The 135,485-nt window shown below is 37.4% G+C and overlaps 4 protein-coding genes across 12 annotated transcripts in view; 2 read left to right on the top strand and 2 right to left on the bottom strand.

Annotated features, from left to right (window-relative positions):
* The window catches only part of tmem198aa (transmembrane protein 198aa), a 49,804-nt gene extending 41,684 nt beyond the window's left edge, over positions 1 to 8,120 (bottom strand). The window contains exon 1 of the mRNA XM_686856.10: positions 7,818 to 8,120. The gene's annotated coding sequence lies outside the window, so the exon portion shown is untranslated. The remainder of the gene's footprint in view (positions 1 to 7,817) is intronic.
* An 11,514-nt stretch (positions 8,121 to 19,634) lies between these two features.
* On the top strand, positions 19,635 to 57,192 carry bin1a (bridging integrator 1a). 8 transcript variants are annotated; one of them, XM_009304479.5, is made up of 20 exons: positions 19,635 to 19,874; positions 22,227 to 22,307; positions 22,412 to 22,466; positions 22,555 to 22,649; positions 26,160 to 26,255; positions 29,175 to 29,282; positions 29,386 to 29,478; positions 31,254 to 31,339; positions 31,656 to 31,731; positions 34,807 to 34,862; positions 35,037 to 35,081; positions 37,737 to 37,809; positions 37,917 to 38,039; positions 40,385 to 40,462; positions 40,750 to 40,767; positions 43,240 to 43,494; positions 43,803 to 43,859; positions 48,918 to 48,980; positions 53,297 to 53,398; positions 53,476 to 57,192. In XM_009304479.5, exons 1-20 carry the CDS (start codon positions 19,788 to 19,790, stop codon positions 53,575 to 53,577), a joined length of 1,749 nt encoding a protein of 582 aa, XP_009302754.1. In that variant the 5' UTR covers positions 19,635 to 19,787; the 3' UTR covers positions 53,578 to 57,192. The 8 variants fall into 8 exon arrangements, with proteins under 8 accessions (XP_009302754.1, XP_009302755.1, XP_009302756.1 ...); XM_009304480.5 differs by lacking the exon at positions 35,037 to 35,081; XM_009304481.5 differs by lacking the exon at positions 43,240 to 43,494.
* A 9,466-nt stretch (positions 57,193 to 66,658) lies between these two features.
* Positions 66,659 to 96,048, top strand: slc23a3 (solute carrier family 23 member 3). Of its 2 annotated transcripts, XM_017357754.4 has the most exons (12): positions 66,659 to 66,823; positions 69,875 to 70,011; positions 70,099 to 70,169; positions 73,648 to 73,721; positions 73,988 to 74,169; positions 78,698 to 78,782; positions 83,013 to 83,211; positions 86,099 to 86,349; positions 86,626 to 86,731; positions 89,687 to 89,854; positions 89,954 to 90,049; positions 92,398 to 96,048. In XM_017357754.4, the coding sequence occupies exons 1-12, from the start codon at positions 66,707 to 66,709 to the stop codon at positions 92,658 to 92,660; spliced, it is 1,749 nt and encodes a 582-aa protein (XP_017213243.2). In that variant the 5' UTR covers positions 66,659 to 66,706; the 3' UTR covers positions 92,661 to 96,048. The 2 variants fall into 2 exon arrangements, with proteins under 2 accessions (XP_017213243.2, XP_073768583.1); XM_073912482.1 differs by lacking the exons at positions 73,648 to 73,721; positions 73,988 to 74,169 and having other exon boundaries at positions 92,398 to 92,757.
* Positions 96,049 to 97,396: 1,348 nt separating this feature from the next.
* ihha (Indian hedgehog signaling molecule a) lies at positions 97,397 to 105,997 on the bottom strand. The gene is given in 3 exon segments (NM_001034993.2): positions 97,397 to 98,117; positions 102,750 to 103,011; positions 105,381 to 105,997. Coding segments are annotated over 3 exon segments (1,242 nt in total). The 5' UTR covers positions 105,681 to 105,997; the 3' UTR covers positions 97,397 to 97,437.
* Between the last annotated feature and the right edge of the window lie 29,488 nt (positions 105,998 to 135,485).

The raw sequence follows: 135,485 nt of genomic DNA, 5'->3' as shown, positions 1-135,485 counted from the left end.
ATGCCCATTTCTCTTCTCCGACTTAATTCCCTGCAATCCTCTGGTGATTTTAGCTGGGGATGAGAGACGAAGATCTAAATAGGCTTTTCTCAGATTAAAGTGTTCCTCCTCAGCCAAGTCCAACATGACGACTACAAATCAACGCAACAGAGACGACAAGCAAACATTAGCTTAACCATCATCTGCTGCTTAAAGCATCTGCTGACCCGCTTAGAAGCTTTAAACTTAACTCAAACTGATAAACAAAGTTTTTCCTAAATCAAGAATATTCATGAAAAGCAGATTAGGAAATGACTCAGGTTCAAGATCATTCAAAAATCACTTCCTCGTATATTTTTTTTCCACTTGAGAAAAACATTGTAAAGCCAAACAAAGACAGACATTCAGCTCTCACATCCGCAGCCGAAAAACACACAGGGCGGTGCGCTAATTTAAACCATAAATCTCAATGGCATGGCAGAGGATCAGTGGATGGATGTACAATATGCATTGGGGAATATTTTGCTTGGCTCTTATATCATTAGATGACTCACCAAACATCTGCTCTAATCTATCATATTATAGAGTACAAGCTTAGATAGAGACATTCGAAGTCTGTTAAAAGCCAAGGACGAATAAAAGATGAGCGATGTGCTTATGAGACCGTTCTAATCTGCCAGCGTTCGTTCCCACGCACAAAGACGTGTTGCTCGCAGAAGGTAGAAAAATGGATCGGAGACAAACACGGGGATGGGAAGCAAATTCTACTACAGTAGATCTGAACAAAAGAGACAGTATGTGAATGTCATGGAAAATACATCGTCGCAAAATGGATTAACTGTGATCTCAAGCCCATCAATGTGTTGTAGACTCCACCTCTGAACATTTAATTTTGGCCAAAGGAGAACTGGTCACCCTGACTGAGCCTCCCAAGATTTTTTCCTTATTTCCGTCAATTGGTGGAGTTCTGATTTCTTGCAATTGTGGCCTTTGGCTTGCGTGGTTAGGGTTGGTGGAGCTGCTGTTCAGTCTTTCAACCGTGATATTTGTTTGTAACTGAATTAGTTACAGCTTTTACAGTTTCAGTTCTAACACTAGTCTCCTGTGTGCCTGATATGCTGGAATGGTACAATCTGAAATATTGTTACACTCAAACATGTATTACTGCTGCTTGTTTAAACTACTTATTTAAAATCAGCTAAATATACACAATTCTTGAGGGTTTTTGTAGGGTTGTTGCGATCCCATTAATTCATCCCACGATACTATACCGGCGGAGTGTTGTAAAAAAAATTGTCAAACATGCTATATTTTGGTATAATAGGCCTACTCAAATTTAATTCATAACTCCCTTATTATTAAAAAAAAGTATTATTTGCGCATCAATTCACCTAAATTTGATTTATTCATTTTTTTTTGGTAGATAATTGACCAACAAGAAATACATTAAAATAAAGATACATATTAACACAAATGAAGTTTCTTACAAAAAGTTCATTTTCAAACAAAATTAAGCTATACGAAGTAGTCATAAATTGTTTCAATTGTTTCATGCGGCCATTTCGGGATTTTCAGCTACTGTTTTATCAGGTAACAATTCAAAGTTTCACTTTGTGAGTCATTCTTTTTAAAATATTGTTGTGGTTGTTGTAGCTACTAAATCATATTGACAGGAACAGAAATTAACTGATTCAGATGTGCGTTCGGACTGAAGCATTAGAAAACGTGCGATAGGCTAACATAAAAGGTGTGAATTCTAGTTTTGCAACCTTAAAGGGCTCGACGGACTATTAAAATAAAAAGGTCTATTGTCGCACAAATATATTTGATAATGACTTTCCACATGCAGCATTATCCATAGTATGGGTGGATCATTATTGACGATACTGGCATTTACAAACTACAGTGGCACCGTAAGTATTTTGGAGCCATAGAACCCCGATACTACCATTGTACAGGAAAACCGTGCCACCCTTTTACAATGTATGGTATTCTATTATCTTTACTTCATCTAGAGTGGCTTTGTAAAAGTGCTATAAATAAAGATAACTTGACTTGATATGAATGTCTTGCCTCTTGGTCAAGGTTATTTTACTGAATATTAAACTACAGTTGAAGTCAGAATTATTAGCCCCCCTGAATTATCCCGAAATTAATGGAGAGAGGATTTGTTCAACATATTTCTAATCATAATAGTTTTATTAGCTCATTTGTAATAACTGATTTATTTTATCTTTGCCATGATGACAGTAAATAATAATTTACTATAGATTTTCAAGACACTTCTATAGGGCTTTAAGCGACACTTTAAGGCTTAACTAGGTTAATTAGGGTAACTAGGCAGGTTAGCGTAATTAGGCAAGTTATTGTATATTGATGGTTTGTTCTGTAGACTAATGAAAAAAATATGTAGCTTAAAGGGGTTAATAATTTTGTCCCTAAAATGGTGTTTAAAAAATTTAAAACTGTTATTATTCTAGCCAAAATAAAACAAATAAGACCTTTTCCAGAAGAAAAAACATTATCAGACATACTGTGAAAATTTCATTGCTCTGTTAAACATAATTTGAGGAATAATTCTGACTTCAACTGTATATAGTAACTATTTTAAAATAAAACTAATTCTTTGACTATTGGTGAGGTACTTTTTGATTTTGTTAGAGTCAAAAATAATTGCATCATAGTTTGTTTGTTTTTTACCGAATTTACAGAAGACATCCACCAAGATGTCATTCAATATACACTAAAAAATGCTGGGCTACACACAATTTCTTCATGTTGTGCCAACACAAATCCATTAAGTTTACTAATAATTTAAGTTATTAAATCCATTAAGTTTATTTATTTAATAAAAAAATAAAGTTGTACTCAAAAAAACATTAAGAATTAAGTTGTTCCAACTCAATTTAAATAAATAGTTTAAACCAGTAGCAACAGTGATTTTTTTACATGTAGCACACACTCAAACAATGCACACACAGTGATGGCTCAAATACTAATCCATTTTCATACCTTGCAAGTTTTACAAATTTTTCATATGGTATTTTTGTTTTAATCATTTAAAACACATATTTGTAACACTCTTATATGCTTTACTTATTACATGTCGGAATAAGTATCTTGTTTAATATACATAAATATTTCTGCAACGCTAAACAAGGGAACCTAAATATTTCCCTAACATTTTTGACATTTTATTTTAAGTTAAACATTGAAGTAGACACTTCACTTTTACTGAATATACCTTATGTTTACATAAAACGGTACAGTAAAGAACAGAATGCACCATAAAACAGTTCTTTATTTTAATTTTTTGGTTTATCTGCTTTTAGTGAATCTTCTTTTAGCCACTATGCCCCTCACTGCTGGAATCAGCTTCCAGGAATGTTCAGATGTGCTCCAACATTAAGCACATTCAAATCGAAACACATCTGTTTAGCTGTGCCTTTACTGAATGAGCACTGTGCTACGTCTGACAGATCGCACTATTGTGTCTTTCATTTCTTTTTCATTCTTTTATAACCTGTTTTAACACATTTTAGTCTGTTTTTAATCCTTTTTATTATTTGTTTTTATTTTTCTTACACTTGTCTTTTTTTATTTTTGCTTATGTAAAGCACTTTGAATTGTCACTGTGTATGAAATGTGCTATATAAACAAACCTGCCTTGCGTTTAATTTCCATTTTCATTTGGTTTACTGAAACTAAAGAACATTAATTAACTAAAGAAATGCTGATAAAACAGAAAGAAAGCTCACTCTAAAGCTAAATTTTCATTATCAGTATGCCTGAAAGGTATTTTCCTGCTAATTATCTCCATAAGCAAATGATTTAGAATATAATTGTAATGTCTACACTCTTATTTACTTTGCAGAAGTTTCAAGTTTTAAAGTATGGACAAACTAAAACTGCAGGGCAGAACAGCAGTGAAATGGATTAATGGATTTATCATCGACTTTCTCTTGCTCTCCCACTCACCTCTCTGCATGTCTCTTCCCGCTGTAGCTGATCGTCTTGACTTCAGTCTACAATCCCCAAATCCATTCATTCAGTGCCTCACATCATTTCATTCTCTCTCTCTCTCTCTCTCTCTCTCTCTCTCTCTCTCTTTCTATCTCAATCTCAGTCTTTAAATCTCCCTCAAATCCAAGACAGAAATGTTTTGGTGTGCTCTGCAGCCTGACTCAATTATACACGGATCTCTGAGGGAAACTCTGCTGCGTCCTTCATCCATCTATTATTACATAACAATCATCATTACGGAAAGCAGCACTTACTGTAGCTTTCATACAACCTCGCTTCACGAGCCTGTGCATTGTTTCATGCAGCTGCACCTCATTTCTGAACAACGGTTTGGGAATCCTTGAAGACTTTTCTTTGCTGTGACTTGACTTTTTTGTTTTAGTATTGTCCTTGCGTAGTCATGCTTTGATTGTGCTTCGTTTGCTATTGTTTAAAAATGGCTCATAATGGATATGTGGTTGGAAAATGGCCAGAATTACAATACATTAGAAGACACATTAGTAGAAGAGTTCAGAAAGCTCTGTTCTCCATCATAACATTGATCATGTTTATAGCTTTTAATAATTATAATATATGCATGAAACAAAAGTTATAGAATTTGCTTTTACTTTTTATTCCGAAAACGCTCTGCGGAAAAAGCAATACAAAATCATACAGAATTTGTAGGATCATTATATTGTTTATAATATAATTTGTATTGGCTCTAGCAGCGTGTGGCTCAGTGGTTTGCACTGTTGCCTCACAGCAAGAAGGTTACTGGCTTAAGCCTCGGCTGGATCAGTTGGCTTTGCACGTTCTCCCCGTGTTGGCGTGGGTTTCCTCCGGGTGCTCCGGTTTCCCCTACAGTCCAAAGACAAGCGGTATACGTGAATTGGCCTGGGGTGTATGAGTGTGATTTTGAGAGTGTGTCTGTGTTTCCCAGTACTGGATTGTTATATCGCTGTGTAAAACATATGCTGAATAAATTGACGGTTTAAATCCGCTGTGGGGAACCATAGGGACTAAACTGATGGAAAATTAATGAAATGTATTGGCTCTAATGGAAACTGTAATGATCTACGCGAGTATCACAGGTAATTGTATGGCTTCTTTTGGTGGCATGTCAAATAAAACCAGTAAATCCTAATGGAAACCAAAAAACAAAACAAAAAAAAAAACATTGAATGTCATTAATTTAGTTTTAATTAATGAAAGCTTTAGAGTTTAGTGCTGTAACTTTCTAGCGGAAACCATTAGAACTTATGTGATGACTTATTTTTTTAGAAGAATGTTAGTAAATTATTCAAATTATTGTAAAGAAACAAGTAATATTTCAGTAAACATATTTTAAGGATACAAAATACTATTTACTAGTGTGTACAAAAATATTTATAATATATACAAAAATATTATTTACTAGCTAAACTAACAACAATAATGCTGTTGGCAAGTTTGAGAATATAAGTCTTTACTGTGACAGAAATAAACTCAACCCAAAAATAAAATTTTGTCATAATTTACTCATCCTTGAAAGGGTTTAGTTTTTTTTTTTTTTTGCTTTTAAAAGCAAAAGAAGACATTTTCATGAATGCTGGAAACCATTAACTAGGGATGTGTGATTAATTGAAATAGAATCGCAATCGAGATTTGAAATGTTGCGAATATCTAAACACGAGGTTGAAATACATTTGGATTATTTAATTAATTTTCCCTGCCCAAAGCAAATGCTTGACTGTCGTCTGTGTGTGATAGTCTTACTAGCCATTTGAGTGAGCACAATAGAGTGATGACTGTCTTGCTAAAAAGTCAACTAAAAGTATTGCCATGACACTCAATGTAGTAGTAAGCAACAGCAAAGTACAATTTCATAGTTGTTTTATCCATGTTAGATTGCTGAGTGTTCTGTATTTTTATAATTATTAGATTATTGTTTATATAATATCTCTGAATATCACACTAACTGTACCAAAAAAAATAAATACTAATACTACTAATACTTTCCTTCTTAGACTTTACAGACCTGAAACTTGCCTACAGCACTTATTCATTGTTGCTCTTATAGTTGTGTAAATTGCTTCCTTGTCCTCATTTGTAAGTCGCTTTGGAGAAAAGTGTCTGCGAAATGACTAAATGTAAATGTAAATAATAAGCTACACTATCTACCTAATTGAAGTTGTTTACAGAAAGGTAAGGCCATTTTATTTGTGCTTACTGTTTGCTCTAGAGAAAAATGAGTGCTTTATTTCTGAATTTTTAAAAATAAATTTTAATAAATGTGTAAGTCCATATCTTTTCAGTTGCTTTTTTGTATTAACACTCACTGCATTTTAGCAGTAAAAAGCTATAATACAGACTATTGAGCTGAAGCTTGACTACAAAATTAAATTGCAAATCAAATCAAAATATCTGTCAAAAAATAAAAAAAATTAAATCGCAATTAGATATTTTCTACAAATCAAACCGTCCTACCGGTAACATTCATAGTGTTGTTGATTTTTTTTTAAATATGGTTGTCAATGGTTGGTTTTCCATAAATTTTCTTTAAAAAAAAAATAAACAAAACCTCAAACTGCTTTGGAACAAGTCAAGGTTGAATAAGCCAGAAATTATTTTTTTGTCTGAATTATGCCTTAAATGTAAAAGGTGTCAGACATAGATTCTTTCAAAAATGTTTGCCCTAAAAATTGTACTGTATCAGGCAGAAATAGATCAGGTCTGAACTGTGAATGTGGACTTTTTTCAACACCAGTACATAAACCCTGTATTCAGTGAAGTCTCTAAACCAAGAGGGCAATTTCAGAGAGCAGGAGTCCCATAGGCTATAGCTGCTAAAAGTATGGACATATTTAACTTAAAATTCTATGGTAGAAACATTTTCAAATTATATTAATCCTGACTTGAAAATGACTGCAATTAAGTTTAAAACTTGTTTTTTTTTATTCAAATTATGCAAATCAGTAAAAAAAACTAAATTAACCTTGTAAAATTTCATTACAACTTAAAACCACCATGATTATACCTCAGATGACTCAAGTAAAGAAGTAAACAAAAGAAAACGATCCTGAAATATATATAGACACCTTTAAGCACCCCTGTTAAATATAACATAATGTAACTATTAATAACATAATGATGTAAACCATATTTATCTGCCTATGTAGAAATATTTATTAGAGTTTATACAGGATAACATTGACAGATAACAAAACAATAAGCGAGTTCTGTCGTGATGAACACGTGACTTCTTCCAGCTATCGAGCTCGCGATCAATCCCGCTTGTTTTCACGGCGGACAACGACAGAAATGTTGGCAATATTTTTTACACCACCAAGGGATGTAACGGTACATATTGTACTGGCAGCTTGTTGCTGCTGTCGTGACACGGAGCTCAGCTAAGATGCACACCATAGAAGAAAAACAACCCTATACGGCTTAATGTACACAGCGCGAGAAACAAAAGAGCCACACAATGGGCTGAACAATGGCTCAACGACAGCGAATACGCTGCCAAAAAACCATCATCTGGTGTACATATGAATGAGATTTGAAATTCGAGACAACCTACTTAAAAGCACTTTTCCCCTTGTGAGATAGCCTTACTACAGTATAGCATGGTAATTCGTCATGTACGTTGTAAGTAACGTTTACCACACTGGACAAAGGACTGCACAAACCCTCCAACATATAACCGTATAAGGGTTAGTGATACCAAAAATACATGCAGAATATTTTTATGAAATGAAAGGGTTTACAAACTACTTTGGTTAAAACAACAGTTTAAAATCAGGCTTATAAAGAACTTAACGTTACATGATGAAAAAAATCACATAACTTACCGCCGTGACAGCTCGACAGCAGAGGGTTTATTTGCTTACAGCAAGCACTGATAATTCAGTTTTAGCATCCTTTTGTGACAATGTTTTCCCTCATTCCGAAGCATTCAGAATCCAGTCTGTGATCTAATAACAAGACAACTAACGTTAGTGTGTCACGATGTTGAGCCTACAGCGTGAAACCGGTTCACTTAAATGGTTAAAACGGGTCCAGATGCTTTCATATTGATTCGATATCATGATAACCCTGGCTTTTTCGCATCCCTCCGGTTTTCCTTTCTTCCTAGTGTGTATCTGATGGCACTCAGTGTTTTCATTTTGATTCACATGCTCCGTGTCTTCGGAGTGAACCATTCGCCGAGAGCGGGGGGAGGCGCACAAAGGGGCCTCCGTGAATGAAGCGCCCCATTCAGTGTTAGCTTTTTAAACTTGGACATAACATGCATGAAGGCTTGAAAGACATTGGGTTTTAATCTCTTTGTGGTACAGAAATGCATGGTTTAAAGGGATAGATGGTTCTCCCAAAAATGAAAATTTCCTCACGATTTACACTCAAGTGGCTCTTAACTTTTATGAAATTCTGTCGAAGACAAAGTAATACTGAATAATGTTGGAAGCCAGCAACCAAAGAAACAAAAAATACTATGGAAGTCATTGAAAGTTTCCAGCATTGTTCAGTATTTCTTCCTTGTGATTTCTCATGCACCATGACCAGATTTTTGAGATCTTGGGCTTTTTGGCTTTTAAAAGCCTTTTAAATGTTCTTTGTTGTTTTTGGTTTCAATGCACTGGACACATTTTTAAATGTTTCTTTATTAATTTGTGTCTGTAACTTTCAATTGAAATAGGCTTTAATTATATATTCCAGAACTTCTCCAAAACTGAGGCAACTGTCTGTCAATGGTTATGCTTTCTGTGATAGCAAATGCTCTGACAAAATCATCAAGAACTTCATTTTACAGTCACAATTTCCAAATCTAATTAGAAGAGAATTCCTGTTTAAGGATTTTTACAATGTTGAACTTAAAAGAGTAAGGAAAAAATATTTGTCTTTTCCTCTTACTCCTAAAGTTATGGAGGTAAGCTTTAAAATATTATATGAGATCTATCCTACCAAAGATTTTTTCAAGATTAAAATTTAATTTTGATGTGAATGATTGTGGTTTTTTTTTTATTTTATTTTATTTTTTATTTTTTTTTTTTTGTGAAAAAGAGATGGAGAGTTTGGAACATGTTTTTTTATCATTGTGACATGATGTTTCCCTTTCAGTCAGAGGTACAGACGTGTTACATTTCCCTCCACTCACTGTAAAGACTGCTAAGTTTGGTATCTTACTTGAAAACAAAGGCTTTCATTTTGCTGTCAATGTTCTATTATGTTTTGGAAAATTCTTTATTGACAAATGCAGATGGTCCAAATCTACTCCTAAATTTAATCCGTGGATGAATGAGGTAAAACTTCTTTGCAAATCTGTAAAATTGGTGAATGGAAAAAAAAGCCCTTAAGCTTATGTATTTTCCGGACTTTTATAATTAAATTAAATTTTCAAAGCCTGTATATTATTTTTATTTTAATATAATTTTTGTTTCATTGCAATTTATTTTAAAACTGTTCTTTTTTTTATCCTTGAGCCGCATATTATGTTTGCCTATTTCATTACTCAACCTTGAGATGACGGTATTTAATATTGTTTGTACCATTTTGTTTATGTTTAGCTTGATACAAAAAAATAATAAAAATTGAAAAGCTTCCATATTTTTAGACCATTTTCTTTAAAAAGATTCTGTTTTCGAGCCATAAATCCCTGTTTTAGCAGCACACAGAGACTACAGTTTGAAGTGTTATAAATTGGTGTAGCTTTTAAAATCTTTAATAGATGAAGAAACATTTTAGGATTCATTTTAATGCTGTATGAGCAATGATTTATGATTGATTTATAACTTTTGGCATAATTTTTTTCAGAGGTGTTTGAATTACAGATTGTACACTGTTGCTAAAAAGAGTTGCACTGTTGCACTGTTCACTATGGGGTGTGTTTCCCAAAAACATCGTTAGCCAACTAAGGTCGCAAGGACTGTCATTACAAGCATAGTTTGTTAATTTGCCGTTTCCCAAATCCGTCGATTCAACGAACATTCGCAAACTGCGTAGCAAACTCAAGCACTCGCAACTACAGCTCTGGAGCTGTAGTCAAAAACAGTTCCTAGCTGTGTTCTATTGCCACTTATCCCCCCTATGCCCTATTCATTAAGAACCTTCTAATATTCAAAGTTAGAATTAATAAAAATAAAAAAGCATTAAGGCCATCTTCTTTAGGTGTAATTTGCTTTCAAACTATTTTTACACTTCAGTTTTAGCGATCTTCATGTATACAATTGTGTTCCCTTCGTGCACTTTGAAAACATGGATGTCACTTTGAACACAGCCTCAAGCGAAAGCTATAGGTGACCTATTATTTAAAAGGGCAATATATGTTACGTCTCCAAAGCTTGTGAAAACAAAAAGCATACAGTACGTTAATTCTTTTAACTGATAGTGGGTTATTTATTAAGTAGCTGTACTATACATGATATGGGCCTGCTGGTTTACAAGTGTCAAATTGTAAAAGTAGACTTTTCTAAAAAAAATAATAATAATAAACAATACCCTACTTAATCATCATCATCATTATCATCATCATCATCATTAATATTATTATTAAATTATGATTTTTTTATTTCTAATATATAATAATTAAATTAACTAATAATTATCATCATCATCATCATCCTCATAATGATCATTAATATTATTAATATTAATATTACATTAGGATTTTTTCATTTTCTAATATATAATAAAAATATTAAATTTAATTTTATAATGGCCTCATTACTTATTGATTCATATGATTTATATATGATATTAGAATACGTGTTAGCTTTTGTAAGTGATTTGTTTTAGAATAGGATGTCATATTCTCAATAATATTTGTAAAGGAAACAAAGGCTCTATATGTGGCATTTACATATATTTCAGTTAATATGGAAAGCGAGTGCATGTTTTTACCAAAACTAATATTGGATTTTATTTTAAATGCATGTTTGTGTAAAACAATATAATTTGCACAAAGAAATGATGGGGTTCTTCTCCAAAAAAGTAGTTCCTCCGCCCAGTTTAGAGCGTCATTATGGGCGTTTTACGTTATAACTAACGTGGTTCAAGCGATGGATCTGCAACAGAGAAACTACAGGTTTTGGGAAACAAGTACATCGTTCTTTTCTCAAACGATGTATCGTACTATGATAGTTCAGCCGTGAGTTACGTTATTGTAAGGGAAACGCACCCCTGGTTGATATCATGTTACAGGAAAAAATAATGTGCTCATAACATCCGAAAAGCAACATGGTGTTTACGACATCACAAGGTAGCATTTAAAGGCTTCAAAGCACAAACTGTTTTTGGATTTTAAGACTGAATTTGCATAATTGACAAATAGTAGCAGACAAATTAAACAATCCTGCCATTGGGCAGTTCTTATTTTTGAGCCCTGATATTGTATTTCTTAATTGATTGTTTTTTTATAATGTATACAGCTTTACCATTTGCATGTCAATGCAATTTATGATGATTACATTTCATCTTGCTCACATTTGCTCAATAACTTTATCATATTTATTTTTCCCCAAAAATGTTGATTATGGCCCAATAATTCATTGTCATATTTGACATCGCCATACTCTGTAAATATTGTCAGTATATGATAATATCCAGGCTGATCTCACGAGAAAACGTAAGTATTTTACGTTTTGCCAGTTTAGTGGCTAATTCGTACGAATTCGTACGAGTTCAGTCGTACGAAATGGTACGATTTTAAAAAGGAGGCGTGGCATCTGACCCCACCCCTAACCCCAACCGTCATTGGGGGATGAGCAAATCATACTAAATTGTACGAATTAGATCGTACAAATTCATACGAATTAGCCACTAAATGAAAAAGTTACGAATTGCCGTGAGATTGTGTTGTAATATCATATTATAACTCAGCCCTGTAACTACTATTTAGTTTTCAAGCTGCTACTGTGAACTGTTTGATGAACAGAACAATGATTTATTTCTTTGACATTTGAAATGCTAATGAGTTCTTTATTTTGTTAATATATGTTTAAAGTGGGCGAGGCAGTGGCGCGATAGCTAGTGTTGTCACCTCACAGCAAGAAGGTCGCTGGTTGGAACCTCGGCTCAGTTGGCGTTTCTGTGTGGAGTTTGCATGTTCTCCCTGCCTTCGCGTGGGTTTCCTCCGGGTGCTCCGGTTTCCCCCACAGTCCAAAGACATGCGGTACAGGTGAATTGGGTAAGCTAAATTGACCGTAGTGTATGAGTGTGGGTGTGAATGTGGATGTTTCCCAGAGATGGGTTGCGGCTGGAAGGGCATCCGCTGTGTAAAAAAACTTGCTGGATAAGTTGGCGGTTCATTCCGCTGTGGCGATCCCAGATTAATAAAGGGACTAAGCCGACAAGAAAATGAATGAATGAATGAATGTTTAAAGTGAAGAGGAATCTGGTCCACGACTGAGTCTCTTTTTTTTCAGCCACGTGAAGATGAGAAAGACATTTTTAAGGAGGGCATTTTGATGGTGAGCCAGGACTTCCCTGACGAGATGTGATTTTAGATCTCAAAAGTTTTTCAGATGCTTTTACCATATATTTTGAACTATTGACCATAAACTATTACAGAGAACCTTTGATTAAGCAGATTTTTATGACAATATACACTCAAAAAATATTTACTTTTGCTCGTTCAAACTACTTATTTAAAATGAGCTGAAACAACACAATTTTTAAGATTTCATTGGGATAACTTAATTTTTTTATGTTCAATCCACATAAATTAGTTAAAAGTGTTAAGTTAACTTAACAGATTTGTGTTGGGACAACATGAATGAATTGTGTGGAACCCTGCATTTTTTACAGTGTAGGAAAACTGCATTTCGGAGGTTCATTTTTTTTTTCAGGAGTGATGTTTTTGTGATGTGCTGGGTTCCTACGGTCATGTAAAACATGGAAAAGTCCTGGAATTTTGACATGGCATTTTTCATGGATGGAAACGTTTTGGAAAAGTAGTGGAAATATGTTTAACAAATATCTGTATACTTGAATATAGGTTGCTCTTTTCCAGTCATATACTCTCACATTATTGGTTCTATAAGCATTATCTAAATTCATTCATTCATTTTCTTTTCAACTTAGTGCCTTTATTAGTCTGGGGTCAACACAGCGGAATGATCTGCCAACTTATCCAGCATGTGTTTTAAGCAGCAGATGCCCTTCCAGATTCAACCCATCACTGTGAAACAACCATACACTCTCATTCACACACATACACCACAGGTAATTTAGATTAATCTATTCACCTACAACTGAAGTCAGAGTTATTAGCCCCCAAACCCCCCCCCCCTCCTTTTTTTTCTCTCTTTTTTAAATATTTCCCAAATGATGTTTAACAGAGTAACGGCATTTTCCCAGTATGTCTGATAATATTTTTTGCAGAAAGTCTTATTTTTGTTTTATTTCAGCTAGAATAAAAGCAGTTTTGATTTTTTTTTAAAAACCATTTCAAGAGTTCACACTTAGCTGATGATTGGTAATAAAGCTAGTTTGGCATGCTATCCCAGGAGAGAGCCCTGAGCTCGTAAGATCCTTGAGCCCGGGGTAATCTCCCGTTTTTAGGGCAAGAGGGGAGTTTGAGCTCAGGTACATCTAGAGACCCCCCTCCTGCTGCTTAAGGATTATGAGGGTGAAGCCTGATTTATACTTCTGCGTCAAACACCGGCGTATGCTACGGCGCTGACGCATAGCCCTTCGCCGTGGCCATCGCCGTCGCTGACGTGCACCTCTCAAAAAATGTAACTACACGTCGCAACGACGCGTTTCGGAAGTGTTAATGCAGACCGACAGAGACAGCGCGCAGAAGTATAAATGCACAGCCACGCGCGTTGCCTGCGCTGTGGGTTACGCCGGTCACCTGACGCAGAAGTATAAATCAGGCTTGAGCTGCTGGTGGAATTGACTAAGGTGTTGATTTACTTTAGTCAATTTACTTATGTCTCATGTTTTGGACTGTGGTAGGAAACTGGAGGACCTGGGGAAAACCCACGCGAGCACGGGGAGAACATGAACTTCACACAGAAATGCCAACAGGCTGGGTAGAGACCCGAACCAGAGGCATTCTTGCTGTAAGGCAACAGTGCTAGCCACTGGGCCGCCGTGCAGCCCCATAGAGGAAAAAGAGGAGGAGAGGGGGTGGAAGGGGGGATTCTTCACGATGAAGATGACTAAGGTAAGATGCTTAGGTTAGTTAGGAATCGTCTGATTGGTGGATCAAACATTAGCTTGACTCGGGGCCAGCCGTGTCAATCATAAGCACGTGATCCTCTCAAATTTAGTTTATAAATAAACTTCATTTTAAGGTCAAAATTATTAGCTCCTTTAAGCTATACTTTTTTGATAGTCTACAGAACAAACCATCATTATACAATAACTTGCCTAACTTTACTTTACCCTAACCTGCCTAGTTACCTAATCAAGCCTTTAAATGTCCTAGTTATGTCTTTCAATGTGTGTATAGATATCTCTGCCATTGCCAATGTGTGCCAATGCATCTGCGAGGATGAGTATGTGCGAGAACTACAATAAACAAAGGGGAAATGATAATTTAATGTCTTTTTTATAAGAACAAGCGGTTGTAGTCTCAGACACAATTCCTTCATCTAAAAAAATTAAGACAGGCCATTGAGATGAAAAGCATGTTTGTGACCAAATGTCCTCACAAGTATAGCAATATCAGTAATTTTTGACCTTGTGTGAACATAAATCACACAGAAGGAAGTAAATTTAAAATGTAAAAATGCAGATTGTGTCCTGTACCGTGAGGGTTGTTTCAGGGTAGGGTGATATAATATATAGTTTGTACAGTATAAAAAATTATTATGTTTATGGGAGTCAAGTCCCTTTAAAGAAGTACAAGTGTGAGTGTGTTTTGCCAGTTGCTGCTGCGATGAATAACACACAGCTCAGCTCAGGTTTTCAGGCTGGTACATTTCAATAACATTAAAACAGCGCCATCCTGCGTCACTGCTGCATTAGTACATATTAGCAGACGGGTTATTTCTTACCAATTTGTTTACAGTAGAATGTAAAACAATTGTAAAGACAATGACATATTGTATTTCTAAAGAGTTACAGTTAATTGCAGAGTCAACTTATATAATAACTTATATAATACGCTTATATATATATATATATATATATATATATATATATATATATATATATATATATATATATATATATATATATATATATATATATATATATATATATATATATATATATATACACACACACACACACATACATACATACATACATACATACATATATATATATAAGCGTATTATATGTTATTATACAAGTTGACTCTGCAATTAAGTCCGAATTATCAGCTTACTCATAATAATATATAATTTTGTAAATTGTAATGTATTTTATTTTATTTACATTTTTTTTTTTTTTCTATTCAGAAGTTTGGCTATAATTTACACATTTTTTGTTTTGGTGTGTTAAAAATAAAAACCGTGAAGAGGGCTCCCGCAGCTTCAGCTAAACTGAAACTGTTTCAGGTATTGTGGTAAAAAAAGATAAAGCATAACGCATTTAAAAATATAAACATTTGGAGCATGCATTGTCACATTTATACGCCAAAAGTGGCCCACATATGTTTTAAGATTAATGGGCCACATTTGCCATATCTTCTTTGGGCCACTATAGGCTCAAATCCACATTAGCCATAACTTACTGTGCTGAATATTCGCCAAAAGTGGCCCACATGTGTTTTAAAACAACTGGGCCACATTTTCCATATCTTCTCTGGGCCACTATAGGCTCAAATCCACATTAGCCAGAGTTTACTTTGTCGAATATTTGCCAAAAGTGGCCTACATATGTCTTAAGATAACTGGGCCACATCTGCAACACACATGTGAGCCACTTTAGATTTAGACCCAGATTACCCTTAAATGACTGTGCCACTATTTTGCCAACTGTGGCCCACATTTATCCTCTGTCATTTGGGCCTAATGTATTATTTTCCACATGGGCCACCACATTAGGCTCACATTCAGATTACATTTTGCCGTAAGTGCCAAATCTTTGCTTTAAATGGCCCATATATGAATTTGAATCTTTGCATCGTCCCCCATACACCCTCTGCCATTGTACAGGTGGGCCACTATAGGCTCACATTAATTTTGTCTGGGCTGAAGGAAGAACACCAGTGCCGCATAACTGCCTAAAGTGGTCCACATTTGTATGCTGTCTGGGACAAAAGTTTCGCTTTTCTTCAGTGTTTTACTGTTTCATCACAATATTTTGTCGTCATTGCTGTGCATGCAAATGATGGTTATTGCTTGTGAAAAAGTAATTACACAACTCGCAGCTTCTTGTAGCTTTCCTTGCAGCTGTGCTTTGAGGTCTCACCACAAACTATCAAATGCCCTGGACTGCCTAATTCTGGTGCTCCAATAAATGCTTGATCCATCAACCGCTAAGAGGTCGGCTGCGTACCACAAATAAATCCCAACCATCTGCTGAAATGGGATGGAGATTTTGTGGAGAAGCTCCGGAGTTTATGCCAGTCCGCAAACGAGGCTGACCCATGCACAACCCACAAACATTTATTTCCTTTTTTCTTGCTTTTTTAATGTATTTAAAGCACGTCACTGATTTAAATAGACTGCCGAAGCATTTGAGCCGAGTTCTTTAAATTGTTTATGGCATATTTTGACGTCCATATTCAGTAGTTTTCCCTAGGTGTTCAATACGACCTTCAGGAAGGCATATATTTAATATAGAAGTATTTTCAAAATCTTTGCAAATGTATTTGAGGAAATGACAAATAATGCTGCATGCTGCCTCCAGGTGTGGCATAATGAAATCATAAACAGATAAAATAGTGCTCAGCATAATTGAGTATATAATGCTCAGCATAATATTTGTATCCATTTCTCTAGGCAATATATTTTGGTGCATTTAAGCGATGCAGATTTATTAAACAGATATGTTTATTAAAATAATATTTTTAAAATAATTAAATTCAAGCAAAAAATTTGCAAAATAAATTACATCCTACAAAATTTCAACTAAATATTTCAAATATTTTTTTGCTTCTTTTGATTTTTCCTCTTTTTTTATTTATATTTAAGTTTTTTATATAACATGTAAATGTGTGTGTTAGGTTGGAATATTATCATAAGTTATTTAGTTAGATTAGCACCAGATTTGGCGTTAGTACTGTCTAATCCAGGGGTGGCCAGCCCTGTTCCTGGAGAGCCACTTTCCTGCAGATTTCAGTTTCAAGCCATATCAAACACAACTGCCTGTAATTATCACGTGGTGTTCAGGTCCTAATTAATTGGTTCAGGTGTGTTTGAAATGGGTAGCAACTGAAATCTGCAGGAAGGTGGCTCTCCAGGAACAGGGTTGGCCACCCCTGGTCTAATCTAATGTATATGCGGAAATATAATAATGTACAGCTTCCTATTAAAAATATGAGTTTAAAAGAGAATATGAATTTAAAAGATTTGTAAGGGGTGTACATGCTGTGCACTCTACATTTTAATTGCTGCATTTTTTCCCTTCTTCTCCAAAGTAAATAATTTTTAAACATGCAAAAAAAAAAAAAAAAAAAAGTAACAATTTTTTGTTAAGAATTATTTTTAATGTTTCGAAATATATGTAGAATTTAAGACATATATTTATGTCATATATGTCAATTATGACATATATTATGACATATATGTCAAATCCAAATGGGAACTTGCATGTTTGTATACACTGTAAACCCTAATGTTGTCTTTACTTAAAGAATTAAGTAAAGTTGATTGAACATAACTTAAACATTTGCAATTTGGTCACATAAAAAAATATGAGTTAATTTACTTATGTACCATCAAAATGCATAAACTTAAGATTTCAAGTGTAGTGAGCTCAAACTCATGATTAATCTTTTGAAAAAATAGGTTGTTTTCACAACCATGGTCTTGACTGTAAAATTCTAATATGTGCAACCTTTTAAATGCAAGGTCTTTTTATAAATCTGAAAACAAATGGCTTCAGGTATAATTATTCATCCTAATGTGATTTAATGGCTACTTATTATTATTATTATTATTTTGAATTTATTGATAGTATATATATATATATATATATATATATATATATATATATATATATATATATATATATATATATATATATATATATATAATTTTGTTACTTTTTTAAATATTTCCCAAATGATGTTTAACAGAGCAAGGACATTTTTCACAGTATGTCTGATAATATTTTTTCTTCTGGAGAAAGTCTGATTTGTTTTATTTTAGCTAGAATAAAAACAACTTTTATTTATTTATTTTTTTAAAGCTATTTTTTTTTTTTTTAAAGGACAAAATTATTAGCTCCTTTAAGCTATATTTTTTTCAATAGTCTACAGAACAAACCAACATTATACAATAACTTGCCTAATTACCCTAACCTGCCTAGTTAACCTAATTAACCTAATTAAGCCTTAAATGTCACTTTAAGCTGTATAGAAGTGTCTTAAAAATATCTAGTAAAATATTATGTACTGTCATCATGGCAAAGATAAACTAAATCAGTTATTAGAGATGAGTTATTAAAACTATTATGTTTAGAAATGTTGAAAAAATCTGCTCTCTGTTAAACAGAAATTGGAAAAAAATAAACAGATGGGGGGGTGGTATGGGGGTAATATTTCTGACTTTAAGTGTATACACACACACACACACACACATACACACACACACACACACACACACACACACACACACACACACACACACACACAAATGAAAGCCAAAATAAACTGACTAAACTAAATTATTTAATTAATTAATTAAACTTGTATCCTCATTTTAGACCATGCTTAAATTGTTTAGTTCACCAAACTTAGACTTAGTACTTAAATATGCAAGTTTTGGGAGACTCCATTACTCAATTAAATTGAGGCAACGAGTTTACTCAATTAATTTAGTTCAGTCAACTTATTAGGTTAGGCGACGCAGTGGTGCAGTGGGTAGTGCTGTCGCCTCACAGCAAGAAGGTCACTGGTCAGTTGCGTTTCTGTGTGGAGTTTGCATGTTCTCCCTGCCTCTGCGTTGGTTTCCTCCGGGTGCTCCGGTTTCCCCCACAGTCCAAAGACATGCGGTGCAGGTAAATTGAGAAGGATAAATTGTATGTAGTGAATGAGTGTGTGTGTGTGTGTGTGTGTGTTTCCCAGAGATGGGTGGCAGCTGGAAGGGCATCCGCTGCTATAGTAATGTTATTTGATTAAAGATGTTGTTATAAATAATGATATTTAAAAAATAAATTATATGTCATTTAATAAATAATTGTGCATTAAATCAAAATATGTGTGTTTAAGTGATTCGTTAAATATGTATTAGTTTAGTCAATGCTTTTCTTATTTCCTCAATGAAAACATCAAATGTTTTAATTTGTACTCTTCTGTGTGGAGTATTTAAATTAATATCTAATAGAGAAATGTCAATTATTTAAAATGCTAACTGATCTTCTTCTAGTGTCCATTTTTAAGCAGAAAAGCACATTTTTCATCATCATGTTCCGCACCACGGAATGTGGTGAGAAGGATTTGCCATATTATTTTACTGCTTCGTTGCTGTGCCATGAAAAATGGTGTCCTGTCCCTTTAAGACTGCGCTTTTGTCATTGGTCAGTGACCATCTGTATCGTGTGCGCTTGTGCAGCTTCATTCTAGTCCAGGGGCGAGTGTTATTATAAGGCCTAAAATATCTAGCTACCTGCATTGAGGAAAATACAGCTCTGTTGAATTACATATTTAACACATGTTCATTTGACGCGGTATCCTGCAAGAACCACAATCCGGATAAAAAATGGCTGAATTACCGATGGGGAAAGGGGTGTCCGCTGGAAAAATAGCAAGCAATGTACAGAAGAAAATTACTAGAGCACAGGAGAAGGTAAGATATTTTAATAATCACGTGTATAATCAAATACATCCTCTGATCTCGGTGTTATCTACATTACAGCACATTAAAGCATTAAAGGCCAATGCATCGTCCTCTAGCGAGCTCTATAAACCTGCAATGTGACAGAAAGGCTCGTCCATAGTTGACTAGGAAATACTACAGTAAATGCATTTGTCTGCTCTATATTGTGCGGATGTTTAAATATATTTATATAACAGTTCTGAAGGCTCAAGCTCTGTTTATTTCATTGCTGTAAAGGCTGCTATGGAAACTACATGAACGCTTAGCCTGTTACACTGGATTTCTATACTAGCATTGAACACCATGAAGATCTCTTCGTGATTTAAGCTTAAATCCACCCATTTATTATGTCTACCCTGCATTAACCTAACCGTACTTATCTATTAGATGAGCGCGGCGATGATGCACGACTCGTGAACGAGTCATTCCTTTGAATAGGATCTTTTCAGTGAATCGGCTCACAAAACAAGTCCAAACGACTCATGGATGAGCCATAAGCTCACTGATAGGACATTTCAAACTTAGGCTATGTCTGTAACAAAAAACGAGAACGCTGTGATCGAAGGTAAATTTACTTTTTGGTTAAAATTTGAGCTTTTATTAGCTGTGTGAAGGCTGCTGCTACCAAAACTGCATATTAATTCCGCAAAACACTGTTATTGTTCATATAATGCAAACTGAATAGTAAAACACAATATTAATAGGCAGCAATAGTAATAATAAAAAGCAATATGTGCCTGTCTATGGCTTAACTGCATCGTTTTAGAACCCTTTTTAAACATATCACACGCGATGACGCAATTACGTTTTTAACCGGTTCTTCGAACAAACTATTCAGAAGAGCCGATTCGTTAAAACGAGTGACTCTTTTTCTCAGCACAGCTGCATCGCTCCCTGCTGTCATCATCTATTATCGCTTTTTTTATTTTACTACAGCCTGACATTTGACAACTGTGTGTAAAATTAATTAAATAAAAATAAAAATAAATCAAAACCACAGAATATTTTAGATTAGCTGTCTCTATTTTATCTGCAATATCTGGACAGCGCGTTATTCATTCATTCATTTATTCATTCATTTTTTTCTAGTCAGTCCCTTTATTAATCTGGGGTTGCCAAAGCACAATGAACCGCCAACTTATCCAGCATATGTTTTATGCAACGGATCACATACACGCTCAATCACACTCATACACTATGGACAATTTAGCTTACCCAATTCATCTATAGCGCATGTTTTTGGTCTAGTAAGGGAAACCTGTGGAAACCCACGCCAACATTGGGAGAACATGTAAACTCCACACAGAAATGCCAACTGAACCAGCCAAGGCTTGAACCAGCGACCGTGTTGCTGTGACGTAATTGTGCTACCCACTGTGCTGCCCGACAGCACATTAGTTATTCGTTGATGAAATTCTTAGCTACGTGTCACTAAAGGACACTGTCCTAATATTTTGTTTGGTCATCTGGTGGATATGGTGTAGTTGTTTTCATAAAAAAAGTTGTAGATATTGATATATAGTATAATACAGAGTATAGTATAATCCTGGTTTTGTTTTATTCAATGTAAACTAGACAAATGTAGTGATATAATGGAATATATTTGATACAATAAGCCTCCGTTTGTTAACAATAGTTTATGAAACTAAACTGACGATGAAAGATATTTGTAGAAAGATGCTTGAGATAATAAGTTTAATAACTCATTAATAACATAAATGTATTTTGTAAGGGTGGTTAGTTGGCATTTCTGTGTGGAGCTTGCATGTTCTCCCCGAGTTTGTGTGGGTTTACCCCTGCGGTCCAAAGCCATGCGCTATAGGTGAATTGAACTAAATTAGCTATAGTGTATGAGTGTGTGTGTGTGTGTGTGTGTGTTTGAATGAGTGTGTATGAATGTTCCCCAGTACTGGGCATCCGCTGTGTAAAACATATGTTGTAAAATGTGGCGGTTCCTTCCACTGTGGTGACCCCTGATGAATAAAGGGACTATGAGTGGAGAAATGAGTGCATAAATGTAATATTTAATAAAGCAAATAGCCAGTTTAGTTGTATTTTTAAATATTTATTTTAAACATTTTTTATATTATAAAGCAAAACGTTGAGTTCTTTTTTTTTGTTATTATACCATAGCCTTATTTTTTTAGCTTAAGTCAGTATCGTGATAATATTGTATCACAATTAAAGCTTCAGCAGTTATTGCATGAAAATGGGATATCATTGGAAAACATTAATCATGTTAATTAATGATTAAACAAATTAAAATAACTACGACCAGAGGATTGCGTTGTCAATAATATCACCATCATCATCTTCTGGCAGGTTATGCAAAAGCTTGGAAAGGCAGATGAGACTAAAGATCTGGCGTTTGAGGAGGGCGTGATCAACTTTAATAAACAGTTGGTGAGTGGCTTTCTGACTGTACACGATATTTCTTCAAACGTCCATCAGGAATTGTGGCTTTGGCCTGTGTATCTCTGTCTTAGTTTTGTCCTGTGCTCAAATAGGTGGAAGGTACCAAACTGCAGAAAGACCTTCGGGCCTATTTGACTGCTGTGAAAGGTACGATTATGATGAAATTACACACCTGCGACATGAAATGAAATGTGTTGATTTCTTAGTCTTGCTGATGCTTTTGGCTTCCCCTCAGCCATGCACGAGTCTTCTAGACGTCTGTACGAGTGCCTGGATGACATGTATGAGACAGAGTGGTACGGCAGAAAGAAAATGGACGCAGTTGTAGAGGTTATTGTTTTATTTTAATATCATTGTCAATAAAATGTCTTTCATTGTATATATATAGGACATCAGGAAAGTATTCATAGCGCTTCACTTTTTCTACATTTTTTATGTTACAGCCTTATTCCAAAATGAATTAAATTCATTTATTTCCTCAAAATTGTACACACAATACCCCAAAATGACAATGTGAAAAAAGAGTTTTTGAAATTGTTGGAAATTTATTAAAATAAAATGCAGGTATATTCTATTTCCATTGATCATTCTTGAGATGTTTCAGCAGCTTAACAGGAGTTCAGCTGTGGTCAATTCAGTTGATTGGGCATGATTTGAAAAGGCATACACCTGTCTATATAAGGTCCCAGGGTTGACAGTGCATGTCAAAGCACAAACCAAGCATGAAGACACAGGGCCCTATTATACACCCGGCGCAGTGTGGCGCGAGATGCGGCGCAATTGTCTTTTGGTAGTTTCAGCTTGCTGCAAGAGTCGTTTTGAGGCGTTGCGCTACGCTGTTTAAATAGCAAATGCATTAGCGCTCATTTGTGCGCCCATAAGTGTTCTGGTCTAAAAAGGAAGGCGTTCTGAGGCGGACCGCTGGCGCGTTGCTATTTTGAGAAACTATAATAGATTTTTCATTAGACCAAAACTAACCTGGTCTAAACTCCGGCGCAGAGTTGCGCCTCGCTTACGCACTGCTTAATACGCACAAGAGAGCAATAGGCAAATATCTTTACATATGAAAAAATTTAAATATTTAGGATATATATATAGGATATAATAAGAATAGATATAGGATATAAATTTAAAGGATTAAAATATTACAAAACATATTATTTTCTAGCCTACATAAATATGAAAAATCACTGCTTTTATGTCTTCTTCATCTCGGGAGGCTTTTTCAGTTCATTCATAACAATTTGCTTTTGTATAATGTTATTATTATTAGCAGTATTATTTATTATATCCATATATATTTTTGTTTTATTAAAAACAAGCTTAGATTTGCCCACCTGTCAGGTTTTAGACCATATGGGGCACATCATGTGTTTTAGGATATAACTCAGGATTTTGAGCACATTTTGTTGTTATTATTCATTTATTCGTTTGCTGGAAATTAGAACTGAATTTAGAAATAGCTTTGAAACAAGTATTTGCACTTAACAAACAAAAGTATTAATTTATAGACTAATTGATGTCTGTGCGTAAAGGTTTTCCTATCCAAGAGCGAAAGTGAAAGTAGATCCATTATCTCTCATTCTCACGCAGTAGATGCTCTGTTTAACAGTTTTCTGTTAAAAAACTGTCAACTGTTAACTGTTTGCTTGTGAAATGCAAATTTTTTCCACTTAGACTTACTTTACGTCCTGTAAATAGCGAATGCGCTTATGGCGCGACGCAGATGACTCTTAAAGGGAATGGGAGATGAGACTTTAATTGGTTTATTCTCAAAACACACCTATAACTCATTAAGAAAATAAACTCAACCCTTTTAGACCATGCGCCACGGCGCAAGGCAGATTTCCCATCCTTAAATTAGCAAAAACGCGTCCTGAAAGCGCTTGTGCCCTGCGTTTTGCGCTCTGCGCATGGACCGTCAAAATAGAGGCCAAAGGAATTGTCTGTAGACCTCCGAGGCAGGATTGTCTTGAGGCACAAGGCTGAGGAAGTTTACAGATACATTTCTGCTGCTCTAAAACTTCCAGTGAGCACAGTGGCTTCCATCATCTGTAAGTTGTTTGGAACCACAAGGACTCTTCCTAGAGCTGGCCGGCCATCTAAGCTGAGTAATCGGGGGGAGAGGAGCCTCAATCAGGGAGGTGATAAGTAACCCGATGGTCACTCTGTCAGAGCTCCAACGTTCCATTTTGGAATAAGGCTATAACATAAAAAAATGTGGAAAAAGTGAACCGCTATGAATACTTTCCAGATTCACTGTGTATATAATATACACACACACATATATATACAAATACATTAATAGCTCCTCTTGTGAATTTAATATTACTCTAATTTATATTACATACTTACATAATATTACTCTATTTATTTTGTAAAATACTAGTATTCAACCCAAAGCGAAAATTGTTTCCCAGAGATGGGTTGCAGCTGGAAGGGTATCCGCTGCGTAAAACGTGTGCTGGATAAGTTGGTGGTTCATTCCGCTGCGGTGACCCTGGATTAATAAAGGGACTAAGCTGAAAAGAAACTAAATGAATTATTATTATTATTTATTATTATTATTATTATTAATATTATTATTATTATTATTATTATTATTATCATCAATATTAAAAACACTTGAATTTAACATGTCCTTGCTGTATATATATTTATATATATGTATATATATTTATATATTTATTTTTTTTGTTTACTTCAAACCTTTATAAGATAGTGTCCGCTTGTTAAGTGTGATATCATGCAAAAACAGCTTCCGGGTCCAAGTGCTCTATCAAACCGTAATGGGTAGACTCAACAAATGCGAATAATAAACGTTTACACAGGGATGTAATATTGAAAATCATGATCACATTATATATAACCATGCCTATTATCAGATGGCCAGAAAGTGATTATTTCTTGAAATAAATTGTTAAAATATTGACGTCTGTGATGCAGCAAGCCCAGAGATTGTTGTATTCACCATGATTTTATATACAGTTCACTTTAATGTGTGTCATAAATGAATTTTTTCTCAATTCAAGTGAGTAGCTGCTGAGAACTGAAAACAGTGTTTGATATATCGCGACTTAAGAAGCAGATACAATACAGTTTGGACAAAACACAAAACACTGATTTGATTTAGATCATTGTGTGCAATCGTGTGTGATTGCTGATGCGTTCTGCATGTGCATGTCGTTTTTAACCTGATTTCTGCTTTCTTCGAAAGGAATGTTAGGAGTGGGGAAACAGATAGGAGGTAATTCAAGGGGCTATGATTATAATTTAGTTTTAGACACGTACATCTCCATAGATAGAGTATTACACTGCAAAAATGTCTTGTTTCTAGTCCAGATATCTAAAAATCCTTAAATCAAGCAGCATTTTCTAGACACATGTAAAGTATTGTTTTGTTTTTTAGAAATAGTGCGTCAAAGTTAAATGATTTTTCAACAAAATAAGCAATATTATTAGCCAGTAGGCTAAGCAAAATCATTTTGGTTTTGGTTTGAAATAAGATAACATTGCTTGTTTTAAGGAAAGCTATCACTTTTTAATTGTAATTATTTAATATTATTTTACATAAGTCTTTAAATGCTTCTTGATTTAAAAATTGTAAAGATTTCGACTAAAAAACATTTTTGTTTGTAGTGTAAAGATGTAAATAGAATTAGCTTAGTTTCACACAGTGATACTAGAAATACCCCAAATATGCTTTGAACCCCAAGGATCCGGCTTCTCTGTAGTTGCTCAGAATCTGCTTTATAGAAAACACTATGTGTGTAATGCATTTAAAATAGCTTTGTAAATATATTGTTTGATTATGCCTATATTTTTATGTGTGTATAACAGGATTCAGACCTGCTTTGGACAGACTTCCATCAGAAACTCGTGGATCATGCGCTTATATCCATGGACACTTACCTGGGCCAGTTTCCAGACATCAAAGTACTACTATTTCACAATGATGTTGTTGTTGTTTTTTAGGCTAGTTAGTTATTAGTTTACCTCTGAATATCTGTAATAGGGCTGCACGATACAATGAAAATATGCAGTATTGTTGTTGAGTGTTGCGATAACGATATAACTAACTTGCAAAAATGCAATTTCATCAAAATGTAACATAGCGGATACACCTCACTAGGCAGATAAGATTAAGGGTGACCGCTATTAAAAGAGGTCACCAGGAGTCCCCATTCCTGCTCCCAAAGCACACACACACAGGCCAAGTTGTCAAAAGGGGTAACAGATTTATTAAACAAATATTTCAGTATCAGAACCAGGGAACAAACAGGCTAAAACAAAAAGCAAAACAAGGTAAGCTACCTAATATTAAAATTCTTTCCTAAACCGAAGTAAAGTTCTGTAAATGAAACAAACAATTCTACCCTCCATAACTATCCATTAAACATGAGAAAACAGGCATTTCCTTTGATCATTCAGCAGTAGGTAAATATTTAGCCACAGCTAACACAGAATACAGCCGTGGTACCGTATTTAACAGAGAAGCTGCGTCCCAAATGGCACACTATGCACTCATGCACTATGTACTTATGCGCTTACGCACTCAACTGTATAGTATATGTATGTAGTGTCGTCGCAAATGGCACACTAATGTTTTTTTACTACCCACATAGCAAAATTTCTCTGGCTCAGCTCTGGCCCACACAATCAGGTTTTGCTTGGCCCACATGCCGCAGTGAATTACGGTACATGACTGGACCAAATCTGGCTTCCAGACAAGGGCCAAACACAGACCATATCTGGGCCAAGTCTCAGCCAAGTTAATAACTCATAACTGGGCCTGAACTGGGCCAGATAGGTTGGTGTGTCACGATTGCAATGAAATTGATAAACCCATGGAGTGATGCGCTTTAGGCACACTATGGGCACGCTTTTTCTCAAAGTGACCTGATTGGTAGAATTTTTTTTCGTTACTCTAAAATGATTTTAGTGTATTTTAAATGTGGGTCAAGACTGGCCAAACTCACATGGCCCACTTATCAAATTTTTAAATCTGGGCCAAATACTACGTTTTTCATCTGGCCCAAATCTTGTGTGCCGCCTTAAAAACGGTGCCACCTCTGCCAAACCCGGGCCATGTTTGGCCCACATACTGTATGCCAGTGCCGGATGAATGCCTGCTGTGCCAGCTTTTTGCCAAATCTGGGCCAGAATTCTTTGCTACTGGGGTAGGCGGAAATTTAAACCGTTTCCCTGATGACGTTTGACGGTTGCCAAATCAGTGAAATAAACGACTGAATTATCAAATAATACCTGCCGTGAGTATTGCCGCATTCATCATCGGGAGGCGCTATAATCACTCTGGTAGGAGAATTTTGCTTTCACCATCCAAAATAAAGTTATCCAACATGTGTCTCCGATAGCTCCGCCCCTTCCGCTACGTGAGAAAACCTGCGGTCGTTGAGTGCATGAAGTGTCCATCATTCCACACTTCATTTTACCGGCTGAATGAGTGCATCATCCGGGTAATTAAAGTACACTTATTATTTTCAGTGTTTTCAGTGTGAACGCACTACTTACACTATTTATAATACAAAATGGCGTAGAATAGTGCATAAGTATGCAATTTGGGACGCAGCTAGTGTCTCACCATTTGAAACAGGGTTGTAGACAGGAAATAAACGATCAGCCAATGCTAATGCAAGTTACAGTCCTATTACCGTATTTAACAGAGTATATCACCAGATTACTTTAGAAAAAGGTTTCAGACAGTAAGATATCACTGCCATACAGAGAACTTAGAGAGATCTGCTCACACACACACACACACAATAGCGAGGGGAAACAGGTAGTGAACTCGATGAACAGTGCCAACAACGTGCTTTTATAACTGGCGCCGCCCCTTTCACCGCTGCACCTGATCTCTCCTCATGTGGAGAGAGAGAAAGAGACAGATAATAGAGGATACAGCACACACAGAAACAATACACACTAGCATTGTCAAAATAATGTTACTCAATATGTAACACCATACTAAAATTTTGAATTGGTAATTCACTTTTAATTATCACTGTGAATGATATGTACCATATAAATAAACTTGCCTTGTCTTTTCAAGGAGCAGATGTCTGTATTTAAAGGACACCTATTATGCCCTTTATTACAAGATGTAAAATAAATCTCTGATGTCCCTGGAGTGTGTGTGTGAAGTTTTCACATTTCTTTAAAACTTTCCTTTTTAGGCTTTGATCCTAATTGTGCATTTTTGGCGACTGTCGCTTTAAATTCAAATAAGATTGTGCTCTTTTCGAAAGAGGGCGGAGCCACACATGCCGATGTGTCAGCATAGTGGCAGATTTAAAAACAAGATTAGTGTGCTATGCTAATGAGGGAGAGATTGTCACAAATGGGCGTGGCTTTCTCGCATGACACGCACAAAGGGAAAATGTCAGTGTTTCTGCAGACAGTGTGTGATTATAAAACATTAATACATTATTACTATTACAAGCTGGATATATTTAAACTGCTGTGATTAAAATCATTATGAAATGATTTTTGCATAATAGGTCCCCTTTAAAACATGAATGGCTGAAAACAGCGGAAATTCTGATTCTTATAGGCTGTTGTCATTTTCGTTTTTTTGTTTATTAGATTTAGTATATATTTTCAGCTCTAGGTTCACTTACTGGAGAGTTGTGGATACTGTAAAGATAGTAAAGTCCCAATCTGATCAGATTTAGATAAACAATCTATGCATGCAGCATACAAATACCTAGCACATAAAATTAACCTAAACTTTTGCACTTCTCTGCAATACGGACATTGCATATGCTGTTATTGGGAACGATAATTTTGCAATATATTGTGCAGCCTAATATTTAATGTCTGCTTACTTCTTTTCAGGCTCGCATTGCGAAACGTGACAGAAAGCTAGTTGACTTTGACAGCGCACGGCACAACTTTGCTGCAGTAAACAAAGGCAAGAAGAAAGAAGGGGTCAAGATCACCAAGGTACAATCCTTAGCCTTTCACGAACAGCACAGAACAGATTCTGCAGTGAGTGGATATGAAGATAGATTTGATTTCTCATGTGCTTTCTCACTTTTGTTTGCAGCCAGCCTCTTTGCTGGAAAGGGCTGCCCCAAGCTGGGCTCAGGGGATCCTGTCCGCCCATAATGTGGCTCAAACCAGCCTATCTAGGAGTCAGGTGAGTGACACGCTCTAACCATGGTGCGAATTACAGGAGGGTTTGGGAGGTTATTGGCCCCTGTAATTAACACTTGATCGCCCCTGAAGGAAGTCAAAACACGATTGCTAGTCAGCTCTTTAATAGTGAAAAATCTATTTCCCTGATCTATATCTTAATAATATTAGTAATTTAAATATTAGATAATATAACTATATGCATTTGTCCACCCCTATAATGATGCATACGATTGTAAATTCATAATTGTTCCAATCAGTCTATAAAACTAAGTCTAAAAGCTTAATGAACAATCTGAAAGCAGCAGATCAAGAGCACCGATAGACATCCCACAGTAAGTGTTCAAAGGACATTTCTCTAGTAAAATACGGGTTTATATCTACATATAGCATAACAATAAATTCAAATTAGATGCATAGTTTGTATAGTTTGACCTACAGTAACCTCAGAAATAGCTAATCCGGGTATGCTGTAGTTCAGAACACAGCAAGCATCCCTTAAACACTTAAAACTTAAAAATGTTTCATTAATAAATTAAGTAAGTGTACTTTAAATAAATACATAAATGTGTCTTACTGAAGCATGGATTACACAACCACATTACCGGAAAAATGTAAGGGTAGGTTGTAGGTAAATTTGTTGTCAAGATTCGTCCTTATTTTTAATTATTTTAATAATATTGTCTTGAAGCATAAATTGTTACAGGCCATAACAATATGTAATAATATTTTCAGCAAACAAAGCAATCTTGTCAGATTAAGTCAGTTTATTTACTCCACCGTGTATTATTGGGTAATCGTATTATATTTCATTGATTGTATTTCTAAAAAGCTCTTAACATAAACAGTTTGACGTTATTATTAGTATAGCACATTTAAATACAATTTTGTTGCCTTAAGTTATTTACTATTGTTTAAAAAAGATAAAATAACAACTATAACAAGTAATACTATAAGGACATCAGTTTTTATTTTTGTTAAAACAAAAAAATCTGACTTGTGTCTGGGACTGATGTAATAAAATTAAAAACATCTAAATTAAATACTGGAAAGCATTTCCAATTTTTGATTTTGCTAAACTTCTTTCTTCAATTAAATGCATAAAAAACACCTAACTATGATCTACTACTAATAACACTGTATTTGTTGTTTTGAGTACTGTATGGCTCACTTTGCCAAAAAAAAAATGCCTAAAAGCCATGTATGTGTGATGAAGCCTGTTTGAATGACACTGTGATTCAAGTTTTGAATTATCACTGTAGGGAGTTACATATATATAGTTGAAGTCAGAATTATTAGGCCCCCTTTGAATTTTTCTTTTTTTTAGATTTCTCAAATTATATTTACCAGAGTAAGGAAATTTTCACAGTATATCTGGTAATATTTTGTCTTCTGGAGAAAGTCTTATTTGTTTTATTTCGGCTAGAATAAAAGCAGTTTTAAATTTTTTTAAACCCATTTTAAGGTCAAAATTATTAGCCCCTTTAAGCTATATATTTTACGATAGTCAACTGAACAAACTATTATTTTTAGAAATGTGTTGAAAAAATCTTCTCTCCGTTAAACAGAAATTTTAATAATCTAATATTCTGACTTCATCTGTATATAAGCACAAACAGTTGGATTGCTCTTGCTCTGATGAAATTTCAGTCATGTTTGAGCTCACTAAATAATTGAGGAGTGAATGAGTAAGTCCATCATGTTTGATTAGCTGTATTCCCGTACCACAGCTAAAATATTCTTCTCATTATGTTTTAATGTCATTTTTTGTGTTTAAAGGCAGAGGAGGAGCTGGAAAGGGCACAGAAAGTCTTTGAGGAAATTAACATAGATTTGCAGGAGGAACTGCCATCTCTGTGGAACAGGTGTGGGTTTATTTCTGTTTCACTTTCTCAGATCGTTCAACTTTTATTTCAATGTAGATTGTGTCAAAGCAGCTTAACATAGATGATGTTAGATGATAACAGATGATGTTCTTGTTAACTGTTTTAGTGCAGTGTTTGGAGTTAAAGTTCAGTTTAGTTCAATTCGTTCAGTTTAGTTCAATTGATTCGTCATTCAGATCATCTCTCGGTGGTCTACATTGCAGCTTATTCTGATAAAGCAGCGGTTTGACTATTGTTAGACTGAGATGTTTTTGTCATCTTTTTGTGGACTGAGGTTATGTTTGTTCTCTTCCAGTCGTGTTGGCTTTTATGTGAATACGTTCCAGAGTGTGGCAGGTCTGGAGGAAAAGTTTCACAGAGAAATGGGAAAAGTAAGGAATCCAGTGCAACATCATTAAATGACTGATCAATACGATTATGTTTGGTATAAAAACAGTAAAAACATACGGATGTACTATTATATTTTGAAATGATACTGCAATTTAAAATCACTTTTTTTGTTTTTCTTATTTCTGTTATATTTTAAAACGTATTTCTGTGTTGTCGTTTTTTTTTGTTTGTTTTGTTTTTGCATTATTTGGCAATTTTGAATAATAAGAATGTCGAAAACAATTGTGCTGTTTTATATTGTTGTAGAATCTAAATATTCATAAGTACAAAAAGCAACCCAAGCTCTTTCTTGAAAACGTAGCCCCGCGGATGTGTCTAAAGGCCGCAATTTACGTGGCTGGAGGTACGTATGGCTGCATTTCCATTTTTCAAGCGAACGCTACGGGGCGGTGTGACGCCACTCCTCTTTGCGCTCGCCGGCTGATGGCTCACCTCCTCTGTGTGGAGGGCTTTCCCGCAGCAACTAGTTTGTCCGGTTAGCTCGTCGTGTTACGTTGGCGCAGCAGAGGCCCGGAGGAGGAGGAGGAGCTGTTTACAGCGACAACCGGGTTCGAATCCGGGAAAGAGCGGTTAGAGAAATCAGGTAAGACAAAAAACAGAATCCAAAAAATAAAGCGAACGAGTTTGTAACGGGGAAAGAATGTGGTGAAATCGGAAAAATTGGATGAGGGCTTTTCTTTGTCTGGACGGCTTTTGTAAATCGTCGCTTGGGTTTAGGGAAGGAGGAGGAGGATGGCTGGGTCGACCGAATGGCTGACTGCCCAGTCAATCGTTCAGTCAGTCGGACAGACGGTCGATCGACAGCAGCCTCCGGCGGCTTTTTATGCAAGAACAGTGTGGACGCGAACGGCGCGTGATTGCAAGAGGCGTTCGAGACGCGAAAAAGAACGCACAGCGGCTTCTCGCGGATTCGCGAAAACAAAAACTGCACAAATATGTACCTCCCGGGACAAATTTCGCGGTCTCCAGAAACCTCTGCGGGGCTATGTTTCCAGAATGAGCCTGGGTTGCCAAAAAAAGCATGTTTATTATTAATTTATTGAAAGACACATTAAAAGGGCTGGAAAGTGATTTTTACTTCAAATAATGTTGTAAACGCTGCTTTAAAAACTCTTGGAAGTATCACAAAAATTAAGCAGATAAGAAAAAAAGCTAAATAAAAAACAAACATTGTTATTAAATCTAATAAATAATAATTGATCATAATAAAGTAGCATGTGTGCTTAATATTAGAATAACAGAAATAAATACTAATTTAAAATATATTGAAATAGTCAACAGCAAATAATATACTATTTGATATATCAGTATTACTGATTTTTATTTCTGGTACAGAGTGCTAAAATTTATTTAAAAGGTATTAAATTTTATATAATTTTTGATTATACAACCTATAGTTGTATCCTAAAGTTTGCATGAATTTAATCTGCGAATATCAGGATGCTGTGTAGTTTATGAAATCCTGCTAGATTTGACATCAGGCTGCTTTGTTTAGTGCTGTAACCAAGGCAATACTGTTATTCCTTCTTTAAATAGGCTGTTGGATTAGCTAAGTCACTATTATGTGTTAGTTTAGGATTAGTTTGTTACAAACAGTATTTAGTAAATATACTGTAAGTTCAAATGTTGGCAATAGCTATGTTTCTGTCTAACTCATACTTGCCAACATTTGATTAAAAAAATCCGGGAGATAGGGGGTCGGAAGAGGGATGGTGCGAACTAAAGACCGGAGGTGGTGTTCGGGGGTGTTCGTGGAGTGCGCAAACTGAAGAGCGGGTGGGGGTGTTGCGCATTGGATTTGATGCGCGAACATGCACCAGGTTTTAGATCAGACTGTACCAAAAAGCTGAGGAGTTTTCCGGGGGACAGAACAATACGGGAGATGGGTCTGAAATAAGGGAGACTCCTGGGAAAAACGGGAGTGTTGCCAGGTATGGGCTAACAATTTTTATGTGCATTTTGAGATGCACTTTAAAAGTGGCTGATGGAAACGCCATGATGCGCATACATTTTGAAGATGCACATAAAAGACATGCGCATAACTGAGTGGGATAAACTTTTCGCATAAACTACAATGGAAACATTTTTACCGAACAATTCCAGTATGAGCATTAAAAGTTGTGAAAATGTGATTTTGTTATACGAGATCATGTGATGATAAAAATGTGTGTGAATGGACAAACCAGCCAGCTGAGCACACTGTAACACATCTGAAATGTTGTTTTGGTCATTCTAAAACACCTTAACCATTTCAGTATTAGTGTTATTATATTATTAATAACCTCCAGAACTGTCAAGAGTGTCTCTGCTCTGCGTCTCAAATGCCACTTTGTGTTTATTGTGTGTCGGCATTGTCTTCTAAGGCGCAAGTCATTTATTAAATAAAGAAAAGTTTGACGCAGCTTCTCCTACTGCAGCAAATTCCATCTTTACTGTTGATATTTGGGGCCAGTTAATCAACAAGTGACAACTTTGTTCTCTTTGGATCTTTGAATGGAAGCGTTGCTTTATTCGTACATCTTTTATGCAAAAATCCAGGTTTGCGCATAAATTTAATTGGTAACTTTAGATGGAAACATAGCCAATGTTGCTGGTTTAAAGTAATCATGAAGTCTTAGAAAGAGTTTTAAAAAGTTATTGAATTTCCCTCTGTAATTCCTGTACTCAGTAATCAACACTTGAAATGGATCAAAAAATTTTTCCAAAATTGTCCCGAGACAAGAATGGGTGTTGTTCATTGTCTTAAGACAGCTTTGAGGTTTTGGTTTTGAAGGTTTTGATCTACTTCAAATGTTAATTACTTCTGTGTTTCCCAACCCTGTTCCTGAAAACACACCAACAGTACACATTATCAACGTCTTTCAAATTAAACACACACAAATCAACTCATCAGAACATTAGAAGTAACTCAGATGCCTGAAATGAATCGGTCAGATAAGGGAGACATCCAAAATAGGTACTGTTGGGAAACACTGCACTTCTGGGATGCTGAAGGTAAAATATGTGGAGGAGAAATAAAACTATGTTGATTTTCAGTTTCATATTTTGTCTTACAGATTAATCAGAATCTTTACGATACACTGGACAAACTGGAAAATCAAGATATGACCAGGTTAGTCAAATTTATATGCATCGTACAAACATACATACATACAGTAAAGTTTCATCAAGAAATATTGTACTTCACACAAACTGTGTCCAAACTGGCCAGTAATTAGCACTGGTATAATAAGACTCTATAAACACTATGCCAACAAATGAACAAACCCCAAAACCACTCTCATAGCAAAACAGGAAGCCAAGGGGTGAGGACATCAACAGCCCAGAAGAGGTAACAGCGGTAGCCCTCCAGTGCTGTGTGTTTGAGCGTGTATGTGTGAGTGTGTGTGTGTGTGTGTCTGCATTTTAAGCTTTTTATGTGTCCTAAAGCGATGTCTACCTAATCAAGGGTTTGTCTTGTGCAGTCCATCTGCAGCATTGACCCTTTAGGTGCAATACATGTAATCATTTCCAGCGATAGTTTTGCATTCTGCAACTGTGTGTTGTAGGTAATGCTTTCACAGTGACTTTGACCTCACTGCATGAGCGGAATGATTTTGCACACTAGTTCAGAGTGCACCTTGATGTCAAAACGACATCAAATTGACATTGTCTTCAAAAACATGATTTGATATCAGAACTGTGATATTTATTTTGCATCAGCATTCAGTGCATTCAGAAAGTATTCCGCTGTGGTGACCCCAGATTAATAAAGGGACTAAGAAAATGAATTAATGAATTTCTACACACAATACCCCATAATGACAATGTGAATAAGAGTTTTTGAAATTGTTGCAAATTTATTAAAAATAAAAAACCTGAAAAATCACATGTACATCAGTATTCACAGCCTTTGCTCAATACTGATGCACCTTTGGCAACTATTACAACCTTACGTTTTTTTGAATATGATGCTACAAGCTTGGCACACCTGTCTTAGGGATTTTTGCCCATTCCTCTTTGCAGTACCTCTCAAGCTCTATCAGGTTGGGTGGAAAGCAACGGTGTACAGCCAATTTCAGGTCTTTCCAGAGATGTTCAATAGGATTTAGGTCTGGGCTCTGGCTGCGCCACTCAAGGACACTCACCGAGTTGTTGTGAAGCCAATCCATTGATATTTTGGTGGCGTGCTCTGGGTCATTGTCCTGCTAAAAGATGAACTGTCGCCCCAGTCTGAGGTCAAGAGCAATTTGAAGCAGGTTTTTATTCAGGATGTCTCTGTACATTGCTGCATTAATTTTTCCCTCTATCCTGACCAGTCTTCCAGTTCCTGCTGCTGAAAAACATCCCCACAGCATAATGCTGCCACCACCATGCTTCAATGTAGGGATGGTATTAGCCTGGTGGTGAGCAGTGCCTGGTTTACTTCAAATGTAACTTCTGGCATTCACTCCAAAGAGTTCAATTTTTGTCTCATCAGACCAGAGAATTTTGTTTCTTATAGTCTGAGAGTCCTTCAGATGCCTTTTGGCAAATTCCAGGCAGGGAGTGGCTTCTGTCTGGCCACTCTACCATACAGGCCTGATTGGTCTATTGGTGCAGATGGTTTCCTTCTGCAAGGTTCTCCTCTCTCCACAGAAGAACGCTGGAGCTCAGACTGAGTGACCATCGGGTTATTGATCACCTCCCTGACTAAGGCCCTTCTCCCCCGATCACTCAGCTTAGATGGCCGGCCAGCTCTAGGAAGAGTCCTGGTGGTTCCAAACATCTTCCACTAACGAACAATGGAGGCCACTGTGCTCATTTAAATTTTCAGATCAGAAGATATTTTTCTGTAACCTTCTCGAGCCTTGTGCCTCGAGACAATCCTGTCTCTGAGGTCGACAGACAATTCCTTTCTCTTTATGCTTGGTTTGTGCTTTGACATGCACTGTCAACCCTGGGACCTTATATAGACAGGTGTGTGCCTTTTCAAATCATGTCCAATCAACTAAATTTAACACAGGTGAACTCCGATTAAACTCCTGAAACCTCTCAAGAATGATCAGTGGAAATAGAAAGTACCTGAGCTCAGTTTAGAGTTTCACGCCAAAGGCTGTGAATACTGATGTACATGTGATTTTTCAGTATTTTAATTTTTTTATAAAATTTGCAACAATTCCAAAAAATCTTTTTTCACATTGTCATTATGGGATATTGTGTGTAGAATTTGGAGGAAATAGTCTAATTTTGAAATAAGGCTTTAACGTGAAAACAAATGTGGAAAAAGTGAAGCGCTATGAATACTTTCTGGATGCACTATATTGATGCCCGTTTGTATGGAAGCCCATTTGCGCCACTGAATAATAAAAAAAGGTAATTGCAACTTTTTATCTCAGAATTGCATGATACAAACTCGGAGTTCTCACTCGTAACACAAAATTGCAAGTCAGAATTGCCAGATAAATAACCCAGTTCACATTATTCTAAGCCCGAGTTCAGATTAAAGAATTCTAAAGAAATAACTCAGAATTCTGACTTTATATCTCATAGTTCTGAAAAATAAAGTCGCAATTGTTTGATAGGAAGTCAGAATTCGTAGATAAACATTTATCTGACATTGGCAAAAAGAACACATTAAAAATCATCACAGGACTGTCCCGTAATGGATTTTTGATGTGTTTTCTGATGCCATATTTAGATGTCATCTAGACATCAAGTTAGTCAATCGGCATCAAATTGATTAGCATCTTTGACGTTTTTTTAATGTCATTTTGAAATCAAGGTGTGCACTAGGAAGCAACTGCGTCTCAATATGCATGTGTAACTACAATGATACTATGTTTACTACAGTTATGTCCATATTTGCTTGGAAGTATCCCAGATAGACTTCTTTGGTCATACTGGTCATCTAAGACTAGACCTTGCCGTGTGAAGCATTGGTGTGACGCATTGGACAAAGCCTGTCATAAAGGGACTATTCATAGTGAAACTATATTTAGATTAGTATCTATATTTTATGCTTTAGTGAAAGAACACAAGATGCCAATCACACTTTAAGTCCAGGAGGACCACCAGCCATTCCCAAATCGCCGTCTAAGGTATTTTAATGCATCTCTGAGATGTTTGTAATTGGTTGTTTCAGTGAATGTTCTTAGTTCTCTCAGGCTTAATATTAAACATATTTCTGAATTATCTACATTTCCAGCTAAGGCCTGCAGTTCCTCCTCCTCCCAAAGTAACTCCGTCAAAGGACCTGAAGCAGGAGAGCATCATCAACCTGTTTGAAGAGGCCGCCACACCAAACATCAGTGTCACCTCACCAACAGAGGTCAGCAGAAACTTTCTTCTCCTGTAATCCTTGTGTATTCTTGCTGCATGAATGACAGAAATGTTGAATTTGAGCTGGAATAAATTAAATTACTGAATTGAAATTCAGTAAACATTGTTGGTATAAAGAAAATGGGAAACAGGACGTTTCCAGTGGGCAAAAACGTGTCTAAAATGAAAATCTATTTGGTGTCAATTGTCTACCTTGATGTTAAAATGACAGGACAGTCCTGTAATTGATTTTGAATGTATTTTTTGTTTATGTTTAATGTGTTTGTCAATGTTGTTTTGACATTAAGTTAGTTTACATGCATTGTTAGCATACAAAATCCAGAGTAAATTTGGAAGCATTTTTCTTGTAGTATAATACTTTTTGTGTTGTTATTTTGGTCAAAAGGGCAGAAATATGTAGATGTTAAAAGGATGCTAAAGTTTTGACATCAAATCGATTAGCATTTTTGATTTGTTTTTAATGTCAATGTCAATTTGATGTCGTTTTGACATCAAAGTGCAAGTTGGGTCAATTCCATAACTGTCAACATTGGGATGTGAAAATAAGGGATATGCCAACCATAATAAGGCACCCCCCTCTCCTCCTCCTCCTCCTTTTAAAAATGCCCAAATTACTAAAAATCTTCATTTGGTGCCGTTTCATTGTAATTAAACAGTTAAATGGTCATTAATATTATAATTATTATTATTATTATTTACAAAAGAAAAAATAAATAGTATACATTAGCAGCAAATACATTAGCAAACAGTTCAGCTTATTAAAATTAATAGCTATTATAATGAAATAGAATCAAGGTATCAAACCTCATTAACCGTTTTTTCACTGTATAACAGCAACGAATGAATCTTTTATTCATTTAGATTTTTTCATTTGATTACATTAAATAACAGAGGTGTCACTTTAAAAATGCACACATCTAACATTATAATAAAGGCATTCGACTGCTTTCCTAACTTTTTATGCTCATTTAGGACAAAATTAGTTGTGTTTGAAAAAAAATAAAAGTATAGTGTGTGCACAACATAGTATCACCTGTGCACAACATAGTGTTATGTGTGCATGACATAGTATTTTGTGCACACAACATAGTATGTCGTACGCACACTGTACTATGTCATGCGATGTGATACTATGTTGTGCACACATAGTACTATATTGTGTGCATACAATACTATGTCGTGTGCACATAATACTGTGTTGTTTGTACATAATACTATGTCATTTGCACGTGATATGTCTGGCGATGCGATACTACAGTATGTCGTGTGCACACAATACTATTTCGTGCGCACACTGTACTATGTCGTGCGATGTGATACTATGTTGTGCACACATAGTGCTATATTGTGTGCATACAATACTATGTCGTGCGCACACAATACTGTGTTGTTTGTACATAATACTATGTCATTTGCACGTGATATGTCGTGCGATGCGATACTATGTCATGTGATGCGATACTACAGTATGCCGTGTGCACACAATACTATGTCGTGTGCACACTGTACTATGTTGTGCGATGTGATACTATGTTGTGCACACATAGTACTATATTGTGTGCATACATTACTATGTCGTGCGCACACAATACTGTGTTGTTTGTACATAATACTGTCATTTGCACGTGATATGTTGTGCGATGCGATACTATGTCGTGTGATGCGATACTACAGTATGTTGTGTGCACACAATACTATGTCGTGTGCACACTGTACTGTCTTGCGATGTGATACTATGTTGTGCACACATAGTACTATATTGTGTGCATACAATACTATGTTGTGCGCACACAATACTGTGTTGTTTGTACATAATACTATGTCATTTGCACGTGATATGTCGTGTGATGCGATACTACAGTATGTCGTGTGCACACAATACTATGTCGTGCACACACTGTACTATGTCATACGATGTGATGCTATGTTGTGCACACATAGTTCTATATTTTGTGCATACAATAATAGGTTGTGCGCACACAATACTGTGTTGTTTGTACATAATACTATGTCATTTGCACGTGATATGTCGTGTGATGCGATACTACAGTATGTCGTGTGCACACAATACTATGTCGTGCACACACTGTACTATGTCATGCGACATAGTCTTATGCACCTAATACTATGATACGTACGTCAGCTAAGAAGGCTTCATTATTATTATCATTTTGCACGTCACTTTAGGGGCTCCTTAGGGAATTAATTCTTTTCTTTTAAATCATGCCTGGCTAAAATATTAGTCATCTTTTAGTCATTAAAAACAATAATGATTGCATTTGTACCGTTTAAGAGTTTGAAAACAAACATTTGGCTATTGTTTATTTTTCCCAGTATGATGCTCCAGCCACTGGTAATCTTCTGGATATGGATCTGGACTCACTTCAAGCTGCCACCACACCAGCTGCACAGGTCTGTCACAATAAGAAGCACTTCAGCTAACAGATTTTACTGCTTACAGGACTGTAGTATTCAAGTCATTCTTCCATGACTAGAAAAAGAGTACAAAAGTGAAACATGGTCTTTGATTCAGACTAGAAATAGCCCGATTCAGTTTCCAGTACTACAACAGTCTTATAATTTGTTGATTTTGTGTATTATAACATATTTAGAGTGTGTTCATATCTGTGTTTTGTGCGTTTTGTCATTCATTCGGCTTTATCTGTTTGTTTTTTGTCTATGTGTGTGCATTTTGTTAGACGTGGGATTCATGGGAGGTGAGTGCTTTGTCTATGTTTAGTTGAAGTTTCGTGTCTAGAAGTTTTGAGTACATAGGCCTAACCATTCCTTTCATTCAAACAGATCCCACTTTTCAGTTATTTAGCTTATTTCTTAGGAAATAGGTCTGCCTTTTTCAAACAGTTGCAAAATGGCTATTCCATTAAGTTTCCTTTCACTGCAAAGCTTTTCCTGCATAACGACTGTAAATGTCTGTCTGTCCTGCTTTAGCACGAGTTACTGATATTAATGTTGCACGTCTCACATCATACTGTACTATTGTGTGTTACGGCTGGGCGATATATCATAAGCAAAAAGTAAAACTTTTTCAAGATCTTACATTTTATTAACCATCTGTTAAAGTAAATTCAGCTTGAACCTGAAGTCGTTAAGTCTTTTATTTCAGTAAGTTGATTTACTTCCGGATGAAATGCAATATTTAGTATTTGCGTATCAGGAAAGCGGCAGAATGAGTAAAAGTATATCAATAGTAGCTTATTATAAACAGCAAAAGTTTAGTGGTAACAAAAGGCAGTTCTGGAATAGTCAAGAATATATTGTGCGATTTCAGCAATACAACAACAGTCTCTTTCGCTATATATGAAAATCTGATTCTGCCTATTTTTTGGGTTTTTTTCAGTTTTGTTTTTGCTCAGATGCAAAAAAGGGAAATAACTGCTTCTTAGCACTACTTTACTTGTAAAACGTCAAGAAATTCATCTCACTCTCCAACTGCTGGTCACATATAATGCATGACTAAGCTGAAATTTGGTCATAATAATAATAATAATAAAAAAAATAATAAGAAAAAATAATAAAACCAATAATAATAATAATAATAATAATAATAATAATAATAATAAATAATAATAATAGCAATAATAGTAGTAGTAATAATAATACCAGAAATAATAATAATAATAATAGTAATAATAATAATAGTAATAATAATAATAATAATAATAATAATAATAATAATAATACCAATAATAATAATAATAATAATAATAATAATAATAATACCAATAATAGTAATAATAATAATAATAATACCAATAATAATAATAATAACAACAATAATAATAATAATAGTAATAATAATAATAATAAAATTAATAATAATAATAATAATAAAAGCAGTAATAAGAGCGATAAATCAGCTTAAAATTTGACATAAATCACACTGTAAGCCGTGTATTACATGACGACAATGTACTAAAAATGGAAAAGTTTCAAAAAACAATATTCCCTGTTCGCTGCAGGGCTTAAAACACTGTATTATGTATGCTGGGCCAGTAGTTGGCGATGTTGCTTTTTAAAGAAATATTACACACCTGCACAAATATGGTCAATGTTGTTTTGGTTGGCATTAATCACATACACATAGATTTTCAGGAGTAAGTATTACCATTTTAAGTAAGTATGTATATGAAGTACATTTCGAGTGTAGTTTAAACAGAAAATAGGCTTTTCATTTTCAAAAACTTACACTTTAAAATTCTGTTTTAAATGTTAACATATTTCATGGCCCCAAAATGCCATTGTTGATTTTATAAGTGAAGTTTATTTATAAACTAATTTCGAGAGGATCACATGCTTATGATTGCTTGCAGCCGGCTCCGCAGTATTCAGTTCATAATTCACCAATCAGATGGTTCCTAAGCCACTATAAATACCCCAAGTTCAGTATGACAGCCATCTTCGTTTTGAAGCATCCCCCCTTCCACCCCTACTTCTTCTCATTACCTAGATGGGTGCCACGGTGGCCCAGTGGTTAGCAGTGTTGCCTAACAGCAAGAACGCCACTGGTTTTAGTCCTTACCAAGCTAGCTGACGTTTCTGTGCGGAGTTTACACGTTCTCCCCGTGCTCACGTGTGTTTCCCCGTGGGTTTCCTCCCATCGTCAAAAAACATGCAACTTGAGTTAATAGACTAATCCATATCGGCATCATAGACATGCTTCTAGTAACTGGTTTTCTCTTAAGAGCAATCACTATCTGTTCATTAGTTACTACAGCAGGGGAGTTCTCAAGATCTACCTGAGCTCAAACTCCCCTTTCGCCTTGCAAACGGGAGGGAGCCCCGGGCTCGAGGATCTTATAAGCTCAGGGCTCTCTCCAGGGACAGCATGCTAAACAAGCTTTATAAACAATCATCAGCTAAGTGTGAACTCTTGAAAAACCTTTTAGCTTGTCAACACACAAAATAAGTATCTTTTTAAGTAAAGTAAGTTTTTCCGTCGCTTCACAAATAATAAAAACTGCCACAAAATGTAGTCTCAGTTTAATCAACTAAAAATCGCCCAGCCCTCTTGTGTGTTCAGCTGCAGAAATGCTCATCTGTGTTTTACACTCTCTCTGGCTCCTCATTCTTTCTCCACTCTGAATGACCCCTGGTCATGCTTTTTCCGGCTCCCCTCTTCCCATCATCCCCCTCACTGCCCTACTTACCCACCCTCCTGCCACATGTAGCAAGGAGACAAGGAAGCTGAGGTGCCTCAGACATGGGACGATGATGGTACCCAGCCTGTGCGCTCGGGCTGGGAAGATGATGGTACTCAGGCTACCTGGGATGATGATGGTAGCCAGCCTGTGCGTGCCCCGGCCGCATACCCCACCTGGGATGATGCTGATGATGATAAAGAAGATGATGGCTCTCAGCCTGTGCAGGCCAATGACAATGATCCTACCCAGGAGACCCAGGGGTGGGACGATGATGGGGCTCAGGTACAAATGTCATAGAGCTAGCCGACCAAGCCTGAGCTGCTCTATACCGAAAGCATTCTCCTTTAGCCATCACTGGATGGGTGCAGGAATACGCTTAGCATGGCAATTGGGAGAATGCTAGTTATGGCGCTAGTAGAAGTAGTTGTAGCCCTAGTAGAGGCTGAGTTTGATACGTTATGAGAATAACTGTGTAATTTGCATCTTTTTGTTCTCTCTTTCAATTCTCGCCTCTTGATTTTTCTACCTTTTATTCCTCAACCCGTCTTTGCCGCTTTCCTTCTTTATCTCCTTGTCTTTCCCTTTTGCAGACTGCAGAAACAACAGCTGTTACAGAAGAGGCAGCAGCAGCTGAACCTGTAAGTGAGGTAAGAGAGAGGTTACTAAAATAAAGCACTTTGGAAGCGAAATATGATAATCAAAGTCAAAGTAATGGCTAAAGGATAAACAAACAATAAATTTCATTTACATAAAAAAGTTGGATTATTTTTAAACCAATGACTGTAAAAAATATGGACGATGCGACAGCCCCTTTTCCCATTGAACACCTTGAGGGCAAAACGCCTGCTTGACGGGCACAAACTGTCGCAAAAGACTGCTGAAATTGGAGCCTTGACATGCGCAGAAGGACTGTCTGATGGAGCCAGAGGAGGAGCCGCGAAAATGAGCGGAGTCGAGCTTCCAGCCAAACGCTTTATGTAAAATCAACCACGCCCCCCGAACTTCTCAGCATGCGTTTGCTGTCATATCAACACAAATGGATGTAATAACGTTAACAAATATGAGGGTTTTATATATTCAATCGCGCCAGCTCCGGACCGCAGCGCATAACCTACTCGCGGCGTCGCGGGCTGATTCCGGCTCGCATGCGGCAGCGCCGGCTCGCTCGGCCGCCGCATCTGGCTCGATTGACTCGGGCTGGAATTGGGCAGTGAGTCCAGGCATCCGGAGTAGGTCCAGCAGAGGTAGTCAGTCTGAGCTCTGAGGGGTAAGTCTCCGGCAGGCGAGAATCTAGCCGGAACTGGCCCGAGTGTGTTTTGCTATCTGGGTGGTTAGGCGTGTATCAGCAAACTAATAAAGCCCGAAAAAAGCCCTGACCTTAGCGAATAAACAGTGTTCCACCAGGATCATGTATGTCAGAAACTATAGTTTACTGCTGAACTCATTTTATCATGGTAAAATAACACAGAAATCAAATAATAACACTTCAGTCTCCTGCCGAAGCTCAGACGCGCTGCTTTGAGAAACTGTCAATCACAGCTGTCAATCACGATGACACGCCCAGCATTAAATTACTGCTAAAAACAAACTGTTTACAAAAATGAGGATCTGCACCTATTTCAGCACAATAACCAGTGCCTTAATCGACCAGAACCATCTTTCGGGACATTTTATTGCAAGTGTAATTAATTTTTTTATTTGGGCTCAAGTCTCCTTCATTAACACGGAGGAGGCGGGCTTTATGACTTGTACTGCAGCCAGCCCCCAGGGGGCGATCTAACGGCCGAGACCTTCACTCAAATGCAGGCTTGCGGCACACTTGTTTTAAACCCTATAACTTAGGGTGCTTTCACACCTGTGAAAACAGGGATTATAATTGTTACAATGTTGCTCTTTGTTCTTGGTGCGGTACGCTTTCACACTGCAAAGTTTCTAAACAAACCAAAAAAGCTAAAACAAGTCACGTGTAAGCAGGGCTTTACATTAACACCAGCCAAATGCGGATAGATTTCAGCTCTGGCGGGTTAGACAGACACCTTCACTAGCCACTTTGGCTGGTTGGAAATCTCCAGGGTTTGACAATAAGCATGGCCCAATATTCGGGCAAATGTGATCTTAGAATCGAGAAAAAGCTTGACTGACAAAAATAACTATGTTCGCGCGAGCAAAACAGCAAAAAAGAAAGTAAATACTTAACGAGAGGATGATCACTCATGCGCATAGGGGATGTGATGTGATTCCCTTTAAAATAGACTGGACAAAGAGCGATGATCGTTCATCCACAGACAGTCCAGCTGCTTTCCAGAGCTCAAGATAAAAAAAAATACATATTGTTTTGTAAGCAGCAGTGGTCACTGCTTTCATTTTAATTATTCTTTGAACAGATTATTAAAGGCCTATATTAACTGTGTGCATGTGAACATCCTTTCATTATCAAACACAGTATGTTTCATCTGCTTTCACTTACAGTTTTTTTTGTTAAAATGGTTTAAATATAATTTATTTTACAATAACATTGCTTTAATGGGAGATTACTCCTCGTTTTTGTGTAGTTAACTGGTGATCTGGGACTTTTAGCCAGGACAGATTACTTTGCATCTTTTAGATACATGACAATAATAATTTTTTAAATGTAATGTTTTTTTAAAGAAAAGTTTTGTCGAATTTTTTTTGTGCACCTATTCAGTTATATTTTCCTTGTTTTGACACATTAAAAATTGAGAAGAAATACTTATTTGGTGTGATCAGAGATACATTTGATAAATCCTTAATTTTGAGCCCAAAAAAGTCATGTGAAATGAAACTGATTGCATTGCGACACAAACCATTTGCTCATGCACACTGAGCAAGCTAATACACAATACACACAAGAAGTTAAACCTAAACCAAGTCATTTTAGCATGCCAAAGTCAAATGTATGCATATAAAATATATTTTCCCATCAAGAAAAGTATGGCTAGTGAAAATGGCGAGTGGCTAGTATTGTTGGAAATTTACTAGCCACAGTGGCTGGTGATCAAAAAAGTTAACTTCAAGCCCTGCGTGTAAGTAAACTCTCCTTACATTGGTCAGAGTTTCATGGTTTATTTTGCAGAGCTCAGCTGTCATGTGTCCTTATATAATTTATGGCGATGAGCAACAAGACATTATAAGCGGAAAGCTGTGCTTTAATTTTAAATGGTGACACCCACAGTCGTCGTCACCAGATTTAAATCAGAGACTCTCTCATACAGAGCCTTTGGCTAGACTGCAGTTTGGTTAATGTTCCTAACAAATAAACAGCTCGCGTTAATAGTTAACATACTTTCACTTTCGTATTAAACATGAAACGCACATTTAGGAATGACATCTCGCTCCATTCATAATTCTCTCTTCATACAGTCATATATGCCTATTACATATCCATAAAACACTGTGATATAGCCGGGCTCGGATCGTTTGCTTTCTCGCTACAATCGATCCGTTCCAGAGTTCATTTCGATTGAGCTGAGACCACCTCATTCAGGCGATCTCGAACCGATTGATTTGGCGCAGATCTGAGCGTTATTGCTGGATTCACATATGCCAAACGAACCGCGCTAACTGGGCAAACAAGACAGGTTCTGAATCAAAAGTCTAGGTGTGAAAGCACCCTTAATGGTATAGTTCACCCTAAAAAATAGAAATGCATTTACTCACACTTAAGAGTTTCTACATTTTTAAGAAGTTCCTTGTTCTGCTCAACACAAAGGAAGAAATTCTGAAGAATGTTGGGGGAAAAAGGCATTGACAAAGCAGGAACAAATGCTACATTGACTCATTCTGACAACCCAAGCTCATTCTGAAAACGTAGCACCGCTAAAAAACAGAATCCAAAAAATAAAGCAAACGAGTTCTTAACAGGGCAAGAATGCGGTGAAATCCGAAAACGCGGTCAGAATCGGACAAGGGCTTTTCTTTTTCTGGACAGCTTTTGTAAATCGTCACTTGGGTTTTGGGAAGGAGGAAAGTGGCTGAAGTTATCGGGCGATTGGCCAACTGTCCAGTCAATCGTTCAGTCATTCATTCAGTCAGTTGGACAGACGGTCGCTCGACAGAGGCCTCCAGCGGATTTTTACACGAGAACAGCATGGGCGAGACGCGAAAAAGCGCGCACATCGGCCTCTCGCAGATTTGCGAAAACAAAAACTGCACAAATACGTATTTCCCAGGACGTATTTTGCAGTGTCCAGAAACGTCTGCGGGGCTGCGTTTCCAGAATGAGCCTAGGTTGCATTCTGAACACATATCCTCATCTACATATCTGGAGATTGCAAATTGTGTAGCCAGAAGTATGTATGGCTGCATTTCGACTTTAAAACTAAAGCTTTGGGGCGATATGAAGCCGTTCTCTTTCGTGCATACCAGTTGACCATATACCTCTGTATGGACGGCTTTCCCACTGTTACCAGTTTGTCCAGTAGCTCACCTTGTTTGTCGTCGGACTTGAAATGCAGAGTTGAGTTGACCACGATAACGGGGTTTGAGTTCAGCAATGAATGCTTCCAGAAAGCAGGTAATACAAAAACAGAAATAAATAAAATAAAGTAAATAACAGGGTGAGAATGTGGTCACACCTGAAAATGTAGTAAGAATCAGGCAGTTGTGAGAGCTTTTCTTTTTCTGCATTGCTTTTGAGAATACTGACGGTTGGGTTTAGGCAAGGGGGCAATCGGGTCAATCGGTGCTTTTGAAAACACTATCGGTTGAGTTTATGGAAAGAGGAGGGTGGGTCAGTCAGTAATTCAGTCAGTCGACAGCGGGCTCTGGTGGATTTACATGAGAAGAGCAAGTGCGAATGGCACTCGAAAGAGAAATTTGAGATCTCAAAAAGTCAGTAATTCAGTCAGTCGACAGCGCCCTCTGGTGGATTTGTGAAAAAAACATAGCTCCTGGAATGTATTTGGCACTCCAGAAATGTATATAAGGGTAAGTAATCAAAATGAGCCTGGGTTGAACAAAAAGTAATATAGAAGTCAACATTCTTCAGTATATCCTTTTTGTGTTCAATAAGAGAAAGAAACTCAAACAGGGCTGGAACAAGTGGAGAGGGAGTGAATAATGACAGGAAATTAAATTTAGGGTGAACTATCCCTTTAATACCTTTTTCCTACTAAAATCCATGTTATATCTAATCAACAACTTCTGATTAATAATTAAATATTGGAAATACGTTTAGAATAATACCTTGTTTTTACCATAGTCATTAATGAATTTACTGCTTTTTGAATAATTAAAATACTGAGTTTTTTTCTTACTTGAACAAAACTGATAAAACTATGAAACTTTTGTATAGTGTTGAATTCTAAATAATCAGGTCAATCTCTCTCTTGTGGACTGAAGCACTCCCTTATTCACAGTTCAGTTAAAAATGGAAATGTTTCATACGTCTGTTGAACATAAAACAAGATATTTTGAAAATTGCTGGTTGGTGGCACCCATCGCCACTCATAGCAGGAAAAAAAAAACATTTTCTCAGCATTTTTAAAAATATATTTTTTTGTGTAAACAAAAAAAAAAAGAAATAGAGAAGTGAGATTAAGTAAATGGCAGAATTTTGGGGTGAACTAAGCCTTTTAAAAGTTTTTTTTTATTATTTTAATGCATTTATATTCACAATACATAAAATGGTATAAATGTATGCTGTATGCTTCTATAGCTGAATTTACATTTATTGCTCCATCCAGACTGTGCAGGAGAGCGCCGAGAGCCCAGAGAGCGTAGAGATGCCAGAATCCTTCCTGTTCAAAGTAAGTGCAGCATTACATGTTATCTTAACTAACGATGAGCAGAATTTAAGGCAGAAGCGCTGCAAAAAATGTTTTCTTACTAATTATTTTTTTGCTATCATTTCATTACACATTATGAATCATTTATTAACCATTAGCAAATAGTTAATTCAGTATTTTTACCTCTACATTAATAGATGTTAGTAAGCAGTTTATAAATACAGATACAGATGCTGTATTTTTGACTTATAAGTATATGTATAATGTACTTAATGATTGTGTTTCCATACTTTGTTAATGATTCATTTTCCATTAATAAATTAAGCATTGCATTATTTACACACCAGTTATTTACGAATAGTAGGTGGTTTCTTTTAGGATCATTCAGAATTTGTAAGTAAATGATTATTAAATTATTAAAATTAACGTTTATTCATATTATTATTTAAGCATATAATAATAGTTATTTTGTATTTTAATACAGGGTTTCTGCAGGTTTCATCAAGTCAAATTTAAGACTTTTTTAAACCCTTTTAAGAATATTTTAAATGAAATTTTAGACTTATACAGGGCTAAACACTACGGATTTTTTTTGTAATAGCCCAGTTGGGCCAAAAGAAATGGGAAAAAAAACCTAATGTAGTTATTTCTTAACCACATATCTTAATGTGTCTGGCTGTATACACTTCTATTTACATGTTTTTTTTTTTTACATGACATGTTTAGAATTGTCAAAAGTATATTTATTATGAAGAAAATTACAAAAAACATTTGTTTGCTTTTTGTCCAAATTAATTGTGCATAACTCCTATTCATTCTAATGCGTTTCTGTTATAAATCCTTCTTTCATGCCTCTATAAATATTATGTCCACTCACCCTTACTTCTGCAAATAGTTTTTGTGTTAATGAAAGATCGTGTAAAGGAATATATTGCTGTTATTATCTTGAATATTTATCGTTATCATGTTTTTAGTTTTCTTTTCCTGATAATGAGATTTAATTAAGAGAATTAGCTGTAAAAATTCACATGTTGTGAATTGTATCTCTTGGCAATAAAAATCTTAAAATATTATATATATACAGTTTAAGTCAGAATTACTAACCCCTAAATTATTACCCCCCTTGTTTATTTTTTCCCCAATTTCTGTTCATAGTAATTTTAATAACTCATTTCTAATAACTGATTTACTTTATCTTTGCCATGATGACTGTAAGTAATATCTGACTAGATGTTTTTCAAGACACTTCTATACAGCTTAAAGTGACATTTAAAGGCTTAACTAGGTTAATTAGGTTAACTAGGCAGGTCAGGGTAATTAGGCAAGTCATCGTATAATGGCGGGTAGTTCTGCAGACTAATAAAAAAGAATTGCTTTAAGGGGCTAATAATTTTGACCTTAAAATGTTTTTTAAAAAATTAAAAACTGCTTTTACTCTAGCTGTAATAAAACAAATAAGACTTACTCCAGAAGAAAAAATACTATCAGACATACTGTGAAAATGTCCTTGCTCTGTTAAACATCATTTAGGAAACATTTAAAAAAGAAGAAAAATAAATCAAAGGGGGGCTAATAATTCTGACCTAAACTGTAAATAAAAAAATAGATGAATATCTTTTAAAACTAAGACCAGTTCTAAATTATTCAAGACCTACAATACAATATTTATGTGAATTTAAGACTTTTTAAAGCCTAAGATTTTTCTTTATTAATACCCTGCGGACACCCTGTAATAAATGCTTTATTAACGCAACTTCATCCAGTTTTGGGACCTAATCTAAAGTGAGGACTATTTATGCTTTGTAAATCCCTTATAAATGACAATTAAGGCTCAGTTATATTCTAAACAGGAAAAAATAAAACGTTATTTACTTCTTTTAATTTTATGAATGGAAATGAAACTGGATCAAATGAAAAATCTTTGCAATCTTATCTAAAATAAAAAAAACTGTACAGTTTAAACTTTGCTGAATAACATTGAAATGTACTATCCTAATACATTGTTAAATTATTGTGTTGTTGTTTTATCCAGTTCTATGTTATATTTTGACACTCCTGTTATTCGGCAATGTTTAAACTTGACACCAATTTTATTTTTATATAACACATTTATTGTTTATTTGATTACCAAGCCTTTAATTGTAATTTACAGGGGATTTACAAAGCATAAATAGTCCTCACTTTAGATTAGACATTCTGGTAACACTTTAGTTTAGGTCACAATTAAGTGCATTAACAAACAATTAACTAACACTACTAGCCTAATAAACGACTAATTAGCTGCTTATTAAATGTTAGTAAGGTGGAAGTTGGGTTTAGGCTGCAACACCTCCTCGATTTGGTATCACTCTGAGGGGGTTCTACAGAATATTGGCTGTACTGAGTAAGCACTCTCATAAAACAAATTAAAAACAAATTAAATCAAGTGTACACTCTTTTTTTGTTTAGCCACGTGTATAGTTCTTATCAAATAAACAACAAAACATGAATCACAACAAAAAATAAAGGCATTTCTAAATCAGAAACTAAATAGTCTTTCTGAAAAAAAAAATGAAAAAAAGTCAGTGATTACTTAACATTTAGAGCACTTGAGAGCGACGCAATAATTTCTAGGGGTGTCACATCGAAATCGATCGAAATTTATGCTCAATTTCGATTATCGAATCAAAAAATAGAATTGTCGATGCTGCCACGCCCCCATGTCACATTAGCTTGGCTTGCCAAGCGGGAAAAAAACAGGCTTGTTGAAGTGCTTGTTAAACTGCAGACGCAGGAGACCTGTCGACAGAGCTTAAATCCTCTCCTCTTTCAATGAAGTCGCCGGTGTGGAAGTATTTTGGATTTCCAGTTAGTTATGTTGACAACGTTCGTGTTGTCGACAAAAAAAACACAGTTTGCAAGCTCTGCTATGTACGTATTACGGTTGGGATGATAGACGATGGGCGCACCGCGATCCTCCGCCCCGCACCCGTTGCAAATCCGCTCGCGAAAAATACACACTCAGGCCCTGTTTACACTAATATGTCTTTGTTTTTAAATGGCATTTTAGAACGACAACGATCCACATCCACACTGGCGTGTAGCATTTCTGAGCAGCCCTCCTTCCACACACATTGTCATGCGCTCGAGACAGCGGGTCAAGGCAGTCAGCGAGTCTGTAGACTGCTTCCATCTTTTACTTTCACACAAGTACTTAGTCATTTTAGCGAACACCTCCAAGTCAGGACCATGCAAGTCAGGTAGTTTAAACGGTAGGCTACTAATAATTAATTCGTTATTAATTAATTAATTATTCATAATCGAAAATCGAATCGTGACTTTAGAATCGAAAATGTAATCGAATCGAGGATTTGGAGGATCGTGACACCCTTAATAATTTCTTATGTTGTCCTGTGACTCCTTAGAAGAGAAGTGGTTGTTTGTAGGAAAGCAGTCAAGTTGCCCTGTTTAAGTGAGATTGTGTTGCTCCCCAAGCAATTGGTTAACTTATCTTCTCCCAGTGAGAACAGCAAACCAACTGACGCATAAGGACAGCAACATTTAAACAGACATTTAAGTGAGCGATACCTTCAAAAGTTCCCAAACATTGGACTAAATGTAAAGGCCGGTAGTGAAAGTGATCCATGTGGTGGCCACTCTACCAAACACTCCCTCTCACTCTATGGTAAGTGACTTTGCAGGTGCAAATCAACCTAGTGCCCCCGGAGGTCGGAAGCAGTATTACATTTCCACATACCAAACAATACACAGTGCAAGAAAATAAATAAATTATTAAATAAATCAATTGGCGTTTCTGTGTGGAGTTTGCATGTTCTCCCTGCCTTCGTGTCTTTTCCAAAGACATGCGGTACAGGTGAATTGGGTAGGCTAAATTGTCCGTAGTGTATGAGTGTGTGTGTGGATGATTCCCAGAGATGGGTTGCGGCTGGATAAGTTGCCGGTTCATTCCGCTGTGGCGACCCCGGATTAATAAAGGGACTTAGCCGACAAGAAAATGAATGAATGAATCAGAAAATAATAATAGTAACATTTAACATGTTACAAGTTTTTGTGTAGGATTAGGGAAGCAGAATATGATCTTGCTGTATAGCTACTAACTTAATAATAGGCATGTAATAAGCCAGTAGTTTACAGTGTAAATTGTGACCTAAACTAATGTGTTACCGACATTCTTTTACTTAATACATTCGTAAAACAAGACGATATGTTTTGCTTGTCTTGAAAATGCTTCTCGATTTAAGAGTTTTTAGAGATTTTAACTAGAAACAAAAAATAAAAAGAAATTCGAAGCTGCTTTTTTGCAGTGAGATTTGAGCTGTTCGTTTGTACAAATACAGGTGAAAGCTATGCACGACTACAATGCCACCGACTCTGATGAGCTGGAGTTAAAGGCGGGGGACGTGGTGCTGGTAGTGAATTACGAAAATCCAGACGATCAGGTTAGCATTCATTCATTTGATCATTATATTAGCCATGAGATCTCAGCGGTGCGATTCCCAAGTTTGTGTGATTACAGGATGACGGCTGGTTGATGGGAGTCAAAGAGGCTGATTGGATCCAGCAGAAAGATCTTGGGAAAAAAGGCGTGTTCCCTGAAAACTTCACCCAGAGGATGTGAGAGCCTGTGATCAGCGTGACACTGCAGTCGTTACCCCATCTATATTACTCCTTATCGCTTTCCTTGAACACAGACTAGAGAAAAAACAAACTGTACTACATCAACAAACGCACAGCCACAGGAAATCTGCTGGTTAGGTTTGTGGAAGTTGTTGACAGGTTAGTCTTTGTATTGTTTTGAGTCTCTCACTGAGACTCGTATTAGTTATGGTGCAAGTATGAGAAGATTCAATCAACTTTTGACAAAAATGAGTGGGATTCTATTAAAGGGATAGTTCACCAAAATATAAAAAATTAATATTTTTAGTTTACTCACTTGCAGGGCATTCCAGATGTACTTGTTTTCTTGAGTCTTTTTAAGCAATGTATCATCACTAGCATTGGCTATCAAAGGCGTAGTTCACTTAAAAATGAAAATTATTTCCTAATTACGTAGTTCCATTTAAGATATTTTTGATGAAATCCAAGAGCTATTTGACCCTGCAAATGTAATAAGTTAAGACAATAAGCCCACAAACCTTGTCAAAGTGGTCCATGTGTCTTCAGCAGTGTTGGGTAAAGTTGCTTTTTAAAAAACCTAGGGTCATTCTGAAAATGTACCCCTATATGCATTTCTGCGTAGCACTAAATATGTCCCTGGAGATATGCTTTTTACAGTTTTTGTTTTCACAAATCCACCAGAGGGCGCTGTGTATACTTTTTGAGATCTCAAATTTGACTCGCTAGTGCTATTACCGCCTGCTTTTCCACCAGAGGCCGCTGTTTACTGAATGACTGACTGACCAATCAACTGACCCTCCCTCCTCCTTCCCTAAACCCAACCAATAGTGTTTTCAAAAGCACTGATCGACCAGCGCCTACACACTTCCCTAAATTAAACCGACAGTTTTAAAAAGCAAGCCCTCGCGGCAGGGTGATTTTTAACACATTTTCAGATTTTACCACATTCTCACCATTGTTTACTTGTTTATTTTATTTTTTGGATTCTGTTTTTGTCGTACCCGCTTCACCAGACTCAAACCTGTCGTCATGGTCAACTCCTCCCTGCGTTCTTTCTACATATATGGCGAGCTACTGGACAAACTGGTAACAGCGGGAAATCTGTCCATATGGAGGTAAATGGTCAGCTGGTAAACGAGAAAAGGAACGGCGTTCTACCGCCCAGTAGCGTTTGTTTGAAAGATATAATGTAGCCATAGCTACCTCTGGCTACATAATTAGCGATCTCCAGAAATGTACGCAGTATAAAGGGACGTTTTCAGAATAAGCCTTTGTTGCTTTAAAAAAAATAAAAAAATAAAAAAATATATATATACATAATCTTGAGTCACTTTTCTAAAAAAGTAAATAAATGTCGTACTTAGTTACTTTTTAAGGAAAGTAATGCGAAAGTATGTGTCATGTTATTTTTGCATATTTATGTTAGGCTTAAGATTGTGATATACATTACTTTAAAAGTTACTCTACACAACTCTGCTCTTCAATGGTTCAACTGTAATTGTAGGAAGTTACAAGAATAATTTGGTTTGCACAAAAATTTACAATAACCAATTCATTCAACTGTGTCCCCCTTTATGGCGCAATATTAAGAGCACTGTGCATTGTATCCAAACCAGGCTCATTCTGGAAACGTAGCCCCACAGACGTTTCTGGAGAATTTCTCCGCGAAATATGTCCCGGGAGGTACGCATTTGTGCAGTTTTTGTTTTCGCGAATCCATGAGAGGCTGCTGTGTGCTCTTTTTCCCATCTCGAACGCCTCTCTTGCCCGCGCTGTTCTCACGTAAAAACCACTATCGAGCGACCGTCTGTTTGACTGACTGACCAATCGGCTGACCCAGCCACCTTCCTCCTCCTTCCACAAACCCAATCGTCGATTTACAAAAGCTGTCCAGAAAAAGAAAGGCCCTCGTCCGATTTTGATTGCTTTTTCGAATTTCACCACATTCTTGCTCTGTTATGAAGTCGTTCTCTTTATTTTTTGGATTCTGTTTTTGTCTCACCTGATTTCTGGAACCGCTCTTCCCCGGACTCAAACCCGGTCGTCGCCGCGGCTGCCTCCTGCTCCAGGCCTCCGCCCGCTGACGTAACATGCTGAGCTAACCAGACAAACTGGCTGCGTTGGCAGAGCCCTCCACATGGAGGTGAGCCATCAGCCGGCGAGTGCGAAGAGGAGCGGCATCACACTGCCCCGTAGCTTTCGCTTGAAAAAATGAAATACAGCCATATGTACCTCCGGCCACGTAAATCGTGGTCTCCAGAAACGTCCGCGGGGCTACATTTTTCGAATGAGCTTGGGTTGATTGTATCCATGTCATATTTTTGACATTTTTTTTATTAGTGTTTTATTTTGTTCAGTATCTCGTAGGTTCATACAATTATTATTGAACTGTTTTGAGGATGTTCTTGGTTTCTTTCTGGGCTTTGACCCTCCAAAGAGGGCAAGGGTCCTAAAATGTTCAAAGAACTCTTGGATTATATCAAAAATATCTTAATTTGTGTTACGAAGGTGAATGAAGGTCATACAGTTATTGAACTACACAAAGGTGAGAAAATGATTACAGGATTTTTTTTTTTTCCCTTTAATTTTGTTTTGCTTCATTTTGTTCGAGTCTTAAAGTGCTGATAGACTTTCAGTTTATGAATCACTAAAGAACACAGTTCCGTTACATCATGGATGATCTACATAAAAGTAAATAAACAGCTTTCGTTTTAGTTTGTAGGTGAACTATTCCTTTAAACAGATTTTCAGCCTTATAGAGTGCATTAGTGCTGCCCGTTTATTCAGCAGCATTTGGTTCTGGAAGTACTTGTCTCTGTTATTTATTTTTTCCATAGGGATTTTAGGAAAGCGTTATGAGCCATGAAGCAGCTACGAGGATAATCACAACATTACAAACAGATTTGAAGAATGAAAATATTTGAAAGTCAGGCAGAAATACAAGAGAGCTTTTATGATAAAAATTATTTAATTGAATCTAAGTGGTGGAACTTTCTGTACAGAATCATGGGTAATGGAGTTTCTCACCATGAATTATGCTGGTAAAACATGACCATTTTTAAATAAGTTGAAATAATGCAAATAGCTCACTACAATATACCAATAGCATATACCATTATTCAACATTCTCATCGCTCATGGAGATCAGATCAAAATCTGATCTCTCAAAATCTGATCTCTCAAAAAAAAATCTCTATGAGGAAAAGAATAGAGCTTTTACTTCTCTAACCTGACTATTGCACTCTAAAAAGGAAGATGTCCAAAACCGTTGGTGTAAATGTTTTTAGACGATCCACTCTTAACCATTGTCCCGTTTTGTGTAGAAATGTTTTAAAGTCATATGCCACACTATTTAAAGTCCTGTCGCTTAGAGATGAGCTCACACAGCAGTAAGAAACAGCTCTATCCTCTGATACTGAGCACTGTTTAAACTGGATGATTAGAGTTACTATTGGAAATTGACAGTATTTCTTTTTAAATGGTGAACAACTGATACATAATCCTTCAGTATACAGCTCATTTTTCCCAGAAATGAAATTTGGCTTCTCAACATCACTTCTGCTTGGGAAAACCAGGAACTAACTAAAAATAAAACCGATTATTATAGTTAAAGAAGTATTTTGTCCAGCTCATTAACAAACTTAAACAAAAATAATGCACTAGTTTCACACTTTATACAGATAATGTTGACACTAATGAGGCTGACGTATTCAACCCACACTGTTGCTCAAGTTAGATGTTAACAAACACATCTCCGATCGTTAGATTTACCGTATGCACAATATTAATGACTTTTTTATTATTATTATTTTGATAATGCCATTTCTACAACTAACATGTGATTACAGTTATACTTCACTGTGCAAACCCAGTCATGTACGCATAATTTGTCTTGGTCATTAAGTCAAATAAATTCTAAAGCCAGAAACACACTACTGTACATGATCGTCTGGGGTTACGTTTAGTTATGAACACACTAAACACACTATAAAAGCATATGTAAGACTACACAACATATCTGCCTAGTCTAGAAACTGTGTTTCACAACCAAAAACATGAGAGAAGTGATACAGGAGATACTGATATAGTGAGACTGGAGCCCATAAAGAAATCTTATATATTTAAATATATGCAAAATTATATATGTGACATACAAACATTTTTGTCATATTCATACATGTAACGTGTTTCAAAATATTGCAAAAATGGCCAATAGTAGAATTACAAACATCAGCATACAGTACAGTGTATGTACAAATGTATATGTTCATATATGACCATGTACACTGTAAAAAAATGCATAATTTGTGTAGGAACGACATGAAAAAATTGAGTTTACTTATTAGTTTGTACAAATTTAAGTGGATTAACCATAAAAAATTTAAGTTGTCCCCGAAAAACTCAAGAATTGTATTGTTTCAGCTCATTTAAGACGAGTAGTTTGAACAAATAGCAAACATCATTTTTGAGTGTATCAGATCTCTGAATGAGAGTTTTCTTTACATACAAGAGTGTATTTACTGGTGCACCATGATCTTGATTGTTATTTCTGAGAGTCGATTCTTCTCCTACGTTCCCTATTTTTGCTTGTTACAATGCACAAAATTAGAAATTGGAAATCTTAAATGTAGTGTATTCGAGATTTTAACACTGTGTGTGTGATCTCTGGGATCAAAACCATGATTGGTGCACAATGATCTACCAGTCGAGCTGTACACAAATCCTAAGCTGTTGTGTAGATGAAAGGATACAATACTAACAGCATTGGAAACATTTCAGTAAATGCTCCAGTTGTGACCCTGGATCACAAAACAAACCTTATGGCAATAGTGATTTAGTGATTAATTTTTAAAGCGAGTAAACCAATCGTCTTAAAAGAAACAAGTTGACTCTATAAAAATAATGTAAGTAAACCTATTGTAACTTGGGACTTTTAAGCTCACTTAATTGGTCCCACTTTTTTATTAAGTGTCCTTAACTACTATGTACTTACATCAAAAAAAAATAATTACAATGTACTTACTGTGTTCATAATGTATTTGAAAACACTTGTGGTGCCTTTGAGTTGGGATAGAGGTTGGGTTATGGACAGGTTTGGTGGTATGGGTAGGTTTAAGGGTGGGTTAAGGTGTAAGGGATGGTCAACAGTGTATTTACAAATGTAATTACAAAAGTTAATTACAGATGTAATTACATACATGTATTTAATCAAGCATAAGTACACAGTAAATACATGTATTTACACAATAAGTACATTGTAACAAACTATTAGTTCCCATGTAAGTACATATTAGTTAAGGCCGCTTAATATAAAGTGGGACCACTTAATTTTTATTATTATACAAATTGTATTCACTTTTTCAAAATAAAAGTAATCTAATCACTATTTCCAATACACATTTATTATATTTGTTTTTTCCCAGCTTTTCTGTATCTAGCAAAATGACAGTAACTAAAATAAATCTGCTCTTTCAAACTCCAGTGTGTCTTCTGAATGCAATACAGACTGTAATTGCAGATTTTATAGACTTAATGAAGCACCAAATATGGAATAGTGTAACAATTACAGTAATTATTTGAAAAGAGACATGCTAATAAAGAATTAGTTGACTTTAAAAAAAGTGAGTACAATAAGAATAATTATAAAAAATTAAGTCAGCTTAACAGTTACTAGTTACAATGGGTTTACTTACATTATTTTTGTAAAGCCAACTTGTTGCTTTTAAGGCAATGGGTTTACTCACTTTAATAACTAATCACTTTTTACAGTGCAAAAATACATTCAATGAGTCGTTGTATACATTTTTATACATTTTTTTCTTTTATGCCATGAATAAAGATCACATTTTATACTGAAAATTTATTTATGGTTAGTAATGTGCATTGCTAACTTAATTTGGACAACTTTAAAGTTGATTTTATCAGTATTTAGATTTTTTTAACCCTCAGATTTTAGGTATTCAAAATGGTTGTATTTTTTGTCTAATATTATCCTATACTAACACATTTATTTAGCTTTAAGTTGGTTCAGTTCTCAATTTATAAAAGATTGACAGCATATTTTGTGGTCAAGGGTCACACATGGTCACATTTCAGTAAAGCAGTGGTTCTCACTTCCGATCCTCACGGTATTTATGCATTCAGAAATTAATGTCCAAACATATCTTGATATAAGCTCACATTGTTGTTGTAGATAAAATAAACCACAGAAAACATGGTTTAAACATGTTCCAGTTGGCTAGATATTGATTTACAGTCATTCAAACCTTTTAACAGAAACCTGTAGTTTACCCAAACTTGTAGTTCTAAACACAATCACGTCCAACATGCAATGTATTGCGGGCAATATCAGCGGTTAAAGTATGGATGCTCCTACACTTCGAGTTTTTACCAGAAATAGTAAACCATCCGGAAACCTTTGTTGTATGCTTTTCAACATACTTTGGTTTAGGACATACTAATTCTATTTTCGAATGCTATTTAGGATGGATAGTATGTGAATTGGGACACAGCACTTGACTTCCTTACTTAACACAACTGATTCAGATCATCAGCTCATTAACAGAGAGATCCATGAACGGTTCCTTGTGTTTCAAATAAGAGAAAATGTGCAGGGCGAGGGGGTCCGAGGACCGGAATTGAGAACGACTGCAGTAAAGTGACAAACAACCTATGGCTACAGTCATACTCTGTGCACTATAAGTTGGAGTACAGGCTGTAAATATTTCATGGCCATTGGTGAAACATTGGCACGTCTGTCACAAGCAGACTCTGATATCTGATTTGATGCAGTCAGTGTTGTGTACCTGGCGTAAGAACAGTTGTGAAGTATGACCCAATGTGCTTTGGTTCTTTCTTCATTTTTGTTTCACGTTTATAATTCCATATCTCCCTTTTTTTTTATTTGCTTAAAGTGTACTTTTTATATTCAGTGAATGATAAATTATGTCCTTCTTAACCGGTAATGCAATAAGCTTTACACAGATTTATTTATGAACTATATTCACAATAATGTCGGAGATGTTGTTGTTTTGTTGTTGTTATTTAAGAGTGGATATTAACATGGTGCAACCGACAAAAGTGACTCAGAATATGCATTATATGACTTCAGTCCTCTTACACTGTATTTAAAGTTTTATTTTTGTACATCGTGAGACAAATGAGAGTTCAAATGATTCTGTCTATGTGCCATGAACACTGGCTTACAACTGGGGTCTTTCTCAGTGTTGTGCTCCTCTGGTTTTTTGGATCAGAATTTACCATCCGCCCCATAAAGCGTAGAGAGCAGAGCGAGTTTGATGTTATTGACTTTTATAAGTGCTAACTCGAGTTAGAACGGCAGAGATATTGTACTGCAAAAAACTAGTTTCCTAATTAGACTTGGTCTCGTTTCTGGTACAAATATCAAAACAAATCTGTTCTAGACAAGTAAAAAAGTATTCTGTTGTTTTCAAAAATAGGCCAACTAATGGAGGACAGCTACTTCTGACTCAAGGCTGTTTATGCAAATGAGAGAGATATTGTCACTAATGGGCGGGGCTCTCCCTCTCTGATGAAATACAAAGGCAGAATCATAGGTCAATCTAAGTATGTCTGCAGAGTTTTTTTTTATCAAGTGTGATTAATAAAAATAATTAATAAATGTTTACCATTAGTTTACCAGCTAAATTCACACACTGTTGCCACACAACTGTGTTTAAACCCATGATAAAATTTTTGAATAATAGGTCCCCTTCAAATCAAGCAAAATAAATAGTTTTCAGTTGGAAATAAGGATATTTTATCTCCCCAACTGGCTGATTATTTAGCTTGTTTTAAGGAAAAACCCATTTAATTTTGATTTATTTCTGAAACCAAAACAACATTTTTACTTGTCTAAAAAAACATTATACACTTATATTAAGTTATACACTTATACACTTTATATTAAGTGTCCTTAACTACTATGTACTTACATCAAAAATTAAATACCATGTACTTACTGTGTTTATAATGTATTTGAGAACACTTGTGGTGCTTTTGAGTTGGGATAGAGGTTGGGTTATGGACAGGTTTGGTGGTATGGGTAGGTTTAAGAGTGGGTTAAGGTGTAAGGGATGGTCAACAGTGTATTTACAAATGTAATTACAAAAGTCAATTACAGATGTAATTACATACATGTATTTAATCAAGCATAAGTACTCAGTAAATGCATATATTTACACAATAAGTACATTGTAACAAACTATTAATTCCTGTGTGAGTACATATAAGTTAAGGCCACTTGATATAAAGTGGGACCAAAAACACTTCTTGGTTTAAGATTGTTACAATATTTGGACTAGAAACTAGACCAAAACTCTTTGTTATGAAAAGTATTTTTCTGCAGTGGGATTCTCCTATCATCTGTTGTGCTGAATTTTATTTTTATTTTTTTAATTAGCTTATCTAATATTTCTGTCTCCTAAAATTGTGACCCACATTTGGGAGGGTATATTTGCCACGCTTCACCAGTTTCGAAGCAAGTGTGTGTATGTATGAGTGTGTTCGAGTGATTTTGTATCCTATACCAAGAGATCAGTGTGACCTGTATAGAGGGACTGATTACTGAGTTATTTAAGCTGCCAATGCATCTTTAATGACCTCTCGCTCAAGCTCTTAATTCAATCGAAAGTCCTCAAAGTGGATAAACAAACACTTCATTCTCCTGTATTTTGAGCGCGTTTACGATATTTGCTAGCATTGTTGTTGTTGTTGCATTTGTAGCCATTGTGAACATTGTGTATAGTTTTCGTTGCGTTTCGTCACTGAAGATGCAGATTTCTCTGAGCATATCTATATCTGTAAGTAGTGTGAATGTGAAAACGAGGCATGCTTACGTCCATGAGCAGTGTGTGTGTGTGTCTGTGTGTAGTGACTTGATGTTTTTCTTGCTGAAGTGGCTTTGGGGGAACCAGAGCTTCTTCACGCCACTATAAGCCATGAGTGTATCGATTCTACAGTTCTGTATCCCTGCTGAATCACCAATGACAATAAACATTATTCCTCTGATATTTCATGTCCCGACTCAATAAATTTTCCGATTAAAAATGTGTACACTGCGAAAATAAAAATTGAATCTCTATTTTTTTAGTCACACCACTGCTGAAAAATCCAGCTTAAACCAGCCTAAGCTGGTTGACTGGTTTTAGAGGGGTTTTGGCCATTTCCAGGCTGGTTTCCAGCCATTTCCAGCCTGGTCTTAGCTGGTCAGGCTGGAAAATGACCAGCCAAATCCAGCTAAAACCAGCTTGACCAGCCTGGTTTAAGCTGGACATAGCTGGTTTTGGCTGGACTCCCAGCTTGGCTAGGCTGGTCAAGCTGGTTTTAGCTGGTCATCTCCCAGCCTGACCAGCTAAGACCAGGCTGAAATTGGCTGAAACCATCCTGGAAGTGGCCAAAACCCCTCTAAAACCTGCCTGGTCGACCAGCTAAAACCAGCCAACCAGCCAAGGCTGGTTTAAGCTGGATTTTTCAGCAGGGACTTTATTTTAGTGTACAATTCACACTAATGACTAACCATTAACTACGACTTTTAGCTTAAACTACTAATTAGTTCATTATTAATAGTTATTAGTTGTAAGTTTAGGTATTTGGTAGGATTTGGGATGTAAACTAAGGTCATACTTTAAAAGCGCTAATAAACTGTTAAATGTGCAGTAGGAGGTCTTTCTAAATGCTAACTGGTTAGCATAATATCTTTGAAACACAGTGCCTCCCCTGCCGTCCAAAGCCATGCCTCCTGATATCACACGAACGCACACATTAAAGATGACAGAGAGCCACTAGATCATGTCATTCACCAGTTAGAAAACTCTTTCTACTGTGGTATCCAAGTATATAGAACAGAAGTTAACAGAAAAACAAAGTACAGTATCAAGTATCAAGGTAATCATGGATCCTGATATTTGAGTTCACTTTAAATATGTATATTACAGAAATAATGTGTTTTGCAAGAATACACTTACAAAAGTAGTGATGTTTTAACAGACTTTTAAAAGCAATATTTTTAAATACTAGGGTGGGCCATTTATATTGATACACCTTAATAAAATGGGAATGGTTGATGATATTAATGTTCTGTTTGTGGCACATTAGTATATGTAAGGCGGTAAACTTTTAAAGATGGGTGGTGACCATGGCGGCCATTTTTAAGTCGGCCATCTTGGATCTAACTTTTGTTTTTTCTATAGGAAGAGGGTCATGTGACACATCAAACTTATTGGGAATTTCTCAAGAAAAACAATAATGTGGTTGGTTTTACGTAACTTTATTCTTTCATGAGTTATTTATAAGTTTCTGACCACTTATAAAATGTGTTCAATGTGCTGCCCATTGTGTTGGATTGTCAATGCAACCCTCTTCTCCCACTCTTCACACACTGATAGCAACAGCGCAGGAGAAATGCCAGCACAGGCTCCCAGTATCCGTAGTTTTAGGTGCTGCTCATCTTGTATCTTCACACCATAGGCAACAAAGATAGTGAGGCCATTCTTCATCAATGGAAACCTCAAGGCTACTGGATATTTGAAATTGCTACACGATGATGTGTTTCCTTCTTTATGAACTGAAGCTGGCACGTTCCCTGAATTTTTCTAGCAAGATGATGCACCACCACATTATGGGTGTCAGGTCCGAGCATTTCTAGATGAACAGTTAAAAAGTGGATTGGTCGTCGTGGGCCAGTTGAATGGCCCCCAAGGTCTCCCGCTCTGACTTTAGACTTTTATCTTTGGGGTCATCTGAAGGCATTTGTCTATGGTGTGAAGATACAAGATGTGCAGCACCTAAAACTACGGATACTGGAAGCCTGTGCTGGCATTTCTCCTGCGGTGTTGCTATCAGTGTGTGAAGAGTGGGAGAAGAAAGTTGCATTGACAATCCAACACAATGGGCAGCACATTGAACACATTTTATAAGTGGTCAGAAACTTGTAAATAAGTAATGAAAGAATAGTTACGTTAAAACCAAGCACGCCATTGTTTTTCTTGGGAAATTCCCAATAAGTTTGATGTGTCAAATGACCCTCTTCCTATTGAAAAAACCAACCCAAGCTCATTCTGGAAACGTAGCCCCGCGGACGTTTCTGGAGACCGCGATTTACGTGGCCGGAGGTACGTAAAGGCCGCGTTTGGTTTTTTTTCGAGCGAACGCTGCGGGGTGGTGTGGCGCTCGCCGGCCGACGGCTCGCCTCCGAGTGGAGGGCTTTCCCGACGCAATCAGTTTGTCCGCCTAACTCACAGCGTTGCGTCGGCGGAGCGGAGGCCCCGGACGAGGAGGAGGAGGAGCCGGCCGCGGTGGACGACGACCGGGATCGAGTCCGGGGAACAGCGGGTTCCGGAAATCAGGTAAGATGAAAAACGGAATCCGAAAAATAAGGGCGAGAACGCGGCGGGATCCGAAAACGCGGTCGAAATCGAAGACGGGGGCTTTTGCTTTTTTTTTTTTTTTTCGATCCGCCGGCTTTTCGCGCGAGAACGGCGCAGGCGCGAACGCCGCGCGCTCCCGAGAGGCGTCCGCCCGAGACGCAAAAAAGCGCGCACAGCGGCCTCTCGCGGATCCGCGAAAACAAAAAAACGCTCGAATACGTACCTCCAGGGACGTAAATCGCGGTCCGCAGAAACGTCCGCGGGGCTACGTTTCCACAATGAGCCCGGGTTGGAAAAAACATTGTATCCAAGATGTCGGACTTCAAAATGGCCACCATGGTCACCACCCATCTTGAAAAGTTTGCCCGCTCACATATACTAATGTGCCAGAAACAGGATGTTAATATCACCAACCATTCCCATTTTATTAAGGTGTATCCATATAAACGGCCCACCCTGTAGTTTTAATACTAGTTTTCAACTTAAAGACTTAATAACTGGATAATTAAGTTAACTAGGCAATTAAGGATAATTAGGCAAGCCATTTTATTTAAATAGGCTTATAATATTCATCTTAAAATGTATAATTTTAAAATCATGCTTTTTTTATTTCAGCCAAAATAAAAGAAATATGACTTACTATAACGGGGAAAGAAAATATTATAGAAAAGAAAGAACATAATTGCTCTCTTAAACATCACTTGGCAACTATTTGAAAAGGAAACTCAAATTTCTAATCATATTACCTAAATCTGTAAATACAAACTGATTGTCAGTTAATTGCAATTACATTCATGTAAAATGTGCTTTATGACCCACTCACCAACTGTACAAAATGCTGGGTTCCACATAATCGATTTGTGTTGAGGCAACATGAAGGAATTAACTTAGTTTATTCATTTGTACAAACTGAAGTGGATTAAACATAAAAAAAAGTTTGCACAAAAAAAAAAAAAACTCAAGAATTGTGGACAAACAGCAAATGTCATTTTTTTTAAGTGCCTAATTTATATTTAATACTGATTATAATAATCATTTATTTATATCATTCTATTTGTTATACGTTTTAATTAATTTATTAACCCTTAAAGACCTTTGTGGGCACCTAATGGGCCTATATTTTTATTTTTTAAAAAGTAGTTTTAATTTTAATTAATTAGTTTAATTGCATAATTATTATTATTTTTTTTTGCATTTTTGTCATTTTTTAGTAGAATTGAATTTTCTGTATAGTTGTTATTTTTACTTTAGTAATCTTAAAAATAACCGTTTTTGAAGTTTACCTTTTTTATGTTAAAGGTTAACTTGTATGATAGTCAACATCAAAACAAGGGCTTCATCAAAAATATTAATAAACGGGATTTAAAATGACACTGCTTGCCTTAAATACTTCTGTCGTAATATTTGCATGTGACGCAATTAATCTTTCTTTTCCACAAGGGTGAGATTGGACTTTTACTGTAACAGTAGATTTACATTGAACTTACTGTCAGGCATAATCACAGATTCCTCATATCAGCTTTCCAAGCAAAGCTGTTGCAATAATCCATTGTTATTTTAAGTCAATGGGAAGATAATGATTAAAAGAAGCAAAGCTGGAGAAAAAGCGCACGTTGCATAACCGAGTCAAAGGCCATCATATGAGGAGGAGAAAGAGAGAAAGAATTTAGCTCCCGCTGTAAACAATACGAGGGCCTCAATAGAAGTTTACAGTAAGACGAGGAGGAAAGAAGGGCAAAAACAATGGTGCAGACTGACAGATGTAAGAGACCTTTGGACTTAGAAAAGCCAGAAGGAAATGGGAGCCTAGATGTGGATTGCAGGCCCTCAATTTTGCTGAATTTTGCCCTTGCATTACAAGTGAGTATTCATTTATTAGTTCTCCTGTATTTTGAGTGTGGTTGCCATGTTATGATACCATACAGTTGAAGTCAGAATTAGTAGCCCTCCTGAATTATTAGCCCCCTGTATACATTTTTCCTCAAATTCTGTTTAACGGAAAGAAGACTTTAACATATTTCTAAACATAATGGTTTTAATAACTAATAGTTCTAATAACTCATTTCTTTGCCATGATGTCAGTATAATATTTTATTAGATATTTGTATTCAGCTTAAAGTGCAGTTTAAAGGCTTAATTAGGCAAGTCATTGCATGTATTGAAGGATTGTTCTGTACATTTAATATTTTTTCTCCAGATTTTCACAACATGTTACTGTAATTTTTCACAGTGAAATACATTAGTATAACTTAACAGTATTTAACTGTAAAAATTCACAGTAATGTACTGTATTCTGATTTGTTTTTTGTGTGAAATTAAATTAGCATAATTACAGCAAATTACTGTGAAATGGGCTATATTATTTGCATGTTATAGGAACTTTTTATTTCATATAACATAGACATTAATACAAATCAAATATGATGGCTAGTATTGGCACTTGTTTTGATATTTAGAAATAATGTTATTGCAGCCCTCAAAACCATTTGGTTGCATCTTCAAAAATAACTTGGAAGAAAAATAATCCCATTTTGAAACAACATGTCATAGTAAATTTTCATTTTTTGGGTGCACTGCACTTTTAGGCTTTTAAGGTTAACATGGAAACATGAAATAATTTAATGAACATAACTTTACAGATCAAATTATCATGTCTTTCTTTTCTTTTTTTATTCTTTTAACCCTGTTTTAACACATTTTAATGTGTTTTTATTCACTATGTTTTTATTTTTGTATACTTCTCTCTTTGATTTGTGTTTATGTAAAGTATTATTTAAATTGCCACAGTGTATGAAATGTGCTACATAAATGAACCTTGCTCTTTGCTAAAAATGAATGAACTGGAACAAAAATAATTTATTTATAAAACTAAACACTGTTAAACACTCAAAATGATTTCAAAACCAGGGTAAATATCAGAATGACTAGCAGTTGAAAGCCTGTGCAACGAAGGCTAGCCAGTAGGTGCATGCTCTGCAGGTAAACCTCACTCCTCTGACCTCTAAAGGTACTCTAGCGACAGACGCTAGAGGCCAAGGTCTTTAGCCTCCTTGGTAGAGCTACTGACTCCCATGTGGAGGGTCGCCGGTTTGATACCAGCTCGGAGTGGGTTGAGTGGTGTAGGACTGGCAGGGTTACACCTATTTCACAGTAAAATAAGTCACGTTTACAAGATGCTGTAAAATCACAGAAATGGATTTTACTAATGTGAAGTGAACGCTTTTGAATTGAAATAATTTGAATCATACAGAAATTGCATTTAAAGCACAGATCAGTGGACAAATAATTATTTTAACATTAATATACATCTCATAATGGCAGGTGAGGATGATGACAGGTGAGGCACTGCCCTAACCGCACATTACTGTTACCTATATACATATACCTACTTTCTGCAGTCATTTTCATTTTGCATGTAGTTATTTTACTTTTAGTTTAGAAAAGTTAAATGTTAAAGTTTAGTAATGTTAAAAGTTTACTTGCAGTATGACAGTCAACATCAGAACAAGTGATATAAAATAGACTTATTTGACAACTAACAATTTCACTGACTGTAAAAGTAGATTTACATTGAACTTTATTTACATTGAACTTGATTTACAAAGCTGTGGCAATAATCTGTTGTTATTTTAAATCAAAGATAAGATAATGATTAAAAGAAGCAAAGCTGGAGAAAAAGCGCACAAAAATTTCTATCAGGGTAAATGTCAGAATGACTAGCCATGGAACGCCTGCTTCACAGTAAAATATAGTTAATTCTACAAGATCATACTTTGAAATCATGGTAATGGACTTTACTATCTGCTGTGAAGTAGAGATCTGCGTGGGACAAAATTTTCAATCCCGCTCCCGCCAGGTTTTAGCCCGAACCTGACCGCTCCCGCTTATATTCAGCATTTGTTGTCACTGTTTCCGCCTGTTTTCGGGGGGAGAACAAAACCGAAAACCACCCAGCTATACAAAGCCTAGACAGCCTATAACAAGCCATATAAACACAGACACACAAACACACACTCTCATAAGCACCAAGCAAGTGATACACACACAAACAGCTTCACGCGCTCTTTCATTCACACACACACACACACACACATAGACAACAGCAAAACTTAGCATCACGCTGTCTCATTCACACACATACATATGCGTGCTCGCTTGCTCAGGAGTCTGGAGCGATATTGTTAGATCACCCACTCCCGTCCAAAATAAAACCAGTTACTGACCGCTCCCGCGCTTTATTTAGAAATTTATTCCTGCACCCCACGAAATGCTGCCGCAGTACACCTCTACTAGACTAGACCTCTACTGTGAAGTGAATTTCACATGAATTTAATGTAACATAATATCAGTAATTTACAGTGAACTACCTCACAGTAATTTGTTGTGAATTTACATGCAGTATTTACTGTGAAAGCAATGCAAATATTAACCAGTAATTTACTGTAAATTTAAGGTAATTTTTTTTTAGTGACAAACGAGAGAAAAAAAAAGTACATATACTGCTTTAAGGGGCTAATAATATTGACCTTAACATGTTTATTTCTTAAATACTCACAACTGCTTTTATTCTAGCCAAAATAAATCAAATAAGGCTTTCTCCAGAAGAAAAAAAATATTATAGGAAATACTGTGAAAAATTCCTTGCTCTGTTAAACATCATTTGGGAAACATAAGGAGGGCTAATCATTTTGACTTCAACTGTATAATTATTCATAATTTTTTTCAAGTTCTAATTATGATTTCGATGACCTTTGCAAGCTGATAAACTTGTGTGCAACATTAGTGCATAACAATAAGCCTGGTGTGGATTTTCAATGTTCACTTTTTTATCAGCCTAATTTTTACTAATGAATGAACAACATGAATGTAAGTTGAGCAGTTTTGAAGTCTGCTTTGTGTGTTTCTCTCCAGCATGTGTTGGTGTTGTCTTCTCTCTGCGCTCTGGTTGTCTGTACATTAATTCAGGAAGTAGAAAGGGACACAATAGTGGCCTATGTGCTCTTTCACTCTGGTATATCTACACTGCTGCAGAGCTGGATTGGATCACGGTAAGATTACGTCTACCCTTTTGCTTCTGTAGGTAAGCTGATATATTGCAGTTGTGGCGTTAAATGAAATGTTTCTTGTGCTCTCAGTTTGCCATTGATTCAGGCTCCATCTTTGGACTTTCTGATCCCGGCCATGGCCTTACTTTCTGATCAGTCAGGTAAGAATGACAAGCAATTAAAAGGGGTCAGGAATGATTTTTGTATTCTCTGAAAGTGAGTCTTATAACTTATAATGTGAAAGTTCCTTTTTCATTGTTTGCCTCTCACTATTAAACTTCTGGCAAGTACAAATAACATGCTCCACCGATTCTTCCACTCCTCAACAATATCATAATCCTGTTGCGTATTTATTTATCAATCTTAAGGTGGTGTTTAACATGGTATGGTCAACTTTTAACCTTTTTAAAAAGTTTCTCCTTCAGTATTTCTAGTTATCTTCACTACCCCCACTTCTAATCCTATTTTGCATAGATGTCCTAATTTGTGGCTTTCACATTTTCTTTGCCATTCAATGGACATACATGCTTAAATGATTGCTTTTGCTTCCGATATTTAAAGATGCTCATAACATTTTACACCTATATCACCCTCTATGCTAATCTATCAGCTTCTTCGGTTCCTATTATTGGCCTATGAGCTGGTACCTACATAAATATATCCCTAATGTTCATATTATTAAACATTCATATACAGTTGAAATCAGAATTAGCCCTCCTTTGATTTTTTTTTTGTCCTTTTTTAATATTTACCAAATAATGTTTAACAGAGTAAGGGAATTTTCACAGTATGTCTGATAATATTATTTCTTCTGGTGAAAGTCTTATTTGTTTTATTTCTGTCATGACTGTCAGTGACCACCTGAGGGCGCTGTAGTTCAATGGACACTGAGTGGAACTACAGCGCCCAAAAAGACTACATTTCCATACATTCTTTCGCGCACACACCCGGTCTGTCATCTACACTGATTTACAACCACAGCTGTCTCCAATCTCCGTTGATTACCTGGACTATATATTCAGTCATTTATCCTCTGTTGTTTGTTGTCGTTCTTGGTATGTTGTTCCTGATCTTGTTAAAGTCTAGTTCGAGTTAATCTGTCTTAGTTTCTTGTTTGTTTGTTTGCTGTTTTTTTACTTTGTTACTTTGATTTTGAGATTTTTGTCACTGTTGCTGCACTCTCACATTAAAAGATCTGCACTTGGATTCTTCACCCGTTTTTGTTCCTGTTTAGATCACGCTAACGTGACAATTTAGGCTAGAATAAAAGCAGTTTTTAATTTTTTAAAAACCATTTTGGGGTCAAAATTATTAGCCCCTTTAAGCTATTTTTTTTTTTTTTTTGATAGTCTACAGAACAAACCATCGTTATACAATAACTTGCCTAATTACCCTTACCTGCCTACTTAACCGAATTAACCTAGTGAAGCCTTTAAATGTGACTTTAAGCTGTATAGAAGTGTCTTGAAAAATATCCAGTCAAATGTTATTTACTGTCATCATGGCAAAGATAATATAAATCAGTTATTAGAAGTTAGTTATTAAAACTTATGTTTAGAAATGTGTTAAACATATCTTCTCTCCATTAAACAGAAATTAGGAATAAAATAAAAAGGGGGGCTAATAATTCAGGGGGGCTGTGAATCTGTGCAACCATTACAAGACAGAAGACACAAAGAGCATATAAAGACAAACTAATCAAGAAACAAACAGGTGTGACAAATTAACAAATAATCAGATAACAAGGGTGGCGGGTGAGCATGACAGGAGTGCACATGGCTACACAAACAATAACACAATCCATGTGCTCACAATCTAAAGACATGTGGTAGAGGTGAGTTGGTTAGTCTAAATTGTCAGTAGTGTATGAATGTGTATGGATGTTTCACAGAGATGGGTTGCAGCTGGAAGGGCATCCGCTACGTAAAAACATATGCTGGGTAAGTTTGCGGTTCATTTCGCTGTGGTGAAGTTCCTACATTTTGAAAATAAATACATGTGAGTTCATATAAACATATCCGTATTTCGCCTCACTTTCGCCTCACAGCAAGAAGGTCGCTGGGTCACTGGTTCGAGCCTCGGCTCAGTTGGCGTTTCTGTGTCGAGTTTGCATGTTCTCCTTGCGTTCGCGTGGGTTTCCTCCGGGTGCTCCGGTTTCCCCCACAGTCCAAAGACATGTGGTACAGGTGAACTGGGTAGACTAAATTGTCCGTAGTGTATTAGTGTGTGTGTAAATGTGTGTGTGGATGTGTCCCAGAGATGGGTTGCGGCTGGAAGGGCATCCGCTGCGTAAAAACTTGCTGGATAAGTTGGCGGTTCATTCCGCTGTGGTGACCCCGTATTAATAAAGGGACTAAGCCGACAAGAAAATGAATGAATGAATGAAACAATCTTAATTATCTCAGTGGTGAAAATATGCGAGACTCTAGTCTGTAACACGGATCGAGTGCTTTTACGCCCCATTCACACAGGGCGTCAGCTTCAACGCTTTCCATTTACTTTAAATGGGTGACGTCAGGCATTGCCGAACTGAATTGTGGATCCGTCGGTGTTGCTTCAGAGATATTGCTTGCTGCAAAAGTTGGGATTTGCTCAACTTTTCAAGCGCCGACAGAAGCGTCAGCCAATCAGATCACTGTATGCAAATACACCAGCTCAGACAGTAGCCTATTGCTGACTAATTTAATTAACGCTGCTATGATGATCGCGTCAACCCCAACTTCAGACACGGCCTCTGTCAAGCGTTGACGCTGAAGCCCTGTGTAAATGGGCCGTTATAAGATGACAAAAGCCCACATCTACAATAACCGAAAACGGCTGCAAATCTTTAGCAATAAACACACCCACTGCCTTTTTTATTTTTATGTGTGTCTCGGAACCAGTTAGGTATGTTTGCTTGAAGGATTCAGCGAGGGATTGTTGCTATTTGGAGGACTTTATTAGCTTCTCTGCTATCCTGCCTTCAGACAGTGATATTACTGGGTGACGGCGCTGCAGATGTGCAGTCATGGTTATACGTGTAAAACAATGCTTGCACACAGTTATTTTTTTGTTCAACGTTTTTTCTTTTATTGGCATCATACTTATCGTCAAAACTGAACTGTCCTCACACTGCAGATTTGAAAGACGCCGGCGCTTCCTCGTACTGTTGCCTCACTTCACAGGTTCTTCCTTGTACTGTTGCCTCAGCCTCACTTCACCACCGCTTGCCATGTTAAAGTGTGGAATGATGGTCAAGCGCCCCCTAGCTTTGGAGCATAGTGATTGGATATTTATATATTTATATATTTCTCATCTCAGCTCATAGACTTAAAGACACACACAGTCAATTCGGGGAGATATAAAACGTGGAGATCGTACAGAACGGTTTAATATTATATTGAGAATCGTGGCATCCCTAGTATCTAGTGTTTAATTTATTGTAAATAAACACTCTGTAACCCATTTTAACATTCGCACATTTAATGATACAAAACCACAACTGATCCACCATTACCCGTATATGGGTCGACTCTCTCTGGATGTAGGGGTCTGGGTCTGGTGGCCTGAAACGTGTGTGGGTCTGCGGGCCTGCAGCTGGATGTATCTCACTTAGTTTTGCATTCTGCAAATGTTCATGTTGAATATGTTGTGTGCCAGGGTCTGCTGTGTCCTGTAGAGGGCAGTGTGTGGAACCGCAGGAGCCCGTGGCCCCGGCAAACCCAATCAGAGAGGTAGAGGAGTGCTGTCCGTGGTGCTGAACATTCAGACCACCCTCCATTGTCACAACAATCCACAGCAGCGCACAGCAACAGCTGCTTTCACTTACCTCAAACTATTCCTTTGTAAATGTTATAACCAATGTTTTACTTATAATTTATTAATTATTATTATTTAATAATTATTATTATTTAATTAAGAACATTTCACATTTCTTTTGAAAGTGCATCTGTTGTCAGTGTCTGTCCATGAAAGTGTAATCCTGTGTGTGTGTTTGCAGTTGAGAGGCATGGTAGTGGTTGCAGGGGTGGTTCAGTTGGCTGCGGGTTCGACTGGACTCGGGGGCTTTGCTCTGGGACGCTGTGGTCCATTAGTTCTGGCTCCACTGCTGTGTATTCTGGGTTTCTCCATCTACAAGGAGGCAGCGCTGCTGTGCTCTGATCACTGGGGCCTGGCGATACTGTAACGACACTCATTTTTCACATTTGTTAAGCTTCACAGGCTGATAATAGCCATTCAGGTTTGCATAAAATGATGTATAAAAATGTAGTTGTAAATAAAATATATATCCTTAAAACTTCATGTAACACTTAATGTTTTTAGCCATCTAAGAATATGAAAATATAAGAATAACTTCTAACATTATTTTAAAGCAGAGGTGTCAAACTCTTCTGAAAGGCTGCAGCTCTGCAAAGTTTAGTTCCAACCCTGCTTCAACACTCTTACCTGCAGGTTTTAAGCCTGAAGGACTTTATTAGTTGGATCAGATGTGTTTAAATAGAGTTGGAAATAAACTGTGCAGAGCTGCGGTCCTCCAGGAACTGAGTTTGACACCTGTGATTTACAGCAATGTTGCCATTTTTTTAGTGATTACCCTGGGAACATATTAAGATATATTTAAAAACATATTTAGTAACTTTTGAGTTTGTTATTCAAACAATATTTTCACCCTCTAAAATAAAATAAGTGTAAGATTTTACTGCAAGTCAACTGCTTAAAACTATGATTGTTGAATGTGTAGCTTAACTAAGTATTACAAAAATACATTAATTTATTCGTAAAAAAAAAACGTTATAAAATATAATATTTTGGTTGAAATACCTTTTAATGTCAATGTCAGTTTTATTTAGAGTTGAAACCAGAAGTTTACATAAACTCTATAAAAAGGAACATAACCATTTTTTTTTTAGAAAATGTCTGATAGTAAATCATACTAAACGTTTACTATTTTAGGTCTGTTAGGATTACCTAAATGATTTACATTTGCTAAATGCCAGAATAATGAGAGAATTTTTTGAGAATTTTTTATTAATTTCTAGACAGTCAAAAGTTTATAAACATTTCCTTGGTATTTTTTTAGCTTTGCTTTTAAACTGTATAACTTTGTTCAATTGTATTGGGTCCACAAATCCTTCCACAAGCTTCTCACAATAGTTTGAAGGAATGTTGGCCCATTTCTCCTGACAGAATTGGTGTAACAGAGTCAGATTTGTAGGCTGTCTTGCTCGAACAAGCTTTTTCAACTCTTCACACATTTTCTATAGGATTGAGCTCAGGGCTTAGTGATGGCCACTCCAAAACATTCACTCTGTTGTCTTTAAAGCACATTTTAACCAATTTGGCAGTGTGTCATAGTCATTTTGGAAAACCCATTAGTGGCCAAGTTTTACTTTCCTGGCTGATGTCTTAAGATGTTGCTTTCTACAAAATGTTCTTTCTTCATGATGCCATCTATGCTGTGAAGTGGACCAGTCCCTCCTGCAGCAATACAGCCCCACAACATGATGCTGCCGCCCCCATACTTCACAGTTGGGATGGTGTTCCTAGGCTTGTAAGCTTTCCCCTTTGTCCTCCAAACACTGGTCATTATGGCCAAACAGTTCAATCTTAGTTCGTCAGACCACAGGTCATGTCTCCAAAAATTTGTTTTTTCCCAGTGTAATTTAGCTAATTGTAATCTGGCTTTTGTTGTTGATTCTGGCTTGTTGATTTTCCCATGTTGTCATGTGAAGCAGTGTGTTTGAAGTTTTCCTTAAATACTATTCTACAGTTGTGCCTCCAATTAATTAAAATGTTGTCAATTAGCCAATCAGAATCTTCCAAAACCTTGACGCCATCATCTGAGCTTTTTCAGAGGCAGAATAATCTTATTGTATGTAAACTTGACTTTTAAGAAAAGTTATAACAATTTCTCAAAAAAAATATCTCTCATCATCTGCTGTTAAGCATAACAGAAACTAATTTGATAATTCTAACTTACCTAAAAGAGAAAAGGCTTAGTCACATTAACGTCTGACTTTTTTCAATGGTTATGTGCTTTTTATACAGTGTATGTAAACTTCTGGTTTCAACATAGCAGTATTAAACACAACCAGAGGTTGACCAATGTGCTGCACAAAACAGCACAACCAAGAAAAATAAAAAAGATTAGCTAAAACAGACAATGTTTATTGATTAAATGCCAAATCAAAAAGGTAAGTTTTTAACCTAGATTTAAAAACAGAGAGAGATAATAGACCTAATACAGAGAGGCAGAGCAATCCACAATCTAGGACCAGCTACTACGAAGGCATGTTCACCTCTGCACTTCAGCCTCGACTTAGGGATGCATGACAATCTCTTGTTAGATGACTTTAGTTAATAATAATAATAATAATTCCTTACATTTATATAGCGCTTTTCTTGGCACTCAAAGCGCTTTACACACAACGAGGGAATCTCCTCATCCACCACCAGAGTGCAGCATCCACCTGGATGACGCGACGGCAGCCATTTTGCGCCAGACCGCACACCACACACCAGCTGATTGGTGGAGAGGAGACAGTGATGAAGCCAATTGGAATATGGGGATGGTTAGGAGGCCATGATGGGCAGAGGCCAGTGGGCAGATTTGGCCAGGGAGCCGGGGTTAAACCCCTACTCTTTTCGAAGGACATCCTGGGATTTTTAACGACCACAGAGAGTCGGGACCTCGGTTTAACGTCTCATCCGAAAGACAGCGCTCACTGAGCAGTATAGCATCCCCGTCACTATACTGGGGCATTAGGACCCACACAGACCGCAGGTTGGGCGCCCCCTGCTGGCCTCACTAACACCACTTCCGGCAGCAACCTAGCTTTCCCATGTGGTCTCCCATCCAGATACTGACCGGGCGCAGCCCTGCTTAGCTTCAGTGGGCGACCATGTGAGAGTTGCAGAGAGCTAGCTGCCGGCAAGTTGGACATAAAAGCTTAACCAAATATTTGATCAAATCAAATGCAATAAGCATTTCCAACAATATGCAAATTTAAAAAATATTCTCTAATAATAGATGGCACCACTACTGTTGTTTATTGCAGTGTAAACTCTTTTATTTTGCCATGTTTAGCAATTTTCACACTAACAACCTAAAAACAAAACAAAAAAACGAAGCTATTTTTAAAACCAAACCTTATCCAAACTGAACACTATAGTTGTTTGTGTTAATGAAAATCCAATTAACCAAATATTGTTGTGTTTTACTGATACTAAACAATAATGCATAATACTGCATTTGTTAAATTATTTGTTAACGTTCCCGTGAACCAGAAGCTGTGATTGTTGTTCTTTTTGTAACGTGATGCAGTTCCTAGAGAAACAAAATTTTCAATAAGCAACCATTGGGCGTGGCTTGTTCTTACTACTGCGAGCTGATTGGATGTAGTAAAGTAGGCATTTCATTCGGAAAGATGGGGAAAAGGGTTTTAGAAGAGTTATTACAACCAAAGAGCTTAGAATGACCAAGAGTCGACACTCAATAGAACATTCCATTGCAACAGCAGCGCCCAGCAACAGCCGCGGATTACGCCATTTTAGAGTGAAAGCGGTCAGCTCTCCATTGGATCTTATTGCTGTTGCGATGACAAGCAGCTACTTTGTTTTTTATTAATCTATTTAAAGAGTACATTAAAGCTGAGATACAACCTGAAAGACGACATTACAACACTTACTATCACAATCATCAGCACTTTTAATAGTTTATTTTACAGACTTATAATATGCTGTTGTTCTACTGGAGTTTTCATTCCAAAATGGCCGCCGCGGCATCTAGTGGCTGTTTCCTAAATCGCACTAGAGTGTCGCCTCTTGGTGATTCTATGCTCTTTGTTACAACCTAACAGACACTTCATTCTCATCATTTCCGTTAGTTAACCCTGCAGAAAAAAACAGCTTAAACCAGCCTAGGCTGGTTGGCTGGTTTTAGCTGGTCGACCAGGCTGGTTTTAGAGGGGTTTTGGCTGTTTCCTAGCCATTTCCAGCCTGGTCTTAGCTGGTCAGGCTGGGAGATGACCAGCTAAAACCAGCTTGACCAGCTTAGCCAGGCTGGGAGCCCAGCCTAAACCAGCTATGTCCAGCTTAAACCAGGCTGGTCAAGCTGGTTTTAGCTGGATTTAGCTGGTCATTTTCCAGCCTGACCAGCTAAGACCAGGCTGGAAATGGCTGGAAACCAGCCTGGAAATGGCCAAAACCCCTCTAAAACCAGGCTGGTCAACCAGCTAAAACCAGCCAACCAGCCTAGGCTGGTTTAAGCTAGATTTTTCAGCAGGGAAAGCAGAGTTAGCCACACCCGTTACCACAAAATCAGGTCATCTGATAAATTAACTGAAAACACACAAGTGCAATGTCAGATTTCAATGAAAAATTAGAGAGACAAACTATTGTATCTTTTCTTAATGACATGCACAGATGAATTGTTCACCACAAAACTAGCAATGTGAGCAAACAAAATCATGGAGACTTATATTATGTAGGTGATAAAATGTTTCCTCATTTACACATTTATGAAATGCTAAGGTTAAGTGCTCTAAATGTACATTTCATTATGTTTAATTAACAAATATTGTCAACTAATGTTAACAAATGCAACCTTACTGCGAGTGTTTTGACTGTTTGCTTTTGCCAATTTACTATGTGACTGCAGTAAAACACTGATACTAAGTTCTCTCTCTCTGTTTGTTTTGTTTTGTTTCAGGGCAGTTGTTCTACTAGTAATCCTGTCTCAGCATCTTCACTCTTTTCTGCATCTTTCTGTGTTGTCCGTCTGCAGGAGACTCTCTGTAAGTCTGAACAGGCACAAGGCATCTTGTCGAAATCTTTGTAAATGGTTACATGTAAAAAAAAAAATGTGCAGTGTTGGTAGTCGTGCAGGAATGTGGTTGATAAACACTGATCTAGTTGAAATAACATTACCACATTACCATATTGTGTTGTAATAGTGCTAATAAACGTAGCAGTGCCTGCACCACAAACACAGCTCCATCCTAAATAGTGTTTGAAAATAGAATTATTATGTGTCAAACCGCAGTATGTCGAAAAGAGTATGCCAAAAGTTTCTGGATGGTTTACTATTTCAGGTAGAAATTTGAAGTTTAAATTTAATCTAAATTTAACCCCAATCAGTGGTGTCCCTGCTAAAAAAATCCAGCTTAAACCAGCCTAGGCTGGTTGGCTGGTTTTAGCTGGTCGACCAGGCTGGTTTTAGAGGGGTGTTGGCCACTTCCAGGCTGGTTTCCAGCCATTGACCAGCTAAAACCAGCTTGACCAGCCTGGTTTAAGCTGGACATAGCTGGTTTTGGCTGGGCTCCCAGCCTGCTAGGGTGGTCAAGCTGGTTTTAGCTGGTCATCTCCCAGCCTAACCAGCTAAGACCAGGCTGGAAATGGCTGGAAACCAGCCTGGAAGTGGCCAAAACCCCTCTAAAACCAGCCTGGTCGACCAGCTAAAACCAGCCAACCAGCCTAGGCTGGTTTAAGTTGGATTTTTTAGCAGGGTTAAATTAACTAATTACAAACACTCCAATTACTGTAATTGAATAGTTTTTCTCAGAAATTGTAACTTAATAAGTAGTTTTAAAAATGTGTACTTTTATTTTACCTTGAGTTAATTTTTAATGCTGTGTCGGTACTTTTACTCCACTACTTTCCTTCAACCTTCAGTTACTACTTTATCTTTTCCTGTCTATGGATGGTGAGCTACCTCAAGACATGGGTGATTTATAATTGCAGCATTCTGTTTGGAAGCATTTAAAGTGTCCAAAAGATGTCCAAAATCTTTACACGCCATGATCCAGAGACTGTTTAGATGCAAGTCACTCATAAGATGATGACGAATGTTTACTGTATGATAACTGAAATTACCTTGCACCCCCAGCAAGCACAAGACGTCAACATGACGTCAGATTGATGTTGTACCCCAATGTCATGGGGACATTGCAATTTGTTTGGAAATGAAAATCGGGTTGACGTCAAAATTTCACATCAGGCAGTGTCAATGTTTAACGTCCAACCTAAAACCAATCAAATATCAACTTCTAATGATGTTACAGCTTGACGATGTGCGGGCGTTACCACTGTGACGTCTATAAGATGTTGGATTTTGGTTGCCATACCTAATGAATAAATGTCAGTATTTGATGTCAATATAATGTTGGACTAAGACGTTGGCTCAATGTTGGATTTTGGTCACTTTCCAACACAATCAACCAAATATCAATGCCGTTAGACGTTGTTATTGGACATCAAAAGAATGTTGTCTTTAGAAGCTGGCTGGACAATAAATTTTGGTCACCTGACGTCACAACCTAAATCTGACCAAATATTAACGTCTTATAATGTTGAGTGCCTGCTGGGCAATAACTAAATGCACTACAGAATGTTACGTTTACACACATCCACAAATTACTTAAATGTAATCACAAATTACGTAAATGCATCAGCTTTCTACAGCGTAAAACTCACTACTCTTGAGTACTCTTGGAAGGTCTACTATTTACTCATACTTGAGTAATATTTACAACAGATACTTTTAGTCTACTTGCACTACATTTTTAGGCAAGTAATGGTACTTTTGCTTAAGTCAGATTTTCAGTACTGTTTCCATTTTCAATACATCGAGCATTAAATGTGAATTCTGTTAGAACTAACAGCTCGGGTACAAAGTGTAAACAAACTACAAACATGGTGGACACGTGAGGCTAACTGTCAAGTAGAGAGGCTTCGGTAAAGTTGTTTTAATGATATTAATGATATTTTAATGTATTAATTAATATCTATCCAACTGAAAAATATTTTAAATTATGTTTTCAGTGTTATATTTTATCAGCAACAACAATGTGAACTTCAAAACATGTTTGGACATTACTTTCTGTATTCATAATTATCCAAAAACCTGGACAAACCTAACAGTTGGGTTAACGAAAATCTAAATAATGTATAAAAAAGTTTATTCCAGCGTTTAGTACGTCATTAACAGAACTCAAGTTTACTTTTACTTCCAGCCCAAGTGTAACACAGACACCTTGAGTCATGATTTATAGGATTTCCAGTTTCGAGCTGGTGTTCGATCTCTTAACCTGCAGTACATTAGACTGATGTTTGGCCTGTAAGAAGATTATGTCATTGATCTGGGCAAAGTTTCCCAACGAAGAGGTGCCTTGTGTTACAGTGATCTTTGACTTAAGTGTTCTTAATTCAATATGAGCTTGAATGTTGTCAAAGGTTATGGGAAACAGTTTGTGGCTTTTTTCATGAGTGATCGTAAGCTCAAACTAAAATCTTATTTAAATGTTTCCTCTGCTGTGTTAAAGTAGACACTGTGTCTGCATGTCTAGTTCATCTATTTGAGTTTGTGCCGATGTGTTAATGTGGTGTTTGTGTGTAGCTGTAGGTACATATTTGGACTTTTAAAAACTATTGACTTGTGCCAAGACACAAATTTCAAAAGTTCAGAAATAGAATTGGATAAACTGACAGTGGGCAGGTGATAGAGACCAGAACAAAGACAGACTTCCGACACTGAATGACCATTTTTAAAGGAGATTAACTGAATTTAGCATTGTTTTTCAGATAAATGTCAACTTAGCATGTCTCTTAAATATCTGCAATTATATTATTCTATTCGTATGCTTTAAAAGAGTCGAAAACCTAAATAGAGCACATTTAATGAATCTATCATTTTGACTTATTATCGCCACCTACTGGCGGTTTAAGGGTAATATTGATTTTCTGTAAATAAAATTATAGGCAGTAAAACAATTTCCATTACACTCCACTCCCAATTTACATTTCTTGTCGGCTTAGTCTCTTTATTAATCCCGGGTCGCCACAGTGGAATAAACCGCCAACTTATCCAGCACATTTTTACGCAGCGGATGCCCTTCCAGATGAAAGAATGATGCGCAACAAGAAAGCACCACCCCCAATCTATATCCCATTTCAGTTGGATGCACATCCCTATACATACCTAAAAGTCTCAGCAACTTATGGTTCATGTGGGTTTTGAGCAACACTGTTAACAGTTTCCTGTAGTTCAGTCTCCTGTATCTACAGTAACTTACTGTCCGCAGTTCGCCAGTAACTTACTGTAAACCAATTACAGCAGAAATACTGTATTTACGTTTGCACCATTTATTTTGCTGTATATCTATTTACAGCATTGTTTATTTTTGCTGTAAATATACAGCCATTTTCACAATGCAATTTTAAAATACAGTAGCATACTTTACAGTAAGATATACGTAGTTCACATTACAGTTAAATACTGCAACCCAGGCTCATTCTGAAAACGTAGTCCAGCGGACGTTTCTGGAGACCGCAAAATACGTCCCGGGAGGTATCGGACTCGAACCCGGACACCTTTGTCAACTCCTCCTCTCTGTATCTGAAGTCCGCCGACGCACACGATGAGCTGACCGAACAAACTGATTGCGGCGGGAAAGCCCTCCACACGGAGGTAAACAGTCAGCCGGCAAGCCCAAAAGGGAACAGCGTCACACAGCCCCGTAGCGTTCGCTTAAAAAAATTAAATGCAGCCATATGTACCACCCGGGACGTATTTCGCAGCCTCCAGAAACGTCCACAGGACTACGTTTTCAGAATGAGCTTGGGTTGAAATACTGTCTCATTTTCAAAAATCTTTAGCAGTGTATATATTACCCTGAACTATCTTTTCAGTCCCTGTAGTGATGAGAAAAGTTGACACAGACTATTGAATTTCATGCTTTTCCATCTTAAAATATGACAATCATACAAAAAACTACATGGTCCTTGTAAGGTCTTAAAATTTCAAAGATAAAAACAAAACATTGCTTGACATCTCACACCATGTCATTAATTATTTAACAGATTTTAAGACCTCCCAAATTTTGTGATGTCCTTATATGGAAAAATGTAATGTAATAAGGTGTCCTAACTTTTTCACATGACTTTGTTTCTGTATGTCAAAAAATGTTTATTAGCACTACACTCTCAGTAACGCATATATTTGTCTTCTATGTCTCCTTCCCGTACAGGTACTTCTGTCTGTGATGGTGACTTGGGTGGTTTGTGCAGCACTTTCACACTGGGGTCACGTCCATCTCAACTCAGTGACCGAGATGATCTCAATAAACACAAACGCCACCTTCAATCAGTACCAAAACAGTCCACAATCAATCCACAAGCTCATCATTCACAATGGCTCTCTGCCCTGGCTGGACTTTCCCCTTCCTGGTAATGGACATGTTTTTTCAGTTTTACTTGCACAGTTTTAGCAGAGGATCTGATCATTCAAAACTCTAATTGTATCATGAATAGAATAATTTACAGTGTTTAAGAGATGGATTCTCACGCAAGTCATAAGCTAATTGCTAATAAATGATTTGCAAGTATAAGAGTATTTGGTAACACTAGTTTAGGTCACAAGTCATGCTATTAACTACTGGCTTATCACCTGCCTATTATTAGGATGTTATCTATTCGTTAGTTGTTACACAGTCTTATACATCCTTAATCCTACCCAAAACCTAAACCCAACTTCTACCTTACTAACTATTAATAAACAGCTATTTAGTAGGTTACTACTAAGCTAGCAGTGTTAGTTAATGGTTAATACTGTGAATTGTGACCTAAAATAAAATATTTCTTTGTTAAAATCAAGCTTCATCATAATTAAAATATTATTATATTATATTATATTATATTATATTATATTATATTATATTATATTATATTATATTATATTATATTATTTTATATTATATTGAATTATATTATATTATATTATATCATATCATATCATATCATATCATATCATATTATATTATATTATATTATATTATATTATATTAGTTATCTCCATTTACTAAAAGAAATATGACTTTAGGTTATCAAACGTTAACTAAGAAATAACCATCACCTAAGATTAATAAATGCTTTACAACTAGTGTTAAAAGTCTATAAAATCCTAATCAATAACTTTCAATATTTTAATTGAAAAAAAAAACAATATCTTGGGCATATTGGAGGCCAAATTAACAAGTAAAATGTTTTAAAATGTTTTAAAATACAGTTGAAGTCGGAATTATTAGCCCCCTTTAAATTTATTTATTTTGGTAATATTTCCCAAATGATGTTTAACAGAGCAAGGACATTTTCACAGTGTGTCTGATAATATTTTTTCTTCTGGAGAAAGTCTTATTTGTTTTATTTCGGCTAGAATAAAAGCCGTTTTTAATTTTTTAAACACCATTTAAAGGTCAAAATTATTACCCCCTTTAAGCTATATTTTTTCCAATAGTCTACAGAACAAACCATCATTATACAATAACTTGCTTAATTACCCTTACCTGTCTAGTTAACCTAATTAACCTAGTTAAGCCTTTAAATGTCACTTTAAGCTGTATAGAAGTGTCTATCTATCATGGCAAATATAAAATAAATCAGTTATTAAAACTATTATGTTTAGAAATGTGTTGAACAAATCTGCTCTCCGTTAAACAGAAATTGAGGAAAAAGAAAGATTTTAAGAGAGAAAATAAATATAGACAATAGAATATATAATAATTATATTAAATTTATTTTTTAAAACACACACAGAGATTTGTGATACACAGATACAACACAGTATTTGAGCCATTTCTTTAATAAATAACCCTGTACAGGACAACAGATGACAAAAAAGCTGCTGCTTTGAATTGGACTGACTACTATTAATCTATTGATCATATCCATTAAAAATAAACCCCCCAAAAAATCAAAATACAGTAAAAACTTTCTAAGTTTGTTGAAACGCATCAATCTGAAGGAGGTTGGGTTTTTAGGATACTATTAGAGTTCATTGACATTAGTAAACAGCTGTTCACTAAACACCACAGCTAGATCCTCCTGTATGGGTGCGCGGCCATTAAAAAACACCCACACTCGAGTTAGAGAACATTAGTTTGGACAGCTATGCTGATATTTTTAAGAGTTCAATATTTATGATATTTGATATTTAAGAGTCGCAGACGTGAGGCACGCACGAACTGGTTATAACTAATCGCCGTTACATTTGTGTGACTGTTTGGTTTATAGAGCTGTGCATGTAGTCCTAGTTGACGTGCAGCGGTTGGAAGTGCAGCCAGCATTAAGTCTGTATTTTACAGTGAGGCTCTTTTTGCACCAAGTCCGAAGAAATAAATAACGGAAGACGGTAAATGCCATTACACCAATCATTTTTATATAAAACATATTTAATAATGAAATCAAATAATTATATTACAAAGTTCCTTTTCAGCTATCTCGCGGCCCACCTGCAGGATCGCTGAGGCCCAATAGTAATAAGTCTAAATGATGATGTCATAAAAATGCATTTTCTGATTGGTGCTTTGGATGCTATCGACATCTCCATTATTGAAGAACTAAAAAAATCTTGGGAGAAAGACTATACTGTACAAATAATTGTAGTTTTAGATGAATTGCAATTGTCAAATGTTAGTCATTAAAACAGTCAACAAAAAATAAGTACAGAGGTGACTCCTACAATACTTCAGTGGCAGTTTAAAATGCCAGAAGTTGATCTGCATGTGCACTGTATAGTGAACGAAGAGGAAAGATGTACGCCTAAAGTTGTCAAAGTGCCACAACATATGAAACACAAACGTTTAATAATCAAAAACTGCTGACAGCTTATACATCAGGAGCAAGATATACTAATGAAGAGCTTATTTGCAAAACAACTAGATATTTGAAAAATTATGTGAACAAAAATATTACATAAACTCTTCAATGATCATCCTTTTACAATATTAAATCAAAGAGAACATGTTACATTTTGTGTGAATATCTACTCGTACAGTAGGAGTTGAGGTTTGCTTCATTGTTTACTTCACTTGGGTTTATTAGTGAAGCGATTGATCCAATAGGCCTGCTGATGGAAGGTTTGCAAAGGCATATCATGCTTCCTTGTCAAAGTGTTTTGTAGTATTTTTAAAATACAAAAGTACAGTATTTTATTTTAATACATCTTGTAGATGCTGTATTTGATAGTTTATTTCAATAATTTTTTTTTATGTAATCATTTGGCCATTTCATTTTCATTGTTCATTGTTCGATGCTTGTGTTTGCTCTATGCGCTCAGCTTCATCACTCCCCCTGCTGTCTGGAAGAAGTGTTGCAGCAGGACTGGCTGGAGGTCTGTCTGCCAGCATGAGTTCTCCAGCTGTGTATGTGTTGTGTGCTCGGCTGCTGAAGGCTCCAGTTCCCCCCGCTCATGCCTGTAACAGGGGCCTGTGTGTGGACGGACTGGGCAGTGTGTTCGCTGGGCTGATGGGGGCGCCGGTAGGACTGTGCAGCAGTGCGTCTAATGCATGTGTTATTGGGCTCAGCCAGGTAAGGGACTGTTGATATTCTAACTCATTTTATTAATATATTATATATATATATATATATATATATATATATATATATATATATATATATATATATATATATAAAATAAAATAAATAAATAAATAAAAATTATATATATATATATATATATATATATATATATATATATATATATATATATATATATATATATATATATATATATATAATTAAAATTTTTTTTTTTTTTTTTTTGCTAATTGCAACAAGTCTGTTTTATGTCATTATGTTTCTCAGTCTGGGTCCAGAAGCACAGTGCAGCTCGCCGGCGTCTCGCTGTTAATTTTGGGATTGTCTCCTCAGTTAGCTCAGATGCTCTGTTCAGTCCCTTTGGCCATCCATGGTGGGAGTTTTCTTTATATCGATTTGCACTTTTGTTTTATGATGGAATGCTAGTTCAGTTTATTAAGGATTTCTGATTTATGTTTACGAAAAGTGAAATTAGATTATTAAAGAGCCCCTATTTTGCATTAAAAAAGGTCATATTTTGGATTTGATGGTCTCCATCAACAAGCGGATATACATACAACGTCCAAAAAAACACGTTCGTTGTCTTCTAATATGCATTTATTTTACTTAATTATCCTAACAACTCCTATATGATTCGTTCAGCGATTCATTTGTTCCCAAACCCCTTCTTAGCGCAATGCTAATCGGTGCTAATTGGTCCGATGACCCAGTTTGTTGTGATTGGTCGACTGGGTTCAACGCATTTATGTAAATCTGTAAAGAAAGAAACAGGCGTTGTGTTTTTAATGTGGTTTTGGATGCATTATTTGAATAGCCCCATGAAAATTTAACGTGAGAGATACAGTACAAGCGCTGATCTATCTATCTGACTATAATAAATTAGCTGAGCAGGGCGATTAAAAGTTACAACATACAATTAATACATATTTTGCAAACTACACAAAATGAGGCAACAATTTGGTCCCACTTTATATTAAGTGTCCCTAACTACTATGTACTTACATCAAAAAAATAAATACAATGTACTTACTGTGTTTATAATGTATTTGAGAACACTTGTGGTGCTTTTGAGTTGGGATAGAGGTTGGGTTATGGACAGGTTTGGTGGCATGGGTAGGATGAAGGGTGGGTTAAGGTGTAAGGGATGGTCAACAGTGTATTTACAAATGCAATTACAAAAGTTAATTACAGAGGTAATTACATACATGTATTTAATCAAGCATAAGTACACAGTAAATACATGTATTTACACAATAAGTACATTGTTACAAACTATTAATTCCTATGTAAGTACATGTTAGTTAAGGCCACTTAATATAAAGTGGGACCAACAATTTTAATCACACTTACATATTATGATCCAGAGGAAGAAGAAACTTGTCCATATGAACTGTCCTGGTCCTGTCAAAGTCTGACAAACTCCCATACATAACTGTCTCTGTTGCTCCTTCCTATAATAGCAAACTGTCGACATATCCCGGTTATTCCGACATATCACGATTATTGTATCAAAAATCAGAAAAATGACTGGATCAAACACAGCTTGTGCTTGGCTATACTGTAGAGTTGTTGAGAAAATGAACTCCCTACAGCTGAATCTCTGTCTGTCAGTGATCATTATCTTTGTGTCATGATCAGTCTCGTGATCCTCAGAGCACATTTTACCGGATCTGGCACTTCATATTTGGTGTTTCACTATGTCAAGGATGATGCGTTCAAGCAAAATATCCGAACCCAACTCGATTCATTCATTCGACTCTGAGCCGACTATTTCGTTAAAGAGTAAATAGTTTTAAACACGGTGCTCTTTCAGATTTAAACCTCAGCTGGATGTTTTCATTCACTTAGTCCTGTGTTACACTGCATGGAAGGTCATTTACAAAACCCATAAAAGGGGCTCTTTAAAGACACAAAATGAGTAATGTTATTAGTAACACTTTACATTAAGGTTTCATTAGTTAATATTATGTAATGAACAAAATAATTTATGTATTTATTCATCTTTGTTAATGTTAATGACATTAAAGTTGTCTATTGCTAATTCTTACTAACTCACTGCAATTGAAATTTTGTTGCAATTGTTTTTTTTTTATAATTAATACATTTTTTAAATCATAACAAGTACATATTTTTGTTTTTAGGTTTGGTTTAAAAACGTACAGTATGAATTAGGGATGTAACAATATTGTAAATACCGCCATACCGCAATAGTAATTTTTTTTAATATTACCGTAGGCGCATAACTCAATAAAACTATATTTCTGAGAAAAGTTTGCTTAGGCGAATGAAGCGAGCAGGAGGTAGCGGGAACTACAAATCCCATCAGCCTAGGCGTAGCCATCATCCTTTGCGGTCTGTTGTCACTACAGATCCAGTAATTCGCAAATGGAGTGTGTTGCTAGTAGCGGGGAAGAAAAAGAGCTGGAAATGATCAAACCTAAAGCGGGTTTTAAATCGGCTGTGTGGAAGCATTTCGGTTTCTTTCTAAAAAGATACGAAAAAGGAGAAAAGGTGACAGACAAAGAAAAAAACAGTATGCAGGCACTGCCAGACTGTGGTGAAATATAAGTCGGGGAATACGACTAAAAACAGTCATGGGGACTGCAGAACACAGCAGTTAGATTGATGCAGACATTGACTTGTACCGCAAAGAGACCTCTATCTCACTCATGGCTTGTCCTCTCAAGTGGTGGAAAGACAATGCACAACGTTACCCACTGCTGTCAACCTTGGCTAAATCATATCTCTCTGTCCCAGAAACCTCAGTCCCAAATGAGAGGGTTTTTTTTTTTCTGTTGCAGGGGACATGCCCAGAGATCCCAGCTTTTACCAGATAATAGTTATATGATAATTTCCCTTAAAACCCCCATCTCTATCTAAGTGAGTGCGTGATTAAATGTTGAATGTGATGAGTTTTCAACAATACTAAAATGAAACTTTATTTTTTATATATGGTTTAATAGTTTTTTGTTATTAAAATTCATTCATACCGAGGTATTATCGTACCGTGAAATTCTGATACCGTTACATCCCTAGTATGAATGCTAAGCAATTGAACCCACACACAAAAAATACTTTAGTAATTTGTACTAAATGAATATCGAATCTAATAAATATAGTACCTTTACATTTGTAACCACAGCAGTGAGATTTATAAAGAAAAGAAGAACAAAACATATTTTGAGTGGCAATGTTTGTAGTTTTTGGTGTAAATAATTATATAAAATTCATGCGCACATTGAGGTTTCCTTAGGTTAAGCTATAGTTTTATTCAGTCTAATTACCTTGTTAAGACAATAGTATTAACACCTGTTTCATGTTCTCTAAGGTGCTGTGCTTAGTGTAACCTACGCACTTGCTGTAGCAACAGGCATAACGTACTTCCAACATGCTGATGTGGACTCAGGACGCAACATCTTTAACATCGGCTTTACAATGTTCATGTCATTAGCACTGCCGCACTGGTTCAGACTTCACTCTGGATTTATACAAACAGGTACCATTTCATGTGTGACGTGTTTTGTTACACTTAATTTAGATTTGGAAATTAAATTAGGAAATTTAAATGAATTAATTGTTATCTCTGTGTCTTCAGGTGTTGGCAGTGTTGACGTTTTTCTTCAGTCTCTTTTAACCTTACCTGTTTTTCTTGTGGGAGTCTTGGCTTTTCTTCTAGAGCACACGGTTTCAGGTAGAACAACAATTTAATTACTTTTTTAAGTTAGTCTGTTAAAGGAACACTTCATTTTTTTTTGGATATAGACTGATTTTACAATCACCACAGCCTGTTTTATGTCGCCACATTCATATCACCCTGCAGCCCAAGATCGGTTACTCACTGAAGCTAAGCAGGGCTGAGCCTTGTCAGTACCTGGATCGGAGACCACTAGGGAACACCAGGTTGCTGTTGGAAGTGGTGTTGGTGAGGCCAGCAGGGGGCGCTCAACCTTTGGTCTGTGTGAGTCCATATGCCCCAGTAAAAGTGAAGGGGACACTACACTGTCAGTGGGTGCCGTCTTTCGGATGAGACGTTAAATCGAGGTCCTGACTCTCTGTGATCATTAAAAATCCCATGGCACTTCTCGTGAAAGAGCAGGGGTGTAACCCCGGTGTCCTGGCCAAAGTCCCTCTATCAGCCCTTACGATCATGGCCTCCCAATCATCCCTTTCCACTGAATTGGCTCTCTCACTGTCTCTCCACTCCACCAATAGCTGGTGTGTGGTGAGCGTACTGGCGCCGTTGTCCTGTGGCTGCCGTCACATCATCCAAGTGGACACTGCACACTGTTGGTGGAGTGGAGAGACCCCCCCTCAGGATTGTGAAGTGCTTTGGGGTGTATGGCCATACATGATAAATGTGCTATATAAATACATATTACATAACATTACATTACAAGTAAACAGTGGAGTTTTATCTCCAGACAGGAGCACTATTAGCTTAGCTTAGCATCAGTCATTGTATCGTATTAGACGTTAGCATTTTGCAATAGGTTGTTTTCAATCACGTGGTTCTGACGACGTGCAAAATAGAGTGGAGGAACTATGACGTCACCTTGTTAATCGGCTGCTAGCATAAAACTGGTTCCCTCGATAAATTCCCTACAGGATTTTCCTATAGGCTTTTCGAAGATTACAAATAATTATTACACTTACATGTTTTGTCCAGCCGGATAATCCTTACATGAAAATACAACTTTTAGCACTTTTGGATCTTAAATGCAAACGCAAAAATTGAAAAGCTAACATTAAGCTTTAAACAGACTACTCTGCCTACCATGCATTTGAGCATTTTTTTATTATTTGCACATTTATTGAATAGAAATGTATCCGTTTCACGTATAAAAATTCGTTTTCAGATGGTGACTTTATAGCAATGTGCATGCAGTCGATCGCTCCGATTACATTGGGAAAACCGGCGATCGCGGCAAGTTGCTCTTTAATGTTTGGCTGGTCAACTGCATGGTATGGAGACCTTATATACTTGCTAGACATGCAGATGATCCCGTCCCATACAGCTGCCATTGCACGGCTCAAAGATACTTTGTAGTGCAATTCAACACAATTGCCTCTAGGAGTCGCCAATGGAACTAAAACAAACACACAAGAAATGCACGTACGCCAGGCATGAATTTGGACCAACGCACATTCTCACGTTGATTTCATCGTTAGTAAATACAAACGTGAGAGTGAAACCTGGCATACGCAAAGTTTTTGTGCGTACGCACCGTTGATTCATGAGGCCCCAGCTGAATAAAAAAAAAATGGTAAAGTTAATTAAAACTAGGGAGGTTTAAAACTAGTCTTTTTTTCCAAAAAAGATTTTAAAAAGTAATTTAAAGGGGTCATGACATAAGTTTGTTTTCCTTATTTATTTTTTCTTCATTCATACATTTATTTTCTTGTTGGCTTAGTACCTTTATTAATTCAGGGTCGCCACAGCGGAATGAACCGCCAACTTATCCAGCAAGTTTTTACGCTGCGGATGCCCTTCCAGCCGCAACCCATCCACATCCACACACACATTCACACACACACTCATACACTACGGACAATTTAGCCTGCCCAATTCACCTGTACCGCATGTCTTTGGACTGTGGGGGAAACCGGAGCACCCGGAGGAAACCCACGCGAAGGCAGGGAGAACATGCAAACTCCTCACAGAAACGCCAACTGAGCCGAGGTTCGAACCAGCAACCTTTTTGCTGTGAGGCGACAGCACTACCTACTGCGCCATTTATTTATTTTGTTTATTTATTAATTTATTAATTTATTTATTAATTTATTTATTTAAAAGGTGTTGTACAATTAAAAAAGTAATGAACAGTATGTTTTTGCTTTATCTGTAAATGACTGTATATAACATGCACTAGTAAGGGGATTTTGTTCCTTTCTTAAGTATTTACTGAAGAATTTAATGGAGAGAAAAAAAATCTTACTGACCTTAATCTGTTGTAAATGAAACCCCACTCTATGTAGTAAACACATTGATTAAAACACACACTAAGCTCAAATTTATTGTATTTATTTATTGCAATTCAGGGACTTTGCCTGAAAGGGGTCTTGTGCGACAAGAAGGCACAAAGAAGATTCAGTCTTTCGCTGATCAGCAACAGGGATACAGTCACAGTCCAGACCCGGTGTATGATCCACCTGCACCTGTGATGAAAGTTCTGAACCTGACCGGCTTCAGAACCGTCCTCTTCTGTGCCTGCAGGACTCACACCGTTGAAGAAGTGCTGGTGACAGAACCTGAGATGTCTAGCTTATTACCTGATAAAGATACTGGTGCCTGCAATGGCTGATTTTTTGCAGCTCGGTCCATATTTTATTTGAATTTTCAAAATGTATTTATCTTGTCTGTTTCCTGGTTGTGTTATATAAATCGAAGTATGTCAAAAATAGTATGACCTTCTTTAAAAAAAAAGTTAGCTCACTTAGAAAACAGTATATGAGACATTTACAACATAGGCTCATTCTGAAAACGTAGCCCTATATACGTTTCCAGAGATCGCAAATTATGTAGCCAGAAGTATGTATGGCTGCATTTAATTTTCAAGATGAATGCTATGATGCTGTACCTTTTTGCGCTTACCAGCTGACAGCTTACCTTCGTATGGACGGCTTTCACGCTGTTATCAGTTTGTCCCTTTACCTTGCCATGTACGTCGGCGGATTTGAAATGCAGAAAGGAGTTAACGACGTCGGGGATCGAGTCTGGCGAAAAAACACTTCTAGAAAGCAGCAAGCCAAAAAATGAACTAAACAAGTAAATTACAGCGTGAGAGTGTGGTAAAATGTGGTAAAAATCAGGTGAAGGCTTTTCTTTTTCTGGATTGCTTTTGAAAATTGTTGGTTGGGTTTAGGGAAGTTGGTGGGCGAGTCAATCAACACAGTTGGATGGGTTTTGGGAAGGAGGAGGGTGGGTCAGTCGATCGGTCAGTCAGTCGACAGCGGCCTCTGGTTGATTTCCGTGAGATCTGCAGGCGAGAATGGCACTTGTGAGAGAAATTGGAGATCTGAAAAAGCGTACACAGCGGCTTCTGTTGGATTCACTAGACAAAAACTGCAAAAAAAAAATTGCTCCTGGAATGTATTTGGTGCTCTCCAGAAATGTATGTAGAGGTACATTTTCAGAATGAGCCTGGGTTGGAAGTTTAGACTAACAAGTCTTTAAACAGCATGTAGGTGTTTTGTTAGTTGTTGCTAGAATAACTGAATCACGAGCTGTATAAACCACACCCTTTTCTGGAAAGAGGCGGAGACATGCAGCTAATTTGCATTTAATGAAAGATACAAAAAGATGAATATTCCTGCTTCATCCCAAAAATAAGAATGCAAAGCTATAATGCAGTTCACCTATCGTGGCTTTGCATTTTCGCAAATTTGTTAGAGCAATTTTACTTTTTTTAAATACTTCGATTTCAATGTGATTATAATACTCTGATTAAGAGTTAACCATGTAAACAGCCATTTTTGATTAATGTAATCAGATTAAGGTCATAATTGAACTAAAGAGAAATTTAGTTAGGACGTGTGGAGTCGATTTTAATCGCATTATTGAAGTGCATTACTGACATGTAAACACCTTAATCTAATTATTACCGTCATGTATGACTTTTCGCAACGTTCTGCGATAGGATAGTCCACACCAGCCTGATCTCACAAGGAAATGTTTTTTACATTTTGTCAGTTTAGCTGCCGATTTGTACAAATTCGTACGAAAATGTACTATTTCAAAAAGGAGGCGTGGCACCTAACCCCAACCGTCATTGGCCGATAAGCAAATCGTACTAAATTGTACGAATTAGATTGTACGAGTTCATACAAATTAGCCACTAAATCAAATAGTCACGAATTGCCGTGAGATTGTGTTGTCCACACACACTTGGTTGTTTGACACTCTTTGCACCTACCGAGTCAATGCACACCACAGACACCTGTATCGTGAAATTCGAAGGTTTTTTTTCCTCCACTCAGCATTCGGTAAGATCTTCCATTAAAACAAAACTCTTCCAGCAGTTCATAGTTGCATCCAGTATCTCGTTTGTCACGGTAGCATGCATGAATTGAAGTGAAAGTGCCAAACTGCAGTTAAAATCGACAAATTAACAATGAAACACCCAAAATTACTCCGGAGGAAATGCGGATAGCGTGATGACGCAATGATGTTAATTTAAGTTTGTGCTATAACATGTTAAACGGGATCATGAAAGAAACATCAAAAAGCAACTCATTAACACCTTAATCTTATTATTGTTTTAGTTAGATTAAGGCAAATAATTTGATTACTGATGTCCATGTAAACGTAGTCAGTGATGAATGTTTGCGCCTCAACAGGTTTTGATCTTTGACTTCATTCTATAATACTGAACTTATTTATGAAAGTTTGAACTTTGAGAGTGCTTAAACAGAAGAGAAAAGTATGAAATTGTTAATGCCTGTATAAGAAAAGTGTATAAAGTTTGTAGTGAGGGGTTTTACCAGCCTGATCTCACCAGAAAGTATATTACGTTTTGCCAGTTTAGTGGCTAATTCGTACAAGTTCAGTCATACGAAATTGTACGGTTTTTAAAAAGGAGGCGTGGCACCTAACCCCACCCCTAAACCCAACTGTCATTGGGGGATGAGCAAATCGTACTTGATGGTATGAATTCATAAGAATTAGCCACTAAATGAAAAGTTACGAATTGCCGTGAGATTGTTAAGGGTTTTACATCCTTAAAACATCTTTAGTATTTGTAAAAAAGAAAAAAGCTGACTACTTCACAGATTTTGCAGGGGTTTTTTAGAGCGTAACTCCCACAAATATCAAAGGACCATTGTACAGCATGTTATAATAGCATTCTGGGGACATCTGAGACTTATATTTCATATTGTCCCACTGGTTGAAAAATTTAATACACCTTATTCATTTCTCTTGGTCTTCTTGGAACAGAGCAGGTGTGTCTACTGAAAAACTAAAGAAAGACAAAGACAGGTATTTCCGTAATCTTTAATTCTGAAAAATAGATCTTTAAATAGTTTTACAAATATTATATAATTTCTGACATCTTTAAGTAAAATGTAAATAATGCCACAAAACAGATAAATACAGTAAGTTGTATGGAAAACTGAGTATTACCGCATAAAGCACACATAAGGACTACATAAACATTGCTACACATTGCACAGAGTAAACTCTTAATTTGTTCGAAATAAGCCTTCATAAAAGTACTCGAAACCCTTATGTATGCTAGATGGAGAAATACAGTGTACAATGTGACCATTAAATATTGATTAAGCTGGAAAAGACACTTCTTTTTTACAGTGAGAAACATGTAACTGACCATATGCATGAACGTGAAACCATTATGAATCTGAAAGTACATATACCTGATGTTTTAAAGGCCTGCTTGTTAACTGTTTGTTTCTTTAGGTGTGTACCTTCCAATCTCTTTATTAACAGAACTTCCTCCTCTGTCTCAAATCTTATCAGGCCGCGTTGGGCTGATCGCCTGTGGTTGAGTCACTGCATACCTGAGTATAAAGCAAATTCATCTATAGTTTCCTCACTTCAGAGGTTATAATGATATGTTTAGTGAAAGTGTTTGAGACTGAACATGAGATATCAGTGTACGTGTGTGCATCTTGGTATATTTGCGATAATGTTCCAGTGTAGGCAGTAAAGAAACCCTTCTGATAAGTGTTAAATATGGGTTTTAAAGATCACTTTTGTCACGTATATATCCTCACTCAAGGATCGACTCACAGAAAAGCTGCTTTTAGTCTTTGAACAGTCTATTCAGAGTCTTACATGATGGTGTTCTTCATTTTAGGACTTCTCTCCTATGGTGCTGTCAGATTTACCATTGCTCTGTGAAATTTGGTGTAAATTCCAGTCATCTCAATTGTAATCCTATGACTGGTTCATTCCAGTTGTTCACGAGTAACCCTGCTGGTCCTACACTACCCAACCCGCTCTGAGCTAGGATTAAACCCTCGACTCTCCGCATGGGAGTTGGTTGCTCTAACAAGGAGGCTAAAGACCATGGCCTGCAGCGTCTGTCACTAGAGCACTTTTTCGGGTTCAGAAGAGTGAGATTTACCTGCACAGCACTTCACTAGCTGCCCTCGGTTACACTCACCCCTCCTAAACCTCACTCCCATTCAGGTCACGGCATCGATGTAACCCTGCCATTCCTACACCATTCAACCCACTCTGACCTAGGATAGAGCAGGCGACTCTCCGCATGGGAGTTGGTTGCTCTAAGAAGGAAGCTAAAGACGATGACCTTTAGCGTCTGTCGCTAGATTTTCAGGTTCAAACCTGCTTTTTTATAGTGACATTTGTGTAATACATCACCACATTATTGAAAATTCCTAAAAGCTAGTACACACCAAGCCAATGATCAGCCCTTGGACATTGTTGGGCTGTCGGTGAGCGTCTGGCAAGTTTGTTTGGTGCTTTCCACACTTTGCCATTTGTCGAGCTCACATTTGAAGGAGTTTGTTCGATTCAGCATGTGGAATTGAGGTTGGCCGCCAATAAAAGAGAGCACTCTAATTGGCTGTTCAGCAACGACCAGAATACAAAACAAAACTGAATACTTGCAAGCAATATGGATTATCAGATTATCAAGCATATTTGATTGAGAAGTACTGTGAAAGTCGTTTCATCCACATGCATGCGCAGAAGCTTCTTTCTTGTTTAACCTGCTGTCGTTTGTTTGGTGTGCTCATGCTCACCTTTTTATTCCAGCTGATGCAATGCGACAACACAGTCAGTTTTGATATTAGTTTTTTGATATCGGCTTGGTGTGTCCCAGGCTATAAACTAACATACTTGAGCTACTTCAGTCCTCATGTTGCACTTTTGGTCATCAAGAGTGTTCGAGTAAGTTCTATATTTTTGTCTGTGCAGGCAGGGGAGGGATGTGGGATTGAGTTCACTAGGTGGTGCAAATGTTGAATTCACCCGTTCACACGTATTTGCAGTTTAGTATACTGTACCTGTGTGCGAGATGGAGCGGGAAAAGAAGTATACCTGGGTTTTTAGGTGTTTTTTTTTTTTTTGGAAACTTCCTCATTCCTCCCTTATTTTCATCTATCATTGTCCATCATGCTCCAAGGATGGAAGTGTGCTGGATCGAGCACTTGAGTTCCGATCCAGTGAAGCAATGAGGAATACCAGTGTATCCCTGTGACTTGATGTCCAACAGGACCTCCCCAGTTATAAAGTACCCTGAGTGGCCCGAAAGCCCAGTGAGCCAGCCAGTGCTGGTCCACGGCTGCGTAGCAGGAGGAAACAATGCCATTGACCACCACCGTCCCATGGCTGGTGAGTGGAGCGAAGACCCCCCTGTCCTCCTGCATTTGGATCCGAGAGACCCGTGATAAACGTCCGTGCCGTCCTGCTGCTTGTGTGGACACCACACACTGACCTGGCAGCACATCGCTAGCAAATACAGACCGCAGTTCTGCATTGGCTGCAGACCCTGAGCAGTTCCCTTCAGATACAAACAGCAGATGAGCCGCCGTCAAGCTCAGTTTCGCACCAGAGTCTGTCTCAATGGTGAAGAACTGCTTCCTTGCGGAAGGGTCACGGTCCAGGAAGGCGATGACCTCGCTGTACACAAGCGTCCCGCTTCCGTCGCTTTCCGATGAAGCCAGGACTTTCTCTCCAGGCTGCAAGCTGTCCAAAGTCTTCAAGCTTCCATCCTCAACGGTGACGAGAGCCGATGCTGGAAAACAACCGCCGGTTTTAGCAGCCACAGAGTGCTCTAAAAATGGACAGAGAGAAAACAATCACCAAATGAGTCATCACATTGTCCGTTTTTTTTCTATCGTGATGTCTTATGCACACAGTAGCTTAAAACAATTCCAAAGGTCAGATGTTCATTACAGCCTCAAATGGCACAGTGCCTTCCTCTGATTAATCTTCAATCCTTAAAGCACACACCCGAGCACAAACACACTCCTGCTCTCATTGTAAACCCATAAAAATCCAATCAAACTGAAAGACGCAGTGGCAAACGGTGCAGGGCAAACATTTCAAGCGTCATCCTTCAGGCTAATTAGTTTTTTTCTTTTCACACGACTCTGGTCAGCAGGTACAAATGCGGTTAAGGCTAATAAATAACCACTTGATTGAATCTCGGCTCTCTATGACTCCTGTTTGACAGAGGTTTGGGAGCTACGTACGCTCTACAAAAATGGAACGAGTCTCAAGTCTCCGTCAATCCTACACAAATATTTGGGAAAGGTAAGTACCAAGGCCAGGTGATAAGACGGGATGAGATAAGAGATCTGAGAAAAGGGGACAACAGAGTTACCGTCTGGAAAACAAAGGAGCTGGTTAATCATCTCTCAGCACTATAGAGGCCAGCCCTACTTCTCAAGGCACATTCTCTGTCACATGCACACACAAACACACGCATACTTACATATTTCTTGTGCATTTGAAGTACGCACACACATTCAGAGGTGTAAAACGAAATGGGGATTTAAAGAACTTATTTTGTCTCATAATTAATAAAAATGATGCCTCTACTATGGTGAACTGTATATTTTGAATACTTGTATCAAAGTGAGCTCCTCAAATCTGACAAAATCAGTTGAATAAGCCGGGTGAAAAACACACCTATAGAGGACTTTGATAAAGCAGAAGCAGACTACAGGTCTTGCTTGTGTTTGCATGCTCTATCAGACTGATAACAGAAGTGCCTCACAAATGTCCACATACAGGGCCCATTCCTCTCTAACTGTGGTTAAATCCATACCACTATAAATATATATATATATATATATATATATATATATATATATATATATATATATATATATATATATATATATATATATATATATATAACGTCAGAATATGAAGTCAGAATTATTAGCCCCTCTTTAATTTTGTTTTCTTTTTTAAATATTTTTAAAATGATGTTTAACAGAGCAAGGAAATTTTCACAGCATGTCTGATAATATTTTTTCTTCTGGAGAAAGTCTTATTTGTTTTATTTTAGCTAGAATAAAAGCAGTTTTTATAAAAATAAAAAAAAAAACATTTTAAGGACAAAATTATTAGCCCCTTTAAGCTAATTTTGTTTTCGATAGTCTACAAAACAAACCATCGTTATACAATAACTTGCCTAATTGCCCTAACCTGCCTAATTAACCTAGTTAAGCCTTTAAATGTCACTTTAAGCTCCATAGAAGTCAAATATTATTTACCATCTTCATGGCAGCAATAAAATAAATCATTATTAGAGATGAGTTATTAAAACTATTATGCTTAGAAATATGTTGAGAAAATCTTCTTTTCGTTAAACAGAAATTAGGGAAAAAAATAAACAGGGGGCTAATAATTCTGATTTCAACTATATATATATATATATATATATATATATATATATATATATATATATATATATATATATATATATATATATATACACACACACACACGTCAGGTTTGTTTGTTAAAATGGGTTCTTTCATGGGTAAATGGTTCTTAAAGAGTTTTTACACTAATAATGGTTATTTAAAAACTGTTAGCTTAAATGTTCATTTAGGCATGAAAACGTAATTTTGGATGCATCATTTGTACTTTTCATGAAGAGTAAGTTCACTCAAAAGTTTGAGTTTGTCCTACTTCTGATGTTAATGGCTACTGGTTTCTAGCGACATTCAAAATATCTTCTCTTGTGCTCAACAGAACAAAGGAAATCTAAATGGTTTAGAAAGTCAAGTAAATAATGACAGAATTTGCATTTTAGGGAGAACTGTACTTTTAAGTGAGTTTATTTAGGAAAATTGTAATGAACTGATTAAAGTATAAAATACGATTTTAAGAATAAGATTAGTTGGCAGCTTGTTGATAAGATAAAAATTAAATGACCATAACAGTGCGCAGTGTTATAAAGGAAAGGTGGTACATTTTAAAAATTGAACTGGATTTTGTTGCCACATATTTAAGCATGTATATACTATGTGTGCAATTTTGTCAGTTTATGTATCTGTAGGGGCCGACTTAACCAATAAGCAAGGTAAGCGACTGCTTAGGGCCCCAGGAAATGTAAGGGCTCCTAAATAAATATATAGAAGTATAAATTATAACTTGTATATATCATCGTTTTCTATCAGATTTTGTACATTGAAGGTCTATTATTACATCTGCACAAGTGTGTCTCCCCAACCCTCAATCTTGGACCAGTCCAGCAGACAAATCGGTAAAGATTTAGTTTTAAAAATGCAATAGTTTATTTATAGTTTGTAGTTGTAGTTTCACTAAACCTGTCCCTGTCTGTAAGTGTTGTAAGGATCTGTGTTGATTTTTTAAATAATCTGTTCAACAAGAGCAAAAACCGGTCATTTTTACAATCAAAAAAGGGATTAAACTGCCAAAAGAGACAATAAAACACTGAATGGCTGCACTTTCACTTTCCTATTGTTTGCACAATAATTTGGTCTCTGGTGAGTTTGGTAGAGCCAGGTGTTTAAGGTTTAATGATGTGGTCTGTTACCTGCATCCCAAGTCTACCACTTATCTCACCCAAGTTAATGAGAACTGACCAACTTTACCACAACAGGACACACCTGATTTACCGGCACACTGAACGAACGCTTATGAACCTTTCCACCTGGAGTCACTTTAGTTCAAATGCTGTGGATCAGACTGCACACATGTCATGTTGTAAATGTTTAGTGGCATATTGTCACCTTAGAATTATACGGTTCTATTTGACATTTTTGTCAAAATTGAGTTATTCACATATTCTTATGAAATGACAACTTATTTATATTATGGGATGTTTTTTTATAAGTTGTTTTTATTTAAGGACTTTTTATTTAAAAAAAAACAAATGTTATACACATACTGTTTGCTATGGAATGCAAAAACTTTAAAGCTCATTATCTCAAAATCATTTAGAACGCAGATAGAACCTCACAATTCGAAGGTGACGATATATTTCTTTGAAAATTAAGATAAAACCAATATATATGCTATGAAAAAATGCAAAAACAATATATATTTTTTTTAAATATTTGCAAAAAGATGTATAAGAGCAATGATTTACTTTACAGTATTTCCTTTTATATTGTTTTTAGTTTAGAGAAAATCTTATTTCTTTTAGTTTGGAATAATTAGTTAATATTATCAGCTCCCTTAAAATATATATCTTTTTTTATTAATTGTAGTCCAATGACTTGCCTAAATAACCTTGACTTGCATAGTTTACCTAATTAACCAAGTTAAACTTTCATTTGCACTTTATGCTAAATATTTGTTTGTTGCAAAATAAAAAGTAAGTAAAAGTATAATGTACTTTTATCATGACAAAGTCAAAAAAATTGTTATTAGAAATTAGTTATTATTACTACACTACCTGACAAAAGTCTTGTCCCCAATCCAACTTTGAGGAACACCAAATAATAACTGGACTTCTAGTTGATCATTTACTATCAGAAGTGGCTTAAATGAAAGACAGAGGACTCTAGATTACTCTAAAATAACAGATGATCATGTCTAGATTTTTTATTATTCAATTAATACAGTAAGGTCTGACTTTGCCTCCTATAAGCTTGGAGGATTGCATCCATACATCTCTGCAATGACTCAAATAACTTATTAAGTCATCTGGAATGGCAAAGAAAGCGTTCTTGCAGGACTCCCAGAGTTCATCAAGATTGTTTGGATTCATCTTCATCGCCATTTCTTACCCTAGAAACCCTAGAAAGGCTCAATAATGTTCATATCTGGTGACTGGGCTGGCCAATCCTGGAGCACCTTGACTTTCTTTGCTTTCAGGAACTTTGATATGGAGGTTGAAGTATGAGAAGGAGCGCTATCCTGCTGAAGAATTTGCCCTCTCCTGTGGTTTGTAATTTAATGGGCAGCACAAATGTCCTCATACCTCAGGCTTTTGATGTTGCTATTCACTCTGCAGATCTTTCGCACGCCCCCATACTGAATGTAGCCCCAAACCATGATTTTTCCTTCACCAAACTTGACTGATTTCTATGAGAATCTTGGGTCCATGCGGGTTCCAATAGGACTTCTGCGGTATTTGTGATGATTGGGATACAGTTCAACAGATTCAGCAGAAAAATCTTCAACCTCTTTTCTAAATGTTCAACTAGAAGTCGTTATTATTTGTTGTTCATACAACTGAGATCTTCAATGCCACTTTTGTCAGGTAGTGTATTATGTTTAAAAATGTTTTGAATAAATCTCTGTTAAACAACACTTGGAAAATATTGGGAAAAACGAATGAAAATTATGCACATCATCATGAGTCGGTTGCTAATGTAAACATTTGCACTGAATGTTCCACAGAGCGCATCAGATTGAAGTGGTCTCTATGGTTGTGCTGTAAACAAACAAGTGATTTATGAAGTCTCTTCCCTACCTGACTTGACGCTGCAGTGGATGTGAGCTTTGGACTCATAGTAGACCCAATCAAAACCGGCCTCCACTGCAAGACGGGCCAACATGCCATATTTATTACGGTCTCGATCAGAAGTGGTGATGTCGACAGCTCTTCCTTCGTAATGCAGCGAATCTTCAAAGTGATTGCCGTCTTCATCCCAACCCTCGGTCACCCTGAGCTTCACCCCGGGCCACATGTTCATCACAGAGATAGCCAGAGAGTTCAGCTTATCTTTACAGCGCTGTGAACGCAACAAAAGGGAGATGTTTAGACCTGGGTTACACACGTGGAAGACGATGGTGTGCCTTCACTGCAGTTTTGCAAGAAATAAGCAAACAAGAAAAGTTATAACTCCAAAGGGCAAAACAGATTGAATCACAGAAGAAAAGAAAGGCAAAACTGATACAAATCACACTGAATTTGGTTTGTCTGGTATAAAATGCATTATCCACACTGAAAAGACAATGCTGGGTTGTTTTTAACCAAATGCTGCGTTAAATATGGACAAACCCGACATAAAATATAGTTTTAATTTAATATTTTTTTTTAAAATAAGCCATATTTGACCCAATTTTGGATTTAAAGAGATAGTTACCTCAATAATCTGACATCATTTACTCAAGCTTTAGTTTTTTCCAAGCCTGTTTGTCTTTCGTTATTAAAAAGAAGATATTTTGAAAAATGCTGAAACCTGTAACCATTGACTTCCATAGTAATTGGTTTTCCTATGAAAATCAATGGTTACAGGTTTTGAGCATTCTTCAAAATATCTTCTTTTGAGTTCAACAGGGAAAAATAAACTTATAAAAGTTTGGAAGCGCTTGAGGATGAGTAAATAATGACTATCCCTTTAAAACAACCCATCATACATATGATTTCTTAAGAGTTTAAGTGTATGAGACGACTATTTTATGATCTATTTTATGTATTCAAGAGTATTTCACTTCCCTTGTTTACCCTGTTTAACTTTGCACAATTTTTAATTAAAGTTTCAGCAATGCTACTTTAGCTGCCACATTTTTTGTTTCAACCCCCAGCACCTTTTCGTTTATTTCTAGAGAGTTTATTTTCAAAAGCGCCTACGTAAAGCATCACATAATGACAAATTATTGGATCATGAGGAGAACTGAGTGATGCTTCAACCCACAAATATACACAGATTTATTTTTACCATCCCACAGGTATTTTTTTCAACAACCAAGGTACAAAATGTGTCTAGAAGTTTGAGTGATTCACTTTTAACCTAACCACATTCACCAACCTTCAGAATACACAACTTGCTTTTAAGAGCAAATTCATATTTACATTTACATCTAGTCATTTAGCAGACGCTTTTATCCGAAGGGACTTACAAATGAGGACAAGGAAGCAATTTACACAACTATAAGAGCAACAATGAATAAGTGCTGTAGGCAAGTTTCAGGTCTGTAAAGTCTTAGAAGGAAAGCATTAGTAATTTTTTTTTTTTTTTTTTGAGTACAGTTAGTGGTATATCCAGAGAGGCAATTGCAGATTAGGAAGTGAAGTGGAGACTTATTTCAGCATGGAAACAGACGTTCATTTCTGTAACACAGATATATCGCAAATAACCACATTTGTTAGAAAAACATTATCATGATTTGGAAAGGAAATTAAAGTCATAAGTTCATTAAATTTGGATTAATTTACATTTATGGTTTATTTACTTTTTTAAATAATGCTAACACTGATTAAAAGATTATTTTAGACAGATTATTTTTAACAGAAACACTGTAAAAAAAGAAAAAGAAAAAAAAAGCAGGGTCCCACACAATTGATTCAGTTAACTTAACACTTTTAACAAATTTATGTGGATTGAACATAAAAAAAAATTAAGTTGTCCCAATGAAATCTCAAGAATTGTTTTGTTTCAGCTCAGCTTAATTAAGTAATTTGAACAAGTAAAAAAAAAAAAAAAAAAAAAAAAATATATATATATATATATATATATATATATATATATATATATATATATATATATATATATATATATATATATATATATTGTTTTGAGTGTATGACAGCTCTATATAGAAATTCTTTCCACTTTTAAAAATTAAAAATAAAACTATTTATTGGCATCTTCGGTTCCATGATGTAATTATTTAGAATAACACATACTCTATATGTGTTATCTCTATAAGATATAATTGATTTAAAAAAAACTTTTTACTAAAATAACCTAATAGCCGCATTATAACCCTTGTGTAAGTCTTATTTTTAAAAGTCATTTTAAAGAATTTTGAAATCAATATGCTAATCTGAAGAACCTACAATGTTATATCAATAACATTTTAAGTCCCCAAAGAACTAACCAAACTCACACACAACAGGCAAAGCCGCTTTTGAAAAGCCCAAGATTCTTTGCTGAAGCCTTTTTTTCAATCAGTTTTAAGAGACAAAATGCTGTCAGCAATCAATTCCTTTGAAAGCTGTGAGGATCGATAGGAGCGCGTCGGTGGGACTGAGCAAAGGGCACAACCGCTGAGCAACAGGTTTAATGCGCTCGCAATCGAATCAAAGCCACTGAGTGTGTTTCTAATGGGCTGATAATTGAATTCATAGCAAGCGCGTTCTCCAAGTGCCGCTCACCTGCGTCATGAGTCGATCCGCACCTGTGTTCTCCTCATCTTTGAAGATGATGTCCGGGTTGTAGTTCGGCGTGAGCTCTTTAAAGCGCTCTGAGTTCCTGGTGATCTTGCCCTCGATTCTCCCGCTGGCTCCCAGTGTCTTCTCGGCTACATTTGGACTAAACTGCTTGTAATTAAGGGGTGTCAGTTTCTTCGGAGGCCGCCTTTTCCCATGTCCCCTCCCCGGCCCACAGCCCTCGTTAACAGGTGCGAAAATCAGGGCGCAGCCGACGAGGAGCCCAAACACCACGGGGAGACGCATTCCACCGCAAGCGGCCGGGCACTCCGATGCGGAGTGGTACGGTGGCACAGCTCGCCGTTCACTGAGAAACTACCCCCCGCGAGATCCTTCTTCCCCCCCACGGGGTAAATGATGGGGAGGACAAAACCTCTACTTCTTTATTAGCCTTATCCGTGCCATCGTCCGTGCGTAAAATTCGCTTTACGCAAAGCCAGTCATGGAGAGCCGCCGGAGAAAAGATCCAGTGATACCAAATGTTCAGTGCCCATAAAACGCGAAACGCTGGTCTCTCGAGAAAATCACCCAAATGAGAGCGAGCGGGCAAGTCCATTTATTTATCTAACAGATTCCAGGAGAGAAAGAGAGAGAGAGATAGACTCCGGGAGAGCTTTCAGAGAGACTCCTGCTGTCTTTGAATGCGTGCGTCCGTCAAGTGATCTGAGCTGCCGGCGCACTGAAGACAGACCGCACCCTGCCAGCTTCTTGCCCCTCTCTATCCCTGCCTGCCACTCCTCCCCATGGGTCACATTGGGTGCGTCGTGCTGTATGCCCACCGGCTCCCTTTAACGCTTCACAGCGCCTGGCTGGGCAAACACACGTCTCGAGGAAGAACTGGACTCAGACTCTCCCATTCATAGATCCACAAATAGATAAGGGGCCTGGCTGCTCCTCAAACAAACGTGAGCGACTGCTGCCCTCCCCTACCTGCCTAACACTGATATGATGAAGGAAACACGGCAGACTACAACTTGCCGAAGGATTGATTGGTTATTTATTGATCAGAAGACATCCGTTTGGGTTCAGTTTAGGTGGCAGGTGTAAGAGTTGAGAGATGATTGATTTATTTATTTTGTCCTGAACTCTATGCAAAGTTACAGAAGCTAATTTGGAAATGCTGTACTTAAAGTAAACACTGTAAATGTAAACCCATGAACATCTTTGCATAAACACTGCACTAATGAGATATACTGTAAAGTAGTTTTATAAATGATAATTAACATTTAAAAAAACTTTTTTGTGTAGCTTTTAAACCCATAAATGGAGACATTTTTTTGACATGTGTTTGGTTTAATTGTTTTCAGAGCTGACTACATTTTAACCATGTTTTTCAGACACCCATTTGAAAAATACAGTACAATTTTGTGACTTATTTTTATTTAAGAATCAGTACAGACCCCAAATACTAATTGCCATGTTTTAAAATTTATACCATATCCTTTGAACCCATTTGTCAGCAAGAAGTTTTAATAAATTAAAATGTAGAGCAATTCTGTATGACTGCATATATGTTTTAATAAGTACAAGCAATACGTTGTTTTGTATTGTTTCATTACTCAATAATAGCATTTCATGTTTGCATATATACAGTGCATCTGGAAAGTATTCCTAGCGCTGCACATTTTTTATGCTACAGACCTACTCTAAAATGGATTCAGTTAATTTAATTTCTCAAAATTCTGCACACAATACCCTATAATGACATATGAAAAAACACTTTTTATATAAATGAAAAACCTGAAAAACCCCATGTACATCAGTATTCACAGCCTTTGCTTAATACTGATGCACCTTTGGCAGCAATTACAGCCTCAAGGCTTTTTGAATATGATGCCACAAGCTTGGCACACCTTTCTTAGGGATTTTTGCCCATTCCTCTTTGCAGTACCTCTCAAGCTCTATCAAGTTGGATGGGAAGCGACGGTGTACAGCCATTTTCAGATCTCTCCATAGATGTTCAATTGGATTTAGGTCTGGGCTTGGGCTGGGCCACTCTAGCACATCCACCGAGTTGTTGTGAAGCCACTCCATTGATATTTTGGGGGTGTGCTTTGGGTGATTGTCCTGCTGGAAGATTAACCGTCGCCCCAGTCTGAGGTCACGAGCACTCTGAAGCAGGTTTTCATTTAGGGAGGCCCAGGTACATTGCTGCATTCATCTTTCCTTCTATCCTGACTAGTCTTTCAATTCCTGCTGCTGAAAAACATCCACACAGCATGGTATTAGCCTGGTGATGAGCTGTGCCTGGTTTTCTCCAACTGTATTCACATTCACTCCAAAGAGTTCAATTTTAGTCTCATCAGACCAGAGCATTTTGTTGCTTATGGTCTGAGAGTCCTTCAGATGCCTTTTGGCAAAATCCAGGTGAGGAGTGGCTTCTGTCTGGCCACTCTACCATACAGGCCTGATTGGTGGATTGCTGTACAGATGGTTGTCCTTCTGTAAGGTTCTCCTCTCTCCACAGAAGAACCTTGGAGCTCAGACAGTAACCATTGGGTTATCGATCACCTCCCAGACTAAGACCTTTCTACCCTGATCACTCAGCTTAGATGGCCGGCCAGCTCTAGGAAGAGTCTTAGTGGTTTCAAACATCTTCCACTTACGGATGATGGAGGCCACTGTGCTCACTGGAACTTTTAGAACAGCAGAAATTTTTCTGTAACCTTCCCCAGCCTTGTGCCTCGTGGTCTACAGACAATTTCTTTGTCTTCATGCTTAGTTTGTGCTTTGACATGCACTGTCAACTCTGGGACCTTATCTAGAGAGGTGTGTGTCCAATCAACTAAATTTAACACAGGTGAACTCCAATTAAGCTGCTGAAACATTTTCATTATGGCTATTGTGTGTAGAAATTAGCAGAAATAAATGAATTTAATCCATTTTGGAATAAGGCTGTAACATAAATAATGTGGGAAAAATGAAGTGAATAGTTTCCTGTTGCACTGTTAATCTGATTTATATAAACCTTAGAACATTACAGCAGTTGTATGAATGTACTTCACTTTATATAACCATCATTAAATCTAACATATATATATATATATACACAGTTGAAGTATTTATTTTTTCTCCAATTTATGTTTAATGGAGAGAAGATTTCTTTCAACACAATTCTAAACATAATATTTTTAATAACTCATTTTAATAATGGATTTATTTTATCTTTACCACGATGACTTTAAATAATATTTTACTTGATATTTTTCTAGACACTTCTATACAGCTTAAAGTTACATTTAAAGACTTAACTGGGTTAATTAGGTTAACTAGGCAGGTAAGGGTAATTAGGCAAGTTATTGTATAACAATGGTTTGTTCTGTAGACTATCAAGAAAAAATATAGCTTAAAGGGGCTAATAATTTTGTCCCTAAAATAGTGTTTAAAAAATCTAAAACTGCTTTTATTCTAGCCGAAATAAACCAAATAAGACCTTCTCTAGAAGAAAATATATTATCAGACATACTGTGAAAATTTCCTTGCTCTGTTAAACATCATTTGGACAATATTTTAAAACGAAGAAAAAAATTCGAAGGGGGCAAAAAAAAAAAAAAAATATATATATATATATATATATATATATATATATATATATATATATATATATATATATATATATATATATATATATATATATAGTTTAAACTGCAATAAAAAATATCATCCTGGTCATGTTTGATATTATGCAAATACAGTTTATAGACTTTCAAATGATGTATTTTTACATTCATCTATTGCTCAATGGCTCTTTTTTGTATCAGAGCTACAGTGTGTGCTGTCCCATGCTGAGGTAATAAGCAGTGGTGGGACCTACATGAGGGCTACACTGTTCTAACTGAAGACGAAGCTGGTAGAGACGTGAGCGTATGAGCTGGAAGATGGTTACACAGGAGCAGCTCTATTCTCCAGCACTGACAGAAGACGCTCCACTTACACAAGCCGTGACTGTGTGGAGGCAGCCAGCGGTCAGCACCTTAAGAACAGATATATCCACCACACTCCAACTCTGTTCGCTTTCTCTTTAAATGAAGGAAAGGAAACAGACCCAAGTCTTCGAAATTAGCTCTGCAAATATTTGCCGGAAAGGGGCTAGTGGTTTTGTGCCCATTTCAAAAGCAAATTGAACAGACGTGGGGTTTGGTGTTGATTTATTTTTGTTAATTATTTATGTCTGTAAATATCAAAGTATTTTAGGTTTGGGGGTTGGTGTGTCCTCATTTGGAACAGGGAGTTAAAGGGAGTAATTGAATGGGTGAGGAAAATACTGCTGTCACTCTTTCAATAAAACTCACTTTCCCCCCTGACCATTTGGGGTACAAGTCTGGTAAGTTTTACACAACTGGTTTTATCCATCATAGCACATTTTAATTAATTAATGTTTCCATTCCTTTTCTGTTCTCTTAATGCCCATCTATCTTTCTCAGGCCTTTCCAGTTGTGTGTTTAAAATCATATGTGTGTTGAACTCTATTGTTGTCTACCATAAATGGCTAAATCTGTTTATTCTCTGCACCAGTTGTTCACAAAGTGGTGGTCGATGGGGAGGTTATGTGGGCATAGGGGGTGTGAGATGTCACTTAGGGATATCCAAAAATCAAATGTTATCCATAATATTGTTATTCATAACTAATAAAAGATAAACATATTAATTAACAGTTACATTAAAACACAACATGCTAATAAAAAACCATCAGCATATTTAAATTACTGTTTTTCATTGGACTGGGACATCTGGAGTAATTACATTAGATTAATAACAAAGTTGCAGTAGTTAAATTTTACAGTCCAACACTTTTTTTAGTACTCATACATTCTGAGTGGCAGTCACCAAAAAAAAAATAAAATAAAATAAATATATATATATATATATATATATATATATATATATATATATATATATATATATATATATATATATATATATATATATATATATATATATTTGGTCCTGGAGGGCCGGTGTCCTGCAAAGTTTAGTTCCAACCCTAATCAGACACACTTGGGCTAGCTAATCAAGCTCTTGCTAAGCCAGGGATGCCCAAACTCAGTCCTGGAGGACCATGCAGGACATCAGCCCTCCAGGACAGAATTTGGACACCCCTGTGCTAGGCTTTCTAAAAACATCCATGCAGGTGTGTTGAAGCAAGTTGGAGCTAAAATCTGCAGGACATCGGCCTTCCAGGATAGAGTTTGGGAAATGCTGACATAGTCTGAATAGATAGTAAATGGCAGGGGTGCCCAAATTTGGTCCTGTAGGGCCGACTTCCTGCAAAGTTTAGTTCCAACTCCAATCAGACACACCTGGGCTAGCTAATCAAGCTCTTGCTAGGCCAGGGGAGCCCAAACTCAGTTCTGGAGGACCAATGTCCAGCTTATTTTACTTCCAACCCCAATTAAACACACCTGAACCACCTAATCAATCTCCTTTTATGTATACTAAAACTTGCAGGCAAGTGTGTTGAAGGAAGTAAGAGCTAAACTATGCAGGACACTGGCCCTCCAGGACCGAGTTTGGACACCCCTGTAATAGATGGTCAATGGCACAGGTGCCCAAACTTGGTCCTGGAGGATTGGTGTCCAGCATATTTTACTTACACCCCAATTTAACACACCTGAACCAGCTAATCAAGCTCCTTCTAGGTATACTAAAACTTCCAGGCAAGTGCGTTGGAGCTAAACCATGCAGGACACCAGCCCTCCAGGATGGAATTTGCACACATGTGCTAGGCTTTGCTAGGCTATGCAGGTTTGCTGAAGCAAGTTGGAGCTAAAATCTGCAGGACACCAGCCCTCCAGGACTGAGTTTGGGCAATCCTGACATAGACCGAATAGATAGTCAATGGCAGGGGTGCCCAAACTCTGTCCTGGAGGGCCAGTGTGCAGCATATTTTACTTCTAACCCCAATTAAACACACCTGAACCAGCTAGCCAAGCTCCTGCTAGGTATATTAAAACTTCCAGCCAAGTGTGTTGAAGGAAGTTGGAGCTAAACTAGGCAGGACCCAGTTTGGCCACCCCTAGGCTATGGGCTAGCAGACATAAGCCAGATATGTGAAGTGAATATATTCAAAGTTTGCAAAAAAATAAAAAATAAATGAATAAATTAAAGAATCCCAAATGCGAATTTGGTGAATTTCTGTTAAGTTGTTAAGAGTGGTTAACCGTAGTATTGGTAACTTGGTAACCAACAGTAAATAAGGCCAGCAGAATGAAAACAGCTGATCACTACACTAAAAGCTACTCTCCGGGAAATGTAGCACATACAAGTTATTTTGGCAATTTTTATTTTTAAATTGAAGCAACTTAATATGCTGTACTAAACAGAAACAATGATAGTATATAACAGCACAAACAAAAATCCAATAAAATCAGGTGTTACACATTTAAAATACGGTAGTAAATTATAGTAAAGGGAAATATTTAGGAATAAGCATTATGTTGTATAAATATTTACACCTCTTCATTAATGAATTACACTATAATGTAGTAATTTGTGTTAGTACTTACTATAAATTGCTAAAGTATTTTTAAGCACAGCATCAGAAATTACGTTATTGCATCTTAACATGTACTTCTCGAGGTATGGTCTCGAGGACTGCTTCAGAAATAACTCGTCTCAAAAAGTAAAATGAACAAGTGAATAACAGGGTGAGACTGTGGTAAAAACTGAAAATGTCTTAAAAATCAGACGAGGGCTTTTCTTTTTCTGGACAGCTTTTGTGAATCGTTGTTTGGGTATAGGCAAGTAAGTGGGTGGGTGGGTCAATCGATAAAATTGGTTGGGTTTAGGAAAGGAGGAGGGTGGGTCGATCGAGTGGTCAGCGGCCAGTCAATCATTCAGTCAGACGGTCGGTCAACAGCGATCTTTGGTGGGTTTACGCGAGAACAGTGCGGGTGCGACCTGCACTCACAAAAGACATTTGCGATATGAAAATACGCACACAGCGGCCTCTCATGGATTCGCGAAAACAAAAACTGCAAAAATATGTACCTCCTGGGAAGTATTTCACATTCTCCAGAAACGTCCACAGGACTACGTTTTTAGAATGAGCCTGGGTTGCCTAATTGGTTGGCGATGTCACCGACCAGAGGTGGCATTAATGCACAAAAAAGTTTGTAATCGGCCATCGTTAAACAGAAAGAAGAAGAAAGTGTCATTCTCTCCATCATATGGGCTGTTTCTCAATATGCGTTATTCAGCAATCTTGCTTCCTCGTGTAACGTCCTCATCAACTGCCAAAGTACAAGAGCGCAAGTAACGAGAATTTGCAAAAGTTCCTACATGTATTTTTGATATCGAGGACACATTGATGCAGACTCTAGAAGTCCCAGAAGTCATTGTGACTGGAGGTGGGAAGCGCAGCATTATATATAGGTTTATTATGAAAATTCAGAGATATAACTTATTTGTCTCAGAAGTTTCCCTGAATGAAACAGTGAATCTTAATATCATAATAAAGGCATAAACACATTAAGGATGTTTATTTGCTGAAATTCATATTGAAATTAGTTTTATTTGTATTGCAAAACGTATATTTGTAAAGTCGTTATGCATAGTATATATTGTGAAAGGGGTGAACGGTAAATCGTTGTATAAATGCTGTAATATTTAAATAATTTTGATCACAAATGCTTGAAAGTCATGTGACCATTAGGAAGAACTAAGCAAGAATTTCTTTTGTTCTGGCGGTCTCCTGAGTTTGTTCTTTCGATTTGACTTGGCAAGATGGTCTCCACAAGAACGCAAGTCCATTCTCTGCATTCTTAGAGTTGGGAAACAACCAAGGTTTTACTTTCATTGGCTAGACACCAGCCTCACAGGTCCGTGAATGATGGTGCAGTCACTTATTGATCTGTGACTGATAAATGTAGCTTGTGTGGACTCTACTGTGCTACTTGACTAAAAAAATAGCTTCGCTACTGAAAAGCTATTTGATTTAGAAAGTAGCGACACTACCACCACACTACTGAGAAATGTAGTAGCAGCATCACTACTTGTAGCAATGCTACTGTCCAACACTGGTGGTGGAATCCCAGCAACTGACATACAAACATTTCAAGAGTTCACACTTAGCTGATGATTAATTATAAAAGCTTGTTTGGCATGCTGTCCCGGGAGAGAGCCCTGAGCTCATGAGATCCTCGAGCCCAGGGTTCCCTCCTGTTGCAAGGCGGGAGGGGAGTTTGAGCTCAGGTAGATCTCGAGAACTCCCCTGCTGTAGCAAGTGATTGCCTTGAAAATAACTACGTACTAGAAGCGTGTCTTTGATGCCAATTTGGATTGTTCAATTGACTTAATTGCATGTTTTTAGGCAGTGGGAGGAAACCGGGGAACCCGGGGGAAACCCACGTGAGCACGGGAGAAGTGCAAACTCCACACAGAAATGTCTGCTAGTTTGGTAAAGCCAGGAACCAGAGACATTCTTGCTGTGAGGCGACAGTGCTACAGGAGTTGGGGTGGAAGGGGGGACTCTTCAAAACGAAGATAGCAGTGGAATGAAACCCAGGGTATTTAAAGTAGTTTAGGAGTCATCTGATTGGACCGTAGTGAATTGGATAATGCGGATCCAGCCGCTAGCAATCATAAGCACGTGATCATCTCGAAATTTGTTAACACATAAACTTCACTTATGCACACAGATGGTAAACTCTCCAATTTACCTGCATCTATGTGGAAAAAACCAAAACATCTAGAAGAAACAAAGAAAGGCCTCCAGGCTCAGCCAAGAGTCCTGGCCTACCTATGGATCATTGATCTATATTGTGAATATGAAATGAGCACTTCATACATTAGAGTCACTGAAGTCTTGTTTAACTTTTTAGCAAATGTTACACTAAGTTCTGCAAAAGTCTCAGAGGGAAATAGGGAAATAGGTTTAAGTATTTCTACATTCAGTATGCACGCATGGAATGCAACAGATGAATTTGTTTTTAAGTTTTTGCATCTTGACTTTGGAGATCACAGAGATACAATTACAGAGCGTGTGGATCCCACGGAGTGTGTCCTCTTCCCTTTGATGGACGTAAATAAAGACACGGCTCCTTGCAGGCCTCCCTATTGAACTTGGCTGTTGACAATGCCTCAGAAGTGGTCAGATCCAGTCAGAAATCCCTTCTGCCCTCAAGAAAAGAGCCCACGTTCTTAAGGCAGCACAGCAGTGGCTGTTCCCCGTCAACCAGGCAATGGCAGTGGTTCAGACGCCAGCCCAGGCTCTTTTAGTGAGAGTCCATTGATGTAGCAGAGTTATTAATTTGCCCTGTGAAATAAGAGGACACCCGGGCCAAAACAGAAGGAGATGGGTGCCTTTCAAATAATGCCAGCCAGGGAGTCTTTCATCTGCTGTCAGTGGGGTGAGTGAACTGGGTCTGCTGGGTTCTCACATGGGCACCAGGGCTACCCACGGACCTAACCAACAAAGGGTGTGCAGGAGGGACAGGGAGAGAGTGCCGAGGGGGAGGAGGAGAAAGAGCGAGAGAGAGAAAGAACATGGGCAACTTGGTGTTTCTCCACTATTAACTGGTAAACAACTCTGTTTTTAGTTGTTTTCGTCCTTCGGAATGGCGTTCTTGTGGATTGTGGTGGGATTCGGTGTTCTGTGAGCCGCTCTTTCACTCCCCTCAAGGTAATAGCAGCTTTTTTCCCTCACCGCTTCCTGCTGTCCCTAACAACCTCAGGGGGAGAGAGGGGCAGTGCCCACAAACTTCATGATAAACCTCATAGGGTCTTAACCGCCTCTATACTCTGCTCATTCTTCTTATGGGGGAAGTTGATGCTTTCCATTTGTACAGATCTCAGAAAATATCTGAACTTTAAAAGTATTTCCGCTTGTTATATGGGCAACTTTGTAACCTTTTCACCACTAAAAAAAAAGGTGATTGCAGTCCTGCAATTTCCCTGCAGAATTGAGGTCATATTCTAATTAGCAAAAGATTCAAAGTAAATCGGCACACTGCCACTTTAGCTCTCAAAAAAATTTTATTTGTCAAAATTACAAAAGCACTACGTTTCGACCGACATGGTCTTCATCAGGTAAAGCGTTGCAAATGGAAGTCCTCCAGAAATAGTCAAACAGCTCTACACAGCACCTGCAGTCAATTATCACAATCAGCTAACAAGCCGGTAAACAGGAACATTTGCAAGTCATATTCTAATTAAACACACCTAAACCAACTAATAAAGTTGATTAGGAATGATAGAATATTTCCAACAAGAGTACTGACAGGTTGTCAGGCATTGGCCTTCCATGAGCAGGATTGGATACCACTCCCTTGTACATATTAGTACCTTGTAGTGGTAAAAGGGACTTTTACACCAAGGAACTACTTACCAGGGGTGCGTTTCCCAAACAACGACATAACTCGCGGCTGATCTATCATTGTATGATGCATCGTTTGGAAAAAGAAGGATGTAACGACAAGCGTTTCCCAAAACCCATAGTTTCTCCGTTGCAGATCCATTGTTTGAACCACGTTAGTTATAACGTAAGACGCCCATAATGATGCTCTAAATGGGGTGACGTAACTACTTATGTAGAGAAGAACCCCATGAATTCTTTGTGCAAATTGTGTAGTTTTACACGCACACACATAAAAAAAATCTAATATTATTTTTGGTAAAAACATGCACTCGTTTTCTATATGAATTGAAGTGTGAATGGCACATATAGAGCCTGTGTTTCCTTTACAAAAATTATTGAGAACATTACATATTCTATTCTAAAACACTTATCATAATATCACATATAAATCATATATATAAATAAATAAATAGGGCTTTTTATTACAAAATTATATTTAATATTTATTATTTATTAGATTTTTTTTAATCCTATAATATAATATTAATAATATTAATTATTATTTATACATTATTATTATTATTATTATTGTTATTATTATTACTATTATTAATAGGTATATTAATAGGGATATTGTTAATTTATTTTTTATTTTTTGAAAAGTCTACTTTTACAATTTGACACATGCAAACCACAGCAGAAGGTTCTACCCAGCAGGCCCATGTATAGATACATAGTAAATAACCCACTATAAATTAAAAGCATTAACGTATGCTGTTCATTTTTTTTTTTCACAAGCTTTGGAGACGTAACATAAATTCTGCTTTTAAATAATAGGTCACTTATAGCTTTCGTCATGAGCCAGGCTGCATTTAAAATGACATTAATGTTTTCAAAGTGCACTGCAAAAGGAGCGCAATTGTAAGCATGAAGATCGCTAAAACTGAACTGTAAAAATACTTTGAAAGCAAATTACACCTAAGAGAGATGACCTTAATGTTTTTTTAAAAATAATTTCAAGTTTAAATGTTAGACTGTTCTAAATGAATAGGGCATAGGGGGGATAACTGGGAACAGAACACAGCCAGGAACTATGTTTCTAACTACAGAACCAGAGATGTTGTTGCAAGTGCACAAATTTGCAACGCAGATTGCAAATGTTCATTGGAACAATGGATTTGGGAAACGCCAAATCAACAAACTATATTTGTAACAGCAGAACTTGCAACCTTAGTTGGCTAACGATGGTTTTGGGGAAACGGACCCCTGGTTGGTTCCCCAATAACAACATTTTTATTCATTTTATCTCACTGTGAAATCTGAAGTTATGTATCCCAGTTGAAAGAAAAAAAAAGAGCTTATTAAGTTCCTCCAAAAAGTGCTATTTTAATTAAAACACTCTTACTTCATGTGGAGAAAACATGCTAAAGAGTAAGTACATTTACCTATAGTTATAGGAAATACAAAAATTAGATATCAGCGGTTACATGTCACAAACTGGTGACAAGCTGGCACAAGTTTTGCCAGTTTTGAAAGGTGGGTGAGAGGTACGTTCCATTTTGCAGTAGTTTTGATTCACACGCGGAGTCATTGTCAAGGCATCCCTTTCACTTTGCATGGGTGATGTTAAGCATTGCCGAACTGAATTTTAAATCCATTGGCGACACGTCATCGATGTTTCTCTCTATAGAAGTAGGAAATTTCTCAACTTTTTAAGTGCCAACGGAAGCGTTAGCCAATCAGATTACTTGATTTAAATACCTCAGCTCAGACAGAAGCCAATTGTGATCTAATTTCATTAGCCGACGCTGCTATAACGATTGTGTCAGCCCCAATCAACATCTATGTTGGTTCTAGAACAACATTCCAATCAACCAGTCAGATAAGAATAATAATTATTAATTCCTTACAATTATATAGCGCTTTTCTGGACACTCAAAGCACTTTACACATTGGGGGAGGGGTTTGGGGGGTCTCCTTAACCACCTGAATGAAGCGACGACAGCCATATTGCACCAGACTGCACACCACACACCACTTTTTCAAAGGATATCCTAGAATATTTAATGACCACAGAGTGTCAGGACCTCAGTTTAACATCTCTTCCCGAAAGATGGCGCTCATTGATTCATTATAGAGTCTCCATCATATACTGGGGCATTAGGACCCACACAAGCCACAGGTTGAATGCCCCCTGCAGGACCAACACCACTTCCAGCAGCAACCTAGCTGTCCCATGTGTTCTCCCATCCAGGTACTGACCAGGAGCAGCCCTGCTTAGCTTCAGTGGGCAACCATGTAAGACTTGCAGAGAGCTAGCTGCCAGCTTTAAGGGACAACTTTACAGTTTTTGTTAAGTTTAGGCTTACAGTTAGGGTTATATGCTTCTACATTATTGTAGGTTAGGTTTGGGGATAGGGATTGGGTATGGATAGCATTTTTGAACAGGAATGATGTTCCAAGATCAACATACATATGTTAATCAAAGATCCCACCCTACTTGACAAAATCACCCCAAAGTATTCACACTGAGATTACACTTCCCTCCTAAAGTTCCTGCGCTAGTGTGAACAGTAGTTTGTGTGCACAATGCATAGTGCATCATTTGAGACACAAATTCAGTTAAAGGCATTCGAATCCCAACTTAACCGAGTGCTCAAAATGACTGGGTACATTCTCAAGTCTCTGGAGGCCTTTGTTTTGATTGGACCAAAGACAGAAGATGTCACTGAATTCATTCATGCATCCAAGGAGCTGTGCGGCGTCAATGTCCGATTACTCCATTCCTCCACATGCAGAGGAGCACGAGGAGTGGTTGGGGCAGTCGCAGCTGGAGCAAGCAGGGAAAAAATAATACCAGAGATGTATAAAAGCAGAGGCTAAAAGCAGCCTGAGCTAGCCGCCTGCTAAAAAAACAAAGCACTGCCCAGGGGACAAGCTCAGGGTCGGGCAGTGTGGACCGGACTCGCCACAGCCGCGTCTCCACACGTTAGTGCTCCTGCCAAATGGCTGTAATTGAGGCCTAAAGTCAAGAGCCCTGAATAACTCAATGCATCAATAGCAGCCTGTGGGACCTCCCCCCTCTATGTTACTCTTTACCTTCATAACCGACCTGAAACCACTTTGTTTTTTCCACGGACCAGCTTAAACCTCACTCACCTCGATGGCTGCAGTGACCTTTACTCTCGGCTAAATATACTGTAAGATGATGAAATGAAAGGTGGGTTTTAGGGTATTTTTTTAGAAAGACACATGTTGAAACTTCCTGTTGAGTGTGGGATTAAGATGCTTTTGGATATTCAACTGCAGCTCCAAGATTTGAAGTTAAGATTTCTTGTTTATACACCAGAAGAAGTCGCTCCGATAGTGGTGTAACCTAAAAGAGCCCAAATGAAGTGAAAGATACTGATAATGATGACAATGGTATTGTGATTATGATGATGTTTCTATCCAGTTCTGTTAGCGTAAGTGATAGCTGTGTGTAGGGATCCATGCTAATAGCAGTGTTTAAAATGAAGTAGGGCACATGCTGCACATTTCTGCATGTTTATTGGTCCTACTGGGTTCTTCTCTCAGGCTTCAGAGGCCTGGGCTGCTTTTTTCCTGCACGCATGCCACAGCTGTGGTCACTGTGGTGATGTTTCACTGCTCAGAATGGATTCACCAGCTCAAAAACGTTCTTATTATATTTATATTTTACTATACCGCTGCTGCCTTTGCCAGCTGTGTACTGGCTAACAGCCTGCTTCCTTTAAATAGGCTGTGACAATATGATTAAACAGCTGAAATGAAGGTAAACATCAACATTTAGAGCCCTGTATTGACATACAGCCCACAAGCAAAAAACACTAGGTTTTAGGCCTCGGTTTTTGCTGAGAAGCAAGACCTAGGGAGAAAGGGAAGGTTATAATTGACAGAAGCTGTCCTCAGACCAACCACTGCAAGTGTTTTAAACATGTCTCAAGCAGCCTCAGGTTAAATTGATCTTCAAGAATCTAATGACATCCCATCACTTGTTCTGAAATGTGGTAGAACAATATCAAAAGAGAAATGGTTGAAGCGCAACAAGCAACTGAGAGAGACAGAGAAAGAGGACAACTTGGTAATAGCATTGTGCAACAACATAGGTCAGGGGGGAGAGGGGGCAGTGAGCAAAAGTCAATCCTGCGTGTCCATGTTGTCCGGGTTTGTCTCGTGATCTTCTGTGGGATGCCGCTGTCACCCCGGCTGTGGCGAGCTGCTGTGGTGCTGCTGCAAGCTTCAAAGACTGCAGGCCTGCCCGCAGCCCTAATTAGAGGGTGCCTGCTTGGAGATGGGGACAAGCTAGCGGAAAGTGTGCGCAAGTGCACACACTACGCTTCAGTAGCAGCAGGCTGACATGGATGAAGGGAGGGAAAGCATCCTACTCTCATCTGTCCCACAGTAATCCCTCTCTCTCTCTCTCTCTTCCTTTCTGTCTGTTTGTGTGTCTCTGTCAATCCACGGCCCAGGCCTGGACGGAAACCATAAGACGGAACTGTAGATGTAGCCTATCTAGGGAGTCTGCGCCTCCTGATTGTATATTTCTTTAGGCCCCTCACCTTTATTTTTAAAGACAGGCTTAGACAGAGATGTGGTTTAGTGGATGCTGCACATGCTTCGACACGTGGCGCTTATACAGTATGTGGATGACTCAAGTTCAAATCCTGCTGGAGTAATTTTCTGATCCTATTGATATTACAATAATAAGACTTATCTGATTTTCTTTTCACTGCATCTAAACACCTTATATTTAGTTTCCCCAGGTTTTGAACAAATTCATCAAATTCAGTTGACTTTTTTTTCAACTGCGAGCGCGCAACGGCGAAAATGCGAGGCTCAGTAGGCGATTAAAACACAACAGTGCAAAAAACACTTGCGGCCATTAGCAAATCATTCAAATTAGGGGTCTCTCAACGTAAAAAGCATGTTCGGTGTGATCAACTCCTAAGACCTTTCTGATTAGAGCTAATAACTTATTTCAGCACTGTTTTGGGTCTAATTGTTTAGCTATGTGGCAAATTGCTATAAGCAGGGTAATGTACATCTAGCCGGTCTTGTAACTTGTTTGTTGACTTAACTTGAAGTATGGCTTGTTTTACAAACCAAGCATCCTGAAAAAGGTGAATTCTCCATGCATTGTGTCATAATGAATGCCCTCATTCTCCTTAATGTCTTGCCTTTTATGGTGAGCACTTTTTTGTAACGTTTCCTGACAGTATGACTCGGTCACCACAAAAGCATCTCGCCTCTCTTACATCTGACTAGTGAATTCAATCTTTTGATTGTGACCTCAAATACATTAAATTATACAAGATCTTACTGAAAATAATTTGGGCCTCCTCAGATCTGGTGGCACCTAAAATCATTCCCACCTTTCACTCCATTAGCAATAGCTACGGCAACAGGAAATAGCCAGTTTGTGGTTAAACATACCTGGCTATTTCCTCAGTTTATTGATTCAGTGGACACTTGAGAATTACTGTGACATGCTATACTTTCATCATTCTTTAAAAGTCATTCCTCGTCTCAGTCTCCCTATTAGCACACGCTGTGACGATGAATCAGTTTATTATCTCCGCCTGGACTGTTAAATGCTGTTTATGATGGGCACAGCAACATAGTGGTCCTTTTTTTGGCTAATTTTAACCTCATCCCTGTCTGTCTTCAGGTCTCCCTGTCTCACCTATATACAGAGGGAGACCCACAGGCCTGCAGTATAGCTGATCTGACCACAGGTAAACACTGTCTTACCACAGACATGCTCACTTAGGGCTATAATGGACGAAAATACCACACTGCGATGAATGCACACTCACACGTCGGTGTACACACATACACCTTCAAGCGGGCTGACTGTTTGTTGCTCTCAGAGAAGGCTTATATCATTTAGGCTTTTCCAAGAAAGACCACAATCTGATTCATGACACTTTTTCTGTCCTCATGGTTTGTGTATATATCCAGTGCCGTACAGTAAGTTTTCCCGTAGTGGATTCATCTAGGGGAAGGATTGAGTGGGAAGAAAGAGTCGGAGAGCGGACTTACATAAATACAGATTTAGATGAGTGACAAAGATGCGGATGGTCAGATTATTTGCACACAGCTAATATTTACTGTGGTCATACTGTGATTTGTTGTTGTTATTTTGGATATTTTCGATTTGAACACGTTCTTTTATTAAGCACAGAAGATAAACTCTCATTCATAAGTTTGTGGCCGAATAGAAAAGATAAGAAATGTGTTGTTTTGTTGAGCGAGAATGCTCAAAGTAATGATACAAGACTTCTGTTAATAAAAATATTGGTAACACTTCACAATAAGGTTGTATTAGTTAACGCATTTACTAACACAAACAATGAACAATACATTTACCATAGTAATTCTTCACGTTTATTAACGTTAGTTAATGGAAAAACTGTTGTTCACTGTTAGTTTAAGTTACCAAAGAATGAATTTGGAATTTAATAATACATCAATAGATGCTGAAATAGGATTAATCAGCCTGATCTCACGAGAAAACGTAAGTATTTTACGTTTTGGCAATTTAGTGGCTAATTCGTACGAATTCGTACGAGTTGAGTCGTAAGAAAATTTACGATTTTAAAAAGGAGGCGTGGCACCTAACCCCACCCCTAAACCCAACCGCCATTGGGGGATACGCAAATCGTACTAAAATGTACGAATTAGATCGTACGAATTTGTATGAATTAGCCACTAAATGAAAAAGTTACGAATTGCCGTGAGATTGTGTTGGATTAATACATGGTGTATAAGTATCATACTTAGTTCACGTTACTAAATACAGTAACTAGCAGTAACGAACTGTTACCTTATTGTAAGGTAGTTCAAACCTTATTCTAAAATGGGACCAAAATATTTCTATGAATACTGAAATATGAAACTCTTCTAAATAAAACATTTCTATTTCAAATAAATCCTATGAAATGATTGTACCATAAAAATCACCACTATCATTTAACAGTTGTTCAGAGGAATTGATAATATTAGAAACTACACTCGTCGGCCACTTTATTAGGTACACCTGTCCGACTGCTCGTTAACGCACATTTCTAATCAGCCAATCACATGGCAGCAACTCAACGCATTCAGGCATGTAGACATGGTCAAGACGATCTACTGCAGTTCAAACCGAGCATCAGAATGGGGAAGAAAGGTGATTTAAGTGACTTTAAATGTGGCATGGTTGTTGGTGTCAGATGAGCTGGTCTGAGTATTTTAAAAACTGCTGATCTACTGGGATTTTCATGCACAACCAATATGTAGGGCTTGCAGAGAATAATCTGAAAAAGAGAAAATGTCCAGTAAGTGGCAATTCTGGGGGTGCAAAAGCCTTGATGCGAGTAGGTGTCAGAATTTGGCATCAACAACATGAAAGCATGGATTCATCCTGCCTTGTATCAACGGTTTTGGCTGCTGCTGGTGGTGTAATGGTGTGGGGGATATTTTTTTGGCACACTTTGGGCCCATTTGAGCATCAAGTCAATGCCACAGCTTACCTGATTATTGACAATGACAATGAGTTCACTGTACTCAAATGGGCCTCCACAGTCACCAGCTCTCAATCCAATAGAGCATCTTTGGGATTTGGTGAAATGGGAGTTTCACATCATGGATGTGCAGCCGACAAATCTGCAGCAACTGCCTGATGCTATCATGTCAATATGGAACAAAATCTCTGAGGAATATTTCCAGTACCATGTTAAATTTATGCCACGAAGGATTAAGACAGTTCTGAAGGCAAAATGGGGTCCAACCAGGTACTATAAAGGTGTACCTAATAAAGCGTTATTGCACTGAAAAATGATATTTTGTACTTATTCTCTCATCTTTTTAGATGTTTGTCTGAATTGAATCGTTCGGTTTGTAATGCGTACTGAACCGAAAGCAACCCGGGCTCATTGTGGAAACGTAGCCCCGCGGATGTTTCTGTGGACCGTGAGATACGTCCCGGCAGGTACGTATTCGAGAATTTTTTGTTTTTGCGGATCCGCGAGAGGCCGCTGTGCGCGTTTTTTCGCGTCTCGGGTGCCTCTCGGGAGCGCGCGCCATTCACGCCCGGCGCCATTCGGCCGACCCGGCCGCCCTCCGCTTCCTACTCCTCCTCCTCCTTCCCTAAACCCGAGCGACGGTTTGCAAAAGCCGTCCAGAAAAAAAAAGCAAAAGCCCTCCTCTTCAATTTCGACCGCGTTTTCGGATCCCGCCGCGTTCTCGCCCTTATTTTTCGGATTCTGTTTTTCGTCTTACCTGATTTCTGGAACCGCTGTTCCCCATACTCAATCCCGGTCGTCGTCCCCGCGGCCGGCTCCTCCTCCTCCGGGGCCTCCGCTCTGCCGACGCAATGCTGTGAGCTAAGCGGACAAACTGGTTGCATCGGGAAAGCCCTCCACTCGGAGGCGAGCCGTCGGTCGGCGAGCGCGAAGAGGAGGAGCGAAACGGCGCCACATCGCACCGCAGCGTTCGCTGGAAAAAAACTAAACGCGTCCGTACGTACCTCCGGCCACGTAAAATTATGGTCTCCAGAAACGTCCGCGGGGCTACGTTTCCAGAATGAGCTTGGGTTGACCGAAAGTCTCGTACCGAATGGTTCAATACGAAATTACACCCTTAGTATATATATATATATATATATATATATATATATATATATATTAGGGGTGTCAAAATTAATTGTTTCTTCGGTGCACCGCGATGCAGACACGAACAATTCGGTATCGATTCAGTAATAACCAAAACCGGTTATTATGTAGTGACGTCATTTATCTCCTATGCGCTCTGTCGCGAGGGAGGTGAGAGCCGTTATTTACAACACTCAGCCAACTCAGGGCCGGCCCGTGGCATAGGCACCATAGGCAACTGCTTAGGGCACTGTATATCCAGTGGGGCGCCAGAAATTAGCGCGCTTCAGTTGGTTTTGTTTTCGATTTTCCTGACACACATTCAGTTATAGACGGCAATAACTCAAAAAACGCTTACCCTAAAAAGATCTAAAGTGTGTTTCCTACAGAAAGACAAAGCTGGTTATGTTTCACAGCTGTCTTTCTTTTTTTCGCTAGACATGACGAGCACTGCTCCTTTTAAGCACTCGCAGTCTGCATTTACTTTAGCCGGCAGAGCTTGCGCTGAGAGGAGCTCTCAGTAAGGGACCGTCGGAAAAGTGCTTATTTTTTTCGTTTTTTTTTTTTTTTCGTTTTTCTGCTCCGCTCAGCGCGAGCTCTCCCTGTTGCAAGGGCTTAAGTGTGTTTGTTTGTGTGTGTGTGTACGTGTGAGTGTTTGTTTGTTTGATGCTGTCTATGTTTGTGAATGTGTTTGAATGAGAGACAGTGTGTTGCTGTGTGTCTGTGTGTTTATACAGGCAGCATGTTATAGCCTCCCCCTTAAAATATAACACTATATATGGAAAGCATCGTCAATGCACCGTGATGCACCGAGATATCGAATTGAACCGAATCGATGGCATGATAATCGTAACCGAACCGAACCGTGAGACCAGTATAGGTTCACACCTCTAATATATAAATATAAATATATATATATATATATATATATATATATATATATATATATATATACATATATATATATATATATATATATATATATATATATATATATATATATATATATATATATATATATATCCCTGTATTTATGATAAAAAACAGCCATATTGAGCATAAGGGACTTCTAAAAATACACAACATGCCTATGACACAAACGTTTTGAACTGTAGTGTATTTTGACCCTATTTACTTACATTACAATTGACAAAAACAGCAATGTTTTTACTAAATATATTTTTTATTGTATTATTAGGAAAAATGGTCATACATGTCTTTATAAAATGATTACAGCATGGTCACTTTGGGATGAATTATCTCTTTAAACAGTTTTAAAAAGAAGAAGACAGACGACTTTGCCAGTATTGCAATAAAAAGTGTATTACAATGTCTACTCATCAAGCCAAGAGCTAATACTAATTGTTATCCGGCTAAAAAGACTGGAAAAATCCACTTATTTTCGGATATCTGCAAATGATCAAAGTTTTATTTCCGCATATAGATATGGGTGGAGGTGTTCTCTTCAGACTCACAATTGAAAGTCGAACACAGAATAGGAAGGAAAGTGGAGGAGACTCAATGAACAAACTCCATGTTCACAAAAAGATTAAAATCTGAAGGAAGTAATAATGGCAACTCCCATGCAGCCGCTGGAACTCATTGGGACTCTTGTGCTAGCGTGTGCTAACAGTCCCACCTCAGCCACAATTTGTCATCGAGAGGGATTTAAAACAGGCAAGCGCAATCAGTGACCAGCATGCAAATGCCCCCAAACCAAAACATCGCTCTGTGATCTTCGCAGATTTCAAACGCTCTCAATCATGACAGTTTTAATACTTCTGCAGGAACAACAGAATTGACCGGAATTGCTGTTTAATCAGATGCAATAATAATGACTAATGGTATTGTCTCCTTTGTTTCATTCAACATGTCTTTTATCTTTATAGAGACACCCTTCCTGGACAAATTATACTTCAGAGAATAGTAAAAAGATTTAAATATCTGACAAATTTTAAGAGAACATGATGAAAAGACATGAACGGGAAAGGCTGAAAGAGATAAACAGAAATATCCTAACACTTAACGGGAAAGTTAAAATTACTCACCCACATGACTGCAGCCAGCAAGTAAATGCCGTCTCTTGTGAAACAATCAGTCATTTTCCGAAACAAAAACCAAACACAAAACAAAAACAGTAATATACTCTGTCAAGTACATATACATTCATGACCTCTAGTGTGATTTAAGCATGTTGGAAAGGCCACATGTGATGTAGGTTGCAAGAACCATCGCATTGAAGTAAAAGTCGTGACTCGTAATTTGTGCTCTGCATTTAACACATCATGACCACACTCTCGAAGCAGTGGGCATCTGTTGCTACGGCACATGGGAAGCAGTTAGGGCATCGGTGCCTTGCTTAAGGGACTTACCTCAGCTGTGGTTTTGAGTGTGATGAGAGCACTGGTCATTCGCTCTTACCACTGACAATCCCTTCCAGAGCTGAGACTCGAACCTGCGAGACTCAAACCTGGATCACATGTCCAACTCTCCAACCATTTAGCCATGGCTGTTCCCATTGTTTAAGATCAACACCTGGGGAATGTTCAGAGGGGTGATGGTCAAATAAGAGTGGTGCAAGTAAACCTCAAAGCTCATTTATAGATCTGTGTCAAGTGTGGTACGTCTCATAACCTTCACTGTACCCTGATGTGCACCTTGCAAAAACAGTGACTGAATGTCTCGACAACTCGGAGCACAAGATCTGTGATTGTCCAGTGGAACAAATGTTTCATAAGTGCCGAATGTGTTTATTCATAATCTTTGTTCCTTGAATGAGTTTGAGTCATTTCTACAGTAGCATTACCTGGATTTCCAGCAAAAACCGAAAGAACTGGCTGAGGTACACAACACCATTGAACATAGAAGCCCCACTGCCTAAGCATTATTGTAGAGGAACACAAACAGAATGTATACATGCTCAAAACAGTGTCCGCTCTGTGAAAGTATTTGTATAAATCTGTATAAATCAGTCTTTACCTCTCTGGCCTAACAAGGTGCACAAACAACTGACATTTGAGGTTGTAAATCAGGGCCTTACTGGAAAAAAACAGCTTAAACCAGCCTAGGCTGGTTTTAGCTGGTCGACCAGGCTGGTTTTAGAGGGGTTTTGGCCATTCCCAGGCTGGTTTCCAGCCATTTCCAGCCTGGTCTTAGCTGGTCAGGCTGGGAGATGATCAGCTAGGAGCCCAGCCAAAACCAGCTATATCCAGCTTAAACCAGGCTGGTCAAGCAGGATTTAGCTGGATTTAGCTGGTCATTTTACAGCCTGACCAGCTAAGACCAGGCTGGAAATGGCTGAAAACCAGCCTGGAAATGGCCAAAACCCCTTTTAAACCAGCCTGGTCAACCAGCTAAAACCAGCCAACCAGCCTAGGCTTTTTTAAGCTAGATTTTTCAGCAGGGGGGGGTGCTCAACCCTGTTCCTGGAGATATACCTGCCTGCAGAACTCAGCTCCAACCCTAGTCAAACACAACTCAACCAACTTGAAGCAGCACTTGGTAATTAAAAACAGGTGTGTTTAATCAAGGTTGCAGCTGAAATCTGCAGGAAGTTAGATCTCTGGGATTAGGGTTGGGCACTTATGATGTAAATTATAGTGCCCTCGAAAGGCAGAGTTGATTGACAAAGCAAGGAAATAGAACTAAAAGGGCCACATTGGTGCAATAACCCAAACTGGGGAAGCCATCTAATAACTGTGAGTAAACTTCACTTCTGGCAACTGATGCTGGATACGTTTTCTACACAAATCCTTACGGCTATTCTGCATCCCATTCGAGACCTGCACCGCTACCGACAGGTAAACTCATAGCGATCAAGGTCACTTCTAAGCCAGTTACTACAGGCTAAACTGCAACTGTGTCTTCTTCATTCACTTGACCAAAAGAAAACTGGTCTGGTTTCTCCATAGTTTTTTCTCTCCATTTCTGTCAAATGATGTTTGGGTTCTTTGAAACTCTCACCTTCGGAGTACTTTGTGTAGGTTGTTGGAGCTGCCCTGCAGTTGAGTCACATCCTCCAATACAGACATCCGTTTGGTACCAAATCTTTATTCAATTTATTCAACTTTGTTTCTATAACACTTTTACAATGCAGATTGTGTCAAAGCAGTTTAACACTTAAGAAGTTCTAGTAAACTGAAACTGCTTCAGTCCAGTTTTCAGAGTTGAAGTTCAGTTTAGTTCAGTTCACTGAGGTTTTATTTTCACTGCTGAAAGTCCAAACACTGAAGATCAAATCCAATGATGTGCAGCACCACAAGTCAAAAACCAAGCAAGCCAGTGGCAACCGTGGTGAATTTCACTAATTGATGATAGTGACGGAAAAAACCTTGAGGAAAGAAACAGGCTCAGTTGAGCATGACCATTTCTCCTCTGGCCAATTTTTTTATTTTTTATTTTTTTGTGCAGAGCTGCAGTGTAGGTACCAGAGGCTAGAGAATGGTGGACATCCATCATGGAGAAGGTCTGCAGGTCTAAGTAGGTCACTGACAGGTGTTTAGGCGAACACACGGGATCAATATGGAGACTCATCTGTCATTGGGGTCTTCATTGAACTGACTTGAGCCAACCAGGGCCGGCGCGTCCATAAAGACTAGGGCGGCAGTATAGAGAGGGAGCGTCCGCAACACCCCCTTACCACCCCCGTCCTCAGTTATGTCCGCGACACCTCCCTCACCACCCGCATCCTCAGATATATTTGCGCATAGGCCACAGAATAGAGAGGGCAGCGTCAGCGACACCTCCATCAGCACCTGCGTGTCCTCAGTTATATCCGTGCATAGGGCGGCAGAATAGAGGTCCGCGACACCTCACTTCATTTTCATAACGGTCACTTTCGTTTTCACATTGGGGTTGAGGGCCTGCCTAGAGCGGCAGTTCAGCTTGCTCCAGCCCTGGAGCCGACAAACATACAAGTACATTGATGAAATTCAATTCAATTAATTTGTATTTCTACAGCGCTTTTACAATGTAGGGTAACACTTCAGAATAACTATCCATTATAACTAGCTGATAGATCATTAATGAACTGTTAGAAAATGGGTTATAAATGACTTGTTAAATAAAAGTTAATAGTTTGTTAATTATTTATAACTGTGCCTTTATTAGTAGATGGTAAACAAACTGTGAACAACTGGTCTGTAAAGTGTGAGTTAATATATTAGTTAAGTGTTGGTTATCAGCTTAAGTATGTTTTTGGGACGTTATTCTAAAGTTTCAACTATTCCTCATTTAATAACAGTTAATAAATGAAGAATAATTGCAACTTTAGAATTTAGAACTGATACTTAACACGTCTTTAGTAAAAAATTTACCAACAGCTTGTTCATGATCTATTACTAATTAATTATTATTAATCATTAAAATACAGTTAACAAGTAATTTTTAACTTGTTAACTAACAGCTTAGGCGAGGCAGTGGCGCAGTAGGTAGTGCTGTCGCCTCACAGCAAGAAGGTCGCTGGGTCGCTGGTTCAAACCTTGGCTCAGTTGGCGTTTCTGTGTGGAGTTTGCATGTTCTCCCTGCCTTTGCGTGGGTTTCCTCTGGGTGCTCCGGTTTCCCCCACAGTCCAAAGACATGCGGTACAGGTGAACTGGGTAGGCTAAATTGTTCATAGTGTGTGTGTGTGTGTGTGTGTGTGTGTGGATGTTTCCCAGAGATGGGTTGAGGCTGGAAGAGTTGGGCGCGACCATCTGGCCAAACTTCTAGGCAGAGCTGCAATCTAGGTGTGGGAGGCTGGAAAACACTGGGGGCTCTATTTTGACGGTCCATGGGCAGAGCGCAAAACGCAGGGCGCAAACGCTTTCAAGGCGTGTCAGAACGCGATTTTGCCAATTTAAGGACGGGAAAATCCGCTTTGTGCCATGGCGCATGGTCTAAAAGGGTTGAGTTTATTTTCTTAATGAGTTATAGGTGTGTTTTGAGAATAAACCAATTAGAGTCTCATCTCCCATTCCCTTTAAGAGCCAGCTGCGTTACGCCAAGAGCGCATTCGCTATTTACAGGACGCAAAGTAAGTCTATGTGGAAAAACTGAGCATTTCACTAGCAAACAGTTAACAGTTAACAGTTTTTTAACAGAAAACTGTTAAATAGAGCATCTACTGTATGAGAATGAGAGATAAATGATCAACTTTCACTTTCGCTCTTGGATAGAGAAACCTTTACGCACAGACATCAATTAGTCTATAAATAATTCATTGCGTTTGTTAAGCGCAAATATTTGTTTCAAAACTATTTCTAAATTCAGTTATATCCTAAAACACATGATGTGCCCCTTATGGTCTAAAACCTGACAGGTGGACAAATCTAAGCTTGTTTTTAATAAAACAAATATAAATATGGATATAATAAATAATAAATGCTAATAATAATAACATTATACAAAAGCAAATTGTTATGAATGAACTGAAAAAGCCTCCCGAGATGAAGAAGACATAAAAGCAGTGGTTTTTCATATTTATGTAGGCTAGAAAATAGTATGTTTTGTAATATTTTAATCTTTTAAATTTATATTCTATATCTATTCTTATTATATCTTATATATATCCTTAATATTTAAATTTTTTCATATGTAAAGATATTTGCCTATTGCTCTCTTGTGTGTATTAAGCAGTGTGTAAGCGAAGCGCAACTCTGCGCCGGAGTTTAGACCGGGTTAGTTTTGGTCTAATGAAAAATCTATTATAGTTTCTTAAAATAGCAACGTGCCAGCGGTCTGCCTCAGAACGCCTTCCTTTTTAGACCAGAACGCCTATGGGCGCACATATGAGCGCTAATGCATTTGCTATTTAAACAGCGTAGCGCAACTCCTCAAAACGACTCTTGCGCCAAGCTGAAACTACCAAACAAGTATTGCGCCGCGCCTTGGGCCACATTGCGCCGGGTGTATGATAGGGCCCTGGACATCCATCATAGAGAGATGAAACTTTTGAACTTTGAACCCAATCTGCATTGTATGACCTTGTTAGTGCAACCAACTCCTATGCCAGAAACATGCTTTTCCCCAGCAGGGCAAGCAGAGATTGTGTAAATTACTTTGCAACTGCCTAAATAAAGTGTTTGGACAGCAAAAAATTGCTGAACCCGTTTTACTTCCATTAGACAGAGGACAATTATTTTGTTGTAATTTGGCTTCTGATGAAGCAAGTCATATGCAACTTAGACGGCCTTGGGTGCGTAAACAATAAGGAAACGTTAATTATTAGGAGAACTACTCCTGTAAAGCAATACATGAAATTTCCGGGTGAACTACTCCTCTAACAGAGTAATATTTGAGTGCAGGCATGCATGTGGAAAGTTCTGGAAATTAAAGGTATAGCCTGAGTGGGACTGATCAGTGATGTTATATGCCAGAATCACTTGCATCGCTCAGCACTCCGGCCCAAAAGCACGCATTCCCACATCCCAGCGCACCACTTTAAAGAGTGCCCCGGCTGCTCTGGTTCGCCACTCCCTGAGGAAACTGCAACTCTGAAATGGCAAATATCAATACATTCATTATGCACTTTATATTTATACATTTATACTCATGCTTTTATATAATCCTTGTATTTTGTTGCTAATAGTATTTTTAGAGAGGAGATGCAAGGCCGCACTAGACTGGCAGAGGAACTGTGTGTTTGTCAAGTGGGTATGCAAGAGAGAGAGAGAGAGAGATTATGTCCACTGTGGTTTTTAAAGGGCAAATGCGATGGGCGTCCTGGTCAGTTCAGTGCGCAGCTGTGTAGGAAAGAAACAGCCTCAATTCAACCCAGCTGTGGCTGCTGGTGTGCTGCTGGCACGAGGCACATTAACCCATCTGTAACAATCCAATGAGTTTCTCACACTATTTGCATACTAGCAAAACAACTGACTGGAATGGCACGAGACACAGTTGGGAAAAACCCAATGAGAGCAAAATAAAAGTCATTAGCAGGCCTGGATTGGCTACTCGTGAGGACCAGGAGTTTCTCTATCTGCTTGCACTCTTAATAGTCACATGTTTTTCTTGTATTTATTTATTTGACCATAGCCTTACTCTTTTTATTCATTTACTTTTTATTTTTTTGCTGCAGCTCCGCTCTTTTTATTTATTTTCTCGCAGCTCCGTGAACAAAATGCAGCCTGCAGGTTAATGATGACGTAACTATCATTAGACCCCAAACAGTGGCATCGTATGGTCCTTTCACACCTGTGAATCGATTCAGTTGTTCTGTAACAGGGATTAAAATTGTTACATTGTTGCCCTTTGCTCTTGGTGCGGTTCGCTTTCACACTGCTAAGTTTCTAAGGGGACCAAAAGAGCTAAAACAAGTCACGTGTGAGTAAACTCTCCTCACATTGGTCAGAGTTTCACAGTTTATTTTGTACAGTCCCGCTCAGCTGTCAGGGGGGGTGGTGGTTTGGTGGTGTTTGACAGGGTGCACGCGACGTGTCTGAAGAGCGGGGAGGATGCGGTGAGAAGGGTGCGTAACGTATTTGAGGACCGAGAGGGAGATGCGGGATTTCCAGGAGATTATCACTAGTTTGCGGGCATCCTGGAGTCTTTGTTTTTTGTAGGAGACCCCCAATACTTCCGGGAGACTTGGGCCTATTACATATTCATTTAAACACTGTGATATAACCGGGCTCGGTTCGTATCACTTTCTCACTACAATCGATCCGCTCCAGAGTTCGTTTCAATCGAGACCACCTCATTCAAGCGATTTCAGAGCGATTGTTTTGGCGCGGATCCGAGCGCGATTGGTGGATTCACATATGCCAAACGAACCATGCTACCTGAGCAAATGAGACTAAACAAAGTTTCAAAACAAAAGTCTAGGTGTGAAAGCACACTTAGTGAGTATAAGAATTCTAATAATCGAAAATCAGATGATTCACTACATTAATAAATAAAGCATGATGTGTTAGGACGCCGCCGACCCGTTCAAACCTCATCTGATTCATTTATTATTATTATTATTTTTCATTTTTAGTGTTAAGACATATAATACGGAGGCGAGGCAGTGGCGCATTAGGTAGTACTGTCGCCTCACAGCAAGAAGGTGGCTGGATCGCTGGTTCGAACCTCGGCTCAGTTGGTGTTTCTGTGTGGAGTTTGCATGTTCTCCCTGCCTTCGCGTGGGTTTCCTCCGGGTGCTCTGGTTTCCCCCACAGTCTAAAGACAAGCGGTACAGGTGAATTGGGTAGGCTAAATTGTCTGTAGTGTATGAGTATGTGTGTGTGGATGTACCCAGAGATGGGTTGTGGCTGGAAGGGCATCCGCTGCGTAAAAACTTGCTGGATAAGTTGGCGGTTCATTCCGCTGTGGCGACCCCGGATTAATAAAGGGACTAAGCTGACAAGAAAATGAATGAATAAATGAAGACATATAATACTGTTTGGGTTACTTATATAGGTGTACAATTTTTTATTTTTTTATTTTGTGTGACCACCATTAGAAAGGACTGGATATCTATAAAGAATTTTGCACAGAATCTATATTCAGATATTGTAGGAAAGGACATTGTGATGTTTTAAAGAATAGTGTTGGAGATTTAGCTACCCTTTAGTCTTCTCATATTTATGAAGAACATTTAAAGTATAAAGCAACTGTTTCCTTGAAAAAGGCGTGATAGTGTCATTAGAAACTGAATTGAAAATGACGTTATATAAAATAGTCAGATTATAAAATAGTCAGTCGTGAACTGAGGTGGTTCGGTCTAAGGCTTGACACTCTAAAAAAGAAACCTAATTATCTGTTATTCTGTTTTTGATTAAGCACCATCTGATGTCAGGGAGTGATTTAGATGCCAATCACTCTGCCAATCAAACTGGTTAGTTTGCCGACTTATATAGCGACATACTGGCTGTTTCTCAATATGCGTTCTTCAGCGGTCTTGCGTCCTCGTGTTCTCGTGCAACGTCATCATCAGCTGCCTAAGTTCAGTTCCAATACTCAAAACCGCAAGTACGGAGGACGTGTGAAACTTCCCGGATGTGTTCTTGATATCGAGGACGCACTGATGCAGACTTGAGCACCGAACTCGCTCTGGAAGTCCCAGAAGTCATTGCGACTGGAGATGGGAAGCGCAGCATTTTATTTAGATTTATTATTAAAGTTCAGAGATATCACTTATTGACCTCAGGACTTTCCCTAATGAAACGGTTAAAGTAAACATTAACATGAACATCTTAATAAAGGAATAAACACATTAAATGTGTTTGTTTGCTGAAATTCGTATTAAAATTTGTTTTATTTATATTGTGCAGGGTATATTTATAATGTTTTTATGCAAAGTATATATTTTGAAGAGGGGAAAAACAATAAATCGTTGTATGAGTGCTGTAATGTTTAAATAATTTCCATTTAAAACGCGTGAAGGTCACGTGACCATCAGGAAGAACGCAGCATCTCATTTCTCAAAGGACGCGTTCTCTTCCCTCGCGGTCTTCTGAGTTCGTTCTTCCACCTGGCAAGACCGGTCTCCACAAGAACGCAAGTCCATTCTCTGCGTTCTTGGAATTGAGAAACAGTCATAGTTTTTTCCGATCCTATTTCCCCCTCTCTTTCCAACTTCACTTCCTGTCTAGTTACTGTCCTGCCAATAAAAGCCATATTACCAAAATATTAATCTTGAAAAAATTATGATAAAATAAAAACATCCCAGTGTGCATAAGGCTTCAAACCTATCAATTTGATATATTTTTGTTTATTTTTTACTCATTTTTTAAATACAGAATGCCATTTCTTAGCAAATACTCGACTGAAAATTCCCACTTGTCGCAGGTGTGATAAAGCATTGCAAACTGGATGAGAACATGCTGTTAACTCTCAACACGGTTCAATCAACGAGCAGTAGTTCCCTCAATGAACAGGTTTGCATCGCCTCTACAAGTTCACATAATCAAAGAGCTCAAACATTTATTGACAGGTCCCCTGTAGATGTTTAACCTGCAGAATAAAGGGAAGAGGGCAGAGAGACAGAATGAGTGAGCGAGAGCATGAGCAAGTAAGCAGTATAATCAGCTCTGTGGCTGAACTGGCCTCTCATAGCCCTTCCTTTCTGATAGCTGCATAGACTCTGGTCCACTGAACTCTGAATTGCAACACAGCTCTGAAAAAAAAAAAACGGAGAGA

The sequence above is a fragment of the Danio rerio genome, chromosome 9, assembly GCF_049306965.1.
Source record: "Danio rerio strain Tuebingen ecotype United States chromosome 9, GRCz12tu, whole genome shotgun sequence".
Lineage (NCBI taxonomy): Eukaryota > Metazoa > Chordata > Actinopteri > Cypriniformes > Danionidae > Danio > Danio rerio.
Note: the sequence above shows the minus strand (reverse complement) of the source record. Positions and strands in the feature narration are given on the sequence as shown.

Coding starts and splice junctions, on each gene's coding strand:
- bin1a (XM_009304479.5), top strand. CDS start 19,788: ATGGCTGAATTACCGATGGGGAAAGGGGTGTCCGCTGGAAAAATAGCA. Junction 31,732..34,806: donor TTCACAGAGAAATGGGAAAA/GTAAGGAATCCA, acceptor TTTGTCTTACAG/ATTAATCAGAATCTTTACGA. Junction 43,860..48,917: donor CAGCTGAACCTGTAAGTGAG/GTAAGAGAGAGG, acceptor TGCTCCATCCAG/ACTGTGCAGGAGAGCGCCGA.
- slc23a3 (XM_017357754.4), top strand. CDS start 66,707: ATGGTGCAGACTGACAGATGTAAGAGACCTTTGGACTTAGAAAAGCCA. Junction 70,012..70,098: donor CAGAGCTGGATTGGATCACG/GTAAGATTACGT, acceptor TTGTGCTCTCAG/TTTGCCATTGATTCAGGCTC. Junction 70,170..73,647: donor CTTACTTTCTGATCAGTCAG/GTAAGAATGACA, acceptor GTTGTGTGCCAG/GGTCTGCTGTGTCCTGTAGA.